This window comes from Dermochelys coriacea, chromosome 1 (assembly GCF_009764565.3).
Source record: "Dermochelys coriacea isolate rDerCor1 chromosome 1, rDerCor1.pri.v4, whole genome shotgun sequence".
NCBI lineage: Eukaryota > Metazoa > Chordata > Testudines > Dermochelyidae > Dermochelys > Dermochelys coriacea.
Window position 1 is genome coordinate 288,090,486 of NC_050068.2, and position 135,756 is coordinate 288,226,241.

Genomic DNA, 135,756 nt, shown 5'->3' on the forward strand with positions numbered 1-135,756 from the left:
CTAATTCTCCATGTGTAATTTTATTTACATAACTGTACTATTATGTGTTCGCCTTTGTGTTTTATTAACAAAATTGCTTTTGTGTGTGAAATAAAAAATGAATTGCACCCAAAGGATTGGGAAAAAGTATGCCTTGGAAATGAGAATAAAGACACAAAACTTATTTTCATACACTGTAGGCTATAAAATTATACAATTAGATTTTAAATTTTGGTTTAACACCCATTATTTAAAAAAATGGAAAATCCAATGTGGTCTATTAAACCAGTCAACTAGGAATGTGAAAGGCCCATTGTGAATGTTTTATTCCTCTTGAAAGCCCAACCCAATGGGGGATCCCCCCCATTTTTTTCTAGTATTTCCAACTTTTATCTATTTTTTAAAAAAATGTATGTCACTCTGAAATACTTTCAGGAGCATAAACTGCATTTGAAAGTTTTTTATACTGAAGCATTAGACTCCAATTTCAGTCTGTGACTTAAAACTAATTATCCTAAAAAGTTAAAAGGGAAGTGAACAAAGCTCTTATAATGCCTCTTAGACAAATTAGGTGACAATAAACAGGTATTACAGAAGCATGACAAAGTCTACTGTTAGTTATTGGAGAGAAGTGTGGCTAGTAGATAAAAATCAGCTGGCAATGGATACCAAAGAGAAGGGAATGCATTGAGTTGTGATGCGCTAGAGTAGCTTGATTTGCTAGAATCTAGATACTTCTGGAAAGTGGGCAGGGCATCAGATTTTCCCTAGAGTCAGTCTAGGGTAAGAAACAAATGTTTCTGGCCTGCAAGAAATGCATGGGGGTTGTCCATATTAGCTTTTATAAATGTGAAAGGTACCTCAAGTTAATTGGTAAAGTCTAGTGAAGACAAGCCCAGTGTGGTTCTATGTAAAGCTGCCTAGCTTGTCTTATTTTTCAGTCTTCACAATGTTGAATTCACTAGGGTTGTTTTTCATCATACCTGTAGTAAATGTGAAAGCTACTGGTCAATGTTGCAAATGGGTGCTCAGTGATTACCAAATATCAATGTAATAATTTATCTGATTCAACATGGGTACAGTGGAAGGAAGTGGTAGGGAACGAGTAAGTGAATTGACTGATGTAATAAAACCATTTTTTCTAAATACAATATAAATATTTGTTAAGTAGCAAGATAGAGAGGACTTGTGCTCATCTCAACTGTGCAGAAAATCATTGTCTTTGAATTCTTCAAAGTGCAACTCAGCTGAATGAAATTGTGTACTGAAACGGAAAAGCAGAACACTGAGTCTGTTGACCCTGCAAATGAGACATTATTGATGTTCTGATCATCATAAAAAAATATCCACAATGATAATTCAAGTCCCCATTCTAGACCTTTCAGCAGTTTTTCAATTTCAGCTTCATTCAGGAACTGTTTGTCCTCTATATACGAAAAATGGAAAAGATTAGTAATTAATGAAACCATTAAACGATGAAAGAAAGATTTGAACTTGATAAGAAAGTTGAAACATTCTTTTATACTAATATCATCCCCCCTCAATGTAGCACAAAATGAGCAGTTTAAAGAAATGATGAAACACTCTGTCCTGGCTATACTGCTCCAGATAGATTTAATTTCTCAGGTTCACACTAGATACTACACGTGAAGAAAGAAAAAAAAGTTAAAGGAAAAACTCTTATGCATAGGGACAGCATGAGAAAAAGCATAAAGATTCCTGAGGGAAAACTAGACTAGTGGGCAATGAGCTGGCATTATTGGCAAGGCCCGGGTCAGTAATAGAATATAAGAGAGGATAGGCAAGGCAAAGCTAGGCAGTGAAAGGTCTTAAAAGTAAAGATAATTAGCTTGTGTTTATACAGAGTAGTGGTCCTCTACATTTGCAGTAATTATATATTGAAATTTGCAGTGAGCACGAGGAGGAATTTGGGCAAAACGTAGATTGTATTTTACACAACAAGGGGGCTTTACAGTAATGCACTAAACTAATATAATAAATTGAAAGAGAAATCTGATAGGGACCAGACTGACTGAAGTACGTTACTGTCACAGTCTCAGTGGAACGCTGTTCTGAACTACTTAACAAAAACCTAGTGCCACCAAAGACAAAATAAAAAAACATTCAAGAGAGCAATAGATCTTTTCTATTACTTAGCCAAATGACTGACCCCAAATGCAAAGGTCATAGGTTGAGCCCAGAACAGGAAGAGGCTGAAACGTGCTTGATGGAACGTAATCATGAGTTCCTTCTTTCTCTTCTAACATTTAAACCGAAGATCTAGATTTCTGCTGCAAAGCTATGTTTGACAAATCAGACGTCAAGAATTATAATATTATTATAATTCTAACATTCAAAAACCAGTTGGAGAACACTTCAATCTCTCCGGTCACTCGATTACAGACCTGAGGGTGGCTATCCTTCAACAAAAAAACTTCAAAAACAGACTCCAACGAGAGACTGCTGAATTGGAATTAATTTGCAAACTGGATACAATTAACTTAGGCTTAAATAGAGACTGGGAGTGGATGAGTCATTACACAAAGTAAAACTATTTCCCCATGTTATTTCTCCCCCCCCACCCCACCCCCCACTGTTCCTCAGATGTTCTTGTTAACTGCTGGAAATGGCCCACCTTGCTTGTCACCATGAAAGGTTTTCCTCCTCCCCCGCCCCCCCGCTGGTGATGGCTCATCTTAAGTGATCACTCTCCTTACAGTGTGTATGATAAAACCCACTGTTTCATGTTCTCTGTGTGTGTATATAAGTCTCCCCACTGTATTTTCCACCGAATGCATCTGATGAAGTGAGCTGTAGCTCACGAAAGCTTAATCTCAAATAAATTTGTTAGTCTCTAAGGTGTCACAAGTCCTCCTTTTCTTTTTGCGAATACAGACTAACATGGCTGCTACTCTGAAAGCTATGTTTGTGAAGGACGTTAGACAGAGGTGAAAGTAAGCCAGTACGCCCCAGTACGGCATGCCGGCAAGAGCCAGTGCACTGTACCGGAGTGGATCGGCTTCCCCAGGTGCAATTTAAAGGGCCTGTGGCTCCCAGCAATGGCTGGAGCCCCTGGCCCTTTAAATTGCTGCCAGAGACCTGGGGAGTGGTGGGAGGGCTGGGGCAGCAATTTAAAGGGCCCGGGGCAGTAGTGGCAGCCGAGCCCTGGGTCCTTTAAATTGTCCACAGAGCCCTGCTGCAGCTTCCCCAGGGATCCAGTAGGCTCCGGGGACGATTTAAAGGGCCCGGGGTGGTAGTGGCAGCCAGAGCCCAGTCCCCAGAGCCCTGCTGCTGGAGCCCTGGAGAAACGGCAGTGGGGCTCTGGGGACGATTTAAAGGGCCTAGGGTTCCGGCTGCCGCTTCCACCCTGGGCTCTTTAAACCACTGCCAGAGCCCCCAGCTGCCGCAGTTACCCCAGCAGGGGGAGGAGGGAAGGCGAGGGGAGGGGGAAGGAGGCACTTACTGGTACAGGGTGGGCCATGGCTGGCTCTGACCCTCCCTAGCCCCGCCCCTTCTGCCTGAGGCTCCACCCCGGCAGAGCCGGCTCTAGCCCAGCCCTATGCTGGTAAATCCCTAGACTTACTTTCACCCCTGACGTTAGATCACACTTTGTTGTATCAAAATGATGGAAAACTGTGGAAGCAAAATTATAGATGACAGGACAATTTAATTCTGAATGTAATCAGTTTTTAAAACTTTTGGACTCCTACCTAGCCAGTTCAGCATCATAAATCGTATTGCCACTACATATTTGCCACTACTAAATCTGTACTGGAAAAAACTTCATAATTAATCATTTTTAATATTTAAAACATTAAATGAAAATTGTTGACATGCCATAATTTAATATGAAACTTGGTTGTTTTACTGTAGTCCCTGCCCTGAGGAAGTGCCTACAATGGGCTCCTGTTGAAAGTTGAGGAAAATCTTCCCCACTAGTATCCCTTACATTAGCAGCCAGAGTGAAAAACAAGGATACAAATAAAATAACTAAATAAAAGAAGGAACAGATAGAAAGGGAAGAAAAGAGGGGAAATGTGAATAATATTTTCTGCCTTTCCCTGCTGGTTAAACAGCATCTGAAGGTTTTTAAAGAGAGCTGGAAAGGGAAGCTGTCAAAGGGAATGCTGGGTCATGAAGATTCTACGGCATTAATAGTAAGCCAGTTCAGATGATTGGAGGGAGATACATGAGCATGAAGGAGATTAAGAAGTTCCTGTGGGGAGCAGATCTTTTGTGGAGGAGCGGTGATAACTGTGATCATGCAAGTGCTGAGATCCCTATTGTGGGCTGGTCTACACACACTTTGAGTACACCTATCTCACGTTCCAGTCACATTTACTTTTTAAAGGTAACCAATTTTGTTAAAATAGTTGCTCAGAGTGTGTGTGCACCAGCCCTGTGATGTTAACTACTTCCTATTTATGGTTGTATTTTCTTAATAACCTACTTTGCAAACACTCCTCTCACAGTAATGCCAGAACACTCTGCATAAAAACTGGTTGCCTAACATTTCTCAATTCTTAAAACTCAGCCTAAAATAGAAATATCTAATTATAGCTACCAGTATAATTGGGTCCAGCCTGTTAGAGGGGGAAAGGACTGAAAGGCAAAGGAGGAGCGTGTGTGTGTGGGTGTTAAAACAAGAGACCCTTATGCTTCCTGTCTCCCTAGGTTTGGCCTCCCTGTCCAGCATCTATCATCTGGTAGGACCCCTTTCTCCTGCAAAGAGGACCCTCCCACCCTAAATAATGAGGAGTCAAGCAATAAAGATAAAATCAAATAAAGTGTATTGAAGGGTTTATAACAAAGGGTGGGACAGATAAGAAGGAGAATAAACAGCAAAATGACACAATACAGTGATTACCCCCTAACTCAACCCTATAAAAGTTTGACCAGCCCAGATGACCGTGGCCTGCAATATGAAATTTTTGCTTGATCCCAAGGGCTATACATAATTGTTTCATTACCTCTCCAATAAGTGACTCCCTTGGTCTGAGTTAATAATGTTGGGAATTCCAAAATGACTGAAAGCATGTTCCAGCAGCAACTTGACAGTATTTAATGCAGTACACTTCCTGCTGGGGTACGCTTCTATCCATTTACTAAATGAATCCACCACCCCAGGCAGTGAATATTTTCATTTCTGATGCAAGGAAGAGGCCCTATATAATTTATTTGAACACGATGCCAAGGACCTCCTGTAGTCTGATGTAGCAGAGGGCCTTTTCTTATATGGGGGTCGGGGTTTCGTTTCCTAACGAAAGGATGTATCGTTTCTTGATTGGCTGATTTTAAGGTAAGTACCAATGCCATGATGGTATCATTATGCTGTAGTAGGTAAAAGTTAGTAACTGCCACCACTGATGATGAGCTTTCTCAAAGTCATTGGCATCTTTATAGATAATCTTTTTTAATTCCAAAGGCAATTGCTGATTAAAGCCATCCCTAACAATGGATTTAGCTACTGTAATTAACCACTGTTGGGCTTCTATACCGGCCAGAACCTTGGAGAGATTTGAGTGAAGAATACCCAATGCTCCTAATATTTGCATATAATCCTATTCTTGGACCTGGAGCCAAAAGGGAAGGATCTTGGTGATGTTGAATGTAGTAGTCCTCAAGGCTTGAACTGCAGATGTTAATGGCTCAGAAAGGGAGGCAGCATCATGCCCTAAATGTCCAATTCATTGTACCAAGAGTTGTTGGTCCACTGTATTCAATATACCTAGCCCGGCTCCGACCCCTCCTGGGACCTTTGCAGCTAAATCACGTTTTTTCTGTTGGGAAGTACTAGAGGAAGGAGGTAGCACTCCTTGCACCCATGCCCTCCATCCCACTAACAGTGGCTCAGTATACTGTGTACAATGGTGATACATTGGTGTAATTGATAGCTGCAAGGGCATGATGATTCTTTTGATAGAATATTGAGGTTCTATCATTAGGGGTTTTGCCACATCCCTTTTTACCGTCAGTGGTCCCACTCGATGTATAGAAGGTGGTGTCACCACTTGTATCTCTATTTGATGTTTAAATTCTAGTGGGCCTCGTATAGTTCATATTCCAGAGTGTGTGAAGGTAACATTTATGGTAAAACACTTATAAACAATTCCTTAAACTCATTAAATTTATTATTTGAGATGCAAAACTTTGAATTAATGTGATCCTTTAAGGAGATATTATAACCAGATGTGAGAGAGTTACAGGTCAACCTTAACATAGTGTCATTGTGATTAGGAGGATTATAGATGTCTACAAAATCCGTGTGAGTTTGTTGATGGTACATTCGAATGGATAAACTTATTTCTCCGGGCATTACCATGGAGGGAGACGAAATGTCAAATGAAACACAATTGAAAAGATCTCTGGCACAACTGGTGAAGGTTACAGTAGGCATATACCATTCATATTCATATCCCTTGCATATGGGACCAAAGAGCTGTACCTGGTTAGATGTACCGACTATGTCAGACAATGTGGTAAGTTGATTTTGTGAATGTTTTGAGACTGCTAGGTAGCAACGTCCCATCAGTTTGTAAGCCAATAATGTTACCCACTCCCAATTCTCATGGTTATTTACATTTTTTTCCTTTCCCATGATGTCTTACTTTAAAGGGTTTATTTTTCTGACTAGTAGCCACTGGAGGTTCTTCTGTTGTACCATTTTCTTCCAGGGGGCTCCTTTGTTGCTTTTCCTGGATTTGGAGTCTTCTTGAATATCCTTTCGCTTGTGGTGAGCTCCTCCACCGATCCATTATTGTTGGGTTGACTTGACACTTTCAATATTTATTTATTTTAATTAGAAAGAATCTGTTCTCCTGAAGAGACACTTTAGGAGTCCATAGGATAACTATGTACATTAACAAGAGTTGGACATGTAATTCTTTCTTCATCATTAGCTTCCCAGGCTTCTGTAAAGAGGAAGAGAAGAAAGAAAATGGTTATTATGCAACTATGGGGGCTTCCAATCATTGCTTTTATTTGTATTCACTGGCTTAACTCCCTTCCAAGGTTTTAATTGGGAACTATGGAACCATTTAGTTGGCTTGTTCTTTTTCCCATTATTGATCTCAATTTGATACACAGTGGGTCCAGCCTTTTGTACAATGACTGCTGGTCCCATCCATCTAGGACTCAGAGCATGGTCCTTTTCCGAATAAGATTTGAAAAGTACATAGTCTCCTATGTTCCATTCCTGGAATTTTAAATTATTATTTAAACTGTCATCTACTGCCTTGACATTGCCCTTTAAATGAACTGCAGCCGCCCTTTGAGTTTCAGTGATAGTTTTAAGGAGGTCTTTGATATATTTATCTGTTGTCTGTCTTGGCTTAAACTCCTCCAGGGGAACCCCTCCTGGCAACCACCATGCCTCTGGAGTTCTCATTGGTCTTCCAAAGAGCACTTCATGGGGTGTAAATCCATGAGCCCCTATGGTTGATCTGATGGCCATTAAAATCATGGGCAGAAGCCTGTCCCAATCTTATCCGGATGATTCTATCACCTTCTGTAGGGCAGTTTTCAGGGTTTGGTTTGTTCGTTTGACCAGCCCAGATGACCGTGGCCTGCAATATGAAATTTTTGCTTGATCCCAAGGGCTATACATAATTGTTTCATTACCTCTCCAATGAAGTGACTCCCTTGGTCTGAGTTAATAATGTTGGGAATTCCAAAATGACTGAAAGCATGTTCCAGCAGCAACTTGACAGTATTTAATGCAGTACACTTCCTGCTGGGGTACGCTTCTATCCATTTACTAAATGAATCCACCACCCCAGGCAGTGAATATTTTCATTTCTGATGCAAGGAAGAGGCCCTATATAATTTATTTGAACACGATGCCAAGGACCTCCTGTAGTCTGATGTAGCAGAGGGCCTTTTCTTATATGGGGGTCAGGGTTATTTGCAGCACACTGAAGACAGTTATTAATATGATATTTCATGTTCTGTATGATACTAGGCTACCATCCTACTAAAGACAGATGACGTAGGGTCTTTTGTTATCTGAAATGTCCCTGAGCATGCACCAGTTGAATCAATTCTCCCCTCAGTACTGATGGGATGACCAATACAGGAAGTTGCATTTCCTTATCTTTATCACCTTCTTTCTTTGCCATCACTAGACCTGAGCTATGTTGATTAATGGTCCACAGCTTACTTTTGCTATTCTTTAGGAGTTGTTGCATTTCTGGATTCTTTTCTTGCAGCTTGATGATGTCACTACAATCTGGTGGAATGGAGTTTGTCAAGGCCTGGATAGTAGATTCTACTTTGTCTCATAGTGATTCAGGGCCCATTTTAGCAGTCTGCTTGGCTAATTTGTCCACCTGGTTGTTGAGTATGGATATCTTTGCCAAGTTCCTCCGATGCGCTCAGACCTTGAACAGATAAGTATCCCCTGATCTTTGCTCTGCCAATTGCTAGGTTATAATGAAGATACCCAGCATAGGCCACTGGGTGATTATCACTAGTCCTCATGTCCCTTGTTTTCCATACAGGCATCCAATTGATGAACGCTCTGGTAACCCAATTTGAGTCTGTACAGATGGTAATGTTGACGGAGGGATCTGCATTTTTCAATGCTGATATTACTGCCACCACTTCTGCGGCTTGAGCTGAATGTTGTTTGACGGTGCCTTGAAACACCTTGCCTGATGCAACATGCCTGGCTGTGAATCCCGTGGCTGCCTTTCCATCAACATACAGACTGCTGCCATCCAGAGATCCCTCTTCTGGGTTTTGGCATCCTTAAATTTCTCCTCCAGCCTGAATGGGGATTGGATCTCTGGTGGAGTTGTTGGAAGGATAGGACATTCATGATCTGTGATGGAATTATCATCTGGGACTGTCACACAAAGTGCAAATAGAATCTTGCCTGGTGTATTGGTTTTTTCAACCGTGATATCCTTGTTGATAAGGGCAAGGGTCCAGTCACCAGTCTGGGATGGCTTACTCTCCCTGAATTTGCTCGGCCAGAGAGCACATACCTCACTGAGGTATGGGTGGTCCTCAATAGGATAGGTGACATTTCTATTATTGCCCAAACTAGGACTAGCACTTCTCTCTCGCAGGCAGTAAACTGTGACTCTATTGGTGTTAGAATTTGAGACCCGTAGGCAACCGGCTTCACAGATGTCCCTTGTTGCTGTAGCAGGACTGCACTGACGGCTGGCTTAGTGCTGGCAATTTTCAGGTGGAATGGCTTACTAGGATCAGGAAACGCTAAGGCAGGTGCTTCCATTAAGGCCTTTTTAAGCAGCGTAGTCGCTTCTTGTTCCTTTGCTCCCCATCGCCATTTCTGGTTCCTTCTTAGCAAGTTGTAGAGGGGTTTGGCTTTTTCACTGAAACCTTTGATGAAATCCCTCGAAAATTCTACCAAGCCTAGGAATGATCGTAATGTGCTGATGTCTGATGGGGAGGGAAGGTTGGAGATTAGTTCCACTTGGGCCTGGTCAGGTCTTCTCCCTGTGGGACCCAGCTGCACCCCAAGATAACTTACTTCCTGTTTCAGCTATTGTGCCTTCTCTGGATTTATTAGAAAGCCTGTTGTCTGGATGGCCTTCAGCACCTCATCCAGTGCCTTAAGGTTGTCTTCCTTGTTTTTGGTTGCAATCAGCACGTCATCCACATAGCTGATTATACAGTCTGCGTACCTCAGGTTTTTTCACATTGCAGCTACATGTTGATGGGAAATGCTAGGTGTATTATGCAGCCTTTGTGGTACCCACGTAAATGTAATCTGTCTATTGTCATAGGTAAATGCAAATTTATGTTGACATGATTGATCAAAGGGTATCAAGAAAAAGGCATTTGCCAGATCTAATACTGAGTACCATCGCACTTCCTCTGTTATTAGAGCCATGATCTTAGGAAATTTGGCCACCCCAGGTGCCATCCTTGGCGTCACCTTATTTAAGGCACAATAGTCTACTGTAAGGGGCCAGGATTTCCCATCTGATTTTCTCACTGGCTATATGGGGGAATTACGTGGGCTATCGCAGGTGATCAGCACTCCTTGCTGCAGTACGGGCTCTATGGTTGGTTTAATTCCTATCTGTGCCCCAGCGGAGAACTTGTATTGCCTTACAGGCTTAGGATCACGTCCATTGATCTTAACCAGTGCTTTTACTTTTCCACAGCTCAATTTAGACGTCACAAAGGCTTTTAGATGTTTCCCAGCCACTTGGATTATTTCCATTTAGGCAGGGAGACATCCTCGGGTGCTTTGGTGGCTGCTACTCAGTGTGCTGCTGGAATAACATTGCCTACTTGGCCTTCCTCGGCCATGCATAGTGTCCTATGTGGTAAGTCCACGATCACGCCAAATTTCCTTAATAAATCAATACCCATTATTCCTTGATCATCTAGGTTTTGCAGACCAAATGATTCTTTTGTTCTTAAAGGTCCTAATATACACGTTAGTTCCTTAGTGAAAGAAGTTAGACTTCCCTTCCTGTTATAAGAGACTAATGATCTAATCTCTTTAATTGGAAAGTTCCTTTTGTCATGTCCTTTTATACAGAGGAGGCTGGTGGAGGCCCCAGTATCCACCAAGACTCTTTGAGTTATGCAGCCGAAATCCCCTTTCATTAAAATGTTCACAGTGGGATCCCCCCAACGATTGTTAATCAGGGGTGCCACCATGCCAGGGCCTTGGGGATCCCAGCATCCTCAGTATGGGCTTTCCAAAGAAGTTCCTGCTGAGGCAGCAACCACTGATGTTGTTGGCTGCTTAGATTCATATTTGGTTTGTCTTTTAAAAAGTTCCTCAGCAGAAAGCTTTGTCAGCTGGTCTTCAGGCTTATATTTGGCTAGTCTCTGTGCCAACACTCTTTTCATGATCTTCATCTCCTCAGTGCTATCTCCAAACATGTATTTGTCCTGGTTCACCTGCTTCTTAAACTGTTGGGATTTCTCTCTATCTTTATTACCATTGAAAGCGGCTACTCGCTTTTTCACTGTTCAATTTGGATTGGTTATTTGCTGCAATTCATAGATTTCTTTTACTCTCCCCTCCAGATATCTCAAGTGTGTCCGGCGGGTATTTACATGGCCCATTGCCAGCCTTATACCAGGGTTCAATCCCTATAAGTATAATTCCTGCAATTCCAGGGTGTCGTAGCTGACAATACCTCCTATGCTCACTCCCATACCTGCCATCCAAAATAATATTTTTTTCCTGAGGAAATATTTCTCAGGTCTTTCATCATTCCTTTGTTTTTCAGCATAAGCCCGACCAATCACATTTTCATTAGGGTAGAATATACGATAGATTTCTCTATATGCAATAACTTAACCATTATCCTCATTAGTTAACACATCATAAGGAACATTTGCAAAATCATCAGGTGACATACATTCCTTAACAAGATAACAAAATCCTCATGAGTCAAATTAGGTGTTGCAGAAGCTTTTGTTAACCAGTCTAACACATTCTCTTTATCATACTTCCCAAACTGTTTACCCAGGGCCTGCGCTTGTTCTGGGGTTAAGGCTTTACTTTCTTGTTTTACAGTTGGTGGGTGATTGGTACCTTCATACCGGGTTACTGATGTTACCACAGGGGCCAGAGGGAGGTTTTGGTGGGCATCTGTCCCCTGTATGTACCCCTCTGGGGCTGAAGGGGTCGCCTGTTTAGGAGTCTCCCTGCTGTATCTGGGAGGAAGATCCTCAACCTCTGAGTCTGGGTCAGTGTCTGTGACTTCCCCTTCTGCACGGTAGGCAGCAAGGGGGTCGCTACGGGTAGCTCTTTTTATTCCTTTTTCCAGCTGCAGCTCTTTCTGTAGCTTGCTAATGTGGTGCTGACATTTCGCATGATTAACTTGGGAGGTTTTGTGCTTATGCACTTCTTTCATTAGCTGTCTGATTACAGCTTGGTCTTCTTGTAACTCTAAAGCCCTTACTTAGCTACTTTCTCTGCAGCTGAGGCTCTTTCGCTTATCTCTCTAATCTGGGTCTCCAGTTGGGAGACTTGGAGAGTCAATGATGTCCCTCTTGACTTCTCTGCTAGCAAGTCTGTTCGCTGCTGCTGAGCTAATTGGTCTGCCTGTTGTTTTCCCTCTTGGGCTTGGTCTTTTTCCTTTTTTATCAAGGTGACCTGCTGGTGGAGCTCCTTGCTTACCATAGCTTGTCCATAGAGGAGGGCACTTTGCTGCTCACTTTTTTTCGGGAGGGGCTTACAAATGGAATATCTCTCCCACAAGGTGTTAAATGTTTCTAGGGAGTCCACTCCAGATATGGACCCCTGCTTCCAGGGATTACGACCTTTCCCAAATAACTCAAAACCATGATCCATTGAATTTTTATTGTGCGCACTCTCCCATCCTCTCATGCTGAATACTCAATCCATGCTGTACCTAAGAACTGCTTACCCTCAGTTCTCTAAAAAAAAAAAAATATTCAGGGTCTGTATTTAAAATCCAAAAGGTAAAAGTTGCCAGTACCGAGGCTACCAATGAAGATAGCTCCCTGGCTGTGGAGTGGCTCACAGCAGTTCTGAGTAGGTCTTAAGGGCTATTGCCCTCCCTGCTCTATTGTCCGTGATGGGGTGCCAGCCCACATTCAGAAAAGAAGGCGCCATATGTTGGAACAATATGGCCGACGCTTCCCTGTGACAGGACTCTTGTCCTGTCACTAGCCGATCTGGAGGGGCTTGCAGAACACAGCTACCCATTACCGGTAAGGGTCAGACTCGCTATTGTCCATTGCCCTGACTCCTGACAGCAGGATTTTCCTTAGACCCGAATAAAAATGGGAAAGAAGGTATGGTTACCGCCCCCCACTCCATCAGAAAAGGCTTCACAGGGAAACTGCGTCCCGTCTTCCCCAGCCATCAAGTATGGAGACACAGTTCCTGGTGGACAGCCACCCACTCTTGATCCCACCCCGGGCCAATGGGCTGAGATTAATCACTGTATTGCAAACTAAAACAAACACAGGACCTCTCAAAGCAAGGAAACCCTAAAGAGAGGTCCTGCCGCGGTCACCAGTTGTTAGAGGGTGAAAGGACTGAAAGGCAAAGGAGGAGTGTGTGTGTGCATTAAAACAATAGACCCTTATGCTTCCTGTCTCCCTAGGTTCGGCCTCTCTAGCCAGAATCTATCATCTGGTAGGACCCCTTTCTCCTGCAAAGAGGACCCTCCCACCCTAAATAATGAGGAGTCAAGCAATAAAGATAAAATCAAATAAAGTGTATTGAAGGGTTTATAACAAAGGGTGGGATGAATAAAAAGGAAAATAAACAGCAAAATGACACAATACAGTAATTACCCCCTAACTCAACCCTATAAACAGATATATATATATAAAACCCTTCTCCACGGATTGAAGCGACAGCGGTTGCTTGGGACCTCAATCCTTCGGCTAATGGTAAGCCTTTGGAGAGGATCTCCAAGGAGTCCCTTGATGCTCCTTCGGGACCACAGGGTACAGCAAATGATGCGTCCAGGAGAACAGCAGCGGATGATGTGTCTTCTCTTTTTCCCTTTCTTGCAGGTGAGGAAGCTGTTGAAGGAAAATTCCTAGCCCTCCTATCACTATGGTGGATAGATGCCTGCAGGTAGGACCCATGACCAACCCTGGCTTCCACTCCGATGGACAGCCCTGAGGCCATGTTTGGGGCAGTCTTTTATACACTTGCCTGGGAAACCCCTTAGAAAAGGTGGGAAGCCCCTTCTAGGAAAACCCTTAGGAAAACCAGTTCTGACTGGAAGTTGTTTACAACTCCAGAAGAAATAAAAGAGTGGGGGAAATTAATTTATATCTTACGTGGGCATAAAAACTCCATCTTGGAACCAACATGGATTCCTGTAGTCACAAAACATATAAAAGTGAAGCCAACCTAACAACCCATAAAAAGTCTTCTATAACAAAAACTACCCTGTGATGAGAAATTCTGTATAAGGTTGTCAGCAGATCAAAGACATTTATGTATAGTTCAGCCTTTGTGAACATATATATAAATAATTACAAAACCTCAAGATTTTCATTTCATGGACTGAAATGTTTCATTTGAAAAGAACAGATATATGCCATAACTAAATAAAAGAGAAGCAAATAGTTTCTGGTCAGAGTTTTACACACATTGCTGGCCTCCCAACTTGCATTGCTATTATTCAAGATGCTCAAAGCCTCAATTAGAAACAAAGTGCTACCACTCTCATATAGCATGTTGATTATGAAGCTTAAGAAAATTCTGAATTACTGTGGTTCACTGCACCCTCCATTGTCAGCATGGAGCTAGTGGTCTCCTTGGATATATAGAAAGCATTTGACAAAACTGATTGGAGGTATTTGCTTATGGTGCTTAAGGAATTTGGGCTACATCCAGAAATTATTGAATGGATCTAAATACTGTATTTGTCACCAAGAGCTGCAATATTTACAAATACTGCAGAGATCAGGACAAGCCTGAACGTTGCTAATCTTAGTTGGGGGTTAATATCAGATGTTTTTCCAAGTGATTATCTTCCAGGATAAATATTAAGATCTGATGGAAGTTTTCCCATTGACTTCAATGGGCTTTTCATCACGTCCATAATGAGCAAGAGTAGGAGAACCCAACAGAAATTATAGTGTTTAGACTATCAGGATGGAGATACATAGACAAAGATAATCTGCTTCAAGAATCTGTTTACTATTAAAGTGCAGATAAAAATTTTCACATCACTGATAGAAAACCATCTAGCTCAGGAGTTCTAGAACTGGGGGTCAGGAGCTGTCAGCCTCCATCCCAAACCCCGCTTTGCGTCCAGCATTTATAATGGTGTTAAATATATAAAAAAGTGTTTTTAATTTATAAGGGGGGGTTCACACTCAGAGGCTTGCTATGTGAAAGGGGTCACCAGTACAAAAGTTTGAGATCCACTGATCTAGCTACAGTAAGTTCTTCAAATGCTAGTGAGCTAGCCGGGGTATGACAGAAATATGCTTAGACAATGGAAGCCTGGAGATTAAAATAACCAAATTTATTAATGGAATAAGAACATTCTGTGGCTCCATATGGTATCAGAGTTGTTGTTGGTTTCTGGTATGGCAGAGGGCGGGGTTAAGCCATCGTTTATTTTAAAATCCTATGGAACTCTTCTCTATGGAATTTTCAGTATGTGCTTAAACACTTACTCTTCTCATAACTAATTGAGCTGTTGCATTATTCTAGCATTTGATGGATGCTTTTTAATTTTGGGTTGTCATCTTATATTATGTGTATGATACTAGAGTGATTATATCTATGCAAAGACATACACCATCATATTTTGGCTTTGGACACATAAGCTGTACTCCTATTGACCTGAATAGATCCACACATACACAGGCTACCACCAGAACACAGATTCAAAAGAACAAAGTTTCAGTGTTGGATTTCCCATTAAGTTCAGCCCTGAACAGCATTAATAATAATGCTCTTTTCCTTTCTCAAGCCAGTATTGTGACTTTTAATATTAGATTTTTTATTATTTAGATGGTATTTTACTTGTTCCAACTAAAACTGACACATATGTAACTTATTGAGTAAAGATCTCATAGTTACTGTTATGTGGTGTAAGTAATATACATGGTGGACTTCTCAATTACTAAGTAACACACTGATTGTTAAGAACCTGGGAAATATCTGTAATATTTTTTGTGGCTTTCATGTGTCCCTCTATCTGCTTGCTGGATGTGGTGTTGCTTGTTAAAATATAAGGAAAGGTTCAGTCTTAGGTGGGATTGCATGTCTGAAGGCATTAAAGTGCTTCTCTACATTGGGGTAATGCACCTTATGGGGGTGTGATTTCTAAAGAACACTAACATGGTGTGCACTAGCTGGTCCATGTAGACCCTGCTGGTGTGCATTAAAAATTCCCTACTGTGCTTTAACATCGTGCTTTAAAACAGTGCTGCATTAATGCACACTATAGTAGAACTTTTAGTTCACACCAGCAGGGTCTACATAGGCCAGTTAGTGCACAACACATTTGTGTGCTTTAAAAATCTCACCCCTTTTAGGGTGCATTTCCCCACCATGTATACAAGCCCAAAGTCAGTGACTCCAGATAACCAATCATTGGTATTTAAACAATACAGTTCTTTCCCCCGCCCCGGTCGCCCCATCTTGCTCAGATTGACAAACTGGATGGATTTCCAGCCCCACTGAGGCTATTAAGTGGGAAAAATGAAACAGAGTTTGGGATGGATTAAAAGGCCTCTATCCTGAAGCTGAAAGGAACTGCAGAGGCAGGGTTTGCAAAGGAGGAGACTGTAACCCACTTCTGAGAAGCCGGGGTACCTGAGATAAGATGGGCTTCTATCTTGAGGGAAGTACTAAGCTTCAGTTAAGACAATACAGGCATAGGTCTTAAATTGTTTCAACCCCTTTCTCTCTGATCGCTACATTCCTATGGATAAATAAAACATACCTGTTTTGAAGAAGTTGTCTAGTGTCATTGTATTTCATACCACTCACAGCTCTCAAAGGAAAATCTCTGGTAAGTACCAAACCCAGTTGAGCCTGCTAGAGAAACATGGTGGGTAAATGGGGGGCTGCAATCTGGAGCCCCATCTAAAAATGGGGTGAGTCACAGGATTCCACCTTGACAGAAGTGCAGGTACTGCATCTGTCACTTGGAATGGATTCTCACAGATGAACACAGAGAGGGCAGAGGTACAGCTCACCCTGAACGTAACACCTTTGTATTGACATCACTCTCACACATAAGGCAGAGCTGGAGGATTGAATTATGATGGAAAATTTTATGATGAGATGATTTTTCTAACTGGCAAAATAATAAGATATTGAAGTTATTTTTTGTAAATTTAAGTTTGAAGAAAAATTAAGAAAAAACCCTTCATTGTTCAACATTACACAGTAGTCAACATAATTGCAATTCTTTATTTTTAAAATTTTAAACTTGAGAGCCTGTTTGCATAAATGAAAAACAATTGCACAAATGAAAAACAATTGAGCATTTCTTAATATTTTTATTAGTACCACATATTTACATATTGGTAATAAATTGCTCATTCTTTAAGTTTTGTTGTCAGCACAAGTAGAAAGAGTATCAGTTATTTTTAAATGAAGATATTTTAAGAGTAGGCTCTATCTAGACTTAGATAGCTGAGATCTTTTGCACAGTAATCATAGGAGTGCTCAATAAATGCACAATACAGAGCAAACTGGAACCATGTTATCTGTCCAGAAAAAAAAAAAGGATGCATTATTAACAATGCAAAACCAGCATATTCTCCTACTGTATATTCTGGCTAGCAGATGTCCCATGTACAAACCTCTTCATATTTCCAGGTGTGGATAATTTCTTACCCAAAGAGGAATCATTTCCACTGAGGATGTTGGCTATGCCATTGCTGGGTCAAAGTAATATTTGTAAAAATTTGTAGATCATGCCTCCTAATCATAAGAATGTCCCTCAAACTCTCCTGTCATGGAAGGCCTGATTTGCCCTCTAAATTTTGGGTGGTGAAGCCTGATTTAGGTCAAACACTTTATAACCCTTGCTCTTCCTTCTTACTGAATCTCTGATGTGTTCCAGCTAGGTAGAATTTAGCATTTTGTTATGCTGCTTTACTTTTGGTGCTCTGTGTTGAATAATGACTCAGCCAGGGTGATATTTTTCTACAGCAGGAAAGGAGTTGAAAACAGAAGCTACCAGTAGTTCCACTGAGGAATTTTATGCTTGTACATTTTTGAAAAGTGAAGACAAAGAAAGAAAAACCTCAGAGGACCAACCATAAGATTCTTATGAGATCTTCACATAAAGAATTGTTTTAAGCCTAATTTTGGCAAATCTCTCTGTTTCTTACCTTGAGGCTACAGATGAATGCTGATTTAAGATGTTAAAGAAACAGTCAGTGTGATCTATATCTAAATTGCTTGTGAATAAACAGCCTCAGAAGTTAAGCTCTAAGATGCATCATTTAATCATGTTATAACAGCAACAAATATGGAAGTTTCAAATCACTTGTGTAAATGGATATCTAAATTGAATGGAGGGGAGACTGGAACTGGGAACCATTGAAGGAAATGGGCGGGAACAGGGAGTCAGATGGTTGGAAGGGAAAAATTCAGATTGGGTGAGAAGCTGGGGGAGATGGCAACTGGGACTGGCTGGACAAGGAGACTGGGAGTAAGAGGGTGAAAGGAAGAGCAGACTCAGATCTCACAAGTTGCTGAGGTACAGGTGTGGGAGGGGAGAAATGGGACTTGGCAAAGAGAGTGGGACAAGGAGCTGGAGGAGGCGGGGTAGATATTAGATTAGATGAGGAGACAAGCTTAGTCTAGGAGCCAGTCCAGGGGAGTGTAGCAGAAAGAGAGCCTGAAACATAAGGCCTGGTATTAGAGGCCTAGGCTGAGGCCTAAGGCCTGAACTAAAATAGTGGGAAAGTGCTTTGCTGATACAAAGCAAGGGTAGCAAAAGTCAGGCTCTGAGCAAATGTCAGGCTCTGCCTGCTTGCAAGTTTACAGAATCTGGCAAGAACAGGGCTGATATTGCAGAAATACACATTCCTAAGACATGCTAAGCACAGAGTACTCACGCAAACATATTCCAGAGAGTGGTACCAGAACATCCCGATATCAAGGATGGTACCAAAAACATTCCCCAAGGATAACAGGAACACACTGACCCCCTTCTAAAAGATAAGGTCAGAATAACAGTGTGATGAATAAGGATATTTTGATTGAACCAACATGTACAAGAAGATGGGTGATAACTAGCCACATCGGAGGCAGTAACTAACTTTATGTTAGTGGGGCAGTGCATAACTTGTTTGTATCAGGGTATAAAGAAGTATCTCTGAGAAAGTGTCTTGGTCCAGCCGAGGGGGGAATGGAAAGTCCTGCCATTCACTGAGCTGCATTCATTGTCACAGGCATACATGTCTTAGTAACCTCATAGAGTCTGTCAGGTGTTTTTACTGTGCTTTGTCGACAATAAACCTGGCCTGTGCCTTCGTACCTTAACAAATCTTGTGGTCATTGGGTGGTTTGCACAAAGTCTGCTGTGCTGGCTGTCTGCGCAGAGCTGGGGCAGCACACAGGGAGAACACACACGCAGCTGAACATCTAATAACACTGGTGCCACCTGACTACTGATCTGGTAAGTAAGTGAGCTGTCCTCTGTAGGAATCGCGATCTAACAGTTCTAACTAAACACAATAAAATTTATATATGAAGGCCTCATTTGTAATGTCACTACTACAAATTTCTGGTTTACTTCTGATATACATAGCACTGTGTTACACACTAACAATGCCTATCCCAGTATTTCAAAACACTCAGCCCCACTACCAATAATGATACAGAGGGTGGAGGAGTCCAATAGAAATTGTTCTGACCAGGAATGGGGAGGAAGTGTGTCTGAAAAAAGTCTAGTTGGGAGTGTGGAGTAGACAAACTGGGAGAAACTAAGATCATGTATACACTACAAATTTTGGTTGATGCAAGTTAAGTCAGCATAAATCCACTGCAGTTAGTATATTGCTCATGCACATGCATAATTGGCTCCTCGGGTTGCCACTGCGCATACTCACCAGGAGTGCTTGTGTCAATGCACAGTGCAGTGCACTATGGGTAGATATCCCAGTGTGACAGATTTCTGTTACCAATCTGCCTGAGGCATCAGGTGATCAGGCTGAGGCCACAGGATCGTTGGGGGGGTGGGGAGATGACAGAGCACATCAAGCAACTGAATTTTAAAGCTTTATTGATAAAATAATAAAATAACAGTGGAGAGTGCTGGGGGGGGGCTGTTCCCCACGTCACGCAGAGGAAGAAAGAAAGTGTTAGTTCTCCAAGCCCTAACCCACTTTCATACTCACACATGCACTACCCAAGGCTGGCCAGGCCTGGGTGTAACGTAAGAAGAAGAGGGGGAAGGGTGGACGGGAGTTCTGTCCTTTGTGCACAGGTCATCCAGGGTCCGCTGTGATCTCTGAATTATTCCAGCTCTCAGGAGGGTTTTAAGTCCTGGGTTCCTTTGAGGGTGTTCCATTCTATGACCTCTGTTCCTGGTGCTCTTTGTGCCAGTTCAAACTGGCTTTCTGTGGTCTTCTTCGTTTTCCCAAAACACAATGGCTCCAGGGACGCGAAGCTCTGCTCCCCCCTTGTCGTCTCACCTGTGTTTTCCATCTTCGCAGCCCTGGTTTTCTCATGGCCAGCTGTGGCTGGGTGAGAGATAAACTTCTCGTCTAGTGCCGTGACCTTGGACTGGGGCCAGCATCTTATCGTTGGACTGAGCTTGCTAGCTGCAGTGCTGAGTTAACAAGTTCTCTGCTCTCTTTCTCTTTCCCCTTTTGGCCTCTTGTATCCTGCAAAAGAATCTTCCACTCTCCACTCACACCTTTAACCCTCCCCAAAATGCTTTGTGATGCTTGCAACAGCGTTAGGAACATGCAGTGCTGATTTGCCTTCCCCAGGGGAACCCCTGAAGTTGTGACACCAGTGTGCAATTCGCCATTGTCTAGTTCACTGTCTTAGGAGACTTTGGCAATGCATGGTGGGGCAGAAATGAGTCACACAGGCGTGACTGAGAACAAGGGATCAAGTTCCCCTTAGGCAACTTTCTCCATTCTATAATGTCATCCATAGCCCATAATTTTTGCACCTTTTTTAAAAATCCCACAAAACCACATGGCACTTCTTGCTATCCACCACAGCTGACAGAATCATGATGCCCACACAGCTCTGAACTCTTGTCCTGAGCATTGCAAACACAGGATGAATGATCCTCCAGTATTTGCAGAACCATAGGACGAACCAGAGCAGCAGGAGACATGATGATTTCATGAAGGACAAACTCCTGTGAGACATAGCAAAACCAATTCAATTGTCAGTGCCATTAATGGAGCAGCTGCAAGTGGTGGAGTGTCATTTCTTGGCCCGGGAAACAAGCACTGACTGGTAGGATCATATCATAATGTGGATTTGGAATGATGAGCAATGGCTGCAGAACTTTCGGATGTGAAAAGCCACAGTCCTGGATCTGCGTGCTGAACTCACCACAATACTCCAGCGCAAGTACACCAGAATGAGAGCTGTGCTGACACCTGAGAAGCAAGTGACAATTGCGCTATCGCACAATGCCTGATTGCTATCAGTCAGTGGAATAATTTTGGAGTTGGAAAAATCTACAGAGGGGATCATGGTCATGCAGCTGTGTAGGGCCATTAATCATCTCCTGCTATGCATGACTGTAAAGCTTAGTAATGTGCAGAACATAGTTAATAGATTTGCAGCAATGGGGTTCTCAAAGTGCGGTGGGGCAAAAGACAGCACACATATCCATATTTTGACACCAGCCCACCTTGCCACAAAGTGCATCTCTGGCTACTTTTCTAGGTATTGCAATCATTGGTGGATCACTGACATCAGTGTTGCTTCACTGACATCAGTGTTGGCTGGTCAGAGAACGTGCATGATGCTCACATATTTAAGAACACAGGACTGTTCAGAAAGCTACAAGCAGAGACATTATTTCCTGACCAGCAGACTACCAATGATAATGTTGAAATGCAAATAGTGGTCTAGGGGGACCCAGCTCCCTGGGCTCGTGAAACCGGACACCAGTCACTTTGTCAGTATCAAGGAAATATTCAGCTACCGGTGGAGAATGGCAGATGAATGTGCTTTTGGTAAACTGAACAGATAATGGCATTGTTTACTGACAAGACTGGATCTCAGTGAAAAAACTATCCCAATGGTTATAGCAGCCTGTTTTATCCTGAATAATATCTGTGAGGCAAATGTTTCCACTGGGATGGAAGTCAGGGCTGGATTAATCTTTTGTGGGCCCCTGCTTGGCCTCATCCTCCTGAAACCCCAGCCACCGCTCACAGGGGGAGAGAAGCAGTGGAGAGGAGCAAACAGAGGGCAAGAGCGGAGAGGCAGAGACGAGCAAGCGGCCAAGCGCGGGCAGGGACTCAGGATGGAGCGAGGGGGCGGGGCCATTGTCTGGGTGCCAGGGCCCCTTCTGAATGTAGGCCCAGCGCCATGGCACCACTGTAAACCCAGTACTGGCAGAGATGGAGTGACTGTCTGCTTATTTTGGACTGCTGAACACAAGGGTTATTAGAAAGAGCACTTTAACAGGCAGCCACAGTAATGTGGTGTGGTGGACAGTATTCTACATGACCGTGAAGTTTTGGTGGCTATTAAGAATTGTGTGGTGCTTGGTATACATTTATAAATATAATACTGTCTGTTAATGAACCTATTAATTTCATGGTGCTTGCTGTGCATTTATAATTCATAGATTCATAGATACTAAGGTCAGAAGGGACCATTCTGATCATCTAGTCCGACCTCCTGCACAGCGCAGGCCACAGAATCTCACCCACCCACTCCTATGAAAAACCTCACCCATGTCTGAGCTATTGAAGTCCTTAAATCATGGTTCAAAGACTTCAAGGAGCAGAGAAGCCTCCCTCAAGTCAACCATGCCCCATGCTACAGAGGAAGGCGAAAAACCTCCAGGGCCTCTCCAATCTGCCCTGGAGGAAAATTCCTTCCCGACCCCAAATATGGCAATCAGCTAAACCCTGAGCATATGGGCAAGATTCACCAGCCAGATACCCAGGAAAGAATTTTCTATAGTAATAATTATTACACTGTGTTTGTCACTGAACCCTTATTGTTGTTGCCCTCCACAATAACAATTAGCGAGTGCTTTCAGTAACACTATAGATTCTGCAGCATATGTTGTGAAGTAATAAAGATGCATTATTTACCAACAAATAGATTTTATTGCATATCAAAACCAGTGCAAACAAACAATATGCAATTTTAAAAAGACATACAATAAAAATGTATAAAATAAATTAAAGGAACAGAACTTTACAAAGGGAAAGAACATTCATGTCCATTTCACTCCCTTTTGGCTACACATCCACCTCCGGCTCTCCCAGGTCAGCGTATGTGAAGTTGTGGTTTTCCTTAATGCCCCCAGCATGGAATGATAGGGATAGGGATGTGGCCCCTGATGCTATGTGGAACGTTGTGGGGAGAGAGGGCAAGGAGATCTGGTGCCATAACAGGTCACTTACATCAGTGAGAGACAAATTGGAGTCTAAATTCATAGACAACTAGATCAATGCAAGGTGACTTACATTGACCTGACTTTGTAGTGTAGACCAGGCATCAAAGGAGAGCAAGAAAGCCAAGAAGGAACTCATAAGCACAGTATTTGACCTTGGGAGAAACTAGAGCGAGCTTTGGGTCTGGTGCTGGCTAAAGAGTCTGTAAGCAAAGACGCTATCCCGTTTTTTGTTCTTCCTGTGTTCAGAGAAGCGGTACTTTGTAAGTAAACAAGTCTGCCTCAAAGAAAATATCAGACTCCATCACCAGTTTCTACTTCCAACTGGAACATCCCCAGGACACTGAACTTTGACTAGCTGCTCAGGTTAAAAAGGGGTAACAATACAGAGGATGACAATCAACTATTGTCATCAGTTACTCTGTTAGCTCAAGTGCTGGAAGTCTGTGCAGTGAATCTAAAGGTTCCTACCGTGCTGATGACCCATGTGGATATCAATATGATACCACAATGGAATTTCTTTCTTTTTTTGTTGTTTTATTTGATTTTTTTAAAACCTAGGAAGTTATACACAGAAGAACTACATTAAAAAAATTAAGGTTGCAAAGTCATCATTCAAAAGCTAGAATTACAGTTGCCTGTGCAACCTTAATTTGGACCATTGAGCATATACAGTCTTTAATTAAAGGATCACATACTCATTTTTTCCCATAGGATGGACCTATCTTTTTTATCTGAAAATCCAACTTTTTGCCATAATTCTTTTTTGTTTCTAATATATAGTACAGAGATGAAGGAGAAACAAATTATATTTATCTTATAATTGTTAGGAGACACTGGATTAAGAAAAAGAAAGAATTCCACATAATGCAGCTATGAACACAACATGGAGAAACAAAAAGATCTTAAAATAATTATAAGCAGCAACAAAAGAATTTAACCAGATTAAATATGCAGATGGTAAAGGAGATAATGTTTATAAAACAGATATTTTCAATATATAGATAGACCCAGCAAATCACTGGGATTTTGCCGCAGAATATGATAGGAAGAATGAATTCTGAACAAAATTTCATATCTAGGTATAAAAAGGAAAAGAAAGAGATGCTAGAAATCACACATGCATATACTTAGGAACCAAACTCTGATTTTACATATGCTGGTGTAAATCTGTTGTGACACTGGTGAAATTACACATTTACAGAGCACTATGACCCTCCATTAGCAAAACATTAGATAAGTGTAAATGTGTCAAGGCAAAGGAAGAAGACTTTCAATATGACATAATGTAATGACACACATAATTCATCCTCAGTAGATAAATTACACCATCTTAGACACCCTTAAACTCAAAGGGTCAAATTCAAAGGTGATGTCTAAGGGACTCATGTCTAAGAGAGCCAATCTAAATTGTAAACTCAGATGCTCCATTAGTGTAGTTTACATATTGGGGCCAAATGAAGATGTATTTACATCTTCATTTTTGGCCCATTATTTTAAATGGTTAAAGGCAAAATGGATATTATAGCTTTCTTCCATTCATTTGGGAACTGCCGAGGGGCCCATCCTGCACAATTTCTATCAACTGTCATGAGGATAAACTGCTAGAGTTATGTTGTAATAAAACACAATTGTAATTCACCAGCCGGAACTAATGCCAGGTTTGTTGTATACCAGGGCAAGATGGAGCAATGAATACTGGGACAAGATGGAACAATCCATATTGGGACATGGTGGATAAGGAAAGTGCTAATTTTGTGTAGTTAGTATGCATCTCTAATCCAACAAAAGAGCTATCACCATTTGGAGAAAATCCTGCTCTGCAACAATTCAACAAAAAACACCCTGTGGCAACATTTTGAATGACTATATTTAATGATGTAATGTAATGCTTTGCATTAGGTCATATCAAGTATGAAAATCCTTTAAGGGCCAAATAATCCTCTCGCCAAAATTACCACCTAAAGAAGGCCCTAAATGCAGCAGAAATGATGCAGGGGGAGATAGGAAGCCTTTGAAGAGAAGTGCCTTGAATGGGCTCCCTGTACACCACTGTGCAAGGGTTTTGAGGGCAGGTTGGGGATCAGTAACTATCCACAAGCCCAGAGGTTCTCAACCTTTTTCTTTCTGAAGCCCCCCCAAAACTCCACGGCCCACCTGTGCCATAATAACTGGTTTTCTGCATATAAAAGCCAGGGCCAGGGTTAGGAGGGTAGCAAGCAGGGCAATTGCCTGGGGCCCTATGCCACAGGGGCCGCTACATTGCTCAGGTTTCAGCTTCAGCCCCGAGTGGCGGGGCTCAGGGATCTGGGCTTTAGCCCCATGCGGTGGGACTTCGGCTTTCTGCCCTGGGCCCCAGCAAGTCTAATGCTGGCCCTCCTTGGAGGCCCTGTTTGAGGCCCCTCGTGGGCCTCTGGTTGAGAACTACTGCACTAGCCAACCCCTTATTCACATGAATAGACTGAAGAGTGCAAAAGCCATAGTTCCGACGGCAGGCCAGAGGCTGCCATGGAGCCATTCCATTTCTCATCATGTCCCATGGGGGTGAGATTCCTTCCCATCCCTTCATCAGATGCATCCAGTGGAAAATACAGTGGGGAGATTTATATACACAGAGAACATGAAACAATGTTTCATTATTCTCATTATCCCTAAATTCTGCTGACTCTCTTGTACACAGCCAGTTCACTCAGGCTATGTGCTGGAAGAGGGGTTGTTCATAAGTATTAAAGCAGATCCAATGTAAAAGAGCTCTGTCATATCCTTGATGTTTGTTTTGTATGAACCAATATGTTCATAGCTAGACAGTAAAATGCTCCAGGTCTGCACATACACCCATGATAGAGGGTGGGGAGAGAAATTTAGCTGTTGGTGGAGTTATGGAAAAGCATGTTCTGATGTCCAAAATGGTTGGAAAACTTTAGTAGTTACCATTATCAGATTGTTGATATTTATCTACTCTAATTTGGTGAATTCTCTGTGTTATCTTTTATAAAAGTCATTAAAAACTTTTTGAAGAATATAGACTATAGCATGGGTGACCAAATCGTGGCTCGCGTACTCTTTTACAGTTAAAGTGCAGCTCGCAGAGCCCTCCATTCTCATGCCCATTCTTCATCTACCAGACTCAGGGGGTGCTCTTGGGACCTCTGCCTTGCAGTGGGGTGGTGAGGTAGGGGTTTCTGCCCAGCAGAGATGGGGTGGGGCATGGGGCTTCAGCCCCGAACCCCGACAGGCACCTCCCACAGGGCTGAAGCCCCAACCCCAGGAGGTGCATCCGGCTCTCAAACTTCTGAAAATTGTCATATGTGGCTCAGAGAGTCAGTAAGTTTGGCCACCTCTGGACTATATTGACAGGTTTCAGAGTACCAGCCGTGTTAGTCTGTATCCGCAAAAAGAACAGGAGGACTTGTGGCACCTTAGAGACTAACAAATTTATTTGAGCATAAGCTTTTGTGAGCTACAGCTCACTTCATCAGACGCATGCAGTGGAAAATACAGTGGGGAGATTTTATATACACAGAGGTATATAAAAGACTATAGACACTCTTTTACTAGAGATAGCTTGTAACCTAATTTTGCCCTGCATGCAACACGTGGTGTTATAGTTTTAAGTGATTAACTGAACAGATGATATTTAAAGGAAAAACGTAAATCCTTAAAACAGGGACTGCTTGTAAATTATTGGCACGTTTGCTAAAAGGTGAGCTCATTCTGATCTCCTTGCAAAGGCTGTCTGGGGAGTTGATTTTTTCCCCTCATGTGTATTTTCAGGCTTCCTGTGTGCGAGGCAGTCAAAGAACATAACTAATGTCAACCAGATTATTATTTTTAAACACCTTAAGATCTTGTTTCCATAGAGCTGTGTACATTATTCTGACGTAGATTGTTATATAATAATAGGATATAATGAATGGTGACAGAAGTAACCTGACCCCCAAGACAAATGTGTCCAGTTCCCGGACTGATGCTGAGGAGCACGCCATACACTTAGGACAGGAGGCATCCACCGTTGTGCTCCCCCAATCCTGAGCCCATTCTGGCTCCTGATGTAAACCTTAAGGCTTCTCTAATTTATGCTGGTTGAAAAAAAACATTCCAGGGATGAGCCAGGTATACAGTAGCCACAGCCACACCCTCTATGCTAGGTTTCAGAGTAGCAGCCGTGTTAGTCTGTATCCGCAAAAAGAAAGGGAGGACTTGTGGCACCTTAGAGACTAACAAATTTATTTGAGCATAAGCTTTCGTGGGCTACAGTTCACTTCATGCTAGCAAGTGGGAGAGAAGTGTCACAACCAGCACTGTGGCAGTTCTTCACTGACTAAGAATTACCCTGTGCAAGATTAATCCTCCAGGGGTTGGCTTTAAGGCAGCTTTGCACCAGCAAAGTGGCACAAAACTTCCCTAAGGTAGCAGAGATATCAGTCCAAAACATTATCATGTGTTAAGTGCTGACAATGTGCTCAGCCCTACATGGCCCAAAATGAAGTCAGTCTCTATGAAACTTACAGCACCAATCTCAGATAATGGCCCTACCTATATGCATACTGATCCACTTCAAAACATGTTGCATGTGAAAAAGACAAGTTCTAAAAAAAGAAGAGTTCAGCCACATCAAGCTGTGATCTTTAGAAAGCCAGAAGCATTAGAAAAGGATTAACCACACAAATAGTTAAATGAAACAAAATTAAGGTTAACTTGGGCCTTCTCTCTACAGCTCAAAGTACTCATGAACTGCTGCCATCTTTGAATTGCTCCACTGAGTGAAATCGGAACTGGACCCTGGGTGTTGGTACATCAGCAATCAGCTTTTTCATCCTGACTCCTGACACTTCCTGGTAGGACGCTCCAGGACCTCCACTGACACAGCACCAGACCACAGTCTGTTTGAAGATTTCTCTTTGAAGGTTATGTCTCATTGAAGTCTACTCACTTCTTAGTCCACTTGATATCATAGAAGCCATAGGCGCCGACTCTGTGGGTGCTCTGCACCCACTGGCAGCCAAGCTCTCCTCCCCACCGCCCTCACTCCTCCTCTTCCCCCTGAGCCTATTCTACCTCCTCCCTCCTCCGCCTTTTCAACCCCTTCTCCAAATCCCTGACCCCGCCTCTTCCCCTTCCTCCCGGGAGCATGCCACGTCCCTGCTCCTCCGCCTACCTTCCAGCACTTCCCCCAGGCCTGCTGGGAGGGAAAGGGAGGAGCGGGGATGTGGTGCGCTCAGGGGAGGAGATGGGGAAGAGGCGGGGCTGGGGCAGGGATTTGGGGAAGGGGTTGGAATAGGGGCAGGGAAGGGGAGGAGTTGGGGTGGGGACTTTGTGGAAGGAGTTGGAATAGGGGCAGGGAGGGGGAGGAATTGGGGTGGGGATTTGGGGAAGGGGTTGGAATAGGGTCAGGGAAGGGAGGAGTTGGGGCAGGGACTTTGGGGAAGGGGTTGGAATGGGTGCGGGGCAGGGGTGGGAAGGGGCAGGGCAGAGGCAGGGCCACATGGAAGGGGTGGAGTGGGGGCATGTCCAGGGGCAGACGGGGTGGGGTCAAGCACCCAGGGGAAAGCAGGGAAGTCGGCGCCTACGATAGAAGCATAAACTATAGGGAATTCTAATTACTGCCTTTCTGCCCCATTCAGAAGTTCAGAAGCAGTTTTCCCTCAGGACTTACAGACATTAGGAAATTACACAAAATTATTGCTAGTGTTTTCATTTGCATAGGCTATTGAATTTGTAAATGCTAGTTGCATCAAGGTAACTTTAATATGCTTGCCTGTAACAAGTGGCTTTAGAAGCCTCATTTGCTTGGCTTAGTTATAGAAGTTCTACCTCCTCATTAAACCCTGCCCCAACCAACATTAGCCAGCAAGAACAACACATGGATGCGGGGGAATGAGGTCTGGCAGAGGTATTGATTTACACAATAGCATCATCCTTTTTATTATTATTAATAATAGATGTGTATATATAGCATGTTACTGTTATAAAACAGCTTTACTGACATTAGTCCTCATAACATCCCTGTGAGATGGTTAGGTATTATTATCCCCATGTTATTAATGGGTAAACAGAGTTAGAGGAGTCAAATGACTTACCCAAATATGCCGAATGAATCGATATGAGAACTGAGATGACAACAAAGGAGTTCTTGGATTCTGAGCACAGAGCATTACACTGAGCTTCTCCTAAAGAAGCTACCTGCTGCCCTACCATATCCTCCTATTAGCTCTGACCAGCAGTTCTCTTTAAGATATCACAGATTACATTTAGGCCACATGATTTAGATAAAGAGAGGCTATAAATTATACAGTGCAAACTATCTAATCACCGCCTTATGCAGTGAAATAAGTCACATACTACTTTACTTCAGCGCTAAATATTTGCTTCCAGACTGCTGACTGGAAAATGAATAGATTTCTATGTTTCAAATGCTCTTCCTCTATTTCTCTCCCAAAATGAGAGAGTTCACTTTATAACATCATCCTAAAGTGATGTACACTGCTCATTGACAGGACTTTCCTAAGCACACTGTTTACTCAGCTGTCTGCAAAAAGGCCTATTATGCATAATTTGGTGGAACTTTACAGCAAGTTTTTCTTTGGATTACACAACTAATTTTTTCCAAAAATGTTTTCATTTGTTTGTTCGTTCAGGAAAAGAATCATTGTTTACTTGAAACAAATTTGATGATTAAGTGAGATGGAAAAAAGAAAAGGAGTACTTGTGGCACCTTAGAGACTAACAAATTTATTTGAGCATAAGCTTTCATGAATCCGATGAAGTGAGCTGTAGCTCACGAAAGCTTATGCTCAAATAAATTTGTTAGTCTCTAAGGTGCCACCAGTACTCCTTTTCTTTTTTGTGAATACAGACTAACACGGCTGCTACTCTGAAACCTGTTACTAAGTGAGATGGAGGAGTTTTGTTGAAACAGAGTAGCATCTACATGTACAGGGCAAAATATTACTCTAAAACCACCAGGTTTGGACTCCTTCTTGCCAATTATCTTAAAGTCAGAATATCTAAATTAAAAATAAATACTATTGTCAATAACAGAATTATAAATACTTTTCCTAACAATAATGACATTTACCAAGTATCATAAAGATAAAATCCCATCCTTGAGCATGGAGCAATGTTACATTTCTTAAAGCAATCACGTAATGTCAGCCAGACAACAACTATAAACGCTTTTACATTAGCTGAAATAACTGAGGTTAATGTATTTAATATGAAAACTAGAAAAAACACCAGTATGCTGCAGTCACATCTTGCGTTTGTCAAATTTAGTGAAGAAGTTAACCAGATTCTCAATCACTTTATTAAATTATATTTTTAGAATTATCAAATGCATATATGAGTATTCAAGATCATATTTCTGATGGTCTCACTTCAGTTCCCACTGGTCAAGTGTCCACATTGAAAAAAATGCAACTACATTTGTCACCCTTTCTTGATGATCTGAATTGTCTTTGGAGGTTGAAATACCTTTTCATTGGTAGAGGTTGCTCTCACTCTTACTGCTTGTGATATACTCTTTTTGTGGATAAACTCCACATGATTCCACACAAAACTGCCAAAGGCAGAAGAACTCCTTTATAACCATTAGTCTAATAGTTAGGGTACTCAACTGGAATATGGGAGACCCCCACCTCCAGTAATCCATCTGCCCAATTAGAAAGGATTTGAACAGGAATCTGCCACCTTGCAGGTGAGTGCCCCCCTTTATTGTGGTTGTTCCAACTAAAATACATGCTAATCATCAGTAATTATATCATCAAGAACTTGCCATGTGCAGGCAGATGACCTGATGGAATGATTTAATATGACACTGAAACCATTGCTGGGAAAAACTAAACAAAAAAATAACCAAAAAACCAACAACCCTGCCTGAATTTCAGTGGGCAGTCTGCTACAAGTGGCTTCTATTTCTCCATTTTCTACAGTACTACCTACTTGAGGGGTGGTTCACCCTTGTGACAGACCACACCCCACTCCAATGGATGCACACAAACAAGGAGAGGAATGCATGAGTGACTAGATGGTTCTATCAGAGTTCCAGAAAGAGATCACAAATTATTAGTTTTGTTTACTGAAACAAAAGAAACAGCTGTGACAGAACTTAAGCTTGATGGTCTGTGAAGTGGAAGAAGACAGAAACAATTATGATACTGAGTACTTAGAGCCAAAGCACAAAAATCTGTCAGAGTTCCAGAAAGAGATCACAAATGATTAGTTTTGTTTACTGAATGCCTAAAAAGAACATCGATGGTACAATGTCAGCATTAAAGAATCCAAACCCATCCAACAGGGACTGAACAGGATCCGTGAAGAGCTGGTGACAGCACTGCACAAGACATTAGAGACAATGGAATAAAAAGCAATTGCGGAACCTTCAGAAAGTGAGTCACCTAGCCTCACAGTGCTAATGCTCTAGGAGGACAGTGTTTTATAATCCTGTGTGGAATACCATAAACTAAATGCAGCATGAGAGTTTGTTTTGTAAAGCTTCCACTTTTTTACATAAGTTTACATTTCCGAAAATGCCAGTGATGAAGACCAAATACTTTCAGGTCTATTTTAGTAAGCTCATACTCTTAGGGTGTGTAATTATAACATTTTCCAAAAGCTGCAATATAGAGGGTCTGGGCTTTTGCTGAGGAAACCACAGCTTGCAAAGTTATCTCCAGTCCAGTCAAACTAGTTTCACTAGTACTCTGAGGGCTTGTCTACATTATCTGCTGGATCGATGGGCAGCAATCAATCCAGTGGAGCGAAAGGCGGAAGCACGGGAGAGCCATCGACTTACCACAGTGAAGACACCACAGTAAGTAGATCTAAGTACGTTGACTTCAGCTACGTTATTCACGATCTAAGTTGCATAATTTAGATGGATCCTCCCCCTCCCGCCCCCACCACAGTGTAGACCAACAAAGAGGAGGCACAATCAAACTAAGAGATGAGGATCTTAAGGTTTGGTTGTTTTTTTTTAAATACCAAAAAAGTTTAAACAGTCATCACAGCTGGAGACCATTGGCATGTGTTATACCTTTGTCTTCTAGATTGAAGAGCCCATTATTAAATCTTTGTTCCCCATGTAGATGCTTACAGACTGTAATCAAGCCACCACATTGAATTTTTTGAGTCTATCTACTGAGCTTAACAAAGAGAAGTCTATCACTATAAGGCAGATTTTCTAATTCTTTAATCATTCTTGTGGCTCTTCTCTGAACACTCTCCAATTTCATCAACATCCTTCTTGGATTCTGGGCACCAGAACTAGACACAGTATTCCGGCTGTGGTCACACCACTGTCAAATACAGGGGAAACATAACCTCTCTATTCCAATTTGAGATTCCCCTGTTTGTGCATCCCGAGATAGCATTAGTTCTTTTGGCTATAGCATCATGCACAGAGGTCATATTATCCACCACAACTCCCAAATCTTTTTCAGAGTCACTGCTTTCCAGGATGAAGTCCCCCATCCTATAAGTATGGTCTACATTCTTTGTTCTTAGATGTTTACATTTAGCCATATTAAAACATATATTGTTTGCTTGCACCCAGTTTACTAAACAATCCAGATCACTTTAATCAGTGACCTGTCCTCTTCATTATTTACCAATCCCCCTATTAATGTGTCAGCTGCAAACTGTACCAGTGATGATTTTATATTTTCTTCCGGTCATTAATAAAAATGCTAAATAGTATAGGGCCAAGAACCAATCCCTGCGGGACCCAACTGGAAACAGACCCATTCAATGACGATTGCCCATTCACAATTACATTTTGAGACCTATCAGTTAGCCAGTTTTTAATTCATTTAACATCTGCCATGCTAATTTTATATTGTTCTAGTTCTTTAACTGAGATGTCATGTGGTACCAAGTCAAACACCTTACAGAAGTCTATTGTGTCAACACTGTTACCAAACTTTTAATCTCACCAAAAAAAAAATAAAAAAGATATTAAGATAGTTTGACAGGATCTATTGTCCATAAACTAATGTTGATTTGCATTAATTATATTACCCTTCTTTAATACTTTATTAATCAAATCCTGTATCAGCCACTCCATTATCTTGCCCAGAATTGATGTCAGGCTGACAGGCTTATAGTTACCTGGGTCATCCTGTTTACCCTTTCTAAAAAATGGCACTACATTAGCTTTCTTCCAGTCTTCTGAGACTACCTAAGTGCTTCAAGACTTATTGAAAAATCAATATTAATGGTCCTGTGAGCTGCTCGGCCAGCTCTTTTAAAACTCTTGGATGAAAGTTATCTGGACCTGCAGGTTTTAAAAGGTCTCATTTTAATAGCTTCTGTTTAACATCCTCCAGAGATATGAGTGGAATGGAAAGAGTGTTATCACCATTTGATTCGACTATATCATCTGTTTTTTCCCAAATACAGAACAGAAATTTATATTGAACAGTTCTGCCTTTTCTGCAGCATTACTGATAACTCTGCCATTTCCATCTAATAATTGACCAATACCATTGTCAGCATTCTTTTTTTCCTAATCCATTTTTAAAAATCCTTCTTATTGTCCTTAACTCTGCTGGCCATAGATTCCTCCTTGTTTCCCTTTGATTCACTTATCAATGTTCTATAGTTCATAACTTCTAATTTCTATGAACTTTCCCTTTCTTCCATTTGTTTATACACACAATGTAGACCATACTTATAGGATGGGGGACTCTATCCTGGAAAGCAGTGACTCTGAAAAAGATTTGGGGATTGTGATGGATAATATGACCTCTGTGTGTGATGCTATAGCAAAATTATATACACATTATATATATTTAATTTTTATAGCTGCCTTCACTTCCTTCTAAACCAGGTCAGTTTTTTAACCAGCCTGGCCTTCTTCTTCAGTTGGTTATGACTTCATCTGAGTTAACTCTGCATTGATCAACAACCAGGTCTGAGCACCTGGGTTAGCCCAGCCTGGTGTGAGCAGACAGACCACAAAGCCACACTAGAGTTACTATGTCCTCACTGGTGCTGTATGTACGCACGTATATCACTAGGACTTCTAGGAGCATATCCCATGATTCTTTGTGCTACAGTAAGCTGAGCTTCTAAAATTCTTTCTCGGTGAATTGTTGGTGAACTTGTCAGTTCTTCTGGGCATCCAGGGGGAACTGTGGGAAGGCACTGGAGGACTATCAGCACTTGAGTGATTTAGCCTATGTCCTCACTGCAAAATGGCAGGTTACTTCTCTCAGTGAAAGCCTCACTCAAGTTGTAGCCTACAGCCCCAGACAAGCCAATTAGCCTGGGGTTGAAAGCACCACTAAACTCAGGTGAGAGGGATTTATGCACTTACAAGAAAGGAGCTGGGGCAATGCCCGAATCAGAGCATCTAAGTTAATTTGCAGTGAAAATATACCCACAGACATACAGTACTTTGAAAGAGCTGTAAATTTCGGAAAGTTGTGTCACAACTCTTCATCACACCAAAACTCCAATTGTAAATCTTTGATGTTACATGCAGATGCAGAGAACTTGAAAGTTGCAGCCTGTGAGCATACAGTTTTATTTCCAATTGTAATAGCATCAATGACATGAATCCATTTGAAAGTTTTAGTGCTAAAGGTGGTACAAAGACATCCTTCAAAAATTGGACCCCAGCTTGGGAACACTATCTTCTTCTCCCACAGCCTGTCCCTGCACTGCTGTAGCACTTCAGTCTAGACACTCACTACAGTGACGAGAGGGGTTCTCCCATAGCTGTAGTTATTCCACCTCCCTGAAAGGTAGAAAGGTTGATGGAAAAATACTTCCATTGACTTAGCACTGTCTACACTGGTCAACTTAACTACATGTTCAGGGGTGTGGATTTTTCAAACCCCTAAACAATGTAGCTGGTCCATTCTAATTTTTTAGTGTAAACTTGGCCTCATGTGCAGGGACCTATCTTTTCTATATGTCTGCAAAGTGCTAAGTGCACCTATAGCGAAATATAAGTAATTATTAGCGTAGGAGAATTTCCAATACTTGTCAATCGCAGTAGGATTTTCGTTATCTCTCTAAGCTACAATAAATCACTAAAGGGCACTCACATGCATGCTCTATTACAGGGGTGGGCAAACTATGGCCCGTGGGCCGTGTCCGGCCCATCAGAACTTTTACTCAGGTCCTCGAACTCCCCCCAGAAGTGGGGTCGGGGGTTTTCCCCACTCCAGCACTCCAGCCAGGGAGCTGGGTCGGGGGCTTTCTGCGCAGCTCCCGGAAACAGCGGCATGTCCCCACTCTGGCTCCTATGCGTAGGGGAAGCCAGGGGGCTCTGCACGCTGCCCCACCCCAAGCGCTGCCCCGCAGCTCCCATTGGCCAGGAACCATGGCTAATGGCAGCTGCAGGGGCGGTGCCTGCGGACAGAGCCATGCGCGGAGCCGCCTGGCCGGTGCCATGCCTCCACGTAGAAGCTGGAGGGGAGCATGCTGCTGCTTCCAGTAGCTGCGGGGGCAGCACCTGTGGACAGGGCAGTGCACAGAACCACCTGGCTGCACCTCTGCTTAGGAACCAGAGGAGGGACATGCCACTGCTTCCAGGAGCTGCTTGAGGTAAGAGCCACCTGGAGCCTGCAGCCCTGAGCCTGCCCCCCCCGACCCACACTCCAAATCCCTGCCCCTGCCCTGATCCCCCTCCCACCCTCTGAACCCCTTGGTCCCAGCCCAGAGCACCATCTTACACCCCAAACCCCTCATCCCCATCCCCATCCCAGAGCCTTCACCCCCAACCAGAGCCCTCACCCCCCCCCCCGCACCCCATGCCCCCAATTTTGTGAGCATTCATGGCCCGCAATACAACTTCTATACCCAGATGTGGTCCTCGGGCCAAAAAGTTTGCCCACCCCTGCTCTATTATATCACAACATGTTTTGCTCTCTCTTTGGGGTTCCACAGTCCATAAATATTTCCCTCCTGCAAGACCCACACTAAAATGCTGTCTTCACTGAAGCTTCAGATTTGTTCTTTTGTGGGCTCTTAACACACCAAATGATTGTTAATGCTACATGGTATCCACCTGCATGTTTGTTTATGCCTTTTTCATAAAGAATGCATTGTCTGTTACAATGCTGCCGATAATGCTAAAATCAGTTGCCAATAAAATCTATTGACTACAATGGAGATAGTATCTGTCCCTTAATAATGACTTGTACCACAGTTGTGAATGAAAAAGGTTCTAGAAAGCTATTGTTTGCCCAAGGTGCACTAAGTTGACCAGCTGGAACCAAACTCAAGAACAAGTGCATTTGTGTTTTGTACTTTCATCTATTAGAATGCAGATTGAGAATGAATTGTCTACAACAGAACCTAACAAACCAAATAATTCCAAGCAGGTTAATTTGTTTTAACTTGTAAGCACCAGTCCTGGCAAAAATCCATCACTCTGAACATTTTTAAAATACATACGTAAGTGTGAACATGGTGTAAATTTCTCCATAGGTATATTGGCTACAATAAGGGATTGCATAATCTCAAAAGGTGATAAAGCTATGATTATGCAACCCACATGCCTAATAGGGAGATATCTCTTTAAGAGACCCATTGGGAGAGAGGGAGGAGTGAGTTGTGTCTGGGTCATTGTTTTTTGTTTTTTTTTTTCACTTTTATAACTTTATTGTATTGAAAATCAGTTTCGTTTTCATCTACATTGACTGTCCATAGACTTTTGAAAGTGGTGACTGGTACATAGGTAACCAGCGTGTATAGTTTGTTCGGAGAATCTTCATCCTCATTACGTTTTCTGGATAAACGTACACGGATGCGATAGGGAACATTCCTTATCCCTTTGGCCCAGACTGCTTTGTTCAATCTGGTGTCAATGCATACGTCAGGAGTACCCATCTCCTTCATTGCAAATTTACGGATCTCCTTGCGAGGCAGATTAAGCATTCCACATGCAGAAGCTTTTGGAATTAGGTGTGGTAGTTTGGGGTCTGCTCCAATAGGTTCCCTGTTGCTGGAGTCAGATTCCAGGAGGGCAAGCAGTCAGTGAAGCTGCTTTGCAGAAGGCCATGTTGGAGAAAAACACAGTTCTAACTCTCAGGTTAGGTGCAGCAAATCAGATACACTTAATTATCTCAAGCAATTGCACAGAGGGAGAGAGTGCACTAGGACAGAGGGTTTCCCCCACCTTGGCAGGTCTCTCCCAGATAAACAATTAGAGCAAGTATTTATACCTTTATTTCAGACAATAATAAGCAACAACTGTAGATTGTTTAATACATATTCCTTCATGATCTCTTATTTTTCTTACCATTTCTCTTATAGTCAGCATTCTATTCTTATCTAATACAAGGCCACAACAGCCTCTTTCATAGTTCTTTTCCACTCGCTTCGCACTATCCCCTGCTTCTACAAATCTCGCATTATTAAAGCTAGAGTTAGCCTGACTCCTGCTCATTTCAGAGGCCTGAACTTCATCCAAATTCCCTTTATCTACTTCCACACTCCCCCCTTTTGTGCTTCAAGCACAACTATCAATTTTAAACTTCCATTTTCATTAAATTTTGTATTTCAAACTCTGCATCAAATGCTTCAACCTTAGGGGTTTTAATTGGATACAATGACAATGCATGGTTAGTATGGACATGGAAAGTATTATTATAATTACGTCCTTTACAACAATAACAACATAACCCTAAACCAAATAACAACAATACAAGCAATAACATGCCCACAATAATACTATAATGGGATTGTTGCACAGTTTTAATCACAAAACACTATATATCATACTTAGTACATAAGGTAGACACTCTGTAAGCGGTATGAAAGGCATACTTTTCAACTTGATATATATTTTGAAGTATATGAAGTTGCCTTTGTAACTCAGAAATTTTCTGAATCTCTGGTAGGAGTGAAAGTAAATTTTGGAATCGATCAGATATTAGGGTACAGTTAAAGGGTATCTGAAACCTAAGGGCTGATTGAAAAATTCTATCCGCAGACCTGCAGCAGTGGTGAGATTAAAATGAATATCTTGTAATATGGTGGCCTCAACATGCACACAGCTATCATTAGCTTGGAAGAGTAGGTGTCCTATCAGGTAGTTCCTTGTCCCATACCCTCCCAACAAACGTTGTCATGAACAGTGACAACTTCCTCTGGCTTCAGTTTGCATACACACTGTGGGGGTTCTAATGGTTGGAATGTCCATTGACTCCTTCTCCCTATCCAAATGTCAGGTGTTACTCCAGGAGCACTGACTAAAAATTGATTAGGCATACCAGGTAGCCTAAGTTCCCAAATGTCTCGATGAATTACCCAGTCCCACATGCATCCTCCTCATGGACCCGGCAGGATATGGTATGTGGGAGCCCACATCCCTCCAACCAGTCCGTATGCTTGGAAGGAACGCAGCGAACATTTCACCTCCACCCAGAAAATCTCCAAGTGTGTCTCCATGGCCACAGATCAGATGATACTCCTGAAGTGTCTGTAAGGGCAGTAGGCCAGGCCTGATGTTCTAGATCACTCTGAATGGCCATCAGCTGGTCATTCAGGAAATCCTGGATTTCTGAGCAAGCCAGATCCCACTGCAATGCCTTCCCAGCCTCAGTGATATTCAGTACCATCTCTGCTAATAGCTTCTGGGTCATCGAACTAAGGGCAGAGATAACATGTAATTCACCCACTCCAGCCTGAACCTGGGTTAATTGTGCTCCAGTTATAAGGCCAGTGGCTTTTTCCAATTGTTCTAATTTCTCTTCATGTTCTTGGTTTCTATAAATATTCCAAATTCCTGCTGTACTATTGGCCCCATCCCATCGGGATCCAGCTAAATCCCTCTTCTTTCTAGAGGAAACCCAGGCCCTTTGTTGTGTTAACCTAATGGCAGCCCCTCTTGAGCAATCTGGATATGAAGAGGTAATCTGAAACTGGACACGGGCAGTGTGAATTTTATAGTCCCTAATGTAGCATTAATCACAGTCCATCGATGTCCTATTACACCTCTTTCTGGTACAGTACTATACCACATCTGTTGGCTAAACACTTTCATATACTTCCGAGAGGCATTAGCATCAATGGCATAAGAGGGGGGTATATTGCAATATGGCACAGGTTAAATTATTAGTTACTGGAATAATTTCAGTACAGGTAAAATTTCCAGTGACAGAACAAACTCTTTGGATATATGTTTGATTATTCACTAATTGGGTGACCAAATAACAATGACAGCCTCTTTCATCTAACATTTTACAGACTCCAGGAACGACCATCATATCTACTTCGCTATAGAACCCACTAATCTCAATTTCTGATTCTCGGGGTTCATCTGTAGTGACATCATATATTTCTATTTCCACTGATTCATTTGTTTTCCATTCAATTGTTCTCTCATATGAACTATTCTGAAGCTTAAAAAAATACATTTTCTGAACAACATTTCAATAAATTACTTAGATGTGAAGGTCTTGGCCAATAGGTTTCATTAGAATATACAGTATCATTTGTATTTGGGTAACTTACAGGAGTGGTGGCAAGGGTGGAAGGGATGGTGGGAGTAATGTTCATGGCTGTAAGGCGTTTTTGGTATTCATCATCCGGAAGACAATTACGGAGGGCAGTGCATTCTGATGGTACTTGCCCATAAGCACAGATTCCAGCCCCTGAAATAAACCCACCCCACCACTTCACTCCACATTCCCAAGAATACATCCTGCAACTCCCACAATGCTCCGTCTTCACCACTAAGGCCAATTCGCAATGTCTTTTGTAGTCAGGAATCCTTGGATCCTGGTGGTTTCAGCAGAGCGGGCGTTCCTTCTTCTCTCTTTGAACAGTCATGGTCTTGCATTATACAGGGGAGAGGTTACTAGCACGTCACCCTGTAGTGCTTTGGCAAATACTGAATGCAGGTTAGCTCTGTCAGTGGACAAGGGAGAGGTTACTAGCACTTCACCTTGTCCTTTCCCCTGCTGTCCAAAAGGAGGAAAGAAAAAACCCAGAAGGAGGGACAGGCTGATCAGTAGTCGAAGTGAAGTCATCTCGAAGCAGAGGGGTCTTTTTGCAGTAAGAAGCATGGGTGCAGGCAGTCAGTCCTTGGCACTTCACAGCAGTGTTGGTAGTTAGCAGGACTTAATAAGGGACTTTCCAGCATGGGGCCAGAGTAGTCTTTCGTTGATGGACCTTTATGTAGACCCAGTCTCCTGGTTTTAACAAATGGCAGGTTTGCTCAGGATCCTTGGAGTAGGACTTCTTTCACATGTAAATACAGAGACCTAACACATTTCATTAATGTCTGGCAGTGTTTTGCAGATCTCACAGCTGCTTGGGCACATTCAAGCCCCCCTCTTTCTTGGCTGTCAGCCAGATCCTAGCTGTGAGCAATGTCCTTGGGCAGGCCAGCATCTTGTCTTTGGACCGAGCCTGCCAGCTACAGCGTTGAATTAACTTGTCCTCCGTTCTTTTTCTTCTCCCCTTCTTGGCTTCTATTAACCTGCAAAGGAAACTTTCACTTTCCACACACACACTTTTGTTCAAAAATGAACACATATACATTGCCCATTATACAGCACTTTAGTCTTATTGTTCAATGTATGCCACATACACCCTTCTAGTAAAATGACTTTATTACAGAGCTTTGGAGCAACAAGCCAGGACAAGCATATCCACTTTTGAGGAGTCCACTTGGTACAACCTCTAGTGTCCATGGCTTTCCGCCCTCCCCAGCCTCTGGCTAGAAATTTGAGGTAGCCAGAAGGATCCCATGTGTAATATGGGGAGTGGGTTAACCTTTCATTCCCTTGCTTTCAAAGACTGTTGGTGTGCAAATTTTAACAACAATTTTTTCAATTAAAAGATCTGGCCAATGAAATTTCTTTTTCTTCCTTAAGAAAATGTATTAAACTTTAGTATATCACATTTTCCTGATATTATCCAAACTCTTTGTATTCCAAGTTGAATAAAACAAGTATCTGCATTTTGATTTAACACTTCTATTTAGTTTTAAACAAAACTGTTCTATGAAAAATTAAACACAGCAATTCTGGCCACAAGACAAACACAAGACAGAACATAGAACACAGAACATAATTCCTATTGTGCCAGTAAATTCATGATATGTTGAATTGCTTTTCAGCTGGCATCAGTTTTCTCTGATTTTCTGAAAGACAAAAAGAACACAGATCTGTCCCTTCTGGGCAGTCAGTCATTGCTTAAAATATTTCCTTTTTATACAAATACCCTTGTTAATTGCAGACAAAACATAGGAATTCCCCATATTTTCTTGTATTTGTTTCATAGGTAGCCCAGGTTTCAGTGGCTTCTACCTTATCCGTTAGGTACTTTACATTAAAACAGATGCTTTCCAGCTTGCTTTTGGATCCAAAGTTATCCACAGCTTAAAGATTCTTACTTTAAAAAGGACACAATTAACTTTTTCAGACTTTTGATTGCCTTTTACTTTTAACTCCTGCTGTCAAACACACAGTGATCTGAAGACACCACCTATTGTAGCCCCTTGGAGCCTAATAAGATATTAATTAAGTAGCACTGTATAATTGCATTCCTTTGGAAAAGGGCCCATTTTTCTTCAAAATGGCTGCAAAGAAACCAAGATTCTTTTTCTTTCTAAAAAGAAAAGGAGTACTTGTGGCACCTTAGAGACTAACAAATTTATTTGAGCATAAGCTTTTGTGAACTACAGCTCACTTCATCGGATGCATTTCGTGGAAAATACAGAGGGGAGATTTATATACATACACAGAGAACATTTTCTTTCTAGTTTTTCACAAAGTTCAACTGCTTAATTCCCTCCAGCAACTACAGAGTTAACTTCTCACTTTCCTTTCTTAAATCACTTGCTTATCTCCCAGAACGACACCCAATCAACTCAGATTTTACCATTCCAAGTGTTATTCCGGGATCTCTGGTCACTCGATTACAAACCTAAAAGTGGCAATTCTTGAACAAAAAAACATCAAATACAGACTCCAACGAGAGACTCCTGAATTGGAATTAATTTGCAAACTGGACACCATTAACTTAGGCTTGAATAAAGAGTGGATGTGTCATTACACAAAGTAAAACTATTTCCCCATGTTTATTTCCCCCTCCCCCACCCCCACTACTGTTCCTCACACATTCTTGTCAGCTGCTGGAAATGGCCCAACTTGATTATCATTACAAAAGGTTTTTGTTTTGTTTTTTCTCTCCTGCTGGTAATAGCTCACCTTATCTGATCACTCTTGTCACAGTGTGTATGGTAAAACCCATTGTTTCATGTTCTCTGTGTATATAAAATCTCCAAACTGTATTTTCCACTGCATGCATCTGATGAAGTGAGCTGTAGCTCACGAAAGCTTATGCTTAAATAAATTTGTTAGTCTCTAAGGTGCCACAAGTACTCCTTTTCTTTTTCCAGGATTTAAGTTTCCCATTCCTGTAATTATTTACTCCTTTTCTTTCACTATGCCCTCCAAGTTTTCAACCTGTTTTCCAATCTCTCTATCTGTTGCCTGCCCACTTGGGCCCGATCCTGTTTTTCTCTGTGAACTGTCCCTTCCGTGGGCACCAGCTTTTTCCCACTACCAATTTAACAAGGAGGGTGGGCTTCTTAACTAGCCCCCAGCCTTTCTGGTCTCTTCTCTTAAATATTCTCACTCAAAAAGGCTACCCGAGTCCTCCCCCGTGAGGCTTGTCACCTGGACAGAACGCATGGCCAATTGGCGTTTTAACTATTTAATTTCCTCTTATGGCAGACACACTGCTGTTACGGCATATGCTGAGCACAAATGGTTAAATTTTGACAAGTCTCTGAAGGACTGGTACTTGCTTAACCAGTGCTTTCTTTTCTGCCTGGAAGTCCTTCTTAAGGCTTACAACTTGTTCTGGGCGTAGGTTTGAATTTCTGCCCGGTTCATAATCTATACTTTTAATTGCTCAGTTCTAGCTGTCAGGTACACATCTCTTTCCTTATCCCCAACTCCTCTTTGTACCACAGGCATGCTAGGGTTAAGGTCATATGCGCCAAGGAGTATATGCGTGGAGCGAGACTCCCTGAGTCCTCCCCTCCACCAACCTGGCCTTCTACAACCAGGATTACATCCACTTGCACTCTATCACCACTGACTGGGGTGGAGAGAGGAATGCTAAACTCCTCTCCACTTCTCAGACCTATTGCGGCTGAGAGTGGTGCTCACCTTTAATCATGCAGTTCTTAACATGTAATACCAACTGTGCCAAACAAAGCAAACATAAAGTATAAAGGGCAAAACAGATAGATGGTGTGCACTCTGCAGGACTCTCCCCATGCTCAATTTTCCATTAAAACTGTGACAGATTTTTCATTACCAATTTGCCTGTGCCTTAGTTGATCAGGCTAAGACCACAGTGTGGGGTTTCATGCGAGCCGGACAAAGCACAACAGCCAATATGGTTTATTAAAAGCCGTTTATCTGTTATTTTCTCATTGCTTTTATACACTCCTCTTACATAATATTTTCAACCCCCTCCAAAGTCCATCACCCGATCACGGAGACATCTCGTTGGTCGAGCAGCCTCAGCATGGGCTATGCATGTGCGTCCTTCCTCTTGATTGGAGCATAGCTGTCCGCTATCTGTTGTCAACAAAGTCTGGTGTTGCCAGTTTGCCTGGATCACGTTCCAGCCTGTAACTATTTCTCAATAGTTCATTAAAGGTTCACCGCGATCTTAACTAGCTCATAAATATTCTTAACTAGCTCACAAATACACCATGTTCCCACATCTCCCCCCTTATTATTACATGATACACGGACCACCGGTCACTTGCGTAATTCCATCCAATTTTCGTTCATTAATAGGAGTGACCCAACGGGGGCGGAGCGATGCATTTTACGGAATATATCAAACAAGGAGGGGAGACATTGCAGACAGCAACAAAGGCAAATAAGACCAATACATACAAAAACTATAATTCCAAATAACTGCCGAAGCCACCCCAAAGAAGGCAACCACCCTGTAAGCCAGTCCCAAAATCCCGCAAACCCGGTATCTTGACGGATGTGCTCAGTGAGAGAAGTCAATTCATCCAGGCGCTCCTCAATGGATCGGCTATTATCCGTAAGGTTGAAGCAACACATATGTTTAAAAGAATCACATCCCATATGATGCTTAAGCAATAAAAAATCAATCGCAGCTCGATTATCTAAAATGGCATCTCTCAATTCCTGCTGTTCCATATTTAAAAGAGCAATTGCCTGTGATGTAGCATTAAGCGCCTTAACAGCAAAGCAAGCTAATGCATTCAAAGTTTGTACCGTGTAATAAGTTGAAAAACCAGGAATGCCTGCAACGGCATTCATTAAGGCCAAATATTCCGAGTGACTGTATAAGTTAACATCGGCTGAACACGTATCTTGCAGGGTCGCACTCCGCCGACTTCGCTGCTGATTCTTTCCAGGCAACAAAAGGGTCATTCGGCTAAGGCAGCATAAGGTATTATGACTTAAATTAGCAGGAATATAACTGAAAGTCCGTGCGCCGCAGGTAAAAAACCAACCGAACGGCAAAATAATATGTCCATAATTAAAAGAAACATTAACCACATCTGTACAATTCAAAAAGGGGGCGCTTACGGTTTGGCAGCCCATGGGTACTTTTGCGCGTGTGCAATTAACCACTCGCGCACACGTTACATTATCCGCCCCGGCTGGATACGGGGTATGTAAAGATAGGGCCCCAGGGGGCAAGGAATAATTAGCGGGGCCTCAGTTTGCCATATTCGAATACTGTGAAGACAAATTGACATAAGCTACAAGCATGGTGTTATTGCCAATTTCTTTGGGATGATGACATATGGGCACAAGACAAGTGCCCAGTAGTTCCCCGGCTGCCACAGAATCAGACAAACAAAAGTGTGTGACATTGGCTATCAATGCTAGACGTTCCCATAGGTTATACGTCATTCGCACGCGTAGGGGTACAAGGAGCCCCCCTTGCAACCCAAGCAATAATACTATAACAATTTTGGCAACCCACATCCTCATTCTGGAAATAAACAGGATATGGCCGCAAGCACAACCTCTTCTGATGCTTCCTCTCCAAGCGCGGGATCTTGTTCTCCAGGCGCCGGGTTCAAGGGCGAGCGAGGTTGATGTAGCCACGGACGTACCCACTTGGCCGGGATCCACCGGGGACCTGCATCAGTAGAAACACAAGCATATCCCCTTCCCCAGGTTAACAATTCCACCGGCCCTTTCCACATCTGTTGGCGATAGTCAAACCAGCGCATTTGGGGCCGGGCGATTTGTTCGTCCCGGGTCAACCCAAAGAGGTGCCGGAACGCGGGGGGTGTGTCACGTTGGCCAGGCTGTAACCAATTTAAAACATATAATGCCTTTAACACACGGGCCTGCGGGGTATGCTCAAGTGCATCTGGATATGGGTCGGGGTTACTCCCCCTTTTTGTTTAAGTAATAAAGATTTAAGCGAAGCATGAGTACATTCAATAATAGCTTGACCCGTAGAATTACCGGGAACCCCGGTGATATGGGATACACCCCAACGAGCAAGGAAACGAGCCGTGCGGCAAGATATATAACCGGCACCATTATCCGTTTTAATAATGGTCGGAATGCCCATAACGGCAAAGCAACTTTGCCAGTGGCGAATAATATCGCGAGTGCCGGTGGAAGAAAGGGCAGTAGCCCAGACATAGCCGGAAAAAGTGTCAATAAACACATGAACGGAGCGAAGGCGGCCAAACTCAGGGAAAATAGTAATGTCGGTCTGCCATAGTTGGAGGGAGGCAAGACCGCGAGGATTAACACCGAAAGAAAGGGGTAGAGAATGCCTCTGACAATCTGAACAAGAGGCAACAATAGCACGGGTATCCGCAAGGGGTAATCGAAACTGACGCGCAAGAGCGCGTGCAGATTGGTGAAAAAAGTCATGGGAAAGGCGAGCCTGAGCAAAGGAGTTAGGAAGCTGAGCATATAATTGTGGGGGATTAACAAACGCATCAGCTCGCGCGTTACCCTCCGCAAGAAACCCAGGAAGACCGGAATGGCTACGGATATGCATAATAAAATAGGGGATCAAACGAGCATTAAGGAGGTGCCATAATCATAAAAAGGCACGCCAGAGGACAGGATTAGGAACGCGGCGAAGAAAGGCACGTTCCATCCGGCATACCACCCCAACAACATACAGGGAATCAGTAACAATATTAAGAGGTGTGGTAGGCCATTTTTCAAAAGCATGAATAACGGCACAAAATTCGAGAACTTGGACAGAACCTTCCGCTACAACGGCCTCATGGCACCAGCGGTCAGCACAAAAAAGGCCGGCACGGGCAACGCGGCCACTGGCGTCAGTAAAGACCGTAAGGCCAGAGAGAGGCGCCAGAGAAAGAAGCGGCAGACGTTCCAACGGAAGGGGAGCAGAGAAAAGACGGTGCGGGGGGGTAATGATTGTCCAGACGGCCAGCATAATTTAAGAGGGCCAACGCAAAAGGCAAAGATTCCGCAAGTAAACGAGTAAGGGTGCGGGAATCATAGGGGAGATAAATAATGAACGGGTCACAACCCGCGAGGAACACCAAGCGATCTCGAACACTTATGAGAAGCCAGGCAATAGCATCGATGCGAGTGGTGATTGTACAGAAGTAACGCGAGGGCGGGAAGATCCATTCTATCACAATAAGAGGATCAGAGAGACTGGGGTCCCACTGAAATAAAAGGGCCTCCAGGGGAGGTATCGTGGGAGAGTAGGGCGATACAAAAGGGGAGATCAGGAGCAATACGGCCAGAATATTGATGCGCAACCTTATCTGCAATTTTTTGAAGGGCCACAATATGAGCCGGAGAAAGGGAATGGGGATCGGTAGGAGTTTGTCCACCTTGAAGCAGACTAAAGAGGGGTTGCAAATCATCATTAGTAATACCGCATATAGAGCGGACCCACTGGAGATCTCCAAGCAAACGTTGTGCATCGTAAAGGGAGTGGATATCAGTATGAAAGGTAAGCTTTTGGGGCCGCACAACGGCATCAGTAATTTCCATGCCCAAGTATTGAAAAGGGGAACTCTGCTGAATTTTATCAGGGGCAACTACAAGATCAGCCACCTGGAGGGTGGATCGAATTTCTTGAATAGCTGTATTGGGACACAAATCAATAACAGCAAATAGGAGATCATCCATATAATGCTAAATAAGACAGCGAGGGTGTGCGTGGCGAAGGGGAGCAATGGCCCAGGCCACAAAAAGCTGGCAAATGGTAGGAGAATTTTTCATGCCCTGTGGGAGTACGGTCCACTGAAAACGATCAGCGGGCTCAGCTTTATTCAGTGACGGGACCGAAAAGGTGAATTTCTCACGGTCCATCGGATGTAGGGGAATAGTAAAAAAGCAATCTTTCAAATCGACAATAAGAAGGGGCCAATCGCGGGGGATCATGGTAGGGGTTGGCAGCCCAGGCTCCAAGGCACCCATATCTTTCATAACAGCATTGACCGCACGGAGGTCCTGTAATAAGCGCCATTGTCCAGATTTTTTGGGAATGGTAAAAATAGGAGTGTTCCAGGGACTAGTGGAAGGCTCCAAATGACCCGCCAATAACTGTTCGTTTACAAGTCTTTTAACATGGGCGAGCTTTTCTGTTGTAAGCGGCCACTGTGCAACCCACACAGGAGAGTCGGTCAACCATTCGAGTCCAGGGGTCGGTCACCCATCAGTGTCCGCTAAGCAAAAAGGGGGTCATTTTGTAGCGTGACGCCCCATTGGTTCAAACAATCCCAGCCTAGGAGCCAAACAGAAGTAGCAATAACATATGGGCGTACCCACGCAACAGTAGAGGGATTTTGAGTGTCAGTAACAGCAATAAATTCGGTACTAATACGGGTGTCCTGAGTTCCCCCGATGCCACGCACGGGGGTGTTAAGTTCTTGCAGGGGACAATTTGAAGGCCATGATTGGAGTGGGAGAACAGTAACATCGGCCCCGGTGTCTAAAAGGGCATCATGATAAAGCAAGTGTCCGTCGGGGCCCTTATAACATACGGCTCGAAGCGGTTTGCTGACAGTTATTCTCATTGCAAAAGCGATCTCAGGAATTCCAGTAGACCCAAAACCGCCAGAGCCTCGACAAACTGGAGTAGTATGGGGAACTGCGCTCTGAAAAGGGATTAATTGTGCGATACGAGTGCCTGCTGAAATGAGGACAGGAGGACAAAAAACACGCACCATGATCTTTATCGGGCCAGTATAATCTGCATCGACAAGGCCCGGAAGAACAAAAATACCCTGTCGGGAGGCGGAGGAGCGACCAATTATCAGGGTGCTCAGCCCATATCCCAAGGGTCCCGTGGCCATGGACAGGAGAACATGCACTTGCTCATCATTTATGGAGGTGTCAGTGGCGAGGGCCAGGTCCACTCCAGCACTGCCGGCGGTGGCTCCTGTGAGGTGTTCCAAACAGCCGGACGAGGGGGAGGCATTTGTATCCGCGCGCCCCTCCGTTGAGCGCTCATCTGTCCGTTTCCCGGTAGGGGGGTTCCATCCTTCTTATAGCGAGAACGGCATTCCGAAGCACGATGCCCAAACTTATCACAGCGATTGCATGTGCCAGCAAATGGGCGAGAAGAGACGGAAGGCGCAACCCGTTGCCCACCCCTGTTGTTTCTGTTGGGACAATCTCGCTTCATATGGCCGGGGCGCCCGCAGGCAAAGCATGAACCTGGGGGCCGAACGGGCCCGTGGGCCCCAGGGGCACGGCCAATGAGTGGTTTAAGAGCGACGGCTAAGGCTGTCGCTTGGGCCTGCACATGAATAGTAGCCTTTTCCGCCTCCTCAACCGCCGTGGCACGGTTACATGCCTCAATCATTTCCATTAAGGAGGCTGTTTTTGGCAACGAGGCCAAAATGCGACGGCAAGTAGGGTTAGCATTCTGCGTTGCTAAGTCCATTCCCACCGCCGCTCTGGCGTCCTCCGTTAAGTTAGGGGATCTTTCTAAGGCCTGCCGAAGGCAGTCCAAAAAGGCGGAATACGGCTCCGACGCGCCCTGAACAATTTTTGCATAAGGAGGGGAAGGTTTTCCCATCTGGGGTACCTCTCTAAACGCCGCCAACGGTAGACCCTGCGCCTGCTGCAGGACGCCAGGGTCTAGGCAGGCCTGGAGTTGAGGGTTGGTATATTCCCCAGTGCCCATCAAAACATCTAGGGTGACCGCCCGTAAGGGGCTGTCGTCCGGCTGATCCATATAACGAATAATCGCCACCTCAGCCCTGCGACGCCAGCTATCCTTCCATAACAGGTGCTGGGTCGGGGTCAACAGCATATCTGCAAATTTTTGCGCGTCATAAGGACACATAACTTGACTAGTGAACACTTGCTCAATTAGAGATTGGACATAATGATTATCTAAACCATACGCCATAACGGATTTCTGTGCTTCTCTAATCAATTTCCAATCAAGGGGGGCCCACCTTCGGCGCCCATTGGCATCCGTAGTAACAGGGTAAAGCACGGGCGACTCCAGCACTACTGGGTACGCCGAAGGGAAAAACTCCCCTTCGATAATCGCATCCTTTATCACCCCGTGCCAGCGTCGCGCCAGATTTGGGGGGCCCTTTCCCCGCTTCTGCCCCAGGAACTCAGGGGATTCCTTCTCCTCATCAGAGGAGTAGACTGGGGGTGGGGACGAACCACCCCGAGTCCCTAATACCTTCGCCACCTGAGAAGGGCCAGGAGGCGGATCGCCTGCCATAAGGGCCAACTGCCGAAGCATGTCAGTCAGCTGCTGGCCCTGCTGGCGCATCTCCTGCAGAAACGTGTCAGATTTAGTTAATTTAGCAAGATCGGGATAGGCAGGCTGGGAGGCATGTTGGGGAACAACAGCGGGAGAAGTATTTGCAAAGGGCACTGACTGCCCCGGATCCCACTGAAGCGTATCTGAAACGACAGGGTGGAGGTCATATGTAGGCATATCTCTAACCCAGGAACGGTCGACATGCTCGGTGGCATCCATAGGCACATCATCTGGTGGGAGTGGAACAGTACTTGGGTCTGGCGCCGGGACGGGCGCGGAGGGAGCCACAGGAATTACGGTCTCGGGGGCACCGAAAAAGTCTCGAGCCCCCACAGGAAGAACCTGTGGGGGATCATCCTTAGGTTTGGGGCGGAACATCTCAGAAACCATCGCTTGCACCTCCGCCTCAGCTGCAAGGGCCGCTATAGCTTTCTTAACCTTGCACCAGGTCTGGCTAAGGGACACAGCCTCCTTATTCCCATGGGCAACGGAGTCCCAAAGATCCTGTCCCAATCGCTCCCACACTTGTCCATCAAAAGCATGGTTTGGCCTCTTCAGAAACCCTCTCCTCTGTCCCCATTTCAGCAGATGAGACAAGGATTCTGCAGTTACTTTCTCGCCCTGTTTCTCTATGATACGAAGTAAAAATTCATGCACGGTTTTCTCTTCGGCTGATACAGCGGTACCCTTTGTTACTTAAAGCCGCTCACCTGTGCGCACTTGCGTCACTCTCGGACGCCCAGGAGCCGAAAAGCCGGTGCCTCCTGCCGCGGCTAGAACCCTCGCTTTTTCAGAAGGGATCACGTCGGGGTCACCATTTGTGGGGTTTCATGCGAGCCGGACAAAGCACAACAGCCAATATGGTTGGTAGCTAAGCCATTTATCTGTTATTTTCTCATTGCTTTTATACACTCCTCTTACATAATATTTTCAACCCCCTCCAAAGTCCATCACCCGATCACGGAGACATCTCGTTGGTCGAGCAACCTCAGCATGGGCTATGCACGTGCGTCCTTCCTCTTGATTGGAGCATAGCTGTCCGCTATCTGTTGTCAACAAAGTCTGGTGTTGCCAGTTTGCCTGGGTCACCTTCCAGCCTGTAACTATTTCTCAATAGTTCATTAAAGGTTCACCGCGATCTTAACTAGCTCATAAATATTCTTAACTAGCTCACAAATACACCATGTTCCCACACCACAGGATCATAGGGCGGAGATGAAGAGAACACACCATGTGACTGAATTTAAAGCATTAATTAATAAAATAACAGCAATCAAGGGAAGAAAAACGTTAATGCTCAAACCCTGACCCCCTTTTATACTCACAAACACGCTTCCCGGGCTGGCCAGGTCCAGCGGGTAGGAGAGACAGAGAGAGAGAGAGATGGACGGGAGGTTATCCTGTGCACAGATTGTCCAGAGATACGCTGTAAAAATTTCCAACTTGCTTCCACCTTTGGGAGGTATTGCAGTCCAGGCCGGCTGCCTGTGGCTTCTTTAGCATCCCCGAACCACATCAGCTCCAGGGTTGCAAAGGCAGACTGTTGGGTCTCACCGAGTGGCTAACCTTCTCAAATGTAATCTCAGTCCTGCAACTTATTTGCCTTTGTTTTACCTTTGTCTATATTTTCTTCACAGCCAGCTGGGGCTGAAAGCAGGGTTTTTTTGTGCTTGGCATGGTCTGTGTCAATTCTTGACCTTGAACACAAAGCAGCTCTCTTCTTATCTCTAGGCCAAGCTAACTTTTCAAATTAACCCGTTCCTTTCCCTCCTTGACTTCAGCCTTAATTAATTGGGAATATAAAGAAGCCGAGGGGTTAACAAAAAATAATTTGGGAGGCATCTGGATTCTTTACATTTCATTTCAAAGCCTGTACTTGAGTTTTTAATTTTTCCTGGGAGTCCTTTAGACTCCGCACCCAAGACTCGTGGAGTCTCTTTGTGGCTTCCTCTGAGGTGTATGATTTTATTTAAATCGAAGGTATCTTCTAGTGGGAATTGTTTAGATGGATTATCACGCATGTAAAGATTCCAATTTTCCAAATACCTGCAGGTCCTAGGACCATAATGTACATACATGTGATATGCCAGGGTACCCTTAGGGATACGGGGGAATATTTAGACTGTCCCCCACCCATTTTCTAGACACACAGCAGGGAGCTGAAAAGCTAAGAATATCTCTTCCGCTCGAATCACTCACACAGGAAAGATTTATCAAGGATGTCCACAACCTTCCTATACCTCCCTTCAGCAAAGAGCATCGGCTAGTGTCAGAGAGACGGCGCCACTTACTCTGATTGCTTCCAGTGAGATGGTCAGACCAGTCAGTGGCTCACAAGCGTGGGAGAAAGGGACAAGGTGGATAGAGGCACACAACCCTAGACTCAGGCAGGCGATGCTGTGCAGAGACAGCCCCCCTAGTCAGGATCTTTTATCGATCCACTGAGGTGCAGTCCACCGGGCTTGTGTTAGAGACGGCCCCAGTCATGAGCCTTTGGCTTCGCAAGGTGCTCTGGGCATCTTCCGGCGGCCCTCATTCACACTGATACACACACACACATACATCAAGGCCTCTATTCCTGCTTATCACGATGCATCTTTACCTCATGTCCGGATTTTATACAACCTTTCCCTTACGTGAGGCGGTAACAACCCCTCAGTACATTAACTAGTACATTAACCTTATTAGGGGTGGCAAAACTAAGTTCCCAGCATCACATCAAGCTAACCTTATTGGGGGCGGCAAAACAGTTCCCCAGCACCGCTCTGTTTCTGATCTTGCTGCACAATCAATAAGTTCGGATGGCATAAGCCCAAAGGGAGAGACGGCCTCACAGGAAGTCCTCTTCTGATACCCCAATAGAGATTTCAAAAGATCTCTTACTTCTATTGTGGTGCCATGGGGTTTGAAGGAGAACAGTCCGCAGCAGCTGCCGTTGTCTCTGCAGGTGTTGCCATACCGGATGAGCCCCCAAATTGTTGGAGAAAAACACAGTTCTCACTCTCAGGTTGGGTGCAGCAAATCAGATACACTTTATTATCTCAAGCAATTGCACAGAGGGAGAGAGTGCACTAGGACACAGGGTTTCCCCCACCTAGGCAGGTCTCTCCCAGATAAACAATTAGAGCAAGTATTTATACCTTTATTACAGACAATAATAAGCAACAACTGCAGATTGTTTAATACATATTCCTTCATGATCTCTTATTTTTCTTACCATTTCTCTTATAGTCAGCATTCTATTCTTATCTAATACAAGGTCACAACAGCCTCTTTCACAGTTCTTTTCCACTCACTTCGCACTATCCTCGCTTCTACAAATCTCGCGTTATTAAAGCTAGAGTTAGCTTGACTCCTGCTCATTTCAGAGGCCTGCATCCAAATTCCCTTTATCTACTTCCACAGCCATGTGCCCTGTGTGAGTTGGGAGAAGCTGAACCCAGGAGCAGAAAGCAGGCTGTTATCCCTAACTCTGAAGCATTTTGCAGTAGGTCAGTGATATTGTTAACCCTCTAACAGGGAAGCATGGGCAATGCTAATTACAGCAAGGGGAAATTGGGAGGGAAAAATAACTTATATTTTAATTGTATGCTTTGAATGTTTTGATTTTAGCCAAACCGGGTTCTTGTTAAATTGTCTCAACTAGTCGGATTCACCAACTTTTCTTTAAATGTAGTAATGGGGAAAGAGTCATTTATATTTTGCTATTCTCAGTTTTGTATTTTCTTGTGACAGGGTTTCCTTTAAATATATACACTTTAACTGAGTGATTGGTTAATCAGTTAGCTGACTGGCTAGCAGTGATTTCAGCAGAGGAAGAGTCTGCATGGATTCCAGCTGAAGATTCCTACAAGCAAGTGGATGGAAGACATTGTTTTAGACTCAGCAGACTGTATAGGTTTGGTGATCAAAGATTAACTGAGACTTAGGTGAACTAAACCTAAGCTTTTGGGAACTTTCAGTTTCTTCTCACTGTATTTCTGTGGGGACTGGACTGTTCAGATTTTAATTTGTTCTCTTTATGTATAACTGTGAAGGTAATGTCTGTGGATTATAAAATAGCCATGTCCTGCTGTAAAAATTAGATTATTATCATAAGATTTTATAAAATTATTTAATTAAATTCATTTCTTAAGTTCCTTTTGAGACTTGAATGTGGGGAGGTTGACCCTGTACAATCCTTGCTGAAAATCCTTAGAGACCGAACTCTGGGTCTCCAGCTACTCTCTATGGGAGTTGGGGTTTGTTTTTTTAAGACACTAGAGACAGGAAACGAAGTGAACTCTAGCCCACCCAAAAGGGTTACAATTGCATGACATCAGATGTGATTTTAATTGTTCCAATCAAGTTAAATAATTACATCCATGTTTTTTCACCATACTGTTTGCATCCTCCTTCTCTACCTCAGTTATGTACTTTGATTTTTTTTTTATGTCTGTCAATAGAACTATGACTCATCCTAGACTCAATACAGGCTGAAGAAATTTGCCTTCCTCCCCACTCACTTGAATGGTGCCATTAGGTTAATCTTTCAAGCAGCCCTGAAACTAGAAACTTAGCTGTCTTACATCTTCATTTTTAAAATTTAAATGTTTAATAAACTAAATTGCACAATACAAATACTTGCTTAAAATAGTTTAACACGATTTTTATAAGATTTGAAAACTTTTTATGTAATCAAAGCAGAGAGTTTTCTTCTAATAGAAATGTAGGAATTGCCATTCTAGATCAGAACAATGGTCCATTTAATCTAGTATCCTGTCTCTGACAGTGACCAGTACAAGATACTTCAGAAGAAGGTGCAAAAGACCTTACTCTGGACAATTACAAAAGATAGGTTTACGCTACTGCCATTTTACTTTCATTGCAAGGTGTCACAAGATAGAGGACTTTAAAAAAATTGTCATATATCAATTTCTGAAGCATGCCTCTGAAGCATGTTTTAAAATAAAGCTATCCTAATTTTTTCTTTGCAGATTATTTGACTTTTCTATGTCAGGCTTTAACAATCATTATAAAAGGTGTTGAAAATATTTGGGAAATATATCTTAAGGCTGACATCTCTCTAAATCAAGGGAATTACATTTGGTCCAAAACAAGAAAAGTATTTAATTTTTGTAGAAATAATCCAACCCTTTTCAATTTTATAGCCAGAGTTGGTAGCACTGCATATAGTTGAAGTTGCCTGATACTTTCCACTATAAGATCCCGTTTTCACTTGCTCCTAGCTTTGCCAAACTTTAAGTGCTTGGGCTGAAAGTTTCCATGCTGGGTGTCTGCCATAGGCTGTTTTTTGTTTAGTTTTGTTTGTTTGGAATTTTCAGCTAACATGGGTCAGCTGTTTCCAAGAATGAAAATGGGGGAAAATACATTGTTTTGCCCATGTTAACAAAAATGATTACAACTGCCATGTTGAGAAGCTCTAGCACCTCAATGCTTTAGGAGCAGGGATTTAAAATGTGGCGAGATATAGAGGTGGTGGAGAGGGAAAAGAAATCACATTGGTGCCTTGGGAAAATTCACTCAAATTTGGGTAAATTATGAGTTTTTGAAAAGCATCAGTTCACAAATGTTCAGTAGAGATTTGTGGAGTGGGGCAGCCAAATTCTTTGAGGATTTTTCTGCCTGCACTGAACATGCTCCATCTGAGGAATGCAGAGGCTGAGCAGGACTTTCCCTGTAATTGCTTCTTCCAGGCACAGGAAGTGAGAGCAGGGAGACTGTCTTTCCTGTTTCAGAGTAGCAGCCGTGTTAGTCTGTATTCGCAAAAAGAAAAGGAGGACTTGTGGGACCTTAGAGACTAACAAATTTATTTGAGCATAAGCTTTCGTGAGCTACAGCTCACTTCATCGGATGCATTTGGTGGAAAATACAGAGGGGAGATTGATATACACACACAGAGAACATGTGCTGTCCATACTCCCTCTGCTGACACTAGCGTGGAGAGATGGAGGGCTGGATTTTCATTGTTGCCAATTCTTGCAATTTTATCGTAAATCTTTCAATATTTGCTCTTTTTCTTAAAGCCCCAGCTCCTGGAGAGATGTGATTGGGTGAGAATCTCAGTTTTTATTTTTTTTTATTTAAAAAAATAGCACATTTTTAGTCCTCATGGTTGTGGCAAAAAAGCCTGAAATGAAAATATGATTCAAGTGTGCACTAAAGGCTCAGAAACCATAGGAGAAATAAAAACATGAAACGAATCTTATGATTTTAAAGCTAATATTGTGATTTTGGGGGTCTGACTTATGATTTTTGAACACTTGGTTGGAAATGCTGTTACTCCTACAGAAAAATATGTATATTTTACACAGCTATATTGATCACTTTTAAAATACAATGGGACATACTTTAAAATGTGACTTATGTTTGTCTAATAAAGCAGTCAGAGCCTGCATTTGTTGTGCATTTAAAAGTTGCATACTAAAACTCACACTGACTTCAATGGAAGGAATGAAATATTGGGCCCTTAATTGTAGAATATTTGTAAAGCATTTTAAAGATAGGTTTCAGAGTAGCAGCCATGTTAGTCTGTATTCACAAAAAGAAAAGGAGTACTTGTGGCACCTTAGAGACTAACAAATTTATTTGAGCATAAGCTTTCGTGAGCTACAGCTCACTTCATCGGACGCATCCGATGAAGTGAGCTGTAGCTCACGAAAGCTTATGTTCAATAAATTTGTTAGTCTCTAAGGTGCCACATTTTAAAGATGAAATCATAAACATCAGGTATTCTTCTTCTTGTAATAATAACCCAATTATTTGCATGACTATGTTTGGTTCATTCTACCAATTAAAAAGTGTCAGTAAAACTTTATATTACTAATTCTAAAGTAAACTGTAGTCGCTGCAATTAAAACTTAGGAGATTTCAGAATATAATACTTATTCTTATATAGCACTTTTCATTAGTAGTGCTCAGAGGCCCAGATCCTCTAAGGTATTTAGGCATCTAATTCCCACTGAAATCAAGTGGGAATTAGGCAAATGTTATCCCCATTTTATAGATGGAGAAACAGGAGAACTGAAAGTTAAAGAGACATGCCCAAGGTCAGTGGCAGAGTCAGGGACAGAACCAGGGCTGGTGCAATCACTAGGTGAGCTAGGTGGTTGCCTAGGGCACCAAGTGGTTGGGGGAGCCAAAAAGTGGTGCCCTGGCTCGGCAGGAAGGAGCCGCCTTCTGGAGGCACCAGAGTGCCAGAGTGTTGGCTTGTGGGGGCGGCGAGCCCCAGCCATGGGGAGCAGCCGCGCCCCCAGCCCCTCCTGCCTAAGCTATAGCCCGGCGCCCCCCCGGGGGCCTCCTGCAGGCAGGAGAGGGGTCGGGGCAGACAAGGAGCAGGGGGGGTTGGATGGGTCGGGAGTTCTGGGGGGGACTGTCAGAGGGCGAGAGTGTGGAGAGGGGTTGGGGTAGGCAGGAGACAGGGAGCACGGGGACCACCGGGGTGGGGTGGGGAGGGGAGGGCTCATGGGGGGGGCTGGGCACCCTCCAGGAGAGTTCGGGGGTGGGGAGGGGGGAACCTGGTCTGGGGAGCAGCCCCTGGGCATAGCTGGCCCCTGGGCAGGCTGGCCCTGGGGGTCTATAAAGGCTCGTTGGGATTTGCACCTCAATGAACCAATGTGCAAGGGGGGGGCGCAAGGTGGAAGTTTCACCTAGGGCGCAAAATATCCTTGCACCGGACCTGGACAGAACCCAGGATTCCTGACTTAGTCCAGTGCCCTATCCCTGGACCATGCTGACATGATGTATGAATTAATTTTTAAAAAGGCTAAATTTTTAGGCAAAAATTACAAACATAGGGATATACATAAGGAATATGTATTCCAGTCCCTGGGCTTTGTTTACTATTATCAATAATAAATAGATAATAAACTGAACCCCAAGGGTACCCTGATTATCTTTGCCATTCCAGTAGTCTCAGATAAACCAGATCCTCTGGGAAGCCACAGTGGTAAATCCCAACGTGAGCTAGACAGCGGTAACGAAGGCAGCTTGACTTTACAGGGCAAGGCAGCCCCGCTTCTATATTCAATTCTGTTTGGATGGCCCCTGTGCCTTCATATATCTGATTGCAAGATTGAAGGGGGGAGGGAGGAGGGAAGGCAAGAGAGGGGAAAGCTAATCCATTAGAATTTTTAGTTTAATTCTGAAGCAGCTTTTTTAAGGTGTTTCAGAAACACAGTATGAGTGTTAGGTACACTATAAACTTTTTATTGCTACTTGTTAGGGAGATTTTTCCAAACACCAGCTTGCAGCACACTGACTTTGACTTTTATAGCACAGCATCATGCCCTCGTGCAAGCATGTACAGTAGCTGATCATTGAATTTTGTGTGCATACAGACTGGTCAATCCTTTGTCCGCACCCAGATATTGTGTATATGCTCCTTTTATGATTGGGATTAGTGATGATGAGCACAATTCACTTTTTTGGGGGGAAGGTTATGACGGGCTATTGGGAACATGAGTGCTTCTCCCAGTGAACAAGAGTATTTTAAAGTCTTCCTATGGGAATGACTGTTCCCTGTCATTGCAGAGTTGGGGTTGGTATACTGCAAATACTTGGTTCTCTTCTCGCTCTTTTACTTGTCTTTACGTTATAAATGCTTCAGGACCCTGACCTACTGCTGTACAATGCCCTGGACATTTACAGAACTGTATAAATGCTTACTACCAACATTAGTTTTCAGTGAAGGATTTGTCCATACCAAGTTGGAGGCTTTAAACATCAATTATTTTTACTGTAGCTCTGTTTTTGGATGTATGGGTTTTTGTTTTTTTTAATGAGAATGGAGTTTACTTTTCATACTTACCTCACTCAAATTGCTGAAAAGAATTTGCTCAAATTTAAACCAACAAAGCACATTTAGGGAGACCTCAAGGATGGACATGGACAAATTCAGCCCCAAAAGGTGAATGTTATGAGCATGTAAGATCCGGGGTTTAAATGAAAAAATATTCTGCCATTTTATCTTTACAGGCAAATACGCACAAGTTTAATGGGACTACTCACAATGTATAAAGTTAAAGGTGTGCTTAAGTCTTTGCAGGCCTGGGGCCATATATTGTATTTCAGATACCTGTACAGTGATCATCTGTAAACTGTTAAAACTTAAACAGGTAACTTTTAAAAAGGGCTTCTTGTGGGGGAGGGAAGCAAAAGTGGAAGAGGAGAACCTGACATCACACAAATGTGACTCAAGGACATTTTAAAATATATGCGGTAATATGTAAGACGTGTCTGTCTACACCAGCTAGCAGGTGTTCTCTTTTATGTTCTCCTCATGGGTGTAGCTTGTAATAAAACTTTGTGTACACACACATACTTTCTATTTTAAAGTTTCATGGTTTATATTCACCCCCTCAACATGTACATTTTTCCATTAAAAATCCTCTTTAATCTTCTTCGTTTCACCGCATCCTTGCCTATTTTTAAGTATATTAAAACACCTGTGTCACAGAGGCAGGTGTATTATCCACCTTTTGCAGCTGGAGAAACTGAGGCAGCAGCAGCCACCCCTGATTACTCCTCTCTCACCACCCTTCTTCCCGCCCCACCCCATGTGACTGGGGACTAGTTTTTCCCTTTTGAGAAGAGGGATTTAGCGGGGATCACTGGCGTGAAAAGGCTCGGCCATGGGCTTGTCACAACGTTGCAATCAGCGGGACGTTTCCAGCCCCCGAGCCTCGCATTACCCTGCTCAGCATTTCAGGGCGGTGGCCACGGCCGGGAGCCTTTCCGCTGGGGGCTCCCCCCAACCTTTCCTGGAGCAGGGGAGAGCGTCCACGCTCCGCGCCGCCCGGCTGCCTCCCGCAGAGCCTCGAGCTTCGCCGGGGCTGGTGAGGGCGGGAGAGGGGGAAGCAGCCCCCCCCCCTCCATGGGCGGGCCCCGGGAGCGGACTGGATGGCTCCCGCGTCAGTCAGCGGGCAGGGCGCGTGCCCCGAGGGGGTCGCACCCTACTCCTGCCCGGGCTGCCGAGCTCGTGCCGGGAGGTGCGGGCGCCGCCGCGGCTCCGAGCCAGAGCCATGAGGGTAGGAGCGCGCCCCGGCGTGCTGCTGCTGGGACCAAGTCGTGGGGGGGAGGGAGCGGGGGCGCCTTTCTCTTCAGCCCGCCGTCTGGAGGGCAGGGGCGGTGGGACGAGGAGGCGCTGAGCCCCCGGGAGCCGGCGGGCCGTGGCGAGCGGTGTCACGCAGCGTCTCTGTTTGCTTCCAGGAGGCGGGCAGCAGCCTGTGCCTGGCGCTCCTGCTGCCGGCGGCGCTCGGCTTGGAGTTCAGCTATCACCACAGCGAGCAGCTGGGGAGGTTCCTGAAGGAGGTGCACCAGCAGCACCCCTCCATCACCGCCCTGCACAGCATCGGGCGCTCCGTGGCAGGTAGGCTGCTGCGGGGCGAGCTCCGGGGCAGTTGGAGACCGCGGGGGCGGGGGCGGGTCTGTTTGTTATAAAGTAGTTGAAGAGCAGCTCGCAGAAAAAGTCAGACGGTGTAGACATGTTTATCCGCATGTTAACTCGTTAACGTGTGACGAATGGCTAGTGGGGAAACCCACTTCTGATCTACCGGCGCCTTGACTTCTAGCCAAACGCGGTACAATTCTCAGCTCGGTATTTTGCGCCTGGGAGCAGATGCTTTGATATTTGACATGCTCAGGTAGTTGATGGCGATACAAGTAGAGGGCTTGGCGACTGCTCTTATCTCTGTAGTTCCTCGCATCGCTCTACTTGCATCTGCCCCTTCAGGGACTTGGGCGTGTGTTTACATTTAGATTATCTCTCTCACACTGTAGTAACAAACTTCCTCAGTGCAACATTTAGTAAGGGGTATATTAAACCACAGTTTTCAGAGTAGCAGCCGTGTTAGTCTGTATTCGCAAAAAGAAAAGGAGGACTTGTGGCACCTTAGAGACTAACACATTTATTAGAGCATAAGCTTTCGTGAGCTACAGCTCACTGCATCGGATGCATTTGGTGGAAAAAATACAGCGGGGAGATTGATATACGCACACAGAGAACATGAAACAATGGGTTTATCATACACACTAAGGAGAGTGATCACTTAAGATGAGCCATCACCAGCAGCGGGGGGGGGAGGGAGGAGGAAAACCTTTCATGGTGACAAGCAAGGTAGGCTATTTCCAGCAGTTAACAGTTATCAGAGGAACAGTGGGGGCTGGGGTGGGGAGGAGAAATAACATGGGGAAATAGTTTTACTTTGTGTAATGACGCATCCATTCCCAGTCTCTATTCAAGCCTAAGTTAATTGTATCCAGTTGCAAATTAATTCCAATTCAGCAGTCTCTCGTTGGAGTCTGTTTTTGAAGCTTTTTTGTTGAAGGATAGCCACTCTTAGGTCTGTAATCGAGTGACCAGAGAGATTGAAGTGTTCTCCAACTGGTTTTTGAATGTTATAATTCTTGACGTCTGATTTGTGTCCATTCATTCTTTTACGTAGAGACTGTCCAGTTTGACCAATGTACATGACAGAGGGGCCTTGCTGGCACATGAGGGCATGTATCACATTGGTAGATGCGCGGGTGAACGAGCCTCTGATAGTGTGGCTGATGTGATTAGGCCCTATGATGGTGTCCCCTGAATAGATATGTGGACAGAGTTGGCCACGGGCTTTGTTGCAAGGATAGGTTCCTGGGTTCATGGTTCTGTTGTGTGGTGTGGTGTGTGGTTGCTGGTGAGAATTTGCTTCAGATTGGGGGGCTGTCTGTAAGCAAGGACTGGCCTGTCTCCCAAGATCTGTGAGAGTGATGGGTCGTCCTTCAGGATAGGTTGTAGATCCTTGATGATGCGTTGGAGAGGTTTTAGTTGGGGGCTGAAGGTGATGGCTAGTGGCGTTCTGTTATTTTCTTTGTTGGGCCTGTCCTGTAGTAGGTGACTTCTGGGTACTCTTCTGGCTCTGTCAATCTGTCACAGTGTAACTTCTTTGAAATAGGGCTCTGAAGTTAGACAGTTCCTGGGCTACAGCTTCAAAAATATAGCTGATTTCAGTATTTTTTAAATGAGTGTAAGATGTCCAACTTACTAAAAGTCCAAGCCAGTCACAATGATGTTGTAATGTGTATTTTCTAATTTATGGATAACTTTAAAAGAAGTATAGTCTTCCTGAATTCACCCACTATTCCAACAAATACAAGTAAAAAGTACTTAGGTGCTGAAATCAAGACTATTGTGTCCCTCCCTAACACCAACTCTCAAACTCTTTGGGAAAATATAGCCAGTTATAGCTTGAGGCTTCTGCCTTTGTGTAGCTAGATTAGCTTGATTTATCTTTTAGATTTCAGTGCTTTCTAAGATGCACATAGATGTGCCTGGATTTTTTTATTTAAAGAAATTTAAAAGTCCAGTTTAATAAGTACATTAGCGTGCACCTACATTTATGCATGTCTTGTCAAGTGTTCTGAAAAGAAATTTATGTGCGTACAGTACTTTTCATTTGAGCAAGGAACAAGAAATTATTCTAAGAAATACGGTATAAAGTTAGAGATGAGGAACTACATTCTTGAGAAACGTGTTCACATAGTCCTGATAAATCTGTTTTTGCTTAAGCAAGAGCAATTGTAACAATGATCAAATCCATGATTCTGTTCTAGATAAAGCTGCATCATTATAGGCAGATTAGCATGAAGAACTATAGTAGCTAGACATAATGACAGGTTTCAAAGTAGCAGCCGTGTTAGTCTGTATTCGCAAAAATACAGTAGCTAGAGTATAGTAGCTAGAGTTGCTCTTTTATAGTGGCTAGAGTTGCTCTTTCATGTAGGGTTAAAAAAAAGATAAATGTGACTTCACATTTTCTGAATACAACAGTCCTTGTCTGAAAGAGAATTTGATTTTTAAAGTCCAGGCTCTTCTGTTTTGGCTATATATCAATCATCATTGGTATTAAGTATGAAAGCAGCTGCCAGACCACTCACTCACTCTTGATTTAAGGAAATAACTGATCAGCAAGTAATGAGCAAGGACCAAACTAAACAGAGAATCAAAGAATTCAGAGATGGACTAATTCTAGTAGGTCATCTTGACTATCCGCCCCAATGGAGGCTTGTTATCAAGTGTTAATGCTAATTAATATTGACACTTGTAATATTTTTATCTTGAGGGACCTTAACTGTTAAACATCGGGCCAAATCCTGCCTTCATTGCCATCCTGGGACTGCACAGGCTTCAGTGTGGCAAAACTAAAGCTGAATTTGGACCCTCTCACAAGATTAAACTTTTCTAACTTATGTGCTTAAAATATAGCCCCTAAATAAATATTTAGGCACCTGAAAAATCAGACCCCTTCATTTAGAAGAACTGAGCACCCGTAACTCCCATTGACTTAAAACCCAAAACTGGAAATGCACTTATCCTTTGTAAGTGAGCAAAGATTACCAAGGATTTTGGCATCCCCTTTCACTGCTCTGTTTAAGCACATGGGAGAGGTGGGAGCTGAAAGTTTTGTCTCAGGAGTGCCCCCCTGCTCTGCCTGCTAAACTTGCATTATGCAAAGTGAAAAGAGAAGCGCTTTGCTCCCTGCCCTTCCTAAGCACTTTAAGCAGAGCAGTGAACGGAGTAGATAGGCACTGAACAATGTATCAATACCACATAAAGCAGGGTTGGGCAGACAAATGAAGATGATAGGGAATCCCGCAGGAGAAGACAGCAGTATTGCATTTTTCATCCACCACAAGTATTTGGAGGAGTGGGGGAAGTAGTATCTGGGATTTGGGTGGAGAGAGAGCAAGAAGGTCCTTTCATTCTCAACAGCCAGCAGAGGATTTCATCCCACTCCCAGTAATAACAGTTAGAGACCTTCCCACATGACCACTAGCAGAGATAACTGGCTTCCAGAATGATTAAGCTAGTGCTTGCTTTACCCCTTCCCTACATTACTAGGATCAACATTAGATTCTGGTATACAGTTTTCTCAAGCTTTTCTCAAGGGAAATGGAATCTATATATATAATTTTAAAGTTTAAGTGTTATCACCATTTATATTCCTGCCAGGATCCTGAGGGAAACTAAAAACTAAACATCAATCCTCTTCCCCAAGTAAAGAAAACTGTCAAGAGATAATTATGGCAACATTAAGGTCCATGGAAGACTAATAGAAGAATTGGTATTATGAAGACACTACCCCGATCAATCGCTACACTAAACTTAAAGGAACAGTGTTACATACATGCCATCTCTTATCAATTTTCTTATCTGTATCTTTACTTCTACTCATCACTTGAGCTAGTGAGATTTCACGCAGATGCTCAATACAGTCCCTGTTTGCTAGAAACTGGGATTGGATGACAGGGGATGGATCACTTGATTGCCTATTCTGTTCATTCCCTCTGAAGCACCTGGCACTGGCCACTGTCGGAAGACAGAATACTGGGCTAAATGGACCATTGGTCTGACCCAGTATGGCTGTTCTTATGACTAATAGAGACCTGCGTGGATTCAAAAATGTGGATCCACATCCGCCAAAATTAACATGCATCCGACCCATGATCCACTAGGTGTCTTTTATGTGTATCCTGCAGCAGCAAGCCATCTCACAAGGGCTAGCGAAGGTGGTGTGGGAGCGGAGATGAGTGAGCAGGGGGTGGGTCTTGCAGGGAAGAGGTGGCATAAGGGCAAGGACTGAGGATAAGGGGTGGCACAGGGGTGGGGTTTCAAGGAGAAAGTGGCTGGGGGGAAAGGGGTGTTGCATCGGGTGCTGCTCCTGGGGGCTCACAAGTGGCAGCAGCAGTGTGTGTTGCATCACAGAGGGGTGGGGTGCTAGAGCAAAATTGCAATACCCTGAGAGAAGTAGTTAAGTCAACCGAAGCCCCAGTATAGATACTAATAGGTCAGTGGAAGAATTCTTCCGTCAACTTAGCTACTGCTTTTTGGGGTGAGGGGTGGCGGGTATCTATTACAACAGGAAATATCCCTTTGGTCTCTGTAGCAAGTGTCTACACTTCAGTGCAGTGGCATAGCTACAGCATTGCATCTGTACTGCTGCAGCGGTTGTAGTGTAGCCATACCTCCCTTAGTTTTAATAGCTTTTATCTTTTCTTTCACTTTGGTGATCAAACCATACCCATTAATCGTACTTTACATCCACTGATGTTCTCCAAACCTTCATGCAGATGAATATTTTGAGGCAATTTATTCAATTAACAAGATGTTCAGAATGTACTTCTGAACGTCTTGTTAACTGAATCCAGTGCAGAAACCTATCGTGAGTCTCTGAACATTTTCTTCAGTAGAGAAAATGGTGGCGTTATCAGAATACGCCACTATTCCCCCTCAGTTGCCCTAAGAAAGTGCAATTATCTTTTAATAGTGCTTTGCCTTTCTATAGCTCCATCCATCCATGAACTTCAAATGCTTTACAAACATTCATTAAGCCTTATAACACCACTGAGACAGGTTTTATTATCCCTGTGATACAGATGAGGAAGCCAACAAATAGTACAGTAATTAATTGCCTTGTTCCAGTTCACAGAAAAATCTATGGCAGAGCTTGTAATAGAACCCAGGGACTGAGTTCAGCCGTGGTGTAAGCAAGCGCAAACCCTGCTGAAGTCAATGGGAGTTGTGCCAGAATATATCAAGAATGAATTTAGCTCTAGAACTCCTGACTCCTTCCAATTCCTCTGCTTTAGCCACAGTGCTAAATGGCTTTGTTTTAGGCATTTTGGAATCCGCTTCTGGGTGGAACAAGCTATTTAGCAAATGAGTTCAAACTTAGAATTCATTTTAATCTAATGAATAAGTGATCAAACGGGGGGAAAAAAACAGGACACAGAGACTAGATATTTGTATTACAGTACCACCGAGGAGTCCTAAACTGAAAGTACATCTGCACAGCAGCTGGGAGATGTAATTCTCATCTTGAACGGATGATCAGGCACTACTTCTGCTCAAGCTAGCACATAAAAATAGCTGCATGGCCATGGTGGCTCAGGCTAGTGATTTGAGTACAATCCCGCCCAACCTCCTGATTATATATTTGGGTGGCTAGCCCAACCCACTGCCCATGCCATGGTGGCAACACTGCTATTTTTAGGCACAGGCTAGCATGTGTATGTCTACCCAAGATGGGAATTGCACCTCGCAGCTGCTGTGTAGATGTACCCACAGAATGAGACCTTACTGTGCTAGGCACTGTACAAACACAGAACCAAACAAAAATGTTTCTCTATAGCACCCATTATTAAAAGTAGCTAAGTGCTGTGTCTGGTGAAAGCTCCTCATCACACAGCCATCTCAACTATTACCTGTATATGTGTGCGTCATAAAAGCAGTTCTTTAACTTTAAGACTGATCAGTTTGTTAGTGAATTTATGGCTGACTGTTAAAGGTTTGTTGTTGTTTTTTAAAGAAAAAATCCACAGGGAATAATGCTTACTAAGAAAATGATGCAGATCTTTTCCCATGGATATGTGGTGTGAATCACATTCCTGTATATTAGAATCTTACCTTCTGCTGTTTAATTTGACTGCTTAATACAGACATGGCTTTTCAGTCCTGTCACTGGTCTTTGATAGCACATTTTCCCCAAAATGTATCTCGAGCTGGTGTTTCACAGAACTAGTTAGACATGACACAAGATGAATGGATTACATAGTTATTCAGGTTTTCAGTGTTCGTTCTAAATGGAACGTTTTACTCATCAATGGGCTCTGAATCAGGCCCTCATAAAAGTGGGGCATTCTAAAAATTATGATGTTTTAGTTGAACTTTTGCCCACTCTCCCCAAGGATAGTGGCTCTCCTGGTACTTCCCCTTTTTCCTGCCTCTTTCCTTCTAGCTTTATCTCCCCTCCCAGCTAGCATTGTTCTGGTCTTTGTCAGTGCCCGTGGCATACAAGTGCATGTTAACAAGATTCCAGATAATGCATAAATGTTAATTTATAAAACCAAATGGGTAGGTGACTTTGACATATTAACAGCCTTATGAAATCTAGTCATGATATATTCAGTGTGTGGCGGGAGGGGAAAGGAGTTAAAAACAGAGGGAAAAGACCTTTAAGGCTTATCTAGACTAGACTAAAAGGTGGTGTCTTTTTAAAATATATTTATTAGCTCTTTAACCATTGGCTCCAGGCTGGAATTCACCTCTACAAGCCATGTTAAAATACAATGTATCCTGTCTACACCAGACTTTTAAGACACATTAGTTAAAACATTTTAGCAAATACATTTTAAAATACACCTTTTAGACCAATATTGAAATATACTGAGAGATTTAATTAGACAGATTCTTGCATGTGCAACCTGTAGTTGTCTAGGACCTATACATATCGCCTATATCTATTTGTAGGAAGAAAAAATATAGCAATTTACCTCTGGTATTCATTTAAGTGGCTGTGATAACTTGAGTCAGACACTTGAGGACTGCTAAGGATAACAGATTGTGAAAAATACAGGGTGTTACCTGGCTGTAATTGTTTCATGATGTTTTATAGGCCTTTGTAGCCTATCAGTATGACAGCAATTTTTATGTGCGTGATTTATAAAGGTTACGTTTTGTTGTTTGTGTCCCCTGTGATCGTGGTGAGTAAAGCTGGTTAGGAAATTCCTCCATCCCCTCCCTCTCCCCCTCACATAAAACAGTTTTATTTACATTTTGTAGTGGGGGGCGGGGTAGAAAGCTTTAAAAAAATTGATTTGGGGGGTTCTGACAAAATTTGTTGCATTTTTTTCCCCAAAAAAATTAATTTTCAGTTTAAAATGTTGATGGAAGATTTTCATACAGTTCCAGTTTTGAATCTAAACTGGATAATGACTTAATCTAGAATGTTACAATGGGAAGCATATCCACTTAAAATGGTACTTACAAGAGGAGACTGTAATTGTTCCGTTCTAAATATGGAGGTGCAGCTTGCGTATCTTTATCCAAACAAAACCAGCCTCTATGGACCACTCTTTTGTATTGAAGATGAGGGTGACTACTGGGCATATAGTACTCCCTAATCTGCATTTGTCCCACAGACTGCACTTTGTCCATCTGTTATAGTGACATAAAAAAGTAATACTGTTCACTCAAGCATAATGGAGAGAAAAAAATCTAACCCAGCAAAAACAAACCATGCCCTTCTATTTGTGTCGAACCAACATCTATTATAGGTTATCAGTTTTTAAATGACCAAGACTGAACCAGTTCAAGCTCTTTTTTAAAAAAAAAAAAAAAAAAATTATCCAGATCATGAAAATGGAGTCATTCAAAACTAGCATATGGAAAAATCCTATTTTCCCTTTTTGAGATAGGAGATCCACTTCAGGCTTGTTTCTAACTACATCCATGTACAGGCATGTCAGGCTGCCCCTCCTGTCTGCTGTGCTTGGGAGCAGCCAGGGATTTTAAACTTACAAAAGCCTTTTTTCCCCTATAAAGCAAGATCCTTACAGCTTTTTATGTCCTGTTGCTGATAAGAACAGAATGAGCAGGCAAAGCAAGTGGACAGTACAACTCTCACCTGTGAACCAAAACACAGCTGGTGAGATTAACAACCCCAAAAGTCTTGTGAAACTCAGAAACAGTAAATTTTATTTTAGTATCCATTTTTATTTGTGCCGATATCCTTAACTGATGCTAGAAAGTGAATATGTAATGACTGTAAAAGAACTGGGGTTTAGCAACATGGAACAAACAAGCCACGGCAATTTTTTTTTTCTCTTATAAAGTGCCACTTCCTGTAATGCTATAGTGGAGTTCCTATGGACTCAAATAAAAAGTCTGTCATGGAACAATATTTCTTCTTCTTATAGCTAGCAACTCCACTGATAATTCAGTGGGGGTAGAATGAGATAGTCTTTTTGTGGGTCACTCCTCACTGGGGGCACATTATGTCTATGCTCCATGATCTGCTCTGCCTTTAAACTCATTTCCATGGGAAATTTATGGTATTTATTTTTCTTATAAAGCCCTGCAAAAGTTACGTTCTGGTTATCTCAGATTGGCTCTCTCCATGTGCAACACCACAGCATGTGAGATCAGCTGAGACACCAAAGATAAAACAAACACATACATACACTCTGGTTTAATCATGAAGGAGTTTTCAGTGAAGGGTCCTCCACTGTGAAATTAGCTTCAGCCATCACACTGCCAGAGCCTAGATTTGTTGACCTTCAGGTCACGCTACAAGGTCCATCTGTTTTTTGTGGTGGGTTTTTTTTTTGTTTTTGTTTTCATACATGGGCGGAGATGGGATGAAAGCAATATGTGGTGACTTTTTAAAAAGCTGTTTGTATGACGGTGATCCTATTTGTGTATTATGTTTTTATAAAGCATGTACATACACCCATTTAGACACAAAGTATGTGAGCAGAAACTAAATTAGAACCTGTATGTACACATTGTTTTGTCTGAGATCCTCCTGTTTGTCGTCTTTTCTCTCGCCTTTAAGAGGAGAGCAGTGTTTTTATAGTCACTGATCAGGGCGATGAGGTGCCTGCTCCAAATGACTAGAACAGCTGCTTTCCCTCACCCAATCAAGCAATGGGGGGAGGAAAACAGCTGCATTTTCTAGACCACTACCAGAAGCCTCTGTCCATCTCTGGACCGCTCACAAAGCCACAAGGGTTTTTCCTCTTTAGAATGCTAAAAGTGAAGCTGCTGCTCCAGGTGGATTCCCTTGTTAATCCCCAGTTCTGTGTTTAGGCCACTGAGGTCTATATTCATATGTGTCTCCGTTTCAGTGAGCATGAATTGAACCTATTTTATTATATTACACTACATATAGTTACAATTTGTACTGTTCTCCTGGGAGCTCACATCTTGCCTGTCTCAATACAAATGGTCCTGAGATGGCTATTCTTGGTAATACGGCAAGTCAGAAGTTGACAAGTCACTGGAGAGTAGAGGTCTAGATTTTTTCAAAAGGCTAGTTCCTTTTTGTGAGTGGAAATAGAGCGATTAGCTGTACAAATGCTGACTGTGATGGATTGGTATGTCTGCATGTACCAATATATATCTTCAAACTCCATGTTTTGTGAAGGATAATTTGATTGTGAACCTGTCCTGTGCCTTCACTGGGTTTTGTAGCCACCTGAAACACACAGGCAGTGTCAGGAGAAATATTTGGACCTAGCAGAGGGCTAACAGTGGAGGGTGGTTAAACCTTGATGATCCTTGGACAAAAGCCACAATCCACAAAAGTACTTAGGGGCCTAAATGCCAGTTATAGGCTTCACTGTGATGCTCAAAACTCCCACCAACCCCTGCAGGGGCCTAACTCACTTGTTGCCTAAGTTTTCAGGGTAAAATTTCTCTCAGCACCTAAGTTTCTGATTCTGGGCTTGCACGCTGTTGCTATGTCTAGGCATCTGGATGCCTGTCTCCTACCTAAGCCCCAGAGTGAGCCACCAATTAAGGGGAGATAGGCAGATGAACACCGGCTATCTTACCTGTGACGCCTAATCATTAGATGTGCTCGGAGGCTACCTTGTGGATTATAGTCCATTCAAAATCTGGCCGAGGAAGAGGAGGTGGCTGTGCTGCCAACCTTATAACCAACCTTATAACGTTTTAGTCCAGTGCCTGGAGCACTCACCTGGGATGTGAGAGATGAAGTTCAATTTCCCTTCTGCCAGAGAGGGAGAAGGGATTTGAACATGGATCTCTCACCTCGTTTCTTCTCTTCAGGCAGGTGGGAAATTGAACCTGGGTCTTCCACCTCCAAGTTGAGTGCTCTAGCCACTGGGCTACAAATTATAAGGTGGGTACCACTTCCTTTTCCCCCAGCTGTTTTGTGTTGAATGAGGCAGGGGCCTAACTCATTCCGGCAAGAAACTGCTTAGGTGAGTCAACTGACTCAGGCTTTCACTCTGGGGTTAAAAATAGCAGGGTAGACAAGTGGGACTGGGCTCTGAAATCCAGGGAGTCTGAGCCCAAATATCTGCACTGCTATTTTTAGCCCCATAGCGCAAGCCTGAATCAGTTGACCTGGGCTCTGAGACTCTCTGTGGCAGGTCTTTGTTTGCAGAGGGGACACTTAGGCACCTCTCTTTGTGAGAGTGCCTATCTCTCCCCATTCATTGTGTAAGGAGCCTAGGCACCTAACCTCGGGTATTGTGGATCACAGTGATGTTCCTGATACTCTCAAAGGGTATGTCTACACTAGGAAATTAGGTCAAATTTATAGAAGTTGGTTTTGTAGAAAGCGTTTTTGTACAGTCGACTGTGTGTGTCCCCACACAAATGCTCTAAGTGCATGTAGTCGGTGGAGTGTGTCCACAGTACCGAGGCAACCATCGACTTCCAGAGCTTGCACTATGGGTAGCTATCCCACAGTTCCCGCAGTCTCTGCCGCCCATTGGAATTCTGGGTAGAAATCTCAGTGTCTGATGGGGCTAAAACATTGTCATGGGTGGTTCTGGGTACATATCGTCAAGCCCCCCTTCCCTCCCTCCCTCCGTGAAAGCAAGGGCGGACAATCTTTTGCGCCTTTTTTCTTGAGTTACCTGTGCAGATGCCATACCACGGCAAGCATGGAGCCTGCTCAGCTAACCATCACTGTATGTCTCCTGGGTGCTGGCAGACGTGGTACTGCATTGCTACACAGCAACAGTTTATTGCCTTTTGGCAGCAGACAGTGCAGTATGACTGGTAGCCATCGTCAACGTAGTCCAGGGTGCTCTTTTAACCGACCTCAATGAGGTCGGGGCCCCTGGGCAAACATGGGAGTGATTCAACCAAGTCATTTCCCTTTTAAGTTTCATTTCCTGGCGATTCAGTCCTACCGGCAGTGCACTGTCTTTTAATCTGCAGCCAGCAAAAGACGATGGCCAGCAGTCATACTGCACCGTCTTCTACCAAGCACCCAGGAGATGACGATGGCTAGCGGTTGTACTGCACAGTCTGCTGCCAGCAAGATGTATAAAGATAGATGAAGTGGATCAAAACAAGAAATAGACCAGATTTGTTTCTGTATTCATTTTCTCCTCCCTCCCTCCCTCCCTCTGTGTAATCAACGGCCTGCTAAACCCAGTTTTGAGTTCTATCCTTGAGGGGGCCATTCTGTTTCTTGCAAAGCCACCCCCTTGGTTGATTTTAATTCCCTGTAAGCCAACCCTGTAAGCCATGTCATCAGTCGCCCCTCCTTCCGTCAGAGCAACGGCAGACAATCGTTCCGCGCCTTTTTTCTGTGCAGACGCCATACCATGGCAAGCATGGAGCCTGCTCAGATCACTTTGGCAATTAGGAGCACATTAAACACCACATGCATTATCTAGCAGTATATGCAGCACCAGAACCTGACAAAGCGAAACCGGGCGAATAGGCGACATCAGCGCGGTGACGAGAGTGATGAGGACATGAACAGACTTCTCTCAAAGCACGGGCCCTGACAATGTGGGCATCATGGTGCTAATGGGGCAGGTTCATGCGGTGGAACGCCGATTCTGGGCTCAGGAAACTGCATAGTATTGCAGGTCTGGGACGATTCCCAGTGGCTGTGAAACTTTTGCATGCATAAGGGCACTTTCATGGAACTTTGACTTGCTTTCCCCTGCCCTGAGGCGCAAGAATACCAAGATGAGAGCAGTCCTCACAGTTGAGAAGCAAGTGGCAATAGCGCTGTGGAAGCTTGCAACGCCAGACAGCTACCAGTCAGTCAGGAATCAATTTGGAGTGGGCAAATCTACAGTGGGGGCTGCTGTGATGCAAGTAGCCAACACAATCAAAGATCTGCTGATATCAAGGGTGGTGACTCTGGGAAATGTGCAGGTCATAGTGGATGGCTTTGCTGCAATGGGATTCCCTAATTGTGGTGGAGCCATAGACGGAACCCATATCCCTATCTTGGCACTGGAGCACCAAGCCGGCTAGTACATAAACCGCAAGGGGTACTTTTCAATAGTGCTGCAAGCACTGGTGGCTCACGAGACGTTTCACCAACATCAACGTGGGATGGCCAGGAAAGGTATATGACGCTCGCATCTTCAGGAACTCTGGTCTGTTTCAAAAGCTGCAGAAAGGGACTTTCTTCCCAAACCAGAAAATAACTGTTGGGGATCTTGAAATGCCTATAGTTATCCTCGGGGACCCAGCCTACCCTTTAATGCCATGGCTCATGAAGCCATACACAGGCAGCCTGGACAGTAGTAAGGAGCTGTTCAACTACAGGCTGAGCAAGTGCAGAATGGTGGTAGAATGTGCCTTTGGACGTTTAAAAGCACGCTGGCACAGTTTACTGACTCGGTTAGACCTCAGCGAAACCAATATTCCCACTGTTATTACTGCTTGCTGTTCTCTCCATAATATCTGTGAGAGTAAGGGGGAGACATTTATGGCAGGGTGGGAGGTTGAGGCAAATCGCCTGGCTCCTGGTTACGCACAGCCAGACACCAGGGTGGTTAGAAGAGCACAGGAGGGTGCGCATCAGAGAAGCTTTGAAAACCAGTTTCATGACTGGCCAGGCTATGGTGTGAAAGTTCAGTTTGTTTCTCCTTGATGAAACCCCCCCGCCCCTTGGTTCACTCTACTTCCCTGTAAGCTAACCACTCTCCCCTCCTCCCTTTGATCATTGCTTGCAGAGGCAATAAAGTCATTGTTGCTTCACATTCAGGCATTCTTTATTAATTCGTCACACAAATAGGGGAAAAACTACCAAGATAGCCCAGGAGGGGTGGTGGACGAGAGAAGTACCAGGAGGGGTGGTGGTGGAGGAGGGAAGGACAAGGCCACACAGCACTTTAAAAGTTTAAAACTTATTGAATGCCAGCCTTCTGTTGCTTGGGCAATCCTCTGGGGTGGAGTGGCTGGGTGGCCAGAGGCTCCCCCACCGCGTTCGTGGGCATCTGGGTGAGGAGGCTATGGAACTTGGGGAGGGGGCGGTTGGTTACACAGGGGCTGTAGCGGCGGTCAGTGCTCCTGCTGCCTTTCCTGCAGCTCAACTGTACGCTGGAGCATATTCGTTTGATCCTTCAGCAGCCTCAGTATTGAATCCTGCCTCCTCTCATCACGCTGCCACCACCTTTCAGTTTCAGCCCTCTCTTCAGCCCACCACTTACTCTCTTCAGCCTGTCACCTCTCCTCCCGGTCATTTTGTGCTTTCCTGCACTCTGACATTGTCTGCCTCCACGCATTCGCCTGTGCTCTGTCGGTGTGGGAGGACAGCATGAGCTCAGAGAACATTTCATCGCGAGTGCGTTTTTTTTTCACCTTCTAATCTTTGCTAGCCTCTGGGAAAGAGGAGATCCTGTGATCCTTGAAACACATGCAGCTGGTGGTGGGGGAAAAAAGGGACAGTGATATTTAAAAAGACACATTTTATAGAACAATGGGTACACTTTTTTACGGTAAACCTTGCTGTTAACATTACATACATAGCATATGTGCTTTCGTCCCAAGGTCGCATTTTGCCTCCCCCCACCACGTGGCTAGCCCCTCATCCCTCCCCCTTCCTGTGGCTAACAGCGGGGAACATTTCTGTTCAGCCACAGGCAAACAGCCCTGCAGAAACGGGCACCTCTGAATGTCCCCTTAAGAAAAGCACCCTATTTCAACCAGGTGACGATGAATAATATCACTCTCCTGAGGATAACACAGAGAGATAAAGAACGAATGTTATTTGAACGCTAGCAAACATACACTGCAATGCTTTGTTCTACAATGATTCCCGAGTACGTGCTACTGGCCTGGAGTGGTAAAGTGTCCTACCATGGTGGACGGAATAAGGCTGCCCTCACCAGAAACCTTTTGCAAAGGCTTTGGGAGTACATCCAGGAGAGCCATGAATGCCAGGGCAAATTAATCATTAAACATACTTGCTTTTAAACCATGTATACTATTTAAAAAGGTACACTCAGCAGAGGTCCCTTCTCCACCTGGCGGGTCTGGGAGGCAGCCTTGGGTGGGTTCGGGGGGTATTGGCTCCAGGTCCAGGGTGAGAAACAGTTCCTGGCTGTTGGGAAAACCGGTTTCTCCGCTTGCTTGCTGTGAGCTATCTACAACCTCCTCATCATAATCTTCCTCATCCCCAGAATCTGCTTCTGTGTTGCCTCCATCTCCATTGAAGGAGTCAAACAACACGGCTGGGGTAGTGGTGGCTGAACCCCCTAAAATGGCATGCAGCTCATCATAGAAGCGGCATGTTTTGGGCTCTGACCTGGAGTGGCTGTTCGCCTCTCTGGTTTTCTGGTAGGCTTGCCTCAGCTCCTTAAGTTTCACGTGGCACTGCTTTGGGTCCCTGTTATGGCCTCTGTCCTTCATGCCCTGGGAGATTTTCACAAATGTTTTGGCATTTCAAAAACTGGAACGTAGTTCTGATAGCACAGATTCCTCGCCCCATACAGCGATCCCGTACCTCCCGTTCAGTCCATGCTGGAGCTCTTTTGTGATTCTGGGACTCCATCATGGTCACCTCTGCTGATGAGCTCTGCATGGTCACCTGCAGCTTGCCACGCTGGCCAAACAGGAAATTGAAATTCAAAAGTTCGCGGGCCTTTTCCTGTCTACCTGGCCAGTGCATCTGAATTGAGAGTGCTGTCCAGAGCGGTCACAATGGAGCACTCTGGGATAGCTCCCAGAGGCCAATACTGTCTAATTGTGTCCGCAGTGCCCCAAATTTGACCCAGCAAAACCGATTTCAGCGCTAATCCCCTTGTTGGGGGTGGAGTAAGGAAATCGATTTTAAGAGCCCTTTAAGTAAAAAAAAAGGGCTTTGTCATGTGGAGGGGTGCAGGGTTAAATCGATTTTAATGCTGCTAAATTCGACCTCAGCTCCTAGTGTAGACCAAGGCTAAGTGCCTAAAAGTTAGGTGGTGTGATGCTTGGTGTTGCGATGCTCAGCACTGTTGCAATGCTTAAGTTCCTCTGTAGATATGGGCAGGGGTGCCATTTCAAATTTGGGAGAGGCAACTTTAACCATGATTCCAGGGGCTACTTAGGCACCTGAAAACTAGTTTTTTTTGCAGATGGGGGTGGGGAGGGGCATAAACGAAAATTATAATGCAAAGGGGGAGTTCAGCTCAAAAAGTTTGAAAACCACTAAGGGTGCAGGTAGGGAGCGTAGCTCAGGCTGCAGGGAGGGGCTGTGTGCGGGGAGGGGTGTAGTTCAATGTCCAGGCAGGGGGTAGCTAGGTGCTGTGTGCCAGGACTTGGGAGGGGCGTAGCTCAGGATGCAGGGAGGGGCTGTGTCTGAGGGGGTGCTCCTACTGAGGGACCGGCCATGCACTCAGTCTCTCTGTGACACAGTGGGGGCAGCTCCGAGGTAAGGATGCCAGCTTTCTGATTGCAAAAAAACAGAACACCCTTGCCTCACCCCCTGTCACTCCATCCCCCCTCCCTCCATCGCTCACTCTTCCCAACTCTCACTCACTTGCTCATCTTCACCGGGCTAGAGCAGGGAGTTAGGGTGAGGGAGGGGGTGATGGCTCTGGCTGGGGGTGCAGGCTCTGGGGTGGGGCTGAGGATGAGGGGTTTGGGGTGTAGGAGGGAGTTCAGGGCTGGGGCTGGGAGTGTGTGTGTGGGGGGTTAGGGCTCCGGCTCGGGGTGTGGGCTCTGGGGGTGGGGTCAGAAATGAGGGGTTCAGGGTGTGTGAGGAGGCTCTGCGGTGGGGCAGAGGGTTGGGGTGTGTGAGGGGGTGAGGACTCTAGCTGGGGGTGCAGGCTCTGGAGTGGGGTCAGGGATGAGAGGCTTGGGGTGCAGAAGGGGGCTCAGTGCTGGGCCAGGAGTTTGGGGGGCAGGAGGGGGTGCAGGCTCTGGCCGGTTGGAGCTTATGGGCTCCGAGAAGTGGCTGTCATGTACGGCTCCTAGGCTGACAGGTCAGGGGGATCTGTGCATTGCTCATGCCTGCAGGTGTCGCCCCCGGAGCTCCCATTGGCCCAGCCCAATTGGGATCTGCAGAGCTGGCATTCAGGCTGCCCCTGCACCTAGGAGCTGGACATGCTGGCTGCTTCCAGGGAGCTGCGCAGAGCCAGGGCAGGCAGGGAGCCTGCTTAGCCCTGCTGCACCGCTGAACGGACTTTTAGCGACCCGGTCAGCACTGCTGACTGGAGCCGCCAGGGTCCCTTTTTGATAAGATGTTCCAGCTGAAAACCAGATGCGTAGCAACCCTACTCCAGGGGCTGGGCCAAGAGGCAGGCTCTGTCCACCCAGGGACACAATGGGCGGTGGGAGGGGGACACCCTGACATCAGGCCCTGCCCAGCAGATCAGGCTCTCGGTCCCAAGCAGCACTCCGTGGTGGGGGTGGGGCAGCGCAGTGGATGCAGATGGCAGTAGAGCATGGCTACATCTTCCCTCCTGTAGAAAATTTGGGGGGGGGCAGTTCCCCTCCTTCCACAGCCTCCCCAGCTTCCCTAAATGGCACCCCTTGATCTGGGCAGAAGAGCTGGCCATTGCAAAGGAAACTGTTACCCGAATTTGGGCACTGGCCCAATTTCGGGTAACAGAAACCAGCTCTTCCAAGTGGGCTGGTAACAAAGCAACAGATCACCTGATGGGGGAACTGAGGCTGACCAGGCATATCACTTGCCAGAGGGGATTAGAAGCTATAAAAGGACAAGGTCTCTCAACGACCAGAACAAGAAGACAGGATTAAACAGGAGGAATGGGTGTGGCAGGGCAGAATCTTGCAGTCTCTGAACAGACACTGACCAAATCCCAAAGGACTGTTGGAGCGGTGAGGAAACTGAGGAAGGGATTTGCTTGCAGGTTTTGTTGGCTTTTCTATGAGTAAAATGTGATTGGTTTAGAATTCTTTTTGCAAAATCTCTGTGTTCTTGCTTTAACTACAAATCCCTGAAGAAGTGTTTAAAACTATAAACCAGAATACCCAGGTCAAGCTCTGGAGAGGGTGTTCTTGAGTGTCTTTGGAGGCTTAGGGCAGTTGGACTGTGGGGTGCCATTCCTTGGAAGTGGTATCGGACAGGCATGTGCCTGAGAGGCCACGGGCTGTGGCTGAAGCCCTCTGAGGTCTAGGGGGATTGTGGAAGCACATAGATTCAGTGTTTGGATACAGCCAGAGCAGCCTGGTGAATATCCATCAGGGAGAGCTCAATCAGGTCTATGATGGACACTAACATTTGCACCCGAAGTTATTTTTAAGAGAAAATTGCCTTCCTGAAAAGGGAAATCAGGTTGCAGTCCCTAGAACAGTGGCCTTCAACCTTTCCAGCCTATTTTACCCCTTTCAGGAGTCTGATTTGTCTTGCATACCCCAAGTTTCACCTCACTTAAAAACAACTTGCTTACCAAATCAGACACAAAAAAACAAAAGGTTTCAGAGTAGCGGCCGTGTTAGTTTGTATTTGCAAAAAGAAAAGCTCACTTCCTGTAGCTCACGAAAGCTTATGCTCAAATAAATGTTAGTCTCTAAGGTGCCACAAGTACTCACTTTTGGTTTTTTTCGCAAAAAGAAAAGATCACAGCACACTACTACTAAAAAATTGCTTATTTTCTCATTTTTACCATATAATTATAAATCAATTGGAATATAAATATTGTACTTACAGTTCAGTGTATAATATATAGAGCCATATAAACAAGTCATTGTCTGTATGAAATTTTAGTTTGTACTGATTTCGCTAGTGCTTTTTATGTAGCCTGTTGTAAAACTAGGCAAATATCTAGCTGAGTTGATGCACCCCATGCAAGACCGCTGTGTATCCCCAGGGGTACGCATGCCCCCGTTGAGAACGACTGCTCTAGAAATCTGGGCTATAGTGTCATTCGCTAATCCTTTCATCAACCCTCCACACCAGCCCACTGGGCCTTGAAGGACTTGTATACTCATTCATGACTGTTAGTTTGTCTGTTGGTGTCTAGAGAGATGGATCTACTTGAATAAAGGTAATCCTAGGGTAACATACCTAGGAACTTTAAACATGGTGAATGGATTCTTTCACATGTGCTCTCATCTAGTCACAGGGATACTCCTGGTACAAGCTCAGACCATAATGTATTGTATAGTCATAAAAAATTGACTGGATGTGGTAGTAATTTGCCAGTTGTGCTTTCCAATCTTGGCAGCCCAAAACTAGGTTAAAATACAAAGCTCACTTTGATACACGCTAACTTCAGACTGGTATCTCAAAACCAAAGGGAAACAAAAGACACTAGAATGTGTCTCTGAGTGTGACAAAGAGCTGTGTTATATCATTTGTTATAGGCAGCCATAGTGCTTAGATTTTAGTTACTGTAGAAGTTGTTAAAGACAAATTGTCTTTGCTAAAAGATTGTCAGGAATACTCCTAAAAAGGATGTGAGATCTTGTTTCCCATTTCAATGACAGAATCTGAGAGCAGCTGTTCAAATTAAAACGTTGTTTCTGGTTCATTTAGTTATTTAGGACAATGTTCATATGGATCAGACTTTTAAAATTCCAATTTAAAAACATTTCTCTTGTCATTTTCACAAAATTCTGCTAAATAAGGCTAAACAGTGACTGAATTCATAACACCAACATACTTGCGATGATATCTTGAATGTAATGTTTCCAGTTTTAACAAAACAGGTTGTTCTAGATATTGCTGAGTGCCAACAGCATGGTTGTATACAGGGAATAAAGAGCGTCTTTCCCAGAGAGCTTTGTTAACTATTCATAAGGGCACTGAAATTGTCTGGCATGGATCTGTGACGTTTGAGGCATCTGTAGTTTTAGTTCATTTAACTTCAAGGAATCCAGGACACACAGTGCAGTGCAGATGCATGCCTGTTACCCATGAAGTAACATTAAACTTCAGGTTAATCTATTTGTTAATTCTCATTATGAAGTGCTATGCTCAAGCTCATTCTAATCTTGCTCCATTGCCAGTGTAGATCGCACCAAAAACTCATTTGTTCTTAATGTAAGCAGTCTTCGCTTGGCAGCATTTGATCACTAAATTTCAAACCTGAGTAAATAAAAAAAATTAATATGGTGGTAACTCTTGCCCTTAGCAATTTTTCTGTACTCATCACACAGCAATTTCACACTTCTCACAAAAAAGGACAATAGATTACAACTCCTACTATGTATTGTTAGATACATCACATGTATATTTAAAAGCTGTTCACTTGTAAAAGTAGGTTGTTGGTTTTTCTTAGCAACTTGCAATCCCAGAAACAGAACTAAGTAAACAGACTGATTAAAGTAGAGATACAAGGCTTTTTGTTGTACGTAACGAGATCCTGTTCAGCCTTAACTCACCTTTTCTATGCCCTGGTCTACACTACAGGGTTAGGTTGAATTTAGCCGCGTTAGGTCGATTTTATAATGAATGTGTCTACACAAGCAACCCCATTCCGTCAACCTAAAGGGCTCTTAAATTGATTTCTGTACTCCTCCCCGGTGAGGGGAGTAGCGCTAAAATCGACCTTGCTGGGTCGAATTTGGGGTAGTGCAGACACAAATCGATGTTATTGGCCTCCGGGAACTATCCCAGAGTGCTCCAGTGTGACCGCTCTGGACAGCACTTTCAACTCCGATGCACTAGCCAGGTGCACAGGAAAAGCCCCGGGAACTTTTGAATTTCATTTCCTGTTTGGTCAGCGTGGCGAGCTCAGCAGCATAGGTGACCATGGAGTCCCCACAGAATTGCAAACGAGCTCCAGCATGGAGCAAACAGGAGACACTGGATCTGATTGCTGTATGGGGAGAAGAATCTGTGTAGGCCGAACTCCAATCAAAAAGAAGAAATGCTAATGTATATATGCCAAAATTGCACAGCGCATGATGGACAGAGGCTACAACAGGGACACACAGCAGTGCCGCCTGAAAGTCAAGTAGCTCAGACAAGCCTACAAAAAGACAAAGGAGGCAAACGGTCACTCTGCGTCAGAGCCCCATACATGCCGCTTCTATGATCAGCTGCATGGCATTCTAGGGGGGGACCCTACCACTACCCCACCACTGTCCATGGACACCTGCAAGGTGGGAGTCTCACACAACACAGAGGAGGATTTTGTGGATGAGGAAGAGGAGGAGGAGAATGCGCAGGAGGCAAGTGGTGAATCTCTTCTCCCCGGCAGCCAGGACCTTTTCATCACCCTGGAGCCAATACCCTCCCAAGGCGAGATCCCCGACCCTGAAGGCGGAGAAGGCTTCTGGTGAGTGCACATTTGTAACTACAGTACAGGGTTGCTAAATGATTGATTAAAAAGAGACTCTAAAGAGAGTGAGGGGCGAGCTGTTCATTCAGAGAATCGACTGACAAGAACAGACATCCATTTGCAGCATATCAGTCAATGAGATGTTTGGACCCTTTACATCATAAGACATAAAACAAGCAGTCTGCATCTGGCAACCATAAATAGTGTCTATCTCAAAGCTATAGCACATATCTGTGAACTTCTATATTTTGTACAAAGCGTTTTATGGACTGCAAGGTGATAGGACTTCCAACTCAGTCTCATTGTCTTTACCTTTCAATGACCTTTTTCTGCTCAGAGCAAGCAATTTTTACTCAAAAGTGTGTTGGTCTTTTTTGAAATAACATAACCCTCCTGAGATCTGGTTGTATCACCAATTCTGATGCATTAAATTCTTGAAATTTCCTGTCGGATGAGTTGTTGCCACACTCTTAATGTTGGAACTCGCCCTTGCCGCTGTGATGCTACTTGTTTTCATATATAATTAGTACAGCAAAACCAAGAATAGCTGTAATATCTCCTTGCTGTAATGGAAGCCAGTAAGTACACTTCTAAAAACAATTATGCAAAAGAGCAACATACCAGTCAGAGCAAAATGGAGGATTGTACTACCTTATAAATCATAGCTTTAACTATCATTTATCCTCGATTGCCATGCCATTTCACTGTTGATATCGAGCCCTTGAATGTGACAAATATATTCCCACATGCTTTGCAAAGTCCAATATGACTGGCAACAGAACATGGTCCTTATGGTCCAATGGTCTGTCAGAAAATGCTGTTTTTAGTCTGTCTTCTCATTTCTCTACAGGCTGTTAAGAACAATAGTGAACAACTACTAAGAGATTTTTCCTTTGAAACAAAAAATAAAACCATGTATTTTTTTTTTCTGATGGCTGATCTAAAATCTTATGTTTCTTCATAGGATCTTTCTGGTCACTCTATTCAGCACATCTCTATTGCATTCTGAATGTCATGTGATGTACCTGGTCAGTACACAACAGCTCTAGCTGAAGAAGAGTTCACGGAAGGTCACTCTTACGGAAGTTGGTCCAATAAAAGATATTGCCTCACTCATCTTGTAGTGCGCGCGCGCGCGCGCGCGCTCTCTCTCTCTCTCTCTCTCTCTCTTTAATCCTTCTGAAATCTTGGATGACTCATGCAGGCATTTTAGCAATTCTTTCCTATCTACTACTAATACTACTCTACCTTAAATCCTCATATAATCCTTCATGGCCTATTAAAACTGAAGCATCTGGTGGTGTGACCGCTTCAGGCAAACATCGGTGTAAGTGACTGTAGCATCTCAGCTTCTTTTGTGGGAGTTCCTCTGATGTCAGTGTCAAGTGTCTGCATTGTTTCTACACTATAAAACTACACTCCCTTTCCCTCCCTCCACCTGAGCTGTTTTTGTTCAGGAATGTCTGCTATTACTCTGATTAACTTTACAAGTCATGAACATCTTTCCACGGGGATATGCATTACTTTTAAAATCAAATTTTTGTATCTGTAACAACTTCTTTATAATCTGGAAGGTGCTTTACCCATCTATTTGGTTAGATTAGAGTCAGGTGTCTGATGTCTGCAAAGCCATTTCTTTACCAAACATACTGAAGAAATCCTCTGGCTGCATAATAACTAGAGAGTTATTGATAGTGGTTTCTTAGACCTCTCCAGAACTTAAATCTAGCTGAATGTGCTATTGGGCAATCATTTTGCAGAAAACATGCCCCTAAACCATTTCTGATTCACCTTGGAATAAAAGTAGCCCCTTTGCAGGAGATGATGTTTCCAGGCTTGAGATTTTGTACTACAGCAAGTTGGTCCCGTGTTTTTGAAAGACGGGATATGCTTTAAAAGTTTAGTTATTTCATATTTTGGGTTTCTCCCTTCTGTAACCTGCCTGTGAACTTTTAAAATAAACAGTTTGGTTAATAACGTGTTGTGTATGGAACAGAAATGGATGTGTCAAAGCTGAGTAAAGTTTATTTTAAAAATCCTGCTTTAAAGTTTTGCATCCTATAGCAAATAATGCTTTTCTAGATTTAGGCTGAGTAGTAATGGGTCAAGCCCCAGCTACATCAAAGTCTAAATTTTGATCTATGAACCACCATGAGGGCTATGCTTCCCTGAGACAATGCAGATCACAAAGCCCAACATGAACCATGTGAGAGATGAGGAGAAGGCATTCTCTGGCATGGGGATCCAGCTGTGAAACAATCTTCCAGAGGTGATCCAGTGAGTCCAGAGTCTGCCCATCTTTAGAAATGTTGCAAAACCTTCCTCTTTGCAAAAGCCTTCCATCGTAAATGGTTCTGACAATCTAAACATCACTTTTATTTTCAAACCCCTACTAACTCCCCTTCTCTCTTTCCCCCAACAAACATCCTACCCCAAGCAGAGTTTTGAACAAAAAGGGATATATTCTGGAGACTCCATTAAGTTCACTGGGGACTTGGCTAATGCTATAGATTTTACACTGAAGGCACTGAGATACTGTGATTTTGGGGGGTGAGGGGGAGTCAAGAACCCATTTATTTGTGGGCAGCAGTATTAAACCCTCAGATAGTAACAGCATGCAAATCTATTCTCTCTTGTCTTCCTTATCAAGCATCATCAGATTCTGCCACTCTTCCTCACATTTAGTTACTTATTTTGAAGGTAGTTCTAGTGACTTCAGTGGGTCTACTTGTATGGTAAGGTATTACTGCTAAATGCGAGTAAGGGTGGCACATACTGGGCTTAAATAGATCTGGCTGAAGGATACTAACCAAATGCAAACTTTGACAAATTCTATTTTTTTATTGGGTTGGGGAGGGTTTTTTGGGGGTCAGAGGAGGAGGAGTGGAGAATGGGGGAGATTGTATACTGAAATATTCCCAAAGAAGCCTTGCTGTTTGCAGAGCAGTTTTGATATTGAGTGAATATCACCCATTGTTGGCGCAGAGTATTTGATATTAGAATTCACGGACTGATCAGCAAAGTATTTAAAGTATGGAATAAACTTATTTGATTTCTTCAAATGAATCATGCAGACCAGTTTTGAAGATTCACAAATGTAAAATGGCTCTAATATGGTAAAACAGAAGCTCTACTAGTCACAAAAATATTTGCTGATTGAATATTTGAACGCAATCAGCTTTGAAGAAGTCCGATTTGGGGCTAAATGTGTATGTACATCAGAGTGGTCCATTACATGTGGTCTGCTTTTGGTTTAAAAAAATTAAGTTTAAACAAAGATGTATACAAGATTGGAAAAAGCAAGCCCACAGATCCACTAGATAAGACAGTGTTTTCTGTTAGTTTGTACCTTTATTTTTGCTATAGTGCAATTCTTTTGTATAGAATAGCTACAGATTAGTAATGTTTCAATATACTATCCTTTTAAAAAGTAGGTATAGTCTTCTTGTTTTTCTTTAACGTTTATAATTTTGATGTGCTGCTAATTAGAACAGACACCTCCTAGGGTCCATTTATTTACATGTACAAGACAAGTCTTGTCTCCATCCATTAGTTTATTTTATACAGAGTAATGGGTGCTTTGGTTGTGGGTAGTTCCAGGGTCTGCTAAGAAGATTAATTTCAGCAAATCTATTTTTCCCTTTAACTCTCCCCTTTCAATGAAAGATAAAATGGTAGCTTTGAATAGTGGCAGAGTATCCTACTTCACTTCCTAAATCTGATCACATTTTGGCAGCCAATTTAAATTTGATAATCTAGGGCCTAATCCTGCAATGAGATATTCCCCTGAGGAAAGGTGGCAAGACACATCCCCAAAAACAACAAAAGCTATTGCTATAGATAATACATAATAGTTAACTTTATTTTTATGACTCATTTCTTATCCCTGTTTACCTCGGAGAAATTTTGTTAATTATTCCGGTGTCTCCAGATGTCTCACCAACAATTCATTACTGTATTTTATTTTGCAAGTTGATGCTCCTGTTTTACTTGGTGTTGAAATATTTTGCCTGTTCATGAGCGAACTGTTTTTCTTTTGTTTTCCTGTTGCTTAGTAGCAGATGTGTGTGTGTTTTCCCCCCAGATGCTCTCTCTCACATTCAATAAACTAGAATTTTAAGAGAGTATCTTAAAAAACTGTCTAGCTTGAAGACTGGAGCATTATACAAAAATACCTCCGTACATTTTTAACTTGGGCTTTGAAGACAAAATACAGTTTGGAAGTTTTATTTAAAATAAAAATCTACTATATTATGCTATACAGAGGGTAGGCTGGTCAAAAAGTTTAACATTTTTTTTTCTGTTCCCCTCTTAAAGGTAGAGACCTGTGGGTTCTTGTTCTGGGAAGGTTTCCAACCCAACATACCATTGGCATACCAGAATTCAAGTATATTGCTAATATGCATGGGGATGAGGTATGTCTACAATTTCAATTTTTGCAGTGTCATTTACAGCGAAACATTTACCAGGGATCTTAAAAGGAATTTTGCTTATGCTCATATTACTATATTGGGGTTTACTATACCCCTCCAGTTTCTCCCAAATTCGAAAAGGTGACCTACAAACGACTTGAAATGGGCTTATGCCCTTTGTGCCTGTTTGAAAAGGCCTGAAGTGTTTGTTTTTTCTTCAGTCTAAGAAATCTCAAGTCTGATCTTTCCTGGGTTGGTGGAGGATCTCTGGAAGGTCTCAGGTGTTTGTGTGAGCTCTTAAGTTAATTGAAGGAATGTGTATTAATTTTTAACAAGACATCTTCCTTTCTCCAAAATTTGTCAACAAAACATCCAAAAAAGCTTTTAAACAGTCAGACTAAAAATCTTTCCCTTTTAATAGCACAACTTTCCCTCCCTTGAGTCTGGGATACTGCCATTTTCATTAGTTCACCAGTCTTTTTCCACCCCAGAAAAGACCTGAATTTCTAATGTAAATAAGCATTTATTTTTTGAGGAAAAACAAATTTTTAGGCTTCCTTCATATATCAAAAAAGAGAACAAGCATTCTCCTTTCTCCATTACAGATCATCTGTAAGGTCTACTAGAGAGAGAAAGCACATTTAAACATTCAATGTACAGTATATGGACCTCCTACAGAATGTCCACAGAAGCTAAATGTAAGGTCGCAGAATTCAGCACTTTACACAGAGCACATTAGGCTTCCTCTTGCATCAGTTGATACCTGTTTGAGATGGCAGACATGGAGTACCTGAGACCCTAGCATAACTTGGAATGAGTCATAAATGTAACAGCCTTTTTGGGAAAGTACTACGGTCTTATCGGTAAAGTTAGATACCACCCCGTGAGTCCAAAAATGAGTGATGATTGCCCTATCTAGGGCCAGCTGGCTTACTTTAATAAAAACTGACTCTGCGTTGGTACCCATCGCTAAAATGCAATACCTAATGTGGCTGAGATAAGTTTATGAACACAAAACGGAAACTTGCAGACATCAGTGCATTGTGGAAAGGATGTCTTTACTTTATGGACGATACATTGGCTACCACTGTAATTCCATTGTGCAATATCCACTGTACGTGTGAGCACAGATTTCATTTTTTCATTTTTCTGATTTCTCCTTTCTTCAGATATTTCATCTATTTCTTACTCGAGGCCCCTTTAAAAACAAAAGCTATAACTATTTTACTTTTAATAGGTAGGTTCAAGATGCCTTACATTTTACCTCATCTGACTGATGTAGACTCCCAATATGAGAGGGCATTCTTGGTGATAATTCAGCAGAATAGCAGCAAAATTCCATACTATACATTCTTGAAATCTAGAAAGAAATATAGATTATATAGCACAAGCTTCCTATTCCTGAAGAATAGCACAAACTGTGCTATAACAATATTGTGAACGTATTTATTGTAGCACCAGGTGACCTCATCATGGACCTGGCATCCATTGTGCTAGGTGCCATACAAATATAGAACAAAAACAGTTCATGCCCCCAAAAGCTTAGAGGTAATTATGACACTGACCTATATGACAGATTTCCCCTAATTAAACTAGTTTCTTGCACTGTTTGTTAGAAGGCACAGATTTTGTTCTTTGGGCACTGGGGTAGCTAAGCTCAATGCATTGCTCAGAATCTCACTATGTGCATTTGACTGTGTGGACAGAGCTAAAGGGGGACACTATGTGACAGGCTTGACAGTAGGGGAGTGGTCCTTGACCTGCACAGTGCATTAGCTCAGTTGTCCATCAGCTCCTTCTAACAACCAGTTTCAATCAAATTCTCAAGATGCTGGAACAGCACTCCGTGCAAAAAACAATTGGGAAACTGGGAGAGAGTCTGGAAACAGGGCTGTTCCTGCTTTCCAGGGACACATGGTCACCTTTCAGTCCAAGTTCTGTGTATGGAATTAACATGTGTAAAGTTGAGATTTGGTTTTACTCTCTGGCCATAAAAAGATTTTAAAGTATAGGAAACTGTCCGATACAGGAGAACATCAGGGATTTTGAATGTTCAGTCACATAATCTAAAATTTTGCTGAGCTAGTCTCCTGGTGCGGTATTCATCCTCCCTTTTAATATATTCAACTTCCCCTTTAATGTATTAAGCCAATAAGTGTTGTGTTAAGTGTACAGCATGCATTGACTTGATTGATATAGGCTAGCAACTATTACAATGAAGCTGTATATTCAGCATTTGCCTGCTGTATTGCATACCTGGATATTATATATCCCCCTGAGGAACCAGTTGTCAACAACAGAGTTTTAGATGGACAGTGTTCAGACAGGTAAAGCTAAAGTTGGACCTACTTATTTTGTTTGGAATGTTGTATATTACAGTGGAGACCCTGCTCATCAGAATGGAAATGATCTGTGATGTGTTTGAGTTGCATGCAGTCCATGCATATCTGCAACTGGAAGAAAAACACAACATGCTGTGGTTTTGGAGGGTTGCCTAGCAAAGGAGTTGACATCTTAATGTTGTAGCCCCTGTTTTGGAGAGCAGATAGATTTGTTTGTTTTTCAGAATCAGGACATTAAAGTTATTTTTAGAATAGGTTAAATTCTTTCAATAGAGACATAACCAAGTCATCTTAATAGTTTATTTTATACGCTCCACTGTGGTGTGTGTAGAGACCAGAACAAATTTTCATTCTATTTGGCATAGGCCCATGTCCCTGTGCCTGAATGGAGCTCAAATCAACAATGTTAAAGTTTTTATTGTTTTTTATCACTATCAGCTCAGGTCAGATTAGAACTGATCAGAACACTTTTGATTAAATGAAGTTTTGACAAAATATGCTGTTTCAAAGCCAAAAGGTTGTGTGGGGACTGATCTGTTTCTATGAAGTTTTCATCAGGAAGGTTAAGTAAGAGACTCGTTCTCTGGTTGGTGATAGGGTATTGGCCTGGGATGTGGGAGGCCCAGGTTCAAGGCCCTGCATTGCCTGATCCAGAGTGATCTGGAATGAAAAACTGCATTGAAAAGCAGGGACTGGAACACAAGTCTCTCCCACCCTGGGTCACTGTTCTAACCATCATGTGTCACCCCCCAAATACACACCCTTCTGAATTAAAAAGCTCAGGTTTTGATCCAAAGCTAGCCATTTCAATAATTCAGTTTTCACAAAAATATTTGAAAATATTTGTTTTTGTTGCAATGCAGAATGAAAACAAATTTTGAAACCTCAACCATTGCTGTGCAGTGGAATTGCTGTTCTCCAGCTAGCTCTAATGACTTAAGCCCCATTTGCACAACTAAACTAGAGATCCCACTCACACCACTGTATGCAACTTCCCCCATAGTTTCATTAAAACTTTTAAGCGTTATCTACTTGGACATTTCTATCCCATTCACCAGTTAATCTGAACAGCTGGCTCTCCTAACTTTGTTATAGCTATCACATTGCCTGGGCCTCAGGTGAAAGCTTCCCCTGCCCCATTATCTTATTACAACTCACAATAGTTTTCCTTTAATTACAACTATCTTAACTTTTTTCTGTTGCAAGAAACTGGGCCCATGATCAGTGTTGAACTAGCCTAAGTGAAAGAACGTATCTATCGTGTTGGCTTCTTGTGACATCACAAAACTTTAACCTCCATGTAATTAAGAGTTATTACTAAAGAAAAGCTTCTAGATAGGAGGTAGATAATCTGGTGGATAAGTGGGTTGCATTTTGATTGTTTGTGATCAAATATCAAGTATTATTGAGGTAAAAGACCTGCCAAAGCAAACCTTTCCATCTAGCTACCTCTGCAGTTCCTGTGTTTTGTGTCCCAAGGTTTTCTTTTAGACAAGTGTCTTCTTTATATATTTGGATGTTTCCCAGGGATTTTCAGAAGCATAGGTCTCCTAACTCTTGACAATAGAAATGAGTGAAAGCTACATCTAGATCATCAAAATTCCTAGGAAGAGTCTGGCTAAAGCTGACCTGCTGAGCACCATGAAAAAACAAAACGCCAAGAAAGTGCTTCAAGGAACCATATGAAAACTGACTTAGCAGATTCTCTACTGTGCACTATGGCATGAAAAAAAGAAAAATTGAAAATACTGAGAAAAGAGCTTTGAAACAATGTGTTTGATTATAGAGTGGACTGTTTTCTTCTCTGCTAGATTCCCACCTTTCAACTCTAGCCTAAGTTAAATAACTTGGATGTGATATATTTTGCCAATAAGCAGCATAACGCACAAGTGTTTATACTGTAACTAAAAAACAAGGCCAGTAGCACCATGATTGTTTTTGGCTTTGGAAATCTCTGAAGTCCGTTCACCAGAACATGACATTTTTAAAAAGGCAGAGGATTAACATTCTTCCACAGCATACACTGTGCTTTAAACCAGTCTCAAGTTACTTCCCCCCTCCTTTCCTCATCTCACTCCAGCTGCCTCTGTTCTTCTTCTTCTTCTAAACCAGTGGTTCTCAACTCTGGTCCACTGCTTGTTCAGGGAAAGCCCCTGGTGCGCTGGGCCTGTTTGTTTCCCTGCCGCGTCCATAGGTTTGGCCGATCGTGGCTCCCACTGGCTGCGGTTCGCCACTCCAGGCCAATGGGGACCGCAGAAAGCGGCGCGGGACGAGGGATGTGCTGGCCACCCTTCCCGCAGCCCCCATTGGCCTGGAGCAGTGAACTGCGGCCAATGGGAGCATGATCGGCCGAACCTGCAGATATACAAACCAGCCCAGCGCGCCAGGGCCTTTCCCTGAACAAGTGGTGGACCAGAGTTGAGAACCACTGTTCTAAACCATCACCTCCTAAGTTAACTAGAGACTGTGTGGGATAGAACAGGTCAACTTGGTAACACCTAGTGCAATTACTAGCTCTGCAACAGGCTTGACATTTCGTTCAGTGGCCAAAAGGAGGAAGACACAGCATGCTCATGATATTCAGTACTCCTGTTTTGTTACAAGTGCCAAATATCAACAGGTTGGCACAGATACAGCTGGGTACCATCAGTAAGGAAATGTATTTGTACAAATACAAGTTTTAAACAGTCTGTGGCTCATTCAAGAAAAAAACCCAGCAAACAAAGTGAGGTATACCTGGGCCATTTAGTGCTTGGTATTGAAGTTCAGGGAAACTGCAGATGTATTCCCCCTGTGGTACACCAAGCACACCCACTCTAGGTTCCTGGTTCTTCAGACATCACCTCTATTGGGTGAAGACACAAGTCTCTCTCCTTCCAGACTGGGGTATTTTTCCCCCCGTAGACAGTGCAGGTCCCTGCATACACTGATATTCCCAGCAAGCCAGACTGCCTAAAACAGGCTAGAGTTTGCACTTTACTTTCTCCTCAAAGGCTATGCATAGCGTCATTGCCAGCAGTTATGAGTACCACACAGCTCTTTGTAAGCAAGCACATTTATTCTTAAGGTGAAAGCACTACAGAGAAAACAAAATAATAAACATTTCTAGATGCAGGCTAAAAGCTTACCAGAAATCACTCATCAGTCTTGTTGGGTGTTTCTTTGTCAGTTGGTCTCTTAAAGAATCCAGTTTGAATTAGTTACCCTTTAGCCATGTTCTTCAGCCAAGGGGGAACTTCCTAATCTTAGCCAGATAAGAAGTCCACCAGGTCCTGGGCAATACCCTTATCTTCCTCGGAGACATATGAAGTTACCACATCCTGGAGTCCTTCTTTCTGTAGGTAGCCCATATGTTGCACATAACCCTCCATAGTCAGGAGTGGCAGGTTTGTATAATTTTTGGTGGTACCCAGAATGGGTCCAAGTCCTGCCCCCCTCCTCCCCACCTGCCTAAGCCTCTGGGAGGGAGTTTGGGTGTGGGAGAGGGAGGATTCGGGCTCTGGGAGGGAGTGTGGATGTGGGCCCTGGGCTGGGGTAGCGGGTTGGGGTGCAGGAGAAGGTGCAGGCTCTGGGCTGGGCCAGGGGGTTGGGGTGCGGGGTGGGCTCTGGGAGAAAGTTTGGGTGCAGTGCTTATCTCGGGCAGCTCCCGAAAGCAACCCGCACTCCACTCTGGCAGCAGCTCCTAGGCGGGCCAGAGGGGTCTCCGCGCAACGCTGCCCAGGCCACTGCAGCTCCCATTGGCTGCAGTTGGCAGAATTGGCACTTGGGGCAGAGGCAGTGTGCGGAGACACACCCCTGTCAGGGACTGCAGGGACGTGCCAGCTGCTCCCGGAAGCGGAGCGGGCGTGCAGGAAGCCACCTTAGCCCTGCTGCACTGCCGGTAGTGATGGAGGGGCCCCGGGCCCTTTTAAATTGCCCAGGGTGGCAGGCTGCGCCAGGAGGGACGCTCTGGGGGAGGTGTATGGGGGGGAATGCAGGGCCGGGGGAGAGATGCGGCCCTGAACTTTGGTGGAACCAGGCCACCGTGTTCTCAGATTGGTGGAGCACAGGCACCACGGTCCCATACAACTCACTGCCCCTGTCCATATTCAGTGGCATGTCATAATTTACTACATGCAGGGCGTGCAGATTGTCAAAGTCTTTTACCACCTCTAGGCTGGATAACAAAGCTGGGATTTCCCAAGAAATAAACTCTTTTACTGTGGCCTCCGGATCTGGAGAGGAGTCTTTCTGGATGCATCTGCATGTGCACCCTTCAGAGTTAAGGATATCTCTATCCAGGTTCAGATCCCTTCCGGGTTTTCCAGAGACCAGGGACTGTACTTTGCTTTTGCTCACTGCTTTTAATACCTGGCTTAGCAACACCCACTTTTGTTCTTTCCATACCCACACTATTGTGTGGACAACATTCAGCATGTTAAGACTGTTTTTAGCTTCCTTTTTCCTCGGAGAAGAGCTCTTCTTTTTAGTATAGGCCTGGTTGTGGCCTTGCTCTGCTGCCATATCAAGATCCTAGGGTTTTAGAGCCACAGTCGGGCAGGTCTCTGCTTCATCAGGCAGATATATTCCTTGTCCAAGTCATCTTCCTTCTGTAGTGGCCTTGGTCCACACAACTCCAGCTCCTTCTCCTTAGCCGAGTTGGACTTTGATCCTGGCTGGACCTTGAGCAGGTTCTGGAGCTTAGTAAGCTCCTTTTGCAGCAGAAAGCACTGCTGTTCCCCTGTCTCCTTCTCCAATGTGAGGCAGGTCAGCTTACTCCTGTTTTACTGCTTGCCCTACGATCCTGTCTCATGAAGAGCAGATATCTTCCAGCTCCTGCCGATATTGCATGGCCTGTGTCCATAGTTCCAGGATTTCAGCCTGGTTCTGATCAGCAGTAGCAGCCTTCTCTTCTAGCTCACCCCAGTCCCTTATTGTAGAGGTTTTCTCTGTAGATGAGGCAGCTACTGCCATTATTGCAGCCTCTATTGTGCTTGGGATTTTAGTGTTCATGCCACAGGACACCCACTTCTTTATTAGACTGCTACTTGCTCCTTTTGGTAGGTTTTTCTGGATGTCTAGCTCATCAGCCAATACACTGGTATCCACACAAGCCTCCTGGTACTCTCTTTCTGTGCTCACCATCTTATCATGGGTTTCCAGACATGCCTCTGTGCATCAGACCTGCACATCTACAGAGGTGGGGATCATTTCTCTGGTCTTAGTCTCTAGCTCAAGAGTGGGCAATAATTTTCGCAGGGGGTCCACTCCACGAATTTTGGTAAGTTGTCACGGGCCGCATATTTCTTATTAATGAAATTACCTCACCATCTATTGTAAAAAGACCCCCATTATGTTCTTTACACAAAGTAATTACACTTAATAACAATTAACTGAATATATGATTATCCAAAGCTTATCTTATAAGGCAATTTATATTGCAAACCATTTTGTGAACACTTGTAAAAAATTGTAATAACACTAACACTAGCTTGTAATAACACTAACACAACTTATGTTCATTATTAAAATTAAGTGTAAAAGAAGAAATGAAACTCACTCAGTGTGAAGAAGAAAGTCTCTGATGGGCATTAACAAGGGAGGTGAAGTCAGGTGTCATTTCTGTTGCAATGTGGAGCACTGCTGCAAGGTGGTAATCATTGATCCAAGAGCTGTTCTTTGATTTATGGAATTTCATCACAGAAAATGTCTGCTTGCAGACACAAGCTTGTACTGTTTGGATCAACATCTTTTGGGCACAGAGCCTTGATCTTCGGAAAGTTCTGTTCATTGAGAGAGACGTAAAACCTCGGAAGTGACGATGATTTGAATTGTTCCTCAAGCAATGCTCCAAGTGAATAAGCTCAAGTTGGAGGTCACTTGGAGTGTTGTCCACAGGCCACATCACATCTGAAAGGGGAGGAGATCAAAGCCATGTCATTTTCTATCATTCTAAAATCCTCGAAGCGGCAAGAAAATTCAGCATGCATAGCGAGCAGTAATGACATGTATCTTTCCAGGTTCTGGTCAGATATTGTAATCTGTCGCAAAGTGGGGAAGTGTGTGAACTGCTTGTTTCCAATCTAACGGGGAAAGGAGAAACTTTGTCATGAAAGATTTAACAAGGGAATACATGTCATGAACAAAAAGCCCCCTACCTTTCAGTTTCGAATTCAGTTCGTTCATGTAACCCGTAACATCAATGGCAAATGCGAAATCAGAGAGCCAGTTCACGTTGTTCAGTTGAGGGAAATCCACATCTTTTCCTTTCATTTTCAAAAACAAATCAATCTCAGATCCCACACTCTTTTCAGAACTTTTCCCAACCTAAGCCATCTAACATTTGATTGGTACTGAACATCCCTGAGCTCTGACTCCAGACTCCTCTAGCAGATAGACAAATTGCCTGTGGTTTTAATGCTTGTGCTCCAATAAAGTTGACCAGTTTTGTAATTGTATCCACAACATTGCTTAATTTCAGAACACTTTTGCAGAGGACCTCTTGGTGAATAATACAATGTAGAAAAATGATTTCCTGCTCTGGGTTTGTTTCTGTCACTTGGTCTTGTATTCTTTTCAACAATCCAACATTTTTGCCTGTCAGATTAGGACTTCCATCAGTGGTTACACTCACCAATTTCTTCCCCTCCAATCCCAATTTTGAGACACTGTTATTTACTGCCTCCAGTAAACCTTTTCCAGTAGTCATATTTTTTCATTGACTGCATTGATGCCAGTTCTTCTGTGAATTCAAAATTTGTGGTAATACCTCAAATGAAAATCAACAACTGGGCTTTATCTTTAATGTCACAACTTTTGTTGAGTGCCATTGCAAGTATGAAAAATCATTTACCTTGCTTTTCAACTGTTAGTCCAGGTTCTCCGAGACAATGAAACATTTTTGAACTGCTTTTTCTTGTCTGGGCACAATATCGCAGCAGAGTCAACCAAACATTCCTTGATAAATTCTTCCTTGGAGAATGTTTTGCTGTTTTTGGCGATTTTGTGTGCAATCATGTAGCTCGTTCTTATAATTCTGTCTTGTGCTGAAGATAGTTTTGTGAAAAAACTTTGCTCTTTGCATTCGAGCAAACATCTATTGCGCTTTTCTAACTTTCTCTTCAGCAGACATGTTTTTATATGTGGATGCATGTTTGCTCTCAAAATGCCGGTTTAAGTTGTAGTCTTTGAAAAGTGCCACACATACAGCTTTCCCTGTCGCATCAGTAAAAAACTATTTTGAAGTCCACTCTGTTAAATACTTGTCATTCAGTGTCTACTTTCCTCCTCTTTGATAAACTGATTTTTAAATTCTACCCCTCCACTGCAGTGCAAATAAAATAATTTGCGCAAAAACTGAGGGCTATTAAGTATTGTTGATTTTGTAGAATGGGGGTTAGGGGAATGTGACAAAGTGCATTTACCTTCTTCTCTTTTTTGGCTTTGATCCTGCAATGAGCTCTGTGAGCAGAGGTGAAAGTAAGTCTGTCTGGTCCAGCGTACCAGTAAGAAAGTGGGCATCGCTACACAGCCGATTGTACCGGCAGGGCCACTGATGGCGGGGGGTGGGGGGGATAAGGGGCAGCTGCCCTGGGCCCTGGCGATTTTAAAAAGGCCTGGGGCTCCTGGCAGTGGCTGGAGCCCCTGGCCCTTTAAATTGCTGCCGGAGCCCTGGGGCCGCTGCCACTACCCCAGGGCTCTGGTGGTGATTCAAAGGGCCCGGGGCTCACAGGCGCCACTACCGCGCCATCAGTCAGAGCCTTGGGCCCTTTAAATCGCCACCTGAGCTCCGGGCCAGGTAGCGCTGAAGGGCTGGCTGCGGGAGTCTGGCCCCCACCCTGCCCCTTCCACCTGAGGCCCCGCCCCTTCAGGGGTCCCACAGCCCCCCCCACCTTATCCAGGACCTCGGTTGCCCTACCGGGAAGTCCATTAAGTTACTTTCACCCCTGTCTGTGAGAATGGAGGTCTTCACCGAAACAAAGCCCTATCGACTTTTATTTTGGGCATTCCCCCTAAGGAGTTTGTTGCAGCATCAGGGCCTTAGTTATTACTAATGTCTGGCTTCATAAAACCTCAGAGTTTTTTGTTCATATACCAGACAAGAAAGATAATTACCAACAACTTAAGACAAATCGGCAAACTCAGTGACTATTATTATGGGCCTCTGTATTTTTAAAGAGATTTCTTTTAAACTTAATGAATTAAAAAAAACCACATTTAACATTCACGTTATCTTTTAGAATATCTTTTAGAAATCCTCTCTTGTGGGACTAGTTAAGTTATGTGTTTTGATGCCTAGTAATACTTGAACTGCTGCAAAGATCACATCATATTTCAAGAATCCTGTAATGAATAGTTCCAAATCCCACGTAAAATGCTGGTTAGGAACCAGCCCAAACCAGAACCTTTATTCCGTAGAAGTTTCTGATTAAGTAAGAAGAGTAGCAGTTACTTAACCACTTCATTGTAAATTGTTACGTTGACAGTTTTACAAATGCTGATGTATGACATAAGTCTGTACACCACTACTGGAAGCCACAGTTGTGGTGTTGATTTTACTGCGCCCGTAATGATGCGAGTGGCAGTTTTGAAAGCCGACAAGTGAACCATAGAAGCTATGTATCCATATGGGTGAGCAGTGGTCTGTGATAGAATAAACAAGGCCCAGTGAAAAGATCCATAAGCAGCGCTCCCGACAGAATTGCCGGGCCCCTGGGCAAGGGCATTATACACCTGCCCCAGGAAGGTCCAAGGTATTGTGGGATCAGTGCAGAAATCCACAGGCCCACCAGTGGTTGAACAGAGTGTTGTGTGTAGATATGGTGCACTGTGTGCACTCAAACAAGATGGCTAGTAAGAAGATATTGACGCATGCAGCAGTGCAATTCCCTAGCACAGACAACCCTACATCATTGATAGGATGGTCTTAATATTCTAACATGCTAACAATGCATAGTTCTAAGATGGGTCTCAAACAAACAATCCCTATCTGCATACTACTTAAACATCATTGTAGCTGGCACAGTTCAGTTCCCGCTACAGAAGAAACCCTAGTCAATCTGAATTTAAAATCACTTGTTAGAAGTGGCCCCTCCACATTCATTTCTTTCTCTTCTATTAAATTACATTTAATTTTCTAGAGGCCAAGAACTGTAACAAAATAATGTTGACCACAGTACATTTGTGTTATGATTATAGTTTTGTGTCTATATCATACAGTATTATCTTTGTCAGATCAAATAAGCACTGTGCTGAGCGTCTTCCTTTCTTCACAGTGGACTTGAAAAATAAAAACTGTGCTTCTTAATACAGACAGTTGGGAGGGAGCTGCTGCTCCATTTGATAGACTTCCTGGTGACTAATGATAAGAGCGATCCAATTGTTACAAAGCTAATCGATAGCACGCGGATTCATATCATGCCATCAATGAACCCGGATGGATTTGAAGCTACAACAGTGCATGATTGTTATTACTCAGAAGGAAGGTAAGTATGTGTGATTTTTCAGGGTGGGGGAGAGGGAGGGCAGAGGAGACAGTAAGTAGGGAGGTGGTTGTTTGTTTCGTTAACATTTAGAGATAGCCAAGTGGCTGGGTCATACTTGGTGGATAGACTAGCCTAGGAGCTACACTCGGGATATGTTTTGGGCCACAGCCTTTAGAAGGCATACTAAATGGGGCACAGGGCTTTGCTTTGAAGAAAACTGTCAGACACTGCATGTGCGAGAGAGTGTGCGTGTGCATGCATGTGCCCTTGGAGATCAAGGGGCGGGGGGGAGGAGAGAGAGAACGCCAGCTCTGAACTAGAGAGTAATGATCATATTTTTTAAGTGGTTTAACCTTACATTATTCTGGATTCTGACTCAAAGTACATCTTTTTGAGATCCCCAAGATACCAAAAAATAAAGGCAGTCACAAGGACGTAACTTCAACTGAGAATCTCAAATTTTGAATGACCTTTGCTCCCAACCCTTCTTTGAGATGAGGTGGAAGATTGAAAACTTAAAATGAATCTGTTTGCTGGGGGGGAGGCATAAATGAATACAATGTTTAACACTACAAATGCCAAACTGGGTGAAGCCTCCACTCCTCACCTGCCCCACCAAGAACGAACATTTAAGAATTCACGTTAAAACCAGACATTTTATGCACTACAAAAGCACAGATTATTCCACCCTACCCTTAGTGCAGAGCACTTACCTTGTCTAGGTTGATTTCTACTCTGGGCCAATTTTAGGAAAAGATGGAACGGACAGCTATACACGGGTCGGGAGTGCTGTGTAGTGTTTCCTCTAAAGCACGGCTTGCTGTATTCTTACAGCACATCTCCATTGAGAATTTTAGGCAATTCTCTGATGGTTGGTCTAGCACCAGTGTTGCTAGCATAGACTGCCCACAGCATTTTTACACTTCTGTGCTTTTATCCAGTTAAGACAGGATAAAAATATCAGCAGCCACGTTCACACTAGCTGCAATGGTACTAGACCATTGGCAGGAGAACTGCCAAGTTCCCAATGAAGACAAAGCCCTTGGCCCCATCTATGCTAATGAAAGGCAGAATTACAAAGTAGTATTAAAAAGCAGTCTCAATAATGTGGATGAGGTTGTGCAAATGGAGCTGGCTTCAAGGGATATTGCACTAATGGTAGCTCGCTCTGTGTGTGTAAAATATTGGATGCCAAAGAAAATGTAAATGTTGTGCCACTTCTGCAAACCTTTGTATGCTCTAGTGTTACTGCTGGTGACCCTGCAGAGACCAAAAATGGTAGAAAATTTTAAAAAGCCAGAGAAAAAAAGAGACAGGATGGAAAAGTATAAGGAAGAGAAATGCCAAGTGGCAGAGAACAAATTAACAAAGTTGGGAAGGTAGAGAAGAACAAAGTGCCCAATCCTGCAATTCATATTCATGCAAGTAGTCATGCTGATTGTACCAGGACTACTTTTATAACTAAAAATTGGGTTCTCTTGGGTCTTTTGCCTTGGCCGTCATAGCTACTTTGGCAACTTAAGGGATTTGGTACCTTATTGAACTAGAGTAAGCCCTGCTTTTGGATAAGGTAGATTTTTATTCCTGAAACAAGTGGCTAAGATCTTTAAATGGAGGATGGGATTTTTTTTTTCCATTGGGTGAAGCATCCACAGGACTGATGCTAAGCTGATGAGACTTTTAAAAATTAACACCCAAAGCTAAATATTAATCGGATGGGTAGATTGTCCTCCTAATGGAGAAAAGAAAGGAAGAAATAAGCATTTGAACACAGGTTGAAATTTCACACACTGTCAGAGATTAAAAAATGCTTTGGATATTTATAAAGTTTTTATAGTCACGTGCTTGGGATGACTGTATTACGACTGGCAGTCATGTGAGAGTCATGTTTTCTTTCTAAACAAGTGGAAAACAAACCCTTTTATTCCATACTCTCTCTTATTTGGTTTATGCAACAATGTTACATTTTACTATGTTTTGGGTGAAGTTTCAAGCATCACTCCCAATGTCTCCACTTGGAAATATTTTAATTCCTCTACAGTAACTAGTCCATTGTGGACAGAGGCTAGTAGCATCCACAATGCAGAATAAAGTCACTATTTCATGATTTATGAAAACCCAGTTTCTGATGCTCATTCTTTCCATGTGCTGTTTCAGTAACTCTGTGCCCAACAGTCACTAACACAGATCCAAAGCATTGTGAATCTACTCAGATGCAACAGATTAACAAATATAGAACTGTATTTTCTTTCTCAAAGGCTCAATAAGAATGGCAAAGATCTGAATAGGAATTTCCCTGATGTCTTCAACAGTAACAATGTTACAATCCAGCCAGAGACTCAAGCAGTGATAAATTGGATAAAAAATGAGACATTTGTTCTTTCAGCTAACTTGCACGGTGGAGCACTGGTTGCCAGTTATACATTTGATAATGGTAACCCAGGTAAGATAATATCCTTGTTTCCTATTTGGATCCAGTTTTTTCTGCCATCTTCAGCATGAGCAAAACAAAATGCTTGATGTGTTGAAGAGAAGCACCAGACTGACATGAGCTCAGATGTATTGGGATACACTGGTAGTACAGTTTCGCTGGATCACACAAACTGATGTGTAGGTTTGGGGGCTTAATATTTTTTATCTAAGACAATATTGTGTGTGTGTTAACATTAACTTGGCTTGTACCATGGCCATCTTTATTATACAGCTACTGGCTCTTTACGAGGCTATAGCAGATCCCAAGATGATGACGTTTTCATACACCTTGCAAAAACCTACTCTTCCAACCATGCCAGCATGTACAAAGGGAATGAATGTGGGAATAAACCAGTCTTTCCATATGGCATTACAAATGGGTATGCCTGGTACCCACTGCAAGGTAAAATGTCAGTATTTTCCAATTTTCTCTGATCTCCACTGCTTTTATTTTATTCTCCAACATGTGCTTGCTAACACACCTCTGCATTCCTTGACAGCGAAAGCTCTGTGACTTGTCCACACTAGTGTTTAACTCAAGTGAGCTGATTACTAATTAATTTGAGCTATCCAATGTGTTTGCACATACTAGTCTGGGCACTTCAGGACACAAACTTTTGTGGAGCATCCAGATGAGCATGTACAAACATGTTAGCCAACACAAGTTAATGGGCCAGTTTCTACTGGCTGGATCTTCAGCTCCTCCCTGCCCTCAAGCCCAGTTCTTTTACTGCTCCATCAGCCAGCATACCACCTGTCACAGTTCAGGGCAATTGCACCTGTACTCCCCCTCTGTGGTCCAGCAAGGGCACCCACTTTCAGGCTTCTGGCTCCCCTGGTTGTCACTTCGCTTGGGTGCATCTCTCCCCCTTCTGACCAGGGTATCTCCAGGCTGAACAGTTCTCTGCCTTCACTGTGTTATCAGTAAAAGTCAGGCTCTCGGAGCAAGCTTCTCTTGTCCTCTCTTCAGAGGTGAGGACACAGCGGTGAGTAGATCTAAGTAAGTTATTCACGTAGCTGAAGTTGTGTAACTTAGATCAATTTCTCCCCGCCCCCTAGCCCCCACTGTACACTAGGCTCAGGGGGTTTCAAGTTCATCACAGCTTCAGCTCAGAACAAGTACACTCATGACAAGCTTAGTCTACCCCTTATACAGTTCAGGGATCTTTGATCTGAAGTTTCCGGGAGCAGCTAATTAGCAGACACTTGGTTTCTCTTCCCAGGGCATAAGTTCAAAGGGATGGATTCCAATAAGTCATTCGCATTCCCCTTACTCAGAGGTATTTCCTAGGAAATCCACTTTACATGCATTGTTCCAAAAGGTCCTTTGAAGTTCCTTATATTGCATTAATTGCAATTGCATTCATACTGTCTTCTGGCTAACAAAGTTCCATACAATTTCACAATAGTACGTAAATATGCATTTTTAATACAATGGCCCCAAAGGTATTATACTTAATGCAATAAAGTTTCTTTATGAAATTAAAAGAGAACTCTCCCTGGGGCTCCCGCCGGCTTCTCCAGGATCGTATGAAACTTATGAAATTAAGTTTGTCCAGAACATGGTTAATCTGTCACATCTCCTCAGAGCTCCTCCTTAGCCAGCTGGCAAGGCTATCTGTTGGCAAGCTGCCACTAAGGCTTCCCCTCCCCTTCTGTCAGGCCAGCTTTTCCCCCACTCAGATAACACCACAAGCCCATCTCCTTCATTTGCACTTGCTCCATCAACAAAAAAGCTTCAAAAACAGACTCCAACGAGAGACTGCTGAATTGGAATTAATTTGCAAACTGGATACAATTAACTTAGGCTTGAATAGAGACTGGGAATGGATGAGTCATTACACAAAGTAAAACTATTTCCCCATGTTTTTTCTCCCCCCCCATCTCGCCCTCCACTGTTCCTCAGATATTCTTTTCAGAGTAGCAGCCGTGTTAGTCTGTATTCTCAAAAAGAAAAGGAGTACTTGTGGCACCTTAGAGACTAACAAATTTATTAGAGCATAAGCTTTCGTGAGCTACAGCTCACTTGTTAACTGCTGGAAATAGCCTACCTTGCTTGTCACCATGAAAGGTTTTCCTCCTTTCCCCCCCTGCTGCTGGTGATGGCTTATCTTAAGTGATCACTCTCCTTACAGTAAAAAGAAAAGGAGTACTTGTGGCACCTTAGAGACTAACAAATTTATTAGAGCATAAGCTTTCGTGAGCTACAGATGCATCAAATGCATCCGATGAAGTGAGCTGTAGCTCACAAAAGCTTATGCTCTAATAAATTTGTTAGTCTCTAAGGTGCCATGAGTACTCCTTTTCTTTTTGCGAATACAGACTAACACAGCTGCTACTCTGAAACCAGTTATCAATAGAGTTATCTGTGCAGCTGAGATCAAAAAATCTCTCTCCTTTTTGTTTAAAAAGGAGAGAATCAGTTTCACGTAACATCTATCTTCATGTCTAATCACTGAAACAAATACACCCCTATTTATATCCATGTGTAAATAACCAGATATACACACCTGAATAACCACATTCTATGTACTATAATCACTATGAAAAGTGACACTACACATGTTTAGTAAACTATTTTCAACTACTCAACCGGTCTTCTCCTAAGCTTGGCAAAGCCTACATTCCTACAGAGTTCTCCATACTGCAAATGCCAAATCCATGTTTTTAAAACCAAAGTACTACAGCAGGGTGGATAAAAATCATATTAAATATATATAATTGAATTTTATTTAAATACCTCTTATTTTAAAAAATAAATACATAAAATTAAATTTGAAATTATGACAACCTATGTTTAGTCAAATTTACCATAACCTATTTAAAGCATTTAAATAAAAAAATATATTCAAAGAGTACATGTTTGCTGCAAAGTTTTAAAGAAAGTCAAACCACTGAACTGGTGGAAGTCATTGGCTTAGCCTCTGGAACCAGGGATTGTTGTAGTGCTAGCCCAGATTTTGACAGCAGTAACCTCTTCTGAAGTTGTAGAGAATATTTTCTTCATTTCATTCATGTAGTTCAGTTCATTAGATAGTTTAATTCAAAGTTAAGAAACCAATTAGGAGTTGAAAAAACATGGAAGCTTGTTTTCCTCTTCCAATCTATGAATAAAAATTCAGTGTAAGAGTGAGATTTACTAGTTCTAAAATCTTGAAGGACATAGTGACTAGAAACTATCAGTTCAATTCACTAACTGCGGATAATACTTCCTTTGTTTAATAAATCAGTTTTAAATGCAGAACATGCTTTGACAAAAATACACTTTTCTCCTTTTGTGTCCAGCACATTTAAAGTAAGTTTTATTTAACTAATAAAAACCTTTAAATGCTGTTTTATTGAATTTCTAATTTAATTCCAATTTCCATCCAAATAATTTGACACACAAAAATAAAAAAATCTAGTAAATAAATATAATTTGCCATTTTCTAACATAATAAAATGTGTAAAAACTAAAATGCTGAATAACTGTATTTTAAGCTAAATAATTGCTTAGATAAATGTGTAAGAGATAGCTTATCCTCTCTGTTTGAATCAATTCACTTTGGTCCTCAGCGTGCCAAAAAGAACCCCACACCCAAACAATTTTTTTATTGTAAAAAAAACAAAAAACATTTTCCCCACATTCATAATTCAAATGACTAAAAGGATTTTGAGGCACAACTGAGCATGACAAATTTAGTGCCAAAGTGTAATTTTTTGTCCCCCTTATAGATACCAGTACTTGGAGAGGTTTTGAATCAAAGGGTCCCCTTTCTCAACCATTATTGTAGCCTCATTCTAGTAATTCCACCGCACTTTGGGGTGGTTGTTTTTTTTAAAGTAATTAAGCAGGTTTTCCACAGTGGATCATAAATCTAACTGACCGTGGGATTAAAAAAACAATTGCACTTCCCAATTTGTGATGATTTATCTAATTGAATTGCTCTTGCATCATTATCTAAGGAAATGCTTCAAGAAGGCTAGAGTTTAGGAAAAGTTGCAAGGCTCCTAGTCCATTTTTAGCTCTTACTCAGTGGCTCTCACTGTAATAATCAAAGAATTTTTTTCTTTTTTTAGGTGGGATGCAGGATTACAACTACATCTGGGGACAATGTTTTGAAATTACATTGGAGTTGTCATGCTGTAAATATCCACCAGCAAGTCAACTTCAGGCCTTCTGGAATGACAACAAAGCTGCTTTGATTGAATACATTAAACAAGTTCATCTCGGTGGGTAGACTTTTGTATTTTGAATTTCATCTGCTCAACTTCCAATACAGCTTGTAGGGAAGCTCCCGTAACAACACGGCCATGTAACGGGCTCTCCAGCAACAGGCTCTAGAACCAAGAGAACTACTTCTATAAGGGACTTTGCCTTTCAGTATGAAATCTGGTTTTTCTTGATTCTTGTTGAATTCAGAGACCGATGTAGCAGAGAGCTGTGTGCGCCTCCTCATTTTAGAATCAATATAGTGAGCATCATGGTGGCTAAGGGAGGATAGTGAGACAGAGAATGCTGCCCCGAAGTGACTGAGACATCTGGAATATTAGCATTGTGAATGCATTTGTGCATAGACTGTTCTGAAGAAAAATGCAGACTTTTTTTTTTTTATAAACTGAACTATGTAGGTAAACCCCATTTAACCTGAGATTGGGGTTTGAGAAAAGAGAGGAAATCTCCAAACTAAGTGTATATGAACATATCCATTTACAGTAAAAGCTATGTTATCTGGTACTTTACCAACCGGAAAGCTCTAGAAACTGGCATTTCTGATATCTCCAAGTTTAAATCTTCAGAAGGGTTGCCAGGCTCCCTACCTGGCTCCGCATGGCTCCCCGAAAGTGGGGACATGTCCCTGCTGCTCCTAGGGGGAGGCACGACCAGGCGGTTCTGCGTGCTGCCTCCACCTGCAGGTGTCGTCTCTGCAGCTCCCATTGGCCATGGTTCCCAGCTAATGGGAGCTGCGAAGTCAGTGCTCGGGGTGAGGCGGGAGTAGTGCACAGAGGCCCCATGGCCATTCCTCCGCCTAGGAGCAGCAGGGACATGGGGCCTCTGTGCACTACTCCCGCCTCACCCCGAGCACTGACTTCGCAGCTCCCATTAGCTGGGAACCATGGCCAATGGGAGCTGCAGAGGCGACACCTGCAGGTGGAGGCAGCACGCAGAACCGCCTGGTCGTGCCTCCCCCTAGGAGCAGCAGGGACATGAAACCACTTGCGAGGAGCTGCCCGAGATGAGCACTGCCAGGATCTGGCACCCTGAAGCCCCTCCCATACCCCAACCTCCTGCCCCAAGCCCCCTCCCACACTCAAACTCCCTCCCTCCATTGGTAAGTATAACTCAGTTAACTGGAATTTTTGACTTAACCAGCACCCTGTATTCCCCCAACATGTCGGACAACAAAGCTTTTACTGTATCTAGCTTTATTCAAATTGGATAGATACAGCCAGAGTAGTGACACATACCCGTCAGAGCCCATACGTCCAGCTTTCACACCTATTGGGGCAGTGAGCAGCGACCAGCACTGATTAAAATAGAAAGCTGTGGAAAGACAAAGCCATTCTAAGAGACATTTATGAAAAAGCTTTTTTAAATGAAGACTGACAAAATGTATCATTTGTGTCAAATGGGGAAAGGGTGGGGCTTACTTTTTGTGGGTTTGCTTCATTTAGGATCCAGAAACTATTAAGAGCAGAATTCATATGCCTTCCTTATTCCTGACAGCCGTCCAGGTTTCAAAGTATTGATTAAAACCTCACACAAAGGGCCCATTTTTGCAGCTGTTCTCTGCACAGATCTTCCCATTGGCCTCTCTGGTGCCTTTTTATGCAGAGAGGCTACAGAACTGAAGTCATCCAAAATAGAGACTTGTGTCGAACCAGTCTTTGGGAAGTGGACACCAAGGAGCAGGGTTCAGTACAGGGTTGTGTGAGGAGTCTGACAAATATTCCAGCCTCTGCCTCCATCCTATGGGTTCAGGAGGGAAAAGGAGTTAGAAAGATGCTGGGATCTAAAAATCTAGAGAGGGTCCAGCTCTGCTACAGACACGTGCTGAGGGGGAGAGGGGCATACAGCCAATATTGGGCACAGGAGATTAAAATCTATAGTAGTTAGGTGCAGGGGAGAACACACAAGTGAAGGAGCATGGCTTAACTACTTAGGAAATTAAAGGCTTCTCCCACTCTTATCCTTTTTCATTAGTCATGCCCCATCTCCACCCCCCCCCCCCAAAATCCCTTCTCCCACTCCTCTGTGGCTTTACTGAGGTGTCAGAGCTAGGAGCCAGTTGGAAGCAGCTGGCAACTGGTATTGCCAGCCTCAGGTGTTCAAAACCCATTAGTAAGGTTTGTTTTTGGTAAAAGCTGCAGACAGGTCACAAGTAATAAACAAAAATTCATAGAAGCCCATGACCAGTCTGTGAGTTTAACTAAAAATAATTGGCAGGGGAGAGGCTGATGGGGGATGATGAAGCCCAAGCCCTGCTGTGAGGGGAAAAGGGGTTTAGCAGCCACTGCCACCATGGCAGCTTTGGTTTCCCTGCCACTCACAGAGGCTGGGGAGCTCTGGGTCCCCCGCACTGGCCAAGCTAGCTCAAGGCTCTGGGTCCCCAGTGGCTGACAGCTTCGGCTGCACACCCCACGGCTGAAGCGGAAAATGTCAGAGATCTCTGAAAAAGTCATGGAATCCATGACTTCTGTGACCTCCATAACATAACATAGTCTTATCCTTTTTCATTAGTCATGCCCCATCTCCAGCCCCCCCCCCCAAATCCCAGGATATTAGCTTAGACACAATAAGGTTTAAAAAATAATAATTTGGGTTCTCTTTATTTGCCATCTGGTTTCTAAGCAATTAGGATGTACTGAGGTCACGGTTTAAAGCTTTTCTTCATAACCATGTGGGCTGCAATCTTACTTTTCATTTTAAAACAAAACATGAATTTGGAAGCTGCGTCTCTAAGACAGACATCAAGTATTGCAAGATTTGACAGCATTGCAACAGACTTCAGTCTTACGATATTAGCACTTGAGGAAACTGTCCACCTATGCTCCTCATATGCTCCCTAGTATGAAGGAGGAGAGAGAGGACATTTTGCCCTGCTTGCCTAGCAAGGACTGAGCTGAAGTCTTTGTCACTCAAGGAGTACTGCCTCATGTCACCACAAGGGAACCCTCCCAGCTCCTCCCTCAGCCAGGAATGGGACAGAAGTCACAGAACTTACCCTCTTACACTTTTTTCTAAGCCTACAAACTGTGGTTTAGAATGAGTTTTCTGCACAGTGTGGTGCACCTAAAAGTGATGCCCTCACTTCAAAGGGTGAGGGGATCCTGAGCAATTTAGAGTGGGCTGTGTGGGATTAGAGATGGTAGTTTGTATTGGGATGTTCACTAATTAAAGACAGTTGTAGGGTTTCACTTCAGAGAAAACCAGCATGGGGAGATGAAATTAGATTTTTTTTTAAGTGAAGTGTAGCAACCCTGCCCCCATGTGGGCAAAGGCTGGCAGTGCTAGAGGGCAGCAACTTTTAAATGTATGTGAGCAGTGATTTAACAGAGACCAACCCACAGTGCACTCCCATTAACAAGAGACATTTCCACATTTCCCTGTGCAACAGCTTTCATATGAGTATTAATGCCCCTATAGGTCTTATGGGCATACAGTGCTTGAATAGGGGCCTGCTCATATGGGCCTTGATTCCATATCCTGGAAGGAAAATGTAGGTACACATTTCTAGTTAGCATACTTATGTATTTTATAGCATACTATAGAATTAGTGTGTTTGTAAAATTTGTTATAAAAAAACCTGAGGGCCGGGAATTGTCAGGATTCACAGGCAGAAATACACCTTGCTCTTTAAACGTGTCATAGATCCTTAAAGCCCCAGTCATAGACCAAGACCATATCGTGCTAGGCATTGTATAAACACAAAACCCTGTTCCTGCCCCCAAAGAACTTGCAGTCTAAGACTGAGCTAGGAGTGCAATTCCCTGCTCATGTACACCTACATTGATGAAAGTTAGCATGAGTATGTGTACACAGGCCCACTGGGAATCACTCCCCAGCTCGTAATATAGACATAGTCTAAGTCATTCTGTTGACCGGCATTGGTCCCTGATATCATCCTAATAAAGTTTAGGAAGGTAGCAAGTTGCTCCCTAGTATCAAAAAGGTTGAGAAATACAGGCCTAAGTAATCTTCTCTTTCCAATAGTTTAGTTAAAAAAAAAAAAAGTTAGATGCCTACAGATATTTTGCTTTCAAGGAAAAACATAAGCAGTGTGATAGATGGCCAAAATGGGTTTTCTTCCCTTACATAATTTATCAGTGGAACATGAGGGGAAGCCCACAGGGGTCTACAGTGTACTAATATTTCAAATGCAAGAATAGCTTGCAGCAATTAGCAGTCTCAGGATAGGTCCTTATTTTGGATTTGTTATTCTGCCAAAGATTATATACAAAAACATTCCAAAAAAACCTCTGTGTAGATGTGCCTTTAGCTGCTAATAAAGAATTGCAGGCCAGGACTTGACAGGTATCAATTGGAACTGGAAAAGGTTCAGGAAAGGGCCACCAAAATGATTAGGGATATGGAACGGCTTCCATATGAGGAGAGATTAATCGGACTGGGACTTTTCAGCTTGGAAAAGAGACGACTAAGGGGGAATATGATAGAGGTCTATAAAATCATGACTGATGTGGAGAAAGTAAATAAGGAAGTGTATTTACTCCTTCTCATAACACAAGAACTAGGAGGCACCAAATGAAATTAATAGACAGCAGGTTTAAAACAAACAAAAGGAAGTATTTCTTTACACACTGCACCGTTAACCTGTGGAACTCTTTGCCAGAGGATACCAGACTATAACAAGGTTCAAAAAAAGAACTACCAGTAGTTAAATTCATGGAGGATAAGTCCATCAATGGCTATTATTCAGGATGGTATCCCTAGCCTCTGTTTGCCAGAAGCTGGGAATGAGCACCGGAATGGATCACTTGATGATTACCTGTTCTGTTCATTCCCTCTGGGGCACCTGGCATTGGCCCCTGTCAGAAGACAGGATACTGGGCTAGATGAACCTTTGGTCTGACCCAGTATGGTCATTCTTATGTTCTATCCACTGGCCATGCTTCTCATATTAAAGATGAAAGGGCCTGAAATTTGCCTAACTGAAAGCTGCAGCCATTCTTATTGTGGTCCCTCAGCTGAGTAAAAGTTTGGATGGCCCTACTTTATACTGCACCTCTGTCTGAAATGGGACTCTACATACATAATTTGAATGGGTATAACTGTTCTGGGGACCAGAAGGAGGTAAGAGTCAGATCAGTTGAAAGTCTTTGGGTAAAGAAAAAAGGGGAAAAATGGGCATGATATCATGGTAGGGGTCAACTCTAGAGCACCAAATCAGGAAGAAGTGGAGGAGGTATTTCTAGAGCAAACAGAAATACCCCAAACACAAGATGGGTAGTAATGGGAGACTAACTTCCCAGATATCTATTGGAAAATTAATACAGCAAAACACAAAGTTTCCAATAAGTTCTTGGAATGTATTGGGGACAATTTTTTGTTTCAGAAAGTGGAGGAAGTAACTGGGGGATAGCCATTTTAGACTGACCAACAGGGAAGAATTGGTTGTAAATCTGAAGAGGGAACGCCCTTTGGGTGAAAGTGATCATGACATGACCGATTTCACAATTCTAAGGAAAGGAAGGAGTGAGAGCAGCAGAATAAGGAGAATGGACTTCAAAAAAAGCGGACTTCAAAAACTGGTAGGTAAAGTCCCATAGGAAGAAAATCTAAGGGATAAAGGGGAGTTCAGGACAGCTGGCAGTTTCCTAAGAACACAATATTAAATTCCCCACTGCAAACTATCCCTATGTGAAGGACAGATAAGAATAGTAAGAGGCCAATATGGATTCATCAGAAGCTCTTTAATGACCTGAAAATCAAAAAGGAATCTTGCAAAAGTGGAGACATGGACAAATTGCTAAAGGGGAGTACAAAAGAATAGCATAGGTATATAGGGAGAAAAATCAGAAAGGCTATGGCCCAAAACAAATTACACTTAGCAAGCGACATAAAAGGCAATAAGAAGAGGTTCTTTAAATACAGTAGGAGAAAGAGAAAGACAAAGGAAAGTGTAGCTCCTCTACTTAGTGAGGAAGGACTGCTAATAACGGATGACATCAAGAAGTCTTTAATGACTATTACATTTCATTCAGTCTTCACTAGAAAGATTAATGGTGACCAGATATTGAACACAATTATTAACAACAACATTGGTGGGGGAGAAGGAAACAAGCCAAAATAGGGAAACAGGTTAAAAAATATTTAGATAAATTAGATGTATTCAAATTGGCAGAACCAGATGAAATTCATCCTAGGGTAATTAAGGAACGAGCTGAAGCAAACTCAGACCATTAGCAATTATCATTAAGAACTCCTGGAGGACTGGAGAAGGGAGACTAAATGTAGTACCTATCTTTAAAAAGGGCAACAATGAGGACCTGGGAAATTATTGGCCAGTCTGCCTAATTTTCATACCTGGAAAGATATTTAAACAAAGCACAGAGAGGATAACAGGGTTACAAGATGTGACAAAGTGGGGTTTTATTCATCTTATGTTGCATGCGAGTCTTACTGTCCTATACTAATACTGTGGGTACCTCCGTTTCCCTGTGTACTGTACCAATATTTCGGTGGTGGGAATTGGGGGTGTGATTTTTGCTGAGGCCCTTGGGGCAGGTGAGGCTGCCCAGCTGTCTGCATATATGTAACCTGAGACCCAGGAGCGGGGTGCGACCAGGTGACATCTTTTGCCTGGGAAGCAAGAGTACAGAAATCAGTTTTAAGACCCCTTAATGTTGGAAAAAAATGGCTTCGTTGTGTGGAAGGATGCAGGGTTAATCCTATTTAATGCTGCTAACTCCAACATAAATTCGTAGTGTAGACCAGGCCTATAACAGGTGGTGGTAGGGTTATTTATTGTTGCAGTAATTTGGAGCAAGAGATACACATTAGCCTTTTGCCCATGATCCTTGATTATTCAAATGTGGTTGATAGGCTAGACTTTACTTATTAATTTTAACAGATAGATATTCTTTTGGAGGACACACATATACAATGAAATCTGGATTTAATACAGCACTGTTTAAACATTAGAGTAAGGTTTATCAACCTGTGGGTTTCATCGAACAAGTAAAAAAAAAAACAAAAACAAAGCAACAATAATATGGGCCGGGGTAAGTGGATCTGAACCCACAACCTTTACACAGCCGCAAGGTTGCTACTGAGCCAAAATTATACATTTAATTAAATATTCTGAATAAAATAGCAGAAACTGAACTAAAACACTTCATCAATATTGTCTCAAATAGCTGTTGCAGACAAGTCAGTTAACAAAACTGCTCATTCTTGGAAATCTGGTGTGTTAGAAGATTTGGGAAGACTAAAATATAAGTAAATATACAACTACTCTGCCTTTTTGAAACACTAGTCAAGAAGCAATGTTTGACCACACCAACAGGATAAATGAGTTTTTGTTTTAAGCTAGGTAAATAAATTCAACAGCATAAGAGATTTAAGTAAGTTCTTTTGTAGAGAACACGTTCAGCAACATCAATGTAAACTACGAAATTGTACCTTTAGAGAATGAGATGGAAAAGCCGACACAGCTGCATTTTAACTTGATGGGAAGGTAAATGATTAAGAACTAAGAATTTTGTGCTGCTGCTACTTATTTTCCTTAGCAATATGTAGGAGACTGGCTCTATTGTCTAGTTTGGGGAGGAAATGAATGAAACAAGCATATGCTGCAATGCATGATGAAAAAACTGGCTTTTCCAGACCAGAAAATGAAACCAAGTCACATTTACATACTCTCTCCCTGCCTTATAGGTATCAAAGGTCAAGTTCTTGACAGGCATGGACAGCCTATACCAGATGTAATAGTGGAAGCCAAAGGAAGGGAACATATCTGTCCCTATAGAACCAATCAACATGGAGAATATTACCTTCTCCTCCTGCCTGGAAGCTATGTGCTTAATGTAAGATGACTATTCCGTTAACCCTTAATTTCTAAATTGTGTTCAGAGAGTTCTTGAAATTGCCAGAGACAGAAGCCTATAAAATTAAGATGTTGGGGTTTGAATTTTTGTTTTAATAAAATAAATGTACAGTGTCTACACAGGGCAGGGGGTTCCCCTAACTGCTGAGAACAGCCATTCACCTCTTGGTAACATCATCAATCGATATTCATCTGTTTAGCATTTAGCAATATCCATTACTTATTGAAAAGTGAGCAGATGAGAAGTACAAAAGGCCTCATGTGGACACAGTACAAGGGGAGGGGGAATGGCAAGGACTGGCATGACAGAACAAAATCTCGTTCATTCAGAGGCCTTTTAAATAGTAGTTGCATATTTTTAGGGTGAGCAGGATTAGATTTTTATTGGATAAGTGTCCATAAATGTTGTTTTCATCATACACATACAACCCCAATCAAAACTATTTCCATTCATGATAATCAATATTTAGAGGTAAAGAAAAATTTTGCTTAAGAAATTATTAGAGCTTGTTTTAAGGATATTTACTTTCTATGTTTTGACATGTTGACAATTTGAAAAATCTAAAAAAATGCTTAAAAACAAACATCAATAGTATCCATCGAAAATATCAAAATATAAAAAAAAATGCAGTCAAGCCTCCCTATTTCGAATGTTTCCAGTTGAGGCATAGTGCTGCTCTGAAAAGTGACTATATAAAAATATGGCAGCTCATTGTGTATGCAGAGCCATATTTGCCGGGACTGCGAGATACCCCCAGCAGTGGCAGCCACAAGCTGTGGGGGTTCCCCCGCCACCTGTGATGACTGGGGGCTGCTGGGGGTACCCTGCAGCTCCCTGCCCCTGGAGGAGGCGGGGGACCCTGCAGCTCCCAACCATCGCAGGCTGAAGTCATGGAGGTCACTTTAAGTCACAGATTCCATGACTAAATTGTAGCCTTACTTATTGCTTCAGTGGATTTTTGCATCAGATATCTGTTTATAAGTGACGAGATTTTTTTTCCTACCTACCAGCCCTGTAAACTTATATTGGGGATCAAAGTGAAGCTGGGTTTTTCCTTCTAATGCATCACCACAACTGACAGGTTTTGCAGGCCAACTTTAGGTCTTTGACTGCATCATTCAGCTCTTCAAAAGAGTTTCATAGATTGAACTAATTGTAACTTAATACACATTTCTGTTAATTTACAAGATAAAATAAAATCCACTGCTCACTCAATCTTAGCTGTGTTGATTCTGCAGAGCTACAAAAGTAAACACATCACTTAAGTTAACAGATATGACTGCACCTTGCGAGGGGATTGACTGAGTAAGAAGCTGCCATTTTTATACAGTCACTTTTTCAGAAGAATAGAATCTTATTTAAAAAAACATAAATACACTTTCCAACCTACAGCCAGCAAAGTGAATGACAATTGTTGACTTTAGTTGTTTGGCCTATGCAAGATGGAGACTCCCATCTAAATGTTAATACATGCAACAAGCAGCAAGAAGAAATCCTGACTGCTGTCAGAGGTCATTATTCCCTCTGGATATTTCCATCCAATATGGACAAACACATTCTGAGTTCTACCCAGCACATACTCTTGATCCTAGCCTCTTAATCAAACAAAGTATTCTTATTTCGGCTCACTCAATGCAGTCTTCATTTCTTTTGCTCTGATAATTTGAGTCACCCAATTGTTCATTCATCATTAGCCAATAAGCGAGCTAAAGCAAAAGTAACTAAATCCCTTTTGTTCTCTGTGAAAAAGTTGCCAAGAGATCCTAGTATGTTTTCTCTTCTGTTATCTACAATGTTATTGCAATTAGACTTAAACGTATATAAAATATTTCTCACCCTTCTCATTTAATGTTCACTCTATACTGTACCTTTATCTTTACTTTCACAATCTACCTAACTAATTTATGCAGGAGGAGCACTACATCTAATCTGTGCATTAGATGCAAAGAAGCACTCTACAAGATTTGTAAAGTAAATTATGCAACTAAAATGACTAGAGCTAGCATGTTAAACAAGCTAGTAAGAACATTTTCCCGTTTTTGTCCTTAGGCTACAGCACCTGGATCTGGATCAATACTAAAGACACTGCAAGTACCAAACTGTCCTGAAAGCTTCAGTGCTTTGAAATATGACTTTGTTTTCTCAGAGGTCTCCACCATAGCAAGAGTTGCTTCATGCCCTACCAAACCTCTTTATCCGGATTTTGAAAGCATTTCAGCAGCAGTAAAGCCTACTTTGCATTTCTTGGCTTTAATGACTGTTTTGTGTATAGTTTTCAAATAAACCCAAGGAAGAATTAGGTGAAACTTGAAGACATTATCTCTAGCTTTTCAGTGCACAAATGTGTTTTTTAAGAGCTAAAAATTGTATTTTCAAAAGTGTGTATTGTATAATTGAATACCTAGGGTTTTTTAATCAAGTTTACTATATTTTTAAAATGTTGGCCAGACAATCAATAAATGTTTTGACAGTTTAAATGTACCAGAATAATGCTGATATCCATCCCCCTTTCATAAGATCAAGCTTGCAGCAGGTTTGTCTTCACAAGTTGCAGGTAGCTCAGGTGTCTGTCTGCACCCCAGATATACCAGACTCAGACCTATCAATCTTCACCTGAAAACAGGGTCATCCCCCACACTGTGCAACTCCTCTTGTTAATTTCCTTCTGAAGTCCCGGTAAGTTCTTCATTAACACTTGACTCAGTATGCTTATAGACTTCTGTTGTAAGAGACAGAATGGTCCACCAGGGCTATAAGCGTCTCCCACCTCCCTGTCTGGAGAAGTATGTCTCAAGGCATGCTATCTTTGGGTGACCTGCCTTTGACTACAAGGCCTCGTGAGCATAATTTTCAGCATAGATACATAACCCCTCAGCTATTCTCTGTACGTACATCTCACAATCATGATGACCAGTGTGAAACAGGCTTTCAGTAGAGACCTTTCATTATCCCTTTTTGGTAAACCCCAGGAATCCCTGAACCCATATGTGCTCCTCTGCCCTTGGGTCACTGTAATCCTGTCAAACAGAGGGGAAAAAAAAAAGTCTAACAGTCCTCCAGAAACTCCACCTCATTGAACATGAGGCTTTTTTTTTTCCTCTACATTCTACCAATGCTCATATTTAAAGGAAAACTCCCCTGATGATTAATTACTTGAGGAATACACCAAAAAAACCTGTGATTCCCCTCAGCTAACAGAACAACAAAAATTTTGGCTTGATTACCCTTTATAAGTTTGTCAGAGTATGGAACAAGAAATTGGGTAAGGCCCTGGCCTCGAAGGCTTTCCTGCTGAATTTTATGCCCAATTCAAAGACAGATTATACTTTGGCCAGTCTGGGAGCCAGAGTATACACTGCCCTCTTCAATGAATGAAGCCCTAATCTCGGTAGGTTTTAAGCCTGACAAAGATGCCTAGGAACATGCTAGCTATTTACTAATATCCATAATCAACTGATATTAAAATATGGTCTAGAAGCCTAGCTGGATGATTAGAAAAAGCAATGAGGAGCATAATATACCTGGATGAGGGGGGTTTTATACAAGAGAGACAAGGGTCAGAAAACACTCATCTTAATGTGCTGTCCTACTATCAAAACCCCTTAAAACTGATGGCTATTCTGTTGGTGTATGTGGGAAAAACCTTCAATCGAGCAAATTGGAGGTATTTTTTCCTCATCCTATAAAAATATGGACTTTGTCCCTCTTTCATTTCCTAGGTTAGACTTCTGTGCTCCAATACCAGGTTACAACCAATAACTACATCTCCCCTCTTTTCAGTCTCTAGTCCCACAGTAACAGACAGGGCTGTCACTGCCTTCCTTCCTATTTGATTTGGCCTTGGGGCTGCATGCAATACAAATGAGAGCACGCTAGGGGATCCAAGGTATTACACATAGGGTCGTAACAGACAAAAATATGCTTCTATGCTGATATACTTTTATTTATCACCAACCCCCCTCAGACCACCCCCAACATATTACAAAACCTTTGAATTGTTTGTGAAAATCCCAGGGCACAAAATTAATTGGCACAAGTTGGAGGCTGTCAGCATCTCTCAGAAAGTGCATAATGTCACCCTCTTAGACAAAACTTTTCGCTGGCACCAGGAGGAAATCAGTCACAGGCTTGGGAGTCCGCTTTTCTAGGAATATAAAAGAAAGTCTTTAGAAGTGTGTGCAACAAGAGTGATGTCATGGTGGGAGTCTGCTATAGACCACCGGACCAGGGGGATGAGGTGGATGAGGCTTTCTTCCGGCAACTCACGGAAGCTACTAGATCGCATGCCCTGATTCTCATGGGTGACTTTAATTTTCCTGATATCTGCTGGGAGAGCAATACAGCAGTGCATAGACAATCCAGGAAGTTTTTGGAAAGCGTAGGGGACAATTTCCTGGTGCAAGTGCTAGGGGAGCCAACTAGGGGGAGCGCTTTTCTTGACCTGCTGCTCACAAACCGGGTAGAATTAGTGGGGGAAGCAAAAGTGGATGGGAATCTGGGAGGCAGTGACCATGAGTTGGTTGAGTTCAGGATCCTGACGCAGGGAAGAAAGGTAAGCAGCAGGATACGGACCCTGGACTTCAGGAAAGCAGACTTTGACTCCCTCAGGGAACAGATGGCCAGGATCCCCTGGGGGACTAACATGAAAGGGAAGGGAGTCCAGGAGAGCTGGCTGTATTTCAAGGAATCCCTGTTGAGGTTACAGGGACAAACCATCCCGATGAGTCGAAAGAATAGTAAATATGGCAGGCGACCAGCTTGGCTTAATGGTGAAATCTTAGCGGATCTTAAACATAAAAAAGAAGCTTACAAGAAGTGGAAGGTTGGACATATGACCAGGGAAGAGTATAAAAATATTGCTCGGGCATGTAGGAAAGATATCAGGAGGGCTAAATCGCACCTGGAGCTGCAGCTAGCAAGAGATGTCAAGAGTAACAAGAAAGGTTTCTTCAGGTATGTTGGCAACAAGAAGAAAGCCAAGGAAAGTGTGGGCCCCTTACTGAATGAGGGAGGCAAGCTAGTGACAGAGGATGTGGAAAAAGCTAATGTACTCAATGCTTTTTTTGCCTCTGTTTTCACTAACAAGGTCAGCTCCCAGACTGCTGTGCTGGGCATCACAAAATGGGGAAGAGATGGCCAGCCCTCTGTAGAGATAGAGGTGGTTAGGGACTATTTAGAAAAGCTGGACGTGCACAAGTCCATGGGGCCGGACGAATTGCATCCGAGAGTGCTGAGGGAATTGGCAGCTGTGATTGCAGAGCCCTTGGCCATTATCTTTGAAAACTCGTGGCGAATGGGGGAAGTCCCGGATGACTGGAAAAAGGCTAATGTAGTGCCCATCTTTAAAAAAGGGAAGAAGGAGGATCCTGGGAACTACAGGCCGGTCAGCCTCACCTCAGTCCCTGGAAAAATCATGGAGCAGGTCCTCAAAGAATCAATCCTGAAGCACTTAGAGGAGAGGAAAGTGATCAGGAACAGTCAGCATGGATTCACCAAGGGAAGGTCATGCCTGACTAATCTAATCGCCTTTTATGATGAGATTACTGGTTCTGTGGATGAAGGGAAAGCAGTGGATGTACTGTTTCTTGACTTTAGCAAAGCTTTTGACACGGTCTCCCACAGCATTCTTGTCAGCAAGTTAAGGAAGTATGGGCTGGATGAATGCACTATAAGGTGGGTAGAAAGCTGGCTAGATTGTCGGGCTCAACGGGTAGTGATCAATGGCTCCATGTCTAGTTGGCAGCCGGTGTCAAGTGGAGTGCCCCAGGGGTCGGTCCTGGGGCCCGTTTTGTTCAATATCTTCATAAATGATCTGGAGGATGGTGTGGATTGCACTCTCAGCAAATTTGCGGATGATACTAAACTGGGAGGAGTGGTAGATACGCTGGAGGGGAGGGATAGGATACAGAAGGACCTAGACAAATTGGAGGATTGGGCCAAAAGAAATCTAATGAGGTTCAATAAGGATAAGTGCAGGGTCCTGCACTTAGGATGGAAGAATCCAATGCACCGCTACAGACTAGGGACCGAATGGCTCGGCAGCAGTTCTGCGGAAAAGGACCTAGGGGTGACAGTGGACGAGAAGCTGGATATGAGTCAGCAGTGTGCCCTTGTTGCCAAGAAGGCCAATGGCATTTTGGGATGTATAAGTAGGGGCATAGCGAGCAGATCGAGGGACGTGATCGTTCCCCTCTATTCGACACTGGTGAGGCCTCATCTGGAGTACTGTGTCCAGTTTTGGGCCCCACACTACAAGAAGGATGTGGATAAATTGGAAAGAGTACAGCGAAGGGCAACAAAAATGATTAGGGGTCTAGAGCACATGACTTATGAGGAGAGGCTGAGGGAGCTGGGATTGTTTAGTCTGCAGAAGAGAAGAATGAGGGGGGATTTGATAGCTGCTTTCAACTACCTGAAAGGGGGTTTCAAAGAGGATGGCTCTAGACTGTTCTCAATGGTAGCAGATGACAGAACGAGGAGTAATGGTCTCAAGTTGCAATGGGGGAGGTTTAGATTGGATATTAGGAAAAACTTTTTCACTAAGAGGGTGGTGAAACACTGGAATGCGTTACCTAGGGAGGTGGTAGAATCTCCTTCCTTAGAGGTTTTTAAGGTCAGGCTTGACAAAGCCCTGGCTAGGATGATTTAACTGGGACTTGGTCCTGCTTTGAGCAGGGGGTTGGACTAGATGACCTTCTGGGGTCCCTTCCAACCCTGATATTCTATGATTCTATAAGTCAAAATTAATGTTAATCCTCTTATCGCACCGATATCTTTGGATTTACATAGATGGGAGGCCCTCCCTCTATTGCTTTGGGGTAGAGTTTAATATATTAAACATGAATGTCCTTTAAATGCTTCTATTTATGCTTAGCTCCTTGCCAGTTTACTTTTTTCAGTATTAACATTTGTAAGATCTTCTTGTGGGGTGTGGGTAACAAGCCCAGAATATCCTTTGAGAAAAACTGCAACTGCCTATCAAATCAGGAGGCTTTGGGTCTTCCAAACTATAAGCTTTACTATATTATCCTCAGTCTTGAGACAAGTGGCATAATGGTTGGCCCTTCAATGCTCAGGCTCTCCAGCCTGGCTGTACATGGAAGGAAGGAACTGTAGCGCCACCACCACTAGAATCAATTCTAAAAATCAGTCTTCTACCATTTTCCTAAGAAGAAATCTGTCACATTCTGACATCTTGGAAGGCATGGTATCTGGTTGTGTCTGTTTAAATATCACCCTTATTACATTCAAAGACTTCAATTTGGGGTCATTCCAAAATTGTACAGACCCACTCTATGGTCTGACTAAATTTAAAAATACACATTTTGAGCATTAATCACATAATTGAAAATGATTCCTCATGCTCTTTCCTTGTCTTAGGAAGCAGGAATGGCAATAATTTTATGCTCTGCAACACCAATTTGGTTCAGATGCCTTTGCAGCCCCAGAATCCCTAGCTTTGGAGCTTCCTGAAAAAGTTACACTGTCTACTTGAGTCATTGTCTAGTCTGTATTCCAAACTATCAGGCAAATTGGCAATCAGCAGGGACAATGTTAGAAAGAAATGGGAAGATAAGTGATCAGTTTCCCTTACTAACATTCAGTGGAATCAGATTTGTTCTACTATACAACCCCAAATCTAGCAAGCTGTGTTAAGATAGTGCCAGTAGGAAATTCTTTGGAGAATGCACTGGATTCCATATAGGACTTTTCAAGTCCAGAATACCCAGGTTTAACAAATGCTGGCGCTGCAATGCAGCAGGTGCTAAACTTAGACCATATGCTTTGGGATTGTCCTGCGAGCTGTCTTTTCTGGACAGAGATAAATATATGGACCAATTTCTTTCTGTCCACCAATGTGTAACTGCAGGCTGGCCACACCATCATAACCAATCTATCTTGGAAACTGAAGGCGTTTGAAACAGTATGGCTGGGTAGAACTTGATCACAGCCAAACATCTAGTTCTACAATGGTGGCAGTCCTATTTGCACCCAACTATCGAAGAATGGTGTTTTCACATGGGGAACCTGGTGGCAATGGAACAAATCATGTTTTACAGCAGAAACAACCAACTTATAAATATACGGGTCCCATTTTTAGAAGCATTGGAATAATCAGTTATAAAGTCCCCATTGGGTAAACTTTTTTGCACCCACTACCCAGACCTTAGACCCCTCCTGTCTCCTCAATCCATCTCCTTCCTCTTCCCCCTCTCCTCTCTGGCCTATCATTCTTCTCCTCTCCTCTTATTTCCCTCTCAGGCTTTACCTTCGCCCTCCTTTTCCTCTCAACACTCCCTTTTCTCTTCTGCTTGTCTCTTTTTCTGAAAGGAAATAGCTCTGGAGATTAGTTTTGATCTTACTGTACAAAAAACCCCAAACTGGGAATGAATAATAAAATGACCGTTACTACATTTCTGTGCAGGCAGATCTCTTTAACCAGACAACAGCTGTCTTTGTTATACTATTCTTTGCCCTTAATAATGAAATTTGATCTTTCTTTGTTGTAAAATCAGATGTTGGTTCTATTCCAGATTAGATACCTTTCTTCTCTTTGTTCTTTATTGTTTATTTTAACACAGTTAACATAAAAAACAAAGACTACATTTAAAAAATAGTTGGGTGGGGCTGAAGTATAATACAAAAAACAAAGGAAACCTTCCCTCTGTAACAGGAGTTCTTCGACATGTGTGGTCCCTAGCTATATTCCATTATGGAAACACATGTGCTCCATGCACTTAAGACCAGAAAATTCTTGCTAGTAGCATCTGTTGGTCTGTGCCTGTACTCTTCCCTTCCTTGTGTTCTGAAGCAAAGGTATAATGGTCTCCAGTTCCTTCTCTACCATGAATAGAGCCTATGATCTGAAGCAGAGGGGAAGGAGAGTAGGAAGTGGAATACAGATAAGGATCACACATCTTGAAGAACTCCGGTTATGGAAAGTAGGTAGCCTTTATTTCTTCAAGTGCCGGTCCCTCTGTGTATTCTACTGTATGTGACTGACAAGCAGTCCTCATGATGGAAGTGGGTCCGAGGACCCCTGTGGCATTGAGGATTAAAAGGACCATCAGCCCAAAGGATTAAAGAAGGATAACAAAATTAATGGGTTTATGGAAAAAGAACCTGTCAAACTAACTTGATTTTTTTTAATATTACAAGATTGATTAAGATAACAGTCTTGATATAATATACTTAGACCTCTGTAAAGCATTTGACTTAGTATTGCACAAAATGTTGATTAAAACACTTGAATGATATAAAATCATCATGGCACAAAAACTGGCCAACTGATAGATCTCAAAATGTAATTGTAAACGGGGAATCATCATGGAGTGGGAGTGTTTCTAGTGGAGTCGCACAGGGATCAGTTCTTAACCCTATGCGATCTAACATTTTTATAAATAACCTGGAAGAAAACAAAATCATCATTGATAAAGTTTAGAGATTATTCAAAAATAGGTGGAATGGTAAACCATGAAGAGGACAAGTCACTGATTCAGAGCAATCCGGATCACTTGGTAAAATGAGTGCAAGCAAATAATACACGTTTTAATATGGCTAAATGTAAGCGCATACATCTAGGAACAAAGAATGTAGGCCATGCTTACAGGATGGCGGACTACATTCTTGGAAGCAGTGACTCTGAAAAAGGTTCAGCTGAACTTGAGCTTGCAGTGTGATGCTGCGGCCAAAAATCACTAATGCAATCCTGGAATGCATAAACGGGAATCTCAAATAAGAGTAGAGGGGGTTATTTTACCTCAATACTTGGCATTATGTGACTGCTGCTGTAATATTATGTCCAGTTCTGGTGCCCACAATTCAAGAAGGATGCTAATAAATTGGAAAGGGTTCAGAGAAGAACCATAAGAGTGATTAAAGAATTAAAACACACACCTTCTAATGATAGACTCAAGGAGCTCAATCTATTTAGTATAACAAACAGAAGGTTAAGGGGAAACCTGATTATAGTCTATAGGTATCTATATGGGGAACAAATATTTAGTAATGGGCTCTTCAATCTAGTAGACAAAGGTATAATGATCCAATAGCTGGAAGTTGAAGCTAGACAAATTCTGACTGGACATAAGGCATAAGGTTTCAAAAGTGACAGTAATTAACCATTGGAACAATTCGCCAAGGGTTGTGGGGGATGGTTCATCACCGATAGTTTTAAAATCAAGATTGGATATTTTTCTAAAATATGTGCTGTAGGAATTACTTTGGGGAAGTTCTGTGGCCTGTGTTATTCAGGAGATCAGACTAGTTGATCACAATGGTCCCTCTGTCCTTGGAAACTATGAATTTGTGAGGTCCCCGAAGACTGCAGAAGGGCAAACATAGTACCTATCTGTAAAAAGGGGAACGAAAAGGACCCAGGAAATATAGACCAGTCAGCCTAACTTCGATACCTGGAAAGTTACTGGAATAAATTATTAAAACAATAAGTTTGTGAACAACTGGAGAATAAAAGGGTTATAAGGACAGCCAGCACAGATTTGTAAAGAACAATTCATGCCAAAACGACCTAATTTCCTTCTTTGACAAGGTTACTGGCCTAGTGGATAGGGCAGATTTTAGTAAGGTGTTTGATACAGTCCCACATGACATTGTCATAAGCAAACTAGGGAAAATAGTCTCGATGAATTTACTGTCAGGTGGGAACAAAGCTGGCTGGAAGATCCTACTCAAAAAGTAGTTATCAGTGGTTTGCTGTCAAACCGAGAGGACATATCTAGTGGGTCCCTTACTAGTCAATATTTCATTTATGACTTTGATAATGAAATGGAGAATATGCTTTCAAAATATACAGAGAACACCAAACTGGGGGGTTGCAAGCACTTTGGAGGACAGATTAGAATTCAAAATGACCTTGACAAACTGGAGAACTGGTATGAAATCAACAAGATGAAATACAATAAAGTACAAAGTACTATACTTAGGAAGGAAAAATCAAATGCACAACTACAAAATGGGGAATAACTGGCTAGATGGTAGTACAGCTGAAAAGGATCTGAGGTTTATAGTGGACCAGAAATTGAATGAGTCAGCAATGTGATGCAGCAACAAAAAAGGCTAACAACATTCCAGGATGCATTAAGAGGAGTGTTGTATGTAAGACATGTGAGATAACTGTCCCGCTCTACTTGGCACTGGCAATGCCTTACCTGGACTACTGTGTCCGATTCTGGGCGCTATACTTTCGGAAACATATGGACAAATTGGAGAGAGTCCAGAGGAGAGCAACAAAAATGATAAAACGTTTACAAGACCTGACCTCTGAGGAAAGGTTAAAAACCTGGGTATATCAGTCTTGAGAAAAGACGATTGAGGGGGAAATCTGATAACACTTTTCAAATAAGTTAAGGGATGTTGTAAAGAGGATGGTGATCAATTGTTTTCCATGTCTACTGAGACTAGGACAAGATGTAATGGGCTTAATTTGCAGCAAGGTATATTTAGGTCAGATATTAGGAAAAGCTTTCCAACTATAATGGTAGTTAACTCTGAAATAGGTTACCAAGGGAGGTCCTGGAATCCCCATTATTGGGCGCTTTTAAGAACAGGTTAGTCAAACATCTGTCAGGGATGGTCTGTTAACTTGGTCCTGCCACAGTGAAGGAGGCTGGACTTGACGACTTCTTGAGGTCCCTTCCAGCCCTACATTTCTATGAATCTATACATCAGCTGAGGAGGTGTGCACCAGGATGTAGTGTCTTGTGAAGATCTGAATACAACTCCATGAGGCTGTTTTACATATGTCCCCAAAGAGAAGCTTCCAAAGCAGCCTTTTATAGAATATCAGGGTTGGAAGGGACCTTAGGAGGTCAGCTAGTCCAACCCCCTGCTCAAAGCAGGATCAGTCCCCAACTAAATCATCCCAGCCTGACCTTGAAAACCTCTAAGGAAGGAGAATCCACCACCTCCCTCGGTAATCCATTCCAGTGCTTCACCACCCTCCTAGTGAAAGAGTTTTTCCTAACATCCAACCTAAACCTCCCCCAGTGCAACTTGAGACCATTACTCCTCATTCTGTCATCTGGGAACAGTCTAGATCCATCCTCTTTGGAACCCCCCATTCAGGATTTGAAAGCAGCTATCAAATCCTGCCTCATTCTTCTCTTCTGCAGACTAAACAGTCCCAGTTTCCTCAGCCTCTCTTCATAAGTCATGTGCTCCAGCCCCTAATCATTTCTGTTGCCCTCCACTGGACTCTTTCCAATTTTTCCACATCCTTCTTGTAATGTGGGGCCCAAAACTGGACACAGTACTCTAGATGAGGCCTCACCAATGCTGAATAGAGGGGACTGATCATGTCCCTCGATCTGCTGGCAATGCCCCTATTTATACAGCCCAAAATGCTATTAGCTTTCTTGGCAACAAGGACGAACTGTTGACTCATATCCAGCTTCTGGTTCACTGTAACCACTAAGTCCTTTGCTCTGGTGGAGAAGGTTCTCACCAGTTGCAGTAGAGGAGTCTGACAACTGGTAGCAGAGCAAGATACAATCAGAAATCCACTTAGTTTTTGCAACAAGATTGCATGTCCTTTCATGCATTCCATAAGGGTAACAAAGACATTGGGTGACCTCCTAAATAGCTCTGTTCACTGAAGACAGAACCCCAATACTTGAGGTACATCCAAGATGAAGTTTCTGTGCCTCATAAGTGATGAGGTTGAGAGAAAAAACAAAAACAAAATTGGTAAGTGTGTGAATTGATTCTTTTGGAAATCAGGGACTACATTGGTGACAAATTTAGGGTGTATTTCCACATGCAGAAAAACTGCAGGATTGAGTGGATACTTTTAGGATATATTTAATCCATCATGCTATCCATTATATAATTTAATTTGAAAACAAAAAGCTTGTCTTTTAAAAAAATCACTAAATTTAAAGGCAACATTTATAAAAAACAAAGGGGACATATGCTAGATTTCTACAGTATGATAATTAAAATAATTCCCTTTGAATTTTCATAGTGACAGTGCTATTAGAGGTAAGGCTGTGAGTCTGCCACAGAGGTCATGGAAATCACGGATTCTGTGACTTTCTGAGACTTTCTGTGACTTTTGCAGTGGAAGGTACAACTGGCCCAAGGGCTGCCTGAGCAGCTCGAGTGGCCCCCAGGCCAGCCACACCATCCACTGCTGAGACAGTCTCGAGCCACCATGCCTCTCCCCAGCAGCAGGAGTTTGGGTATGCAAGGGGGCTCAGGCAGGGGGTTGGTGTGCAGGAGGGGGTGAGGGCTCTGGGCAGCATTTAGCTTGGGGGGGCTCCCCAGAAGTGGTCAGCATATCCAGCTCCTAGGCAGAGGCGCAGCCAGGTGGCTCCACATGCTATCTGCGCCTGTTGTCACCACCCGTGCAGTTCCCATTGGCCATGGTTCCCAGCCAATGGGAGCTGCAGAGTGGGCGCTCAGGGCAGGGGCAGCACGCAGAGCCCCCCAGCCATGCCTCCACCAAGGGGCCACAGGGACATGCCAGCCGCTTCTGGAAGCCGCGTGGAGCTGGGTAGGAAGCCTTCCAGCCCCCTCTCTGCCCTAGCACCAGTGGGATCCTGGGTCATGCACTGCTGCTGCTGCCCCCCACCCCCCAAGCACCAATGGGAGTCTCAGGCCACCCCACCCACCCAGAGCATCTGCGGCACCCCAGGGCCACCTCCCATCCCAGAGCTCCCAAGTTTTAGTCAGGTATATAGTACAAGACATGGGCCATGAATTTTAGTTTACTGCCAGTGACCTGTCCATGGCTTTACTAAAAATACCCATGACTAAAACATAGCTTTACTTAGAAACAGCAACTATATTTGAAGAAAATAAAGCCTTTTTTCTACATATAAATATATCTGTTAGTCAATTGTGAAGAGGTCAGCAACACTTCAGAGATATTCCCTGAGTACAGAAGGTTGACCTTGAGTCTTGACATATACAATAATTCGGTCTTTTGGCTGAACAAGTTGCCCCTTCAAAGGGTCAGTCTTCAACAGTGACCTGTCCCTCCCCGGGGAACCCTGAAAAGTGAAGCCAGGATTCATGTTGCTATCAATCTAGAGGCTGCATTGTCCATGTCTACTGCAGCTTGGAGATGATCTGGCCACCAAGCTAACTTCTTCAGTAAGGGTCTGGAAGGGACGCTTCCATGGGAAGACAGTCTCAAAAATCTGAAAACTTGGAATAGTTGACAAAATTCTACTTTGCCAGTAATGCTTGATAATTGGCTATTTGGAATTGCAAGCTGGTTGATGTGAATACCTTTCTTCCCAGAAGATCTAGATGGTTAGCTTCTTTATCCAAAGGGATAAGTCAGCTCTGCAGTTGTCTCCACTTTTCACCACCAGTTTGCACCACGAAGAAGTTCAGGACAGGATAAGTGAACAGAAAACTCTACTCCCTTAGCTAAAAAAATATATATTTCTCTGCTTTTAGAAGTAGGTGCACATGGTGCTGGAGTGTGCCACACCATCTTAGCCGGTACTAGGAGAGCCTCATTCACTACACTAGGAGCACCACCCTACTCGCCCTGCACTCTATAGACTGTCCAGGAATTGTGTGGTGATTCCTGGACCTTGTCCACAGGGATCTGAAGCACCTTAGCAATGCTCCTTAAGAGCTACTGGAATGGTTTGTGATCATCAGGCACAAGATAGTAATGCTGGGGAAACCACTTTCTCAGGAGATGATGATAGATCCAATCCTCATTTCTCCTCTTCCTTGGGCTCTGGGAGAGCTCAGCTTGCTTTCTTGAAGAAGAGGGATATAGTGTAATTATCTACAAGACTGTACCAATTCTGGCTAATGTGTATAAAGGCCCCATGGTTCTCAATATGGCCAGTGAAAAGGGTCCATTGTAAGGCTTGTTTTGGGGTTTTGCCATTTTGTTTAAGTGGTTGTTTGCCCTACATTTTTGACCCCCTTGTTCATCAGTTGCTGCCCTTTTTCAGTAAGAGTGGGGAAATTGTGTCATGTGACTTGGGAATAGCCTGCCTAGCAGCAGAAGAGCACAAAAGCCTGTGAAGCATGCTGTCTGTCCCAGAGGAAATGTCTGCAGAACAACATCAAGGAAGATCAACTTACTTGTTCCCAAGTGTGCTTCTGATCCTTGTTGTCCAGTCCATGGTGTTCATGGTCAGTATCTTTGTCCGTTCTTGTTCCAGCCATGGTCCCGATCCTGTTGTGGCAGCCCTCTTTCCCTCCTAGTATGCCTGTGAAATGGTGATGTACAGTTTTACTTAGCTTGTTGACCCACTTATAGTTTTTGGTGTCCTAGCTTTATGCCAATTTGTGTGTTAACTATCGAGTTATTTTAATAAATATTATTATTAGTACCTATTAATTGCTTAGTGCTTTTTCCTTCCTTTGGTGGGAAGGTCCGGGAGGTGAGGGAAGGGGATTGCTACTGGTGATCAGATATGATCAAGGGTACCTATATAAAGGAGGGAGGGGAAAATTACTTCCTGGCTTCTCTTCCAATCTACTGGGGGTTTAACACCATTGTGGTTTGAGATGGTCCCCAGAGCATAGGATACCAATGGTATACCACCTTATAGGGTTGTGGAGGGGCCAGGAGTTTCAGGATCATGCAGCCAGGCTAACTTCCCTTGGTGAGGATCAATGATGGTCCTTTTTCAATGTCAGACGCTTCAGACGAAAACAGAGTCCAGTTCTAATGGCGACACCTTTGGTGCCATTGATGTCGTAGCACCCCTACTGCCGGATGGCAGTGGAGAACAGTCGCTCTCTTAGTAGTATTCCTGTACCAAATGGTATCAAAAACTCCCAACAGAAGACAGGTTCCAAAAGAATGAGAAGTGCACAGACCAGGGAGGATAAGGATATCCTCACTGGTAGTAAACCTCTCCCTGAACAGGGGATGAAGATTCTTGTCTCCTGAACTGATGTAGCTGGCATAGACAGTGTCTTGGAAGTCATAGCTTCCATGTGTGAGCATGTCAGTACCACCGGTGCAAATGGCTCTTAGTAACGTCATCTTCTTTGGTATGGAGGGTAGTGGAAGCCACAGTGTTTCTCCTTGCTTTGTACCGATGGTGAAGCAGTAGCAGCTGGTACTGGAACCAAAGTAGCCTTAGCCTTCCATGCCTGAAACTTGGCACCAGGGCTCTTTTGGGATCTGTGACCAGAATGCAACAATTCAACCAACTCAGATGGAGTTCGGGAGGTAGTCTTCCTCTTAGAGGAGTATTCGAAGGGAGACCTCTAGATTTTAGAGAGTGTGCTTCCCCTGTGTTCAGGAGTCTTCAATGCTACTTCTACTCACCAGTTAAGGAAGCCACGGTGCTAAGAGGCATGCTTTTCAACACCTCTGACTGATGTACAGGTGAGTCGCCCAGCCCAGATCAGATGGATGTCTCACCTGCTCCATAAGATGTTTTCTGATCCTCAACTCCCATGCCTGCTGGGTCTGACTGGGCAAGGAGCAGTGGATTGTTCCATCTCAGACCATGTGGTGATAAAAAGGAACAGTAGGCGTAATTGGTACACACCACCCCTTACAGTTTTGGTTCAGAGCACAAGGAGGGGAAGAGCACAGGCATAGACCAACAGACAATCCCAGCAAGACTCTCCTGGTCTCGGGCGCATGGAGCCCATGCATACCCACAATGGAACACACACACAGGGGACAGCATGTGAAGAACCAGTAGTAGAATGGCAAGCAGTAACAAGAATGTATGCAGAGAAACTGGGAGGCAGTGACAAATTCTTAACTCCCATTTTCAGAAAGCTGCTGAAATAATCTACGGTCACTGAGAAGACAGAAGGCAATAATCTGATTTTCTGAAAATGTGATTCCTCTAAGAATTGATTTCTTATTCCTCTGTTCTGTAGAAATGGAATAATTTTGCAGCATTGTAAAGCTGATTTAGTCCATTGAATATTTAATGTTTTGCAAATTTTGTATATAGTATTGCTATTGTGTATCAAACTTTTCCAAGGGGAGTAACTATTTTAGTTACCTTTTCAATAGATCCTTTGATTTTGAGCATATTTTATGTCCTTACTATTCATAATCAATCTTATAATGCAGCTGTTTATTTCACGACCTATCTTACTGCACAGAAACTCTATTGGTTATATATTTGGGTGTGGCATAATAGAGTACAAGTCCTTCTACAAGATTCAGAAACACTATCAACTACACTATTCCTTAGCAATGTTTCAGAGTAGCAGCCGTGTTAGTCTGTATTCGCAAAAAGAAAAGGAGTACTTGTGGCACCGTAGAGACTAACAAATTTATTAGAGCATAAGCTTTCGTGAGCTACAGCTCACTTCATCGGATGCATCCGATGAAGTGAGCTGTAGCTCACGAAAGCTTATGCTCTAATAAATTTGTTAGTCTCTACGGTGCCACAAGTACTCCTTTTCTTATTCCTTAGCAATGTTATTGTATTTGGGATGGCATACATAATGGATATCTGTGCTCAGCACACAAAATGTCAATCAATCATCAGGTTATTTACAGGTCCACTTTTAGGACATTGTTTCACATAACCGTATTTTGGGTTGAAGGGGGTTAATTAGCACACAATATTACACTTCCTTTTTTTTTTTTTTTTAAACACAAGTTGTGGGAAGCACTTGTTACTATTAAAATTTTCAGTCAAACATGTTTTTAGCTGTGGAAAATGTGAAGCTGGACAACTATGTTATTTACACTGGAGGTGATCTGAAGGCAAAAAATCAGAATACAGAAATTTCAGTACCGTATGGTTAAAGGCAACTACTGTAAAGTTTTAACTGTACAGTTGTCATGTGGATGGCAGAAATAGTCCCATGTCGGTAATACTCTCTAAAAATAATTGTTCTCTTAAATAGCTATGACTTCTCTCCTTTCTTCCAGTTCTGTTAGACACCCCCTTTCTACAGAAAAATCAGATAGTTTTTGAGTAATAACAATTTCTCTTATGGATTTTAAGTCACATCTCCCTCAAATCCTACAGAGGTCTTCCCACCCGGCCCCCAGTACCGGGCCTTTTGAATGATCAAATCACAAGAACATTTTTTCCTTATATATAATGCACATATTATAGTTCCGTTTATTCCTTTTGTTTAATGTGATATGTTTTGTATTGGGTTTATTGTAGATACAGGTATATATAATTTGTTATAAAAATAATGCAATTCCATTAATGGAAAAAATCAACTGCAATATTAATAAAAGTACAGCCATAGTGCAAACTACCATTGCATTATCAAACACTTTATCCACTATGCTATACAACTTCCTTCAATCCATAGGAAACTACAGATATTAAATGAGCTACAAGAAACCTCCCCCATTCTCCACTGACTTAGAAACACATCGAGTTTACAAGGTAAATTTAAAAAATAAATAAATAAATAAATTGAATGTCAAGGACAATGTAGATTCACAATATCTCTGCACATGCAAATTACAATTCACCGAGTTTTGCTTCTCTGTAAATTAACCATACGAATTTTCCTATATTTGTTAAATACCTCCTATAGAGAAGCTATTAATTTTTTTCTACATTATAGTAGGGACCGAGGTTGTGTAAGAACACAAAGATGAGTTACATACCAGTAAACACAGAATAAGATCATTGACTGTATGAATCCACAAACCTGTAATAGAGCAGGAGCTCAGAACCTTCTAGTTAGCAGTATTCATAGACATTAAATTCTCATTGTTTTCACCTTAGTTGGCATAAGTAGTACATGTCCGAAGCCCACTGAAGTCAATGAGAAGCCTTAAGAGATTCCCACCGACTTCAAATGACTTTGGATCAAGGCTGCACATACATGGATTTACAAAAAGTTGATTTAAAAAAAAAAAAAGTGAAAATATATGCTTGCAATGAGGAAAAACAGATCTCATTCTCTAACAGAGGAAATACTGACCCTGAATCCTTCAAATCATTTTGATAATTATATAACACATTCAAGATGAAAAAATTAAAAGACAACAAATGCCAGGAGGGATTTCAACAGATTCTTTATTACATGTGCTCTATTTTATAAACAGAAAATAAAACCTTGAGTTCCTTTAGAGTTGTGATTTCGTACAACAAAGGACACAAATAATTTTAATATATCCTGCATATTTTTTCCAGCAATGAAAGATTTGTTTCTTTTAAAGAAAACTGTAGTACATGCACTTTTTAATACTATTTAATTTTAATGGACACTGATAGTATTGATATTTGCTATTACAAATCCTCTCAAAATATTTTGATTCAAATTTTAAGCCATTAAAATATTGATGCACCTATGAGTGGTGTCAATATTGCACAGCTGTTTAAATCACTACAAAGCAGGGTGGTCTTATTTTGAATGAGCAAGGGCACAATCTATCTATATACATTCTCAAAGACCAAAGGAATTCTACATGCAGAAAAACTGCAGGATGGAGCAAATACTTTCAGGATTTATTTAATCCACCATGCTGTCCATTATATAATTCAGTTTGCAAACAGTTTGTCCTTTTAAAGAAACCCCACTTTTTAACTTAAGGGCAATATTTACAAATACCAAGGGGAAATATACCAGATTTCTAAAGTATTGCTAATAAATATTAACATTTACAATATACTACAAAGATTCCAATCACTTGAAATTTTTATAGTGTTAGCGCTATTGAGTAAAACAGTATAGGTCACTTAGAAGTAACTATGTAGATAGGTTGCCTCTCTTCCCCCCCCATTCCCCATTTTTCTGCATAACTCTATATTTGTTACTCAACTGTGAAGAGGTCGGCAACATCTCAGGGACTTTTTTTTTTTTAAATTTAATATCCCATCTACACCACAATTTTTAAACTATGTCAGAACTCTTAACACCCAAGAGTTTAGCTTCAGGTGTGGTGTGGACTGAGGGCTTTATTTCTGGGGAGCTGTGTTAAGTCAATCCTTCTAAGCACAAATAGAAGACTACCAAAGAGAAAAGTGTCTCTCTCCAAACCAGGGAATGAACAAGGTTTGGAATCATTGCATAAAGACATGCAGTAGTTTCTATTTACATAAATATACAAATATCCCTGCAGTTCTTAAAATTCACCATGTGGTCATCCAAATATACACAACTTGTATCATTCTGCACCAGATGAGGTGAAGGATCCAAAAAAAGTGTACTAAATATCACACATGCAGTTCTAAACCTTTGAAAAAATACTGTCATGAGTACAGAGTCAAACATACATATTGTGACAAAGTTCCTTTTCTACCTTGGTGGGTCCTGTGCTTATTGGCTGATTTTGCTCGCCTCAGAGATTCACAGGAGCCCTCAGTTTGGCCATTTTCATGGCTCAAATCTGCCGTTCGCTCAGATAACCACATCACTGGCCAGCATGGGGAAAAAGAGTAAGAACAATCCTCGCAGTTTCTGCTGATCCACCCTGTGGGTCGGGGACCAGCTCAGAGACCTTCACCTCTGGTGGAAGCTCCTGTGTTGGATTAGAAGTTGGGAGGTTTGGGGGGAACCCGGGATCGCCCTCTACCCCGGGTTCCAGCCCAGGGCCCTGTGGACTGCCGCTGTCTAGAGTGTCTCCTGGAACAGCTGCGCGACACCTACAATTCCCTGGGCTACTTCCCCTTGGCCTCCTCCCAACACCTTCTTTGTCCTCACCACAGGACCTTCCTCCTGATGTCTTAACGCCTGTACTCCTCAGTCCTCCAGCAGCACGTCCTCTCACTCCCAGCTCCTTATGCGCACACCTCACTAACGGGAGTGACAACCTTTTTAAATCAGGTGTCCTGATTAGCCTTGATTAATTCTAGCAGCTTCCCAATTGGCTACAGGTGTCCTAATTAGCCTGCCTGCCTTAATTAGTTCTAGAAAGTTCCTGAGTGTTCTGGAATAGGCCTTGTTATCTTACCCAGGGAAAAAGGACCTGCTTAACCTGGAACTAATGTATCTACCTTCGACCACTCTCTTGTAGCCATCTGGCCTGACCCTGTCACAATATATATATTTTTTTTAAAAAAAGATCCTTCCCATAACATGCAGGTCGGTCTAAGCAGAACCAAGAATACCCCTCACTTTGTCTCATGAGTCTATGTATTAAACAAAACATCTGGCCTGGTGGGATAGTTTGAATGTGTCTACATGGTCATGAAAGCAGAAGAACAGTGAGACAGACTCTACCCCCATGTTCATCATTTTACAAGACTGATACATTTTGTAAAAAGTGAGGTATTATTTGGACACTCATCAGCTGAACATTACTGTCCCGGTAAAACGTGTGTGGTAACATTGTATGTAAAAGTTATAAGATTCTTACACTGTATAACATTGCTGTGACCTGCTCCAAAGTTAGAAAAGCAAGCCCTAACTGGTTTTTCAGAGACAAAAAACACATTGACACCCTGGGCAGGTATCAGCATAAGCAAATGGACTATCATCTGGTTAAGCAGCCATTATTTGGCAGGGAAAAGGGCGTGGATGAGAACTTTACATATAGCTGGGGGGTTTCCACGTTAACAGACTGACTGTTGCCTGAACCCCTCTGAAGGTAATCCTCAAAGAGGGAAGAAGGGTATAAGAATGAGAAACAGAGGCTGCTAAACCACCTCTCTCCACTCATCTCTACTCACATCAAGAACATTTGAAATAGAAAGGAAGTATCATTGAACTGGAGCTTATGCTGAGACTATTTTGCTTTTAAGTACACTTAGCTTGTTAAGTTCGGTATTAATTTGCCTTTTATTTTCTTTGTAACCAATTCTGACTTTTATGCCTCATTACTTGCAATCACTTAAAATCTATCTTTCTGTAGTTAATAAACTTGTTTTATCTAAACCAGCGTTTGTTTGGATTCAAGTGTTTGAGAACCTCCACTTGAGATAACAGGATTTTACATGCTAATGGCTGTGAATGAACTGGGCAGGAGTAGTAGTTCTCACAGCAAAGCAGTTTAAAAGGCACCCCAGACTAGGGAACTGAGGGGACACAGTTGTTCAGCAATACACACATGGTTCAAGCTAATTAGTTGTTAAACAGTTTTTTAAACTCGTTTAAAAGCCACTGTCACATACAAAAATTACTCTAAAATAACCTCATGGGTGACGCGACTCTAAAGTAACCTCATAGGCTTGGCCCGAGCGTGGGAAGCTCCTTAGAAGAATGGGAGGGCCACCGGTGCCAGGATCATGACCCCGCCCCCAGCTCCATCCCAAAGCCTGCCCCCACTCGGTCCCTCACCCACTGCCTGTGCTTCTCTGCCCCCTACTCGCAAGAGCTCCCCTTCCTGAGCTGCTTATGCCTCTCAGGGCGAGGAGAGGCGAGCAGCAGGGACCATGGGGGAGGAGGTTAAGAGACATGAGTGGCCGGGGGCCTCAGATGAAGAGGCAGTGTTGGCAGGGCCACAGGGAAAGAGCGAGACACAGGAGCAGGGCCTTAGGGTGAAGAGTGGGCTGGGACATGGCCCAGGCACCCTTTCAGCAGTGGCGCAGCCTGTTTGGGGAAACTTAAGCCTCCCTTGACCTATTATACCCACCGACCATGAGAAACCTTCTTACCCAACAGCTTCTTAGATTACTAAAATGGAAACAACGGATTTACTTTTCATTATTTTTGGAACTTTCATTTGTTCATCTCTCATCTTGGACAAGTCACTTTTGCTTTTAATCATTTCACTTTCCGGTTCAGATACAATCATACTATGCTGTTTTATAGCAGTTGAAAACAATGCAAGGGTTTTTATTTGTTTAAAAACTGTTTCCACTGATGTTCAAAAGTACAGGGGAACATTTGCAAAAGCGTGGGGAAATGAATAGGTTTTGATCTTTATATTTAAAAAAAAAAAAAAGTCAAATGTGACTAAATTTTGCATTATACTTTGTGCTCACATAGAGAGCTTTGGAGACATGACCACATTTAACCACCACTTTCTAGCAAATGAAATAATGATAATACAATGATCTATAGACAACATTGCTATTCAATTTCAATACCTTTGATAAATAGATTCAGTTTTATGGAGCTGTTACTCTTTCTAAATCAGCTAGATAATCAAACCTGATATCCAGATCCTCTTGAATACATATGATGGTCATTAGTGTCAACATTCTGCAGTTTTTCCAAATTTAATTCAAATCTTTATTTAAAAGTGCTAATAAGCATTAGTTGATAGCACTTAATTGAAATAAGCCCTGCAGTATCAATAGTGCTTAAATATCTAACCAGTAAGTTGGCTACTGCTAAACTTTGTTTTGACTCTGTGAGACTTTAATAGGATAACACCAGTAGATATTCACAAACAAGAAAATTTCCCCTTCACTCTAATCCATTCACAAATAAATTTTGGAAATCGTAATAAGTTTTAAGTTAAGAATCTATACTTTAAGATAAAGTATGTTATGAAGACTTGAAATCTGAAACATAAAAGCAATTTTTGTTGATGTCTTGGATAGTACTAATTTTGAACCAAGCACACTGTTCTAAAGAGATGAATTTAGAACTGACGCAGGAACGATGCTAATGAAATACCTAAAACATCTAGGGCCCTATGAAATCAGTTTTATTATTGTGGATCTTTGGATTTATTTATTTCTTTTTTAAAAAAATTAATTCCATCGATGTTTTTAATCAAAATTGTTTGATCACTGACAACAGCCTTTCTATAAATTCCTTAAAATGTTCAGAATTGGATAGCAATGGGAAAAAACTGATTTTACCAAAAAAATCCTGTAATTTAACAAAACATCCTGCAGATGCACAGTATATAGTAAAAGTAACACATTTTAAAACACTTCTTAAAGTAGCACTCAGTAATATTCAGCAAAGTAATTTTGGTCATAGATTCATAGATACTAAGGTCAGAAGGGACCATTCTGATCATCTAGTCCGACCTCCTGCACAGCGCAGGCCACAGAATCTCACCCACCCACTCCTATGAAAAACCTCACCTATGTCTGAGCTATTGAAGTCCTTAAATCATGGTTTAAAGACTTCAAGGAGCAGAGAAGCCTCCCTCAAGTCAACCATGCCCCATGCTACAGAGGAAGGCGAAAAACCTCCAGGGCCTCTCCAATCTGCCCTGGAGGAAAATTCCTTCCCGACCTCAAATATGGCAATCAGCTAAACCCTGAGCATATGGGCAAGATTCACCAGCCAGATACTACAGAAAATTCTTTCCTGGGTAACTCAGATCCCATCCATCTAATATCCCATCTCAGGGGATTAGTCCTATTTACCCTGAATACTTAAAGGTGAATTACTTACCAAAATCCCATTATCCCATCAGACCATCTCCTCCATAAACTTATCAAGTAGAATCTTAAAACCAGATAGATCTTTTGCC

At 42.9% G+C, this 135,756-nt stretch overlaps 1 protein-coding gene and 1 long non-coding RNA gene across 6 annotated transcripts; one reads left to right on the forward strand and one right to left on the reverse strand.

Annotated features, from left to right (window-relative positions):
- The first annotated feature begins 59,349 nt into the window (after positions 1-59,349).
- Positions 59,350-113,960, forward strand: CPM (carboxypeptidase M). Of its 2 annotated transcripts, none has more exons than XM_038378918.2 (9): positions 59,350-59,572; positions 59,946-60,105; positions 85,059-85,156; positions 96,787-96,959; positions 99,218-99,402; positions 99,664-99,834; positions 103,491-103,643; positions 111,310-111,458; positions 113,529-113,960. In XM_038378918.2, exons 1-9 carry the CDS (start codon positions 59,369-59,371, stop codon positions 113,760-113,762), a joined length of 1,527 nt encoding a protein of 508 aa, XP_038234846.1. In that variant the 5' UTR covers positions 59,350-59,368; the 3' UTR covers positions 113,763-113,960. The 2 variants fall into 2 exon arrangements, with proteins under 2 accessions (XP_038234846.1, XP_038234930.1); XM_038379002.1 differs by lacking the exon at positions 59,350-59,572 and adding an exon at positions 59,630-59,764.
- On the reverse strand, positions 101,772-120,868 carry LOC122456047. 4 transcript variants are annotated; one of them, XR_006274669.1, is made up of 6 exons: positions 119,257-120,868; positions 118,672-118,673; positions 115,468-115,623; positions 114,372-114,496; positions 105,063-105,381; positions 101,772-102,535 (listed from the first exon to the last, which is right to left on the reverse strand). It is a non-coding gene; the product is annotated as an uncharacterized LOC122456047 (long non-coding RNA). The 4 variants fall into 4 exon arrangements; XR_006274668.1 differs by lacking the exon at positions 101,772-102,535 and having other exon boundaries at positions 104,737-105,381; XR_006274670.1 differs by lacking the exons at positions 101,772-102,535; positions 105,063-105,381 and adding an exon at positions 106,096-106,115 and having other exon boundaries at positions 112,403-114,496.
- Positions 120,869-135,756: the final 14,888 nt, after the last annotated feature.

Coding starts and splice junctions, on each gene's coding strand:
- CPM (XM_038378918.2), top strand. CDS start 59,369: ATGGGCTTGTCACAACGTTGCAATCAGCGGGACGTTTCCAGCCCCCGA. Junction 103,644..111,309: donor CATTAAACAAGTTCATCTCG/GTGGGTAGACTT, acceptor CCTGCCTTATAG/GTATCAAAGGTCAAGTTCTT. Junction 111,459..113,528: donor CTGGAAGCTATGTGCTTAAT/GTAAGATGACTA, acceptor TTTTGTCCTTAG/GCTACAGCACCTGGATCTGG.